A 144,179-nucleotide genomic window follows, 5' to 3' on the forward strand; every position below is an offset into this window, starting at 1 on the left:
GCCTGCTGAAATTCCGCATGGATCAGGATACCTCCCAGATGCAAGTTCCTCCCACAGGCAACTGTGGCTGGTTTGACAGTGCCAAGAGCCTCCTGCAAACTGACATCAGGAACCTGGCCTGGTGACTTTTGTTTCTCTGGGGAAAGGCCATAGATCTTGTCCAGGGCCTTGCGGCCCGGAGTGGCCGGCTGCCTGCTGAAATTCCTCATCGTTGAGGATACCTCCCAGATGCAAGGTGCCCCCACAGGCAACAGTGGCTGTTTTTACAGTGCCAAGTGCCTCCTGCAAACTGACATCAGGAACCTGGCCTGGTGACTTTTGTTTCTCTGGGGAAAGGCCATCGTTCGTGTCCAGTGCCCGGTGGCCTGGAGTGGCCGGCTGCCTGCTGAAATTCCGCACGGATGAGGATACCTCCCAGAAGCAAGGTGCCCCCACAGGCAACTGTGGCTGGTTTGACAGTGCCAAGTGCCTCCTGCAAACTGACATCAGGAACCTGGCCTGGTGACTTTTGTTTCTCTGATGAAAGGCCATCGTTCATGTCCAGGGCCCGGTGGCCCGGAGTGGCCGGCTGCCTGCTGAAATTCCTCACAGATCAGGATGCCGCCAAGATGCAAGGTGCCCCCACAGACACCTGTGGCTGATTTGACAGTGCCAAGTGCCTCCTGCAAATTGACATCAGGAACCTGGCCCGTTGACTTTTGTTTCTCTTTGGAAAGGCCATTGTACGTGTCCAGGGCCTGTGGCCCGGAGTGGCCGACCGCCTTCTGAAACTCCGAACGGATCAGGATACCTCCCAGACTGATAGTACCACCACAGGCAACTGTGGCTGGTTTGACAGTGCCAAGTGCCTCCTGCAAACTGACATCAGGAACCTGTCCTGGTGACTTTTGTTTCTCTGGGGAAAGGCCATCGATCATGTCCAGTGCCCGCTGGCCCGGAGTCCCGGCTGCCAGCTGAAATTCCGCACAGTTGAGGATACCTCCCAGATGCAAGGTGCCCCCACAGGCAACTGTGGCTGGTTTGACAGTGCCAAGTGCCTCCTGCAAACTGACATCAGGAACCTGGCCTGGTGACTTTTGTTTCTCTGGGGAAAGGCCATCGTTCATATCCTGGACCTGTAGGCCCGGAGTGGCCAGCTGCCTGCTGAAATTCCTCACGGATCAGGATACCTCCCAGATGCAAGGTCCTCCCACAGGCAACTGTGGCTGGTTTGACAGTGCCAAGTGCCTCCTGCAAACTGACATCAGGAACCTGGCCTGGTGACTTTTGTTTCTCTGTGGAAAAGCCGTGGTTCATGTCCAGGGCCTGGTGGCTCGAGTGGGCGGATGCCTGCTGAAATTCCGAAAGGATGAGGATAGCTCCCAGATGAAAGGAGCCCCCACAGGCAACTGTGGCTGGTTTGACAGTGCCAAGTGCCTCCTGCAAACTGACAGCAGGAACCTGGCCGGGTGAGTTTTGTTTCTCTTTGGAACGGCCATTGTACGTGTCCATGGCCTGTGGCCCGTAGTGGCCGGCAGCCTGCTGATATTCCGAACGGATCAGGATTCCTCCCAGAAGGAAAGTACCACCACAGGCAACTGTGGCTGGTTTGACAGTGCCAAGTGCCTCCTGCAAACTGACATCAGGAACCTGGCCTGGTGACTTTTGTTTCTCTGGGGAAAGGCCATCGTTCATGTCCAGGGCCCGGTGGCCTGGAGTGGCCGGCCGCCTGCTGAAATTCCGCATGGATCAGGATGCCTCCCAGATGAAAGGTGTACCCACAGGCAACTATGGTTGATTTGACAGTGCCAAGTGCCTTCTGCAAACTGACATCAGGAACCTGGCCCGGTGACTTTTGTTTCTCTTTGGAAAGGCCATTGTACGTGTCCAGGGCCTGTGGCCCGGAGTGGCCGGCCGCCTGCTGAAATTCCGAACGGGTCAGGATACCTCCCAGACCGATAGTACCACCACAGGCAACTGTGGCTGGTTTGACAGTGCCAAGTGCCTCCTGCAAACTGACATCAGAACCTGTCCTGGTGACTTTTGTTGCTCTGGGGAAAGGCCATCGATTGTGTCCAGTGCCCAATGGCCCGGAGTCACGGCTGCCTGCTGAAATTCCGCACGGTTGAGGATACCTCCCAGATGCAAGGTGCCCCCACAGGCAACTGTGGCTGGTTTGACAGTGCCAAGTGCCTCCTGCAAACTGACATCAGGAACCTGGCCTGGTGACTTTTGTTTCTCTGGGGAAAGGCCATAGTTCCTGTCCAGTGCCCGGTGGCCTGGAGTGGCCGGCTGCCTGCTGAAATTCCAAACCGATCAGGATACCTCCCAGATGCAAGGTCCTCCCACCGGCAACTGTGGCTGGTTTGACAGTGCCAAGTGCCTCCTGCAAACTGACATCAGGAACCTAGCCTGGTGAGTTTTGTTTCTCTTTGGAAAGGCCATCGTTCGTGTCCAGTGCCCGGGGGCCTGGAGTGGCCGGCTGCCTGCTGAAATTCCGCACGGATGAGGATACCTCCCAGATGCAAGTTGCCCCCACCGGCAACTGTGGCTGGTTTGACAGTGCCAAGTGCCTCCTGCAAACTGACAGCAGGAACCTGGCCTGGTGACTTTTGTTTCTCTGGGGAAAAGCCGTGGTTCATGTCCAGGGCCCGGTGGCTCGATTGGGCGGATGCCTGCTGAAATTCCGAACAGATGAGGATAGCTCCCAGATGAAAGGAGCCCCCACCGGCAACTGTGGCTGGTTTGACAGTGCCAAGTGCCTCCTGCAAACTGACATCAGGAACCTGGCCTGGTGACTTTTGTTTCTCTGGGGAAAGGCCATGGTTCATATCCTGGGCCTGTAGGCCCGGAGTGGCCAGCTGCCTGCTGAAATTCCTCACGGATCAGGATACCTCCCAGATGCAAGGTCCTCCCACAGGCAACTGTGGCTGGTTTGACAGTGCCAAGAGCCTCCTGCAAACTGACATCAGGAACCTGGCCTGGTGACTTTTGTTTCTCTGGGGAAAGGCCATAGATCGTGTCCAGGGCCTTGCGGCCCGGAGTGGCCGGCTGCCTGCTGAAATTCCTCAACGTTGAGGATACCTCCCAGATGCAAGGTGCCCCCACAGGCAACAGTGGCTGGTTTGACATTGCCAAGTGCCTCCTGGAAACAGACATCAGGAACCTGGCCTGGTGACTTTTGTTTCTCTGGGGAAAGGCCATCGTTCATGTCCAGTGCCCGGTGGCCTGGAGTGGCCGGCTGCCTGCTGAAATTCCGCACAGCTGAGGATACCTCCCAGATGCAAGGTGCCCCCACAGGCAACTGTGGCTGGTTTGACAGTGCCAAGTGCCTCCTGCAAACTGACATCAGGAACCTGGCCTGGTGACTTTTGTTTCTCTTTGGAAAGGCCATCGTTCATGTCCAGGGCCCGGTGGCCCGGAGTGGCCGGCTGCCTGCTGAAATTCCTCACAGATCAGGATGCCGCCAAGATGCAAGGTGCCCCCACAGACACCTGTGGCTGATTTGACAGTGCCAAGTGCCTCCTGCAAATTGACATCAGGAACGTGGCCCGTTGACTTTTGTTTCCCTTTGGAAAGGCCATTGTACGTGTCCAGGGCCTGTGGCCCGGAGTGGCCGGCCGCCTTCTGAAACTCCGAACGGATCAGGATACCTCCCAGACCGATAGTACCACCACAGGCAACTGTGGCTGGTTTGACAGTGCCAAGTGCCTCCTGCAAACTGACATCAGGAACCTGGCCTGGTGACTTTGGTTTCTCTTTGGAAAGGCCATCGTTCATGTCCAGTGCCCGCTGGCCCGGAGTCCCGGCTGCCAGCTGAAATTCCGCACAGTTGAGGATACCTCCCAGATGCAAGGTGCCCCCACAGGCAACTGTGGCTGGTTTGACAGTGCCAAGTGCCTCCTGCAAACTGACATCAGGAACCTGGCCTGGTGACTTTTGTTTCTCTGGGGAAAGGCCATCGTTCATATCCTGGACCTGTAGGCCCGGAGTGGCCAGCTGCCTGCTGAAATTCCTCACGGATCAGGATACCTCCCAGATGCAAGGTCCTCCCACAGGCAACTGTGGCTGTTTTGACAGTGCCAAGTGCCTCCTGCAAACTGACATCAGGAACCTGGCCTGGTGACTTTTGTTTCTCTGTGGAAAAGCCGTGGTTCATGTCCAGGGCCTGGTGGCTCGAGTGGGCGGATGCCTGCTGAAATTCCGAAAGGATGAGGATAGCTCCCAGATGAAAGGAGCCCCCACAGGCAACTGTGGCTGGTTTGACAGTGCCAAGTGCCTCCTGCAAACTGACATCAGGAACCTGGCCTGGTGACTTTTGTTTCTCTGGGGAAAGGCCATCGTTCATATCCTGGACCTGTAGGCCCGGAGTGGCCAGCTGCCTGCTGAAATTCCTCACGGATCAGGATACCTCCCAGATGCAAGGTCCTCCCACAGGCAACTGTGGCTGGTTTGACAGTGCCAAGTGCCTCCTGCAAACTGACATCAGGAACCTGGCCTGGTGACTTTTGTTTCTCTGTGGAAAAGCCGTGGTTCATGTCCAGGGCCTGGTGGCTCGAGTGGGCGGATGCCTGCTGAAATTCCGAAAGGATGAGGATAGCTCCCAGATGCAAGGTCCTCCCACCGGCAACTGTGGCTGGTTTGACAGTGCCAAGTGCCTCCTGCAAACTGACATCAGGAACCTAGCCTGGTGAGTTTTGTTTCTCTTTGGAAAGGCCATCGTTCGTGTCCAGTGCCCGGGGGCCTGGAGTGGCCGGCTGCCTGCTGAAATTCCGCACGGATGAGGATACCTCCCAGATGCAAGTTGCCCCCACCGGCAACTGTGGCTGGTTTGAGAGTGCCAAGTGCCTCCTGCAAACTGACAGCAGGAACCTGGCCTGGTGACTTTTGTTTCTCTGGGGAAAAGCCGTGGTTCATGTCCAGGGCCCGGTGGCTCGATTGGGCGGATGCCTGCTGAAATTCCGAACAGATGAGGATAGCTCCCAGATGAAAGGAGCCCCCACCGGCAACTGTGGCTGGTTTGACAGTGCCAAGTGCCTCCTGCAAACTGACATCAGGAACCTGGCCTGGTGACTTTTGTTTCTCTGGGGAAAGGCCATCGTTCATATCCTGGACCTGTAGGCCCGGAGTGGCCAGCTGCCTGCTGAAATTCCTCACGGATCAGGATACCTCCCAGATGCAAGGTCCTCCCACAGGCAACTGTGGCTGGTTTGACAGTGCCAAGAGCCTCCTACAAACTGACATCAGGAACCTGGCCTGGTGACTTTTGTTTCTCTGGGGAAAGGCCATAGATCGTGTCCAGGGCCTTGCGGCCCGGAGTGGCCGGCTGCCTGCTGAAATTCCTCAACGTTGAGGATACCTCCCAGATGCAAGGTGCCCCCACAGGCAACAGTGGCTGGTTTGACAGTGCCAAGTGCCTCCTGCAAACTGACATCAGGAACCTGGCCTGGTGACTTTTGTTTCTCTGGGGAAAGGCCATCGTTCGTGTCCAGGGCCCGGTGGCCCGGAGTGCCCGGCTGCCTGCTGAAATTCCTCACAGATCAGGATGCCGCCAAGATGCAAGGTGCCCCCGCAGACACCTGTGGCTGAATTGACAGTGCCAAGTGCCTCCTGCAAATTGACATCAGGAACGTGGCCCGTTGACTTTTGTTTCCCTTTGGAAAGGCCATTGTACGTGTCCAGGGCCTGTGGCCCGGAGTGGCCGGCCGCCTTCTGAAACTCCGAACGGATCATGATACCTCCCAGACCGATAGTACCACCACAGGCAACTGTGGCTGGTTTGACAGTGCCAAGTGCCTCCTGCAAACTGACATCAGGAACCTGTCCTGGTGACTTTTGTTGCTCTGGGGAAAGGCCATCGATCATGTCCAGTGCCCGCTGGCCCGGAGTCCCGGCTGCCAGCTGAAATTCCGCACAGTTGAGGATACCTCCCAGATGCAAGGTGCCCCCACAGGCAACTGTGGCTGGTTTGACAGTGCCAAGTGCCTCCTGCAAACTGACATCAGGAACCTGGCCTGGTGACTTTTGTTTCTCTGTGGAAAAGCCGTGGTTCATGTCCAGGGGCTGGTGGCTCGAGTGTGCGGATGCCTGCTGAAATTCCGAAAGGATGAGGATAGCTCCCAGATGAAAGGAGCCCCCACAGGCAACTGTGGCTGGTTTGACAGTGCCAAGTGCCTCCTGCAAACTGACAGCAGGAACCTGGCCGCGTGAGTTTTGTTTCTCTTTGGAACGGCCATTGTACGTGTCCATGGCCTGTGGCCCGTAGTGGCCGGCAGCCTGCTGATATTCCGAACGGATCAGGATTCCTCCCAGAACGAAAGTACCACCACAGGCAACTGTGGCTGGTTTGACAGTGCCAAGTGCCTCCTGCAAACTGACATCAGGAACCTGGCCTGGTGACTTTTGTTTCTCTGGGGAAAGGCCATCGTTCATATCCTGGACCTGTAGGCCCGGAGTGGCCAGCTGCCTGCTGAAATTCCTCACGGATCAGGATACCTCCCAGATGCAAGGTCCTCCCACAGGCAACTGTGGCTGGTTTGACAGTGCCAAGTGCCTCCTGCAAACTGACATCAGGAACCTGGCCTGGTGACTTTTGTTTCTCTGTGGAAAAGCCGTGGTTCATGTCCAGGGCCTGGTGGCTCGAGTGGGCGGATGCCTGCTGAAATTCCGAAAGGATGAGGATAGCTCCCAGATGAAAGGAGCCCCCACAGGCAACTGTGGCTGGTTTGACAGTGCCAAGTGCCTCCTGCAAACTGACAGCAGGAACCTGGCCGGGTGAGTTTTGTTTCTCTTTGGAACGGCCATTGTACGTGTCCATGGCCTGTGGCCCGTAGTGCCCGGCAGCCTGCTGATATTCCGAACGGATCAGGATTCCTCCCAGAACGAAAGTACCACCACAGGCAACTGTGGCTGGTTTGACAGTGCCAAGTGCCTCCTGCAAACTGACATCAGGAACCTGGCCTGGTGACTTTTGTTTCTCTGGGGAAAGGCCATCGTTCATGTCCAGGGCCCGGTGGCCTGGAGTGGCCGGCAGCCTGCTGATATTCCGAACGGATCAGGATTCCTCCCAGAAGGAAAGTACCACCACAGGCAACTGTGGCTGGTTTGACAGTGCCAAGTGCCTCCTGCAAACTGACATCAGAACCTGTCCTGGTGACTTTTGTTGCTCTGGGGAAAGGCCATCGATTGTGTCCAGTGCCCAATGGCCCGGAGTCACGGCTGCCTGCTGAAATTCCGCACGGTTGAGGATACCTCCCAGATGCAAGGTGCCCCCACAGGCAACTGTGGCTGGTTTGACAGTGCCAAGTGCCTCCTGCAAACTGACATCAGGAACCTGGCCTGGTGACTTTTGTTTCTCTGGGGAAAGGCCATAGTTCCTGTCCAGTGCCCGGGGGCCTGGAGTGGCCGGCTGCCTGCTGAAATTCCGCACGGATGAGGATACCTCCCAGATGCAAGGTCCTCCCACAGGCAACTGTGGCTGGTTTGACAGTGCCAAGTGCCTCCTGCAAACTGACAGCAGGAACCTGGCCTGGTGACTTTTGTTTCTCTGGGGAAAAGCCGTGGTTCATGTCCAGGGCCCGGTGGCTCGATTGGGCGGATGCCTGCTGAAATTCCGAACAGATGAGGATAGCTCCCAGATGAAAGGAGCCCCCACAGGCAACTGTGGCTGGTTTGACAGTGCCAAGTGCCTCCTGCAAACTGACATCAGGAACCTGGCCTGGTGACTTTTGTTTCTCTGGGGAAAGGCCATCGTTCATATCCTGGACCTGTAGGCCCGGAGTGGCCAGCTGCCTGCTGAAAATCCTCACGGATCAGGATACCTCCCAGATGCAAGGTCCTCCCACAGGCAACTGTGGCTGGTTTGACAGTGCCAAGAGCCTCCTGCAAACTGACATCAGGAACCTGGCCTGGTGACTTTTGTTTCTCTGGGGAAAGGCCATAGATCGTGTCCAGGGCCTTGTGGCCAGGAGTGGCCGGCTGCCTGCTGAAATTCCTCAACGTTGAGGATACCTCCCAGATGCAAGGTGCCCCCACAGGCAACAGTGGCTGGTTTGACAGTGCCAAGTGCCTCCTGCAAACTGACATCAGGAACCTGGCCTGGTGACTTTTGTTTCTCTGGGGAAAGGCCATCGTTCGTGTCCAGTGCCCGGGGGCCTGGAGTGGCCGGCTGCCTGCTGAAATTCCGCACGGATGAGGATACCTCCCAGATGCAAGTTGCCCCCACAGGCAACTGTGGCTGGTTTGACAGTGCCAAGTGCCTCCTGCAAACTGACATCAGGAACCTGTCCTGGTGACTTTTGTTGCTCTGGGGAAAGGCCATCGTTCATGTCCAGGGCCCGGTGGCCCGGAGTGCCCGGCTGCCTGCTGAAATTCCTCACAGATCAGGATGCCGCCAAGATGCAAGGTGCCCCCACAGACACCTGTGGCTGATTTGACAGTGCCAAGTGCCTCCTGCAAATTGACATCAGGAACCTGGCCCGTTGACTTTTGTTTCTCTTTGGAAAGGCCCTTGTACGTGTCCAGGGCCTGGTGGCCCGGAGTGGCCGGCCGCCTTCTGAAACTCCGAACGGATCAGGATACCTCCCAGACCGATAGTACCACCACAGGCAACTGTGGCTGGTTTGACAGTGCCAAGTGCCTCCTGCAAACTGACATCAGGAACCTGTCCTGGTGACTTTTGTTGCTCTGGGGAAAGGCCATCGTTCATATCCAGTGCCCGCTGGCCCGGAGTCCCGGCTGCCAGCTGAAATTCCGCACAGTTGAGGATACCTCCCAGATGCAAGGTCCTCCCACCGGCAACTGTGGCTGGTTTGACAGTGCCAAGTGCCTCCTGCAAACTGACATCAGGAACCTGGCCTGGTGACTTTTGTTTCTCTGTGGAAAAGCCGTGGTTCATGTCCAGGGCCTGGTGGCTCGAGTGTGCGGATGCCTGCTGAAATTCCGAAAGGATGAGGATAGGTCCCAGATGAAAGGAGCCCCCACAGGCAACTGTGGCTGGTTTGACAGTGCCAAGTGCCTCCTGCCAACTGACAGCAGGAACCTGGCCGGGTGAGTTTTGTTTCTCTTTGGAACGGCCATTGTACGTGTCCATGGCCTGTGGCCCGTAGTGGCCGGCAGCCTGCTGATATTCCGAACGGATCAGGATTCCTCCCAGAAGGAAAGTACCACCACAGGCAACTGTGGCTGGTTTGACAGTGCCAAGTGCCTCCTGCAAACTGACATCAGGAACCTGGCCTGGTGACTTTTGTTTCTCTGGGGAAAGGCCATCGTTCATGTCCAGGGCCCGGTGGCCTGGAGTGGCCGGCAGCCTGCTGATATTCCGAACGGATCAGGATTCCTCCCAGAAGGAAAGTACCACCACAGGCAACTGTGGCTGGTTTGACAGTGCCAAGTGCCTCCTGCAAACTGACATCAGAACCTGTCCTGGTGACTTTTGTTGCTCTGGGGAAAGGCCATCGATTGTGTCCAGTGCCCAATGGCCCGGAGTCACGGCTGCCTGCTGAAATTCCGCACGGTTGAGGATACCTCCCAGATGCAAGGTGCCCCCACAGGCAACTGTGGCTGGTTTGACAGTGCCAAGTGCCTCCTGCAAACTGACATCAGGAACCTGGCCTGGTGACTTTTGTTTCCCTTTGGAAAGGCCATAGTTCCTGTCCAGTGCCCGGGGGCCTGGAGTGGCCGGCTGCCTGCTGAAATTCCGCACGGATGAGGATACCTCCCAGATGCAAGTTGCCCCCACCGGCAACTGTGGCTGGTTTGACAGTGCCAAGTGCCTCCTGCAAACTGACAGCAGGAACCTGGCCTGGTGACTTTTGTTTCTCTGGGGAAAAGCCGTGGTTCATGTCCAGGGCCCGGTGGCTCGATTGGGCGGATGCCTGCTGAAATTCCGAACAGATGAGGATAGATCCCAGATGAAAGGAGCCCCCACAGGCAACTGTGGCTGGTTTGACAGTGCCAAGTGCCTCCTGCAAACTGACATCAGGAACCTGGCCTGATGACTTTTGTTTCTCTGGGGAAAGGCCATCGTTCATATCCTGGACCTGTAGGCCCGGAGTGGCCAGCTGCCTGCTGAAAATCCTCACGGATCAGGATACCTCCCAGATGCAAGGTCCTCCCACAGGCAACTGTGGCTGGTTTGACAGTGCCAAGAGCCTCCTGCAAACTGACATCAGGAACCTGGCCTGGTGACTTTTGTTTCTCTGGGGAAAGGCCATAGATCGTGTCCAGGGCCTTGCGGCCCGGAGTGGCCGGCTGCCTGCTGAAATTCCTCAACGTTGAGGATACCTCCCAGATGCAAGGTGCCCCCACAGGCAACAGTGGCTGGTTTGACAGTGCCAAGTGCCTCCTGCAAACTGACATCAGGAACCTGGCCTGGTGACTTTTGTTTCTCTGGGGAAAGGCCATCGTTCGTGTCCAGTGCCCGGGGGCCTGGAGTGGCCGGCTGCCTGCTGAAATTCCGCACGGATGAGGATACCTCCCAGATGCAAGTTGCCCCCACCGGCAACTGTGGCTGGTTTGACAGTGCCAAGTGCCTCCTGCAAACTGACATCAGGAACCTGTCCTGGTGACTTTTGTTGCTCTGGGGAAAGGCCATCGTTCATGTCCAGGGCCCGGTGGCCCGGAGTGCCCGGCTGCCTGCTGAAATTCCTCACAGATCAGGATGCCGCCAAGATGCAAGGTGCCCCCACAGACACCTGTGGCTGATTTGACAGTGCCAAGTGCCTCCTGCAAATTGACATCAGGAACCTGGCCCGTTGACTTTTGTTTCTCTTTGGAAAGGCCATTGTACGTGTCCAGGGCCTGTGGCCCGGAGTGGCCGGCCGCCTTCTGAAACTCCGAACGGATCAGGATACCTCCCAGACCGATAGTACCACCACAGGCAACTGTGGCTGGTTTGACAGTGCCAAGTGCCTCCTGCAAACTGACATCAGGAACCTGTCCTGGTGACTTTTGTTGCTCTGGGGAAAGGCCATCGATCATGTCCAGTGCCCGCTGGCCCGGAGTCCCGGCTGCCAGCTGAAATTCCGCACAGTTGAGGATACCTCCCAGATGCAAGGTCCTCCCACCGGCAACTGTGGCTGGTTTGACAGTGCCAAGTGCCTCCTGCAAACTGACATCAGGAACCTGGCCTGGTGACTTTTGTTTCTCTGTGGAAAAGCCGTTGTTCATGTCCAGGGCCTGGTGGCTCGAGTGTGCGGATGCCTGCTGAAATTCCGAAAGGATGAGGATAGCTCCCAGATGAAAGGAGCCCCCACAGGCAACTGTGTCTGGTTTGACAGTGCCAAGTGCCTCCTGCAAACTGACAGCAGGAACCTGGCCGGGTGAGTTTTGTTTCTCTTTGGAACGGCCATTGTACGTGTCCATGGCCTGTGGCCCGTAGTGGCCGGCAGCCTGCTGATATTCCGAACGGATCAGGATTCCTCCCAGAACGAAAGTACCACCACAGGCAACTGTGGCTGGTTTGACAGTGCCAAGTGCCTCCTGCAAACTGACATCAGGAACCTGGCCTGGTGACTTTTGTTTCTCTGGGGAAAGGCCATCGTTCATATCCTGGACCTGTAGTCCCGGAGTGGCCAGCTGCCTGCTGAAATTCCTCACGGATCAGGATACCTCCCAGATGCAAGGTCCTCCCACAGGCAACTGTGGCTGGTTTGACAGTGCCAAGTGCCTCCTGCAAACGGACATCAGGAACCTGGCCTGGTGACTTTTGTTTCTCTGGGGAAAAGCCGTGGTTCATGTCCAGGCCCTGGTGGCTCGAGTGGGCGGATGCCTGCTGAAATTCCGAAAGGATGAGGATAGCTCCCAGATGAAAGGAGCCCCCACAGGCAACTGTGGCTGGTTTGACAGTGCCAAGTGCCTCCTGCAAACTGACAGCAGGAACCTGGCCGGGTGAGTTTTGTTTCTCTTTGGAACGGCCATTGTACGTGTCCATGGCCTGTGGCCCGTAGTGGCCGGCAGCCTGCTGATATTCCGAACGGATCAGGATTCCTCCCAGAAGGAAAGTACCACCACAGGCAACTGTGGCTGGTTTGACAGTGCCAAGTGCCTCCTGCAAACTGACATCAGGAACCTGGCCTGGTGACTTTTGTTTCTCTGGGGAAAGGCCATCGTTCATGTCCAGGGCCCGGTGGCCTGGAGTGGCCGGCCGCCTGCTGAAAATCCGCATGGATCAGGATGCCTCCCAGATGAAAGGTGTACCCACAGGCAACTGTGGCTGCTTTGACAGTGCCAAGTGCCTTCTGCAAACTGACATCAGGAACCTGGCCTGGTGACTTTTGTTTCTCTTTGGAAAGGCCATTGTACGTGTCCAGGGCCTGTGGCCCGTAGTGGCCGGCCACCTGCTGAAATTCTGAACGGATCAGGATACCTCCCAGACCGATAGTACCACCACAGGCAACTGTGGCTGGTTTGACAGTGCCAAGTGCCTCCTGCAAACTGACATCAGAACCTGTCCTGGTGACTTTTGTTGCTCTGGGGAAAGGCCATCGATTGTGTCCAGTGCCCAATGGCCCGGAGTCACGGCTGCCTGCTGAAATTCCGCACGGTTGAGGATACCTCCCAGATGCAAGGTGCCCCCACAGGCAACTGTGGCTGGTTTGACAGTGCCAAGTGCCTCCTGCAAACTGACATCAGGAACCTGGCCTGGTGACTTTTGTTTCTCTGGGGAAAGGCCATAGTTCCTGTCCAGTGCCCGGTGGCCTGGAGTGGCCGGCTGCCTGCTGAAATTCCAAACCGATCAGGATACCTCCCAGATGCAAGGTCCTCCCACAGGCAACTGTGGCTGGTTTGACAGTGCCAAGTGCCTCCTGCAAACTGACATCAGGAACCTGGCCTGGTGACTTTTGTTTCTCTGGGGAAAGGCCATCGTTCATATCCTGGACCTGTAGGCCCGGAGTGGCCAGCTGCCTGCTGAAATTCCTCACGGATCAGGATACCTCCCAGATGCAAGGTCCTCCCACAGGCAACTGTGGCTGGTTTGACAGTGCCAAGAGCCTCCTGCAAACTGACATCAGGAACCTGGCCTGGTGACTTTTGTTTCTCTGGGGAAAGGCCATAGATCGTGTCCAGGGCATTGCGGCCTGGAGTGGCCGGCTGCCTGCTGAAATTCCGCACGGATGAGGATACCTCCCAGATGCAAGGTGCCCCCACAGGCAACTGTGGCTGGTTTGACAGTGCCAAGTGCCTCCTGCAAACTGACATCAGGAACCTGGCCTGGTGACTTTTGTTTCTCTTTGGAAAGGCCATCGTTCATGTCCAGGGCCCGGTGGCCCGGAGTGCCCGGCTGCCTGCTGAAATTCCTCACAGATCAGGATGCCGCCAAGATGCAAGGTGCCCCCACAGACACCTGTGGCTGATTTGACAGTGCCAAGTGCCTCCTGCAAACTGACATCAGGAACCTGGCCTGGTGACTTTTGTTTCTCCGGGGAAAGGCCATCGTTCATATCCTGGACCTGTAGGCCCGGAGTGGCCAGCTACCTGCTGAAATTCCAAACGGATCAGGATACCTCCCAGATGCAAGGTCCTCCCACAGGCAACTGTGGCTGGTTTGACAGGGCCAAGTGCCTCCTGCAAACTGACATCTGGAACCTGGCCTGGTGACTTTTGTTTCTCTTTGGAAAGGTCATGGTTCGTGTCCCATGCCTGGTGGCCCGTAGTAGCCGGCCGCCTGCTGAAATTCTGAACGGATGAGGATACCTCGCGAACAGAAAGTACCACCATAGCAACTGTGGCTGGTTTGACAGTGCCAAGTGCCTCCTGCAAACTGACATCAGGAACCTGTCCTGGTGACTTTTGTTGCTCTGGGGAAAGGCCATCGTTCATGTCCAGTGCCCGCTGGCCCGGACTCCCGGCTGCCAGCTGAAATTCCGCACAGTTGAGGATACCTCCCAGATGCAAGGTGCCCCCACAGGCAACTGTGGCTGGTTTGACAGTGCCAAGTGCCTCCTGCAAACTGACATCAGGAACCTGGCCTGGTGCCTTTTGTTTCTCTGGGGAAAGGCCATCGTTCATATCCTGGACCTGTAGGCCCGGTGTGGCCAGCTGCCTGCTGAAATTCCTCACGGATCAGGATACCTCCCAGATGCAAGGTCCTCCCACCGGCAACTGTGGCTGGTTTGACAGTGCCAAGTGCCTCCTGCAAACTGACATCAGGAACCTGGCCTGGTGACTTTTGTTTCTCTGTGGAAAAGCCGTGGTTCATGTCCAGGGCCTGGTGGCTCGAGTGTGCGGATGCCTGCTGAAATTCCGAACAGATGAGGATAGCTCCCAGATGAAAGGAGCCCCCACAGGCAACTGTGGCTGGTTTGACAGTGCCAAGTGCCTCCTGCAAACTGACAGCAGGAACCTGGCCGGGTGAGTTTTGTTTCTCTTTGGAACGGCCATTGTACGTGTCCATGGCCTGTGGCCCGTAGTGGCCGGCAGCCTGCTGATATTCCAAACGGATCAGGATTCCTCCCAGAAGGAAAGTACCACCACAGGCAACTGTGGCTGGTTTGACAGTGCCAAGTGCCTCCTGCAAACTGACATCAGGAACCTGGCCTGGTGACTTTTGTTTCTCTGGGGAAAGGCCATCGTTCATGTCCAGGGCCCGGTGGCCTGGAGTGGCCGGCCGCCTGCTGAAATTCCGCATGGATCAGGATACCTCCCAGATGAAAGGTGTACACACAGGCAACTGTGGCTGCTTTGACAGTGCCAAGTGCCTCCTGCAAACTGACAGCAGGAACCTGGCCTGGTGACTTTTCTTTCTCTGGGGAAAGGCCATCGTTCATATCCTGGACCTGTAGGGCCGGAGAGGCCAGCTGCCTGCTGAAATTCCTCATGGATCAGGATACCTCCCAGATGCAAGGTCCTCCCACAGGCAACTGTGGCTGGTTTGACAGGGCCAAGTGCCTCCTGCAAACTGACATCAGGAACCTGGCCTGGTGACTTTTGTTTCTCTGTGGAAAAGCCGTGGTTCATGTCCAGGGCCTGGTTTCTCGAGTGTGCGGATGCCTGCTGAAATTCCGAAAGGATGAGGATAGCTCCCAGATGAAAGGAGCCCCCACAGGCAACTGTGGCTGGTTTGACAGTGCCAAGTGCCTCCTGCAAACTGACAGCAGGAACCTGGCCGGGTGAGTTTTGTTTCTCTTTGGAACGGCCATTGTACGTGTCCATGGCCTGTGGCCCGTAGTGGCCGGCCGCCTGCTGATATTCCGAACGGATCAGGATTCCTCCCAGAAGGAAAGTACCACCACAGGCAACTGTGGCTGGTTTGACAGTGCCAAGTGCCTCCTGCAAACTGACATCAGGAACCTGGCCTGGTGACTTTTGTTTCTCTGGGGAAAGGCCATCGTTCATGTCCAGGGCCCGGTGGCCTGGAGTGGCCGGCCGCCTGCTGAAATTCCGCATGGATCAGGATGCCTCCCAGATGAAAGGTGTACCCACAGGCAACTGTGGCTGCTTTGACAGTGCCAAGTGCCTCCTGCAAACTGACAGCAGGAACCTGGCCGGGTGACTTTTGTTTCTCTTTGGAAAGGCCATTGTACGTGTCCAGGGCCTGTGGCCTGGAGTGGCCGGCGGCCTGCTGAAATTCCGAACGGATCAGGATACCTCCCACACCGATAGTACCACCACAGGCAACTGTGGCTGGTTTGACAGTGCCAAGTGCCTCCTGCAAACTGACAGCAGGAACCTGGCCTGGTGACTTTTGTTTCTCTGGGGAAAAGCCGCGGTTCATGTTTAGGGCCCGGTGTCTCGATTGGGCGGATGCCTGCTGAAATTCCGAACAGATGAGGATAGCTCCCAGATGAAAGGAGCCCCCACAGGCAACTGTGGCTGGTTTGAGAGTGCCAAGTGCCTCCTGCAAACTGACATCAGGAACCTGGCCTGGTGACTTTTGTTTCTCTGGGGAAAGGCCATAGATCGTGTCCAGGGCCTTGCGGCCCGGAGTGGCCGGCTGCCTGCTGAAATTCCTCAACGTTGAGGATACCTCCCAGATGCAAGGTGCCCCCACAGGCAACAGTGGCTGTTTTTACAGTGCCAAGTGCCTCCTGCAAACTGACATCAGGAACCTGGCCTGGTGAGTTTTGTTTCTCTGGGGAAAGGCCATCGTTCGTGTCCAGTGCCCGGTGGCCTGGAGTGGCCGGCTGCCTGCTGAAATTCCGCACGGATGAGGATACCTCCCAGAAGCAAGGAGCCCCCACAGGCAACTGTGGCTGGTTTGACAGTGCCAAGTGCCTCCTGCAAACTGACATCAGGAACCTGGCCTGGTGACTTTTGTTTCTCTTTGGAAAGGCCATCGTTCATGTCCAGGGCCCGGTGGCCCGGAGTGCCCGGCTGCCTGCTGAAATTCCTCACAGATCAGGATGCCGCCAAGATGCAAGGTGCCCCCACAGACACCTGTGGCTGATTTGACAGTGCCAAGTGCCTCCTGCAAATTGACATCAGGAACCTGGCCCGTTGACTTTTGTTTCTCTTTGGAAAGGCCATTGTACGTGTCCAGGGCCTGTGGCCCGGAGTGGCCGGCCGCCTTCTGAAACTCCGAACGGATCATGATACCTCCCAGACCGATAGTACCACCACAGGCAACTGTGGCTGGTTTGACAGTGCCAAGTGCCTCCTGCAAACTGACATCAGGAACCTGTCCTGGTGACTTTTGTTGCTCTGGGGAAAGGCCATCGATCATGTCCAGTGCCCGCTGGCCCGGAGTCCCGGCTGCCAGCTGAAATTCCGCACAGTTGAGGATACCTCCCAGATGCAAGGTGCCCCCACAGGCAACTGTGGCTGGTTTGACAGTGCCAAGTGCCTCCTGCAAACTGACATCAGGAACCTGGCCTGGTGACTTTTGTTTCTCTGTGGAAAAGCCGTGGTTCATGTCCAGGGCCTGGTGGCTCGAGTGTGCGGATGCCTGCTGAAATTCCGAAAGGATGAGGATAGCTCCCAGATGAAAGGAGCCCCCACAGGCAACTGTGGCTGGTTTGACAGTGCCAAGTGCCTCCTGCAAACTGACAGCAGGAACCTGGCCGGGTGAGTTTTGTTTCTCTTTGGAACGGCCATTGTACGTGTCCATGGCCTGTGGCCCGTAGTGGCCGGCAGCCTGCTGATATTCCGAACGGATCAGGATTCCTCCCAGAAGGAAAGTACCACCACAGGCAACTGTGGCTGGTTTGACAGTGCCAAGTGCCTCCTGCAAACTGACATCAGGAACCTGGCCTGGTGACTTTTGTTTCTCTGGGGAAAGGCCATCGTTCATATCCTGGACCTGTAGGCCCGGAGTGGCCAGCTGCCTGCTGAAATTCCTCATGGATCAGGATACCTCCCAGATGCAAGGTCCTCCCACAGGCAACTGTGGCTGGTTTGACAGTGCCAAGTGCCTCCTGCAAACTGACATCAGGAACCTGGCCTGGTGACTTTTGTTTCTCTGTGGAAAAGCCGTGGTTCATGTCCAGGGCCTGGTGGCTCGAGTGGGCGGATGCCTGCTGAAATTCCGAAAGGATGAGGATAGGTCCCAGATGAAAGGAGCCCCCACAGGCAACTGTGGCTGGTTTGACAGTGCCAAGTGCCTCCTGCAAACTGACAGCAGGAACCTGGCCGGGTGAGTTTTGTTTCTCTTTGGAACGGCCATTGTACGTGTCCATGGCCTGTGGCCCGTAGTGCCCGGCAGCCTGCTGATATTCCGAACGGATCAGGATTCCTCCCAGAAGGAAAGTACCACCACAGGCAACTGTGGCTGGTTTGACAGTGCCAAGTGCCTCCTGCAAACTGACATCAGGAACCTGGCCTGGTGACTTTTGTTTCTCTGGGGAAAGGCCATCGTTCATGTCCAGGGCCCGGTGGCCTGGAGTGGCCGGCAGCCTGCTGATATTCCGAACGGATCAGGATTCCTCCCAGAAGGAAAGTACCACCACAGGCAACTGTGGCTGGTTTGACAGTGCCAAGTGCCTCCTGCAAACTGACATCAGAACCTGTCCTGGTGACTTTTGTTGCTCTGGGGAAAGGCCATCGATTGTGTCCAGTGCCCAATGGCCCGGAGTCACGGCTGCCTGCTGAAATTCCGCACGGTTGAGGATACCTCCCAGATGCAAGGTGCCCCCACAGGCAACTGTGGCTGGTTTGACAGTGCCAAGTGCCTCCTGCAAACTGACATCAGGAACCTGGCCTGGTGACTTTTGTTTCTCTGGGGAAAGGCCATAGTTCCTGTCCAGTGCCCGGGGGCCTGGAGTGGCCGGCTGCCTGCTGAAATTCCGCACGGATGAGGATACCTCCCAGATGCAAGTTGCCCCCACCGGCAACTGTGGCTGGTTTGACAGTGCCAAGTGCCTCCTGCAAACTGACATCAGGAACCTGGCCTGGTGACTTTTGTTTCTCTGGGGAAAGGCCATCGTTCATATCCTGGACCTGTAGGCCCGGAGTGGCCAGCTGCCTGCTGAAAATCCTCACGGATCAGGATACCTCCCAGATGCAAGGTCCTCCCAAAGGCAACTGTGGCTGGTTTGACAGTGCCAAGTGCCTCCTGCAAACTGACATCAGGAACCTGGCCTGGTGACTTTTGTTTCTCTGGGGAAAGGCCATAGATCGTGTCCAGGGCCTTGCGGCCCGGAGTGGCCGGCTGCCTGCTGAAATTCCTCAACGTTGAGGATACCTCCCAGATGCAAGGTGCCCCCACAGGCAACAGTGGCTGGTTTGACAGTGCCAAGTGCCTCCTGCAAACTGACATCAGGAACCTGTCCTGGTGACTTTTGTTGCTCTGGGGAAAGGCCATCGTTCATGTCCAGGGCCCGGTGGCCCGGAGTGGCCGGCTGCCTGCTGAAATTCCTCACAGATCAGGATGCCGCCAAGATGCAAGGTGCCCCCACAGACACCTGTGGCTGATTTGACAGTGCCAAGTGCCTCCTGCAAATTGACATCAGGAACCTGGCCCGTTGACTTTTGTTTCTCTTTGGAAAGGCCCTTGTACGTGTCCAGGGCCTGGTGGCCCGGAGTGGCCGGCCGCCTTCTGAAACTCCGAACGGATCAGGATACCTCCCAGACCGATAGGACCACCACCACAGGCAACTGTGGCTGGTTTGACAGTGCCAACTGCCTCCTGCAAACTGACATCAGGAACCTGTCCTGGTGACTTTTGTTGCTCTGGGGAAAGGCCATCGTTCATATCCAGTGCCCGCTGGCCCGGAGTCCCGGCTGCCAGCTGAAATTCCGCACAGTTGAGGATACCTCCCAGATGCAAGGTCCTCCCACCGGCAACTGTGGCTGGTTTGACAGTGCCAAGTGCCTCCTGCAAACTGACATCAGGAACCTGGCCTGGTGACTTTTGTTTCTCTGTGGAAAAGCCGTGGTTCATGTCCAGGGCCTGGTGGCTCGAGTGTGCGGATGCCTGCTGAAATTCCGAAAGGATGAGGATAGGTCCCAGATGAAAGGAGCCCCCACAGGCAACTGTGGCTGGTTTGACAGTGCCAAGTGCCTCCTGCAAACTGACAGCAGGAACCTGGCCGGGTGAGTTTTGTTTCTCTTTGGAACGGCCATTGTACGTGTCCATGGCCTGTGGCCCGTAGTGGCCGGCCGCCTGCTGATATTCCGAACGGATCAGGATTCCTCCCAGAAGGAAAGTACCACCACAGGCAACTGTGGCTGGTTTGACAGTGCCAAGTGCCTCCTGCAAACTGACATCAGGAACCTGGCCTGGTGACTTTTGTTTCTCTGGGGAAAGGCCATCGTTCATGTCCAGGGCCCGGTGGCCTGGAGTGGCCGGCAGCCTGCTGATATTCCGAACGGATCAGGATTCCTCCCAGAAGGAAAGTACCACCACAGGCAACTGTGGCTGGTTTGACAGTGCCAAGTGCCTCCTGCAAACTGACATCAGAACCTGTCCTGGTGACTTTTGTTGCTCTGGGGAAAGGCCATCGATTGTGTCCAGTGCCCAATGGCCCGGAGTCACGGCTGCCTGCTGAAATTCCGCACGGTTGAGGATACCTCCCAGATGCAAGGTGCCCCCACAGGCAACTGTGGCTGGTTTGACAGTGCCAAGTGCCTCCTGCAAACTGACATCAGGAACCTGGCCTGGTGACTTTTGTTTCTCTGGGGAAAGGCCATAGTTCCTGTCCAGTGCCCGGGGGCCTGGAGTGGCCGGCTGCCTGCTGAAATTCCGCACGGATGAGGATGCCTCCCAGATGCAAGTTGCCCCCACCGGCAACTGTGGCTGGTTTGACAGTGCCAAGTGCCTCCTGCAAACTGACAGCAGGAACCTGGCCTGGTGACTTTTGTTTCTCTGGGGAAAAGCCGTGGTTCATGTCCAGGGCCCGGTGGCTCGATTGGGCGGATGCCTGCTGAAATTCCGAACAGATGAGGATAGATCCCAGATGAAAGGAGCCCCCACAGGCAACTGTGGCTGGTTTGACAGTGGCAAGTGCCTCCTGCAAACTGACATCAGGAACCTGGCCTGGTGACTTTTGTTTCTCTGGGGAAAGGCCATCGTTCATATCCTGGACCTGTAGGCCCGGAGTGGCCAGCTGCCTGCTGAAAATCCTCACGGATCAGGATACCTCCCAGATGCAAGGTGCCCCCACAGGCAACTGTGGCTGGTTTGACAGTGCCAAGTGCCTCCTGCAAACTGACATCAGGAACCTGGCCTGGTGACTTTTGTTTCTCTGGGGAAAGGCCATAGTTCCTGTCCAGTGCCCGGGGGCCTGGAGTGGCCGGCTGCCTGCTGAAATTCCGCACGGATGAGGATACCTCCCAGATGCAAGTTGCCCCCACCGGCAACTGTGGCTGGTTTGACAGTGCCAAGTGCCTCCTGCAAACTGACATCAGGAACCTGGCCTGGTGACTTTTGTTTCTCTGGGGAAAGGCCATCGTTCATATCCTGGACCTGTAGGCCCGGAGTGGCCAGCTGCCTGCTGAAAATCCTCACGGATCAGGATACCTCCCAGATGCAAGGTCCTCCCAAAGGCAACTGTGGCTGGTTTGACAGTGCCAAGTGCCTCCTGCAAACTGACATCAGGAACCTGGCCTGGTGACTTTTGTTTCTCTGGGGAAAGGCCATAGATCGTGTCCAGGGCCTTGCGGCCCGGAGTGGCCGGCTGCCTGCTGAAATTCCTCAACGTTGAGGATACCTCCCAGATGCAAGGTGCCCCCACAGGCAACAGTGGCTGGTTTGACAGTGCCAAGTGCCTCCTGCAAACTGACATCAGGAACCTGTCCTGGTGACTTTTGTTGCTCTGGGGAAAGGCCATCGTTCATGTCCAGGGCCCGGTGGCCCGGAGTGGCCGGCTGCCTGCTGAAATTCCTCACAGATCAGGATGCCGCCAAGATGCAAGGTGCCCCCACAGACACCTGTGGCTGATTTGACAGTGCCAAGTGCCTCCTGCAAATTGACATCAGGAACCTGGCCCGTTGACTTTTGTTTCTCTTTGGAAAGGCCCTTGTACGTGTCCAGGGCCTGGTGGCCCGGAGTGGCCGGCCGCCTTCTGAAACTCCGAACGGATCAGGATACCTCCCAGACCGATAGGACCACCACCACAGGCAACTGTGGCTGGTTTGACAGTGCCAACTGCCTCCTGCAAACTGACATCAGGAACCTGTCCTGGTGACTTTTGTTGCTCTGGGGAAAGGCCATCGTTCATATCCAGTGCCCGCTGGCCCGGAGTCCCGGCTGCCAGCTGAAATTCCGCACAGTTGAGGATACCTCCCAGATGCAAGGTCCTCCCACCGGCAACTGTGGCTGGTTTGACAGTGCCAAGTGCCTCCTGCAAACTGACATCAGGAACCTGGCCTGGTGACTTTTGTTTCTCTGTGGAAAAGCCGTGGTTCATGTCCAGGGCCTGGTGGCTCGAGTGTGCGGATGCCTGCTGAAATTCCGAAAGGATGAGGATAGGTCCCAGATGAAAGGAGCCCCCACAGGCAACTGTGGCTGGTTTGACAGTGCCAAGTGCCTCCTGCAAACTGACAGCAGGAACCTGGCCGGGTGAGTTTTGTTTCTCTTTGGAACGGCCATTGTACGTGTCCATGGCCTGTGGCCCGTAGTGGCCGGCCGCCTGCTGATATTCCGAACGGATCAGGATTCCTCCCAGAAGGAAAGTACCACCACAGGCAACTGTGGCTGGTTTGACAGTGCCAAGTGCCTCCTGCAAACTGACATCAGGAACCTGGCCTGGTGACTTTTGTTTCTCTGGGGAAAGGCCATCGTTCATGTCCAGGGCCCGGTGGCCTGGAGTGGCCGGCAGCCTGCTGATATTCCGAACGGATCAGGATTCCTCCCAGAAGGAAAGTACCACCACAGGCAACTGTGGCTGGTTTGACAGTGCCAAGTGCCTCCTGCAAACTGACATCAGAACCTGTCCTGGTGACTTTTGTTGCTCTGGGGAAAGGCCATCGATTGTGTCCAGTGCCCAATGGCCCGGAGTCACGGCTGCCTGCTGAAATTCCGCACGGTTGAGGATACCTCCCAGATGCAAGGTGCCCCCACAGGCAACTGTGGCTGGTTTGACAGTGCCAAGTGCCTCCTGCAAACTGACATCAGGAACCTGGCCTGGTGACTTTTGTTTCTCTGGGGAAAGGCCATAGTTCCTGTCCAGTGCCCGGGGGCCTGGAGTGGCCGGCTGCCTGCTGAAATTCCGCACGGATGAGGATGCCTCCCAGATGCAAGTTGCCCCCACCGGCAACTGTGGCTGGTTTGACAGTGCCAAGTGCCTCCTGCAAACTGACAGCAGGAACCTGGCCTGGTGACTTTTGTTTCTCTGGGGAAAAGCCGTGGTTCATGTCCAGGGCCCGGTGGCTCGATTGGGCGGATGCCTGCTGAAATTCCGAACAGATGAGGATAGATCCCAGATGAAAGGAGCCCCCACAGGCAACTGTGGCTGGTTTGACAGTGGCAAGTGCCTCCTGCAAACTGACATCAGGAACCTGGCCTGGTGACTTTTGTTTCTCTGGGGAAAGGCCATCGTTCATATCCTGGACCTGTAGGCCCGGAGTGGCCAGCTGCCTGCTGAAAATCCTCACGGATCAGGATACCTCCCAGATGCAAGGTCCTCCCACAGGCAACTGTGGCTGGTTTGACAGTGCCAAGAGCCTCCTGCAAACTGACATCAGGAACCTGGCCTGGTGACTTTTGTTTCTCTGGGGAAAGGCCATAGATCGTGTCCAGGGCCTTGCGGCCCGGAGTGGCCGGCTGCCTGCTGAAATTCCTCAACGTTCAGGATACCTCCCAGATGCAAGGTGCCCCCACAGGCAACAGTGGCTGGTTTGACAGTGCCAAGTGCCTCCTGCAAACTGACATCAGGAACCTGGCCTGGTGACTTTTGTTTCTCTGGGGAAAGGCCATCGTTCGTGTCCAGTGCCCGGGGGCCTGGAGTGGCCGGCTGCCTGCTGAAATTCCGCACGGATGAGGATACCTCCCAGATGCAAGTTGCCCCCACCGGCAACTGTGGCTGGTTTGACAGTGCCATGTGCCTCCTGCAAACTGACATCAGGAACCTGTCCTGGTGACTTTTGTTGCTCTGGGGAAAGGCCATCGTTCATGTCCAGGGCCCGGTGGCCCGGAGTGCCCGGCTGCCTGCTGAAATTCCTCACAGATCAGGATGCCGCCAAGATGCAAGGTGCCCCCACAGACACCTGTGGCTGATTTGACAGTGCCAAGTGCCTCCTGCAAATTGACATCAGGAACCTGGCCCGTTGACTTTTGTTTCTCTTTGGAAAGGCCATTGTACGTGTCCAGGGCCTGTGGCCCGGAGTGGCCGGCCGCCTTCTGAAACTCCGAACGGATCAGGATACCTCCCAGACCGATAGTACCACCACAGGCAACTGTGGCTGGTTTGACAGTGCCAAGTGCCTCCTGCAAACTGACATCAGGAACCTGTCCTGGTGACTTTTGTTGCTCTGGGGAAAGGCCATCGATCATGTCCAGTGCCCGCTGGCCCGGAGTCCCGGCTGCCAGCTGAAATTCCGCACAGTTGAGGATACCTCCCAGATGCAAGGTCCTCCCACCGGCAACTGTGGCTGGTTTGACAGTGCCAAGTGCCTCCTGCAAACTGACATCAGGAACCTGGCCTGGTGACTTTTGTTTCTCTGGGGAAAAGCCGTGGTTCATGTCCAGGCCCTGGTGGCTCGAGTGGGCGGATGCCTGCTGAAATTCCGAAAGGATGAGGATAGCTCCCAGATGAAAGGAGCCCCCACAGGCAACTGTGGCTGGTTTGACAGTGCCAAGTGCCTCCTGCAAACTGACAGCAGGAACCTGGCCGGGTGAGTTTTGTTTCTCTTTGGAACGGCCATTGTACGTGTCCATGGCCTGTGGCCCGTAGTGGCCGGCAGCCTGCTGATATTCCGAACGGATCAGGATTCCTCCCAGAAGGAAAGTACCACCACAGGCAACTGTGGCTGGTTTGACAGTGCCAAGTGCCTCCTGCAAACTGACATCAGGAACCTGGCCTGGTGACTTTTGTTTCTCTGGGGAAAGGCCATCGTTCATGTCCAGTGCCCGGTGGCCTGGAGTGGCCGGCCGCCTGCTGAAAATCCGCATGGATCAGGATGCCTCCCAGATGAAAGGTGTACCCACAGGCAACTGTGGCTGCTTTGACAGTGCCAAGTGCCTTCTGCAAACTGACATCAGGAACCTGGCCTGGTGACTTTTGTTTCTCTTTGGAAAGGCCATTGTACGTGTCCAGGGCCTGTGGCCCGTAGTGGCCGGCCGCCTGCTGAAATTCTGAACGGATCAGGATACCTCCCAGACCGATAGTACCACCACAGGCAACTGTGGCTGGTTTGACAGTGCCAAGTGCCTCCTGCAAACTGACATCAGAACCTGTCCTGGTGACTTTTGTTGCTCTGGGGAAAGGCCATCGATTGTGTCCAGTGCCCAATGGCCCGGAGTCACGGCTGCCTGCTGAAATTCCGCACGGTTGAGGATACCTCCCAGATGCAAGGTGCCCCCACAGGCAACTGTGGCTGGTTTGACAGTGCCAAGTGCCTCCTGCAAACTGACATCAGGAACCTGGCCTGGTGACTTTTGTTTCTCTGGGGAAAGGCCATAGTTCCTGTCCAGTGCCCGGTGGCCTGGAGTGGCCGGCTGCCTGCTGAAATTCCAAACCGATCAGGATACCTCCCAGATGCAAGGTCCTCCCACCGGCAACTGTGGCTGGTTTGACAGTGCCAAGTGCCTCCTGCAAACTGACATCAGGAACCTGGCCTGGTGACTTTTGTTTCTCTGGGGAAAGGCCATCGTTCATATCCTGGACCTGTAGGCCCGGAGTGGCCAGCTGCCTGCTGAAATTCCTCACGGATCAGGATACCTCCCAGATGCAAGGTCCTCCCACAGGCAACTGTGGCTGGTTTGACAGTGCCAAGAGCCTCCTGCAAACTGACATCAGGAACCTGGCCTGGTGACTTTTGTTTCTCTGGGGAAAGGCCATAGATCGTGTCCAGGGCATTGCGGCCTGGAGTGGCCGGCTGCCTGCTGAAATTCCGCACGGATGAGGATACCTCCCAGATGCAAGGTGCCCCCACAGGCAACTGTGGCTGGTTTGACAGTGCCAAGTGCCTCCTGCAAACTGACATCAGGAACCTGTCCTGGTGACTTTTGTTGCTCTGGGGAAAGGCCATCGTTCATGTCCAGTGCCCGCTGGCCCGGACTCCCGGCTGCCAGCTGAAATTCCGCACAGTTGAGGATACCTCCCAGATGCAAGGTGCCCCCACCGGCAACTGTGGCTGGTTTGACAGTGCCAAGTGCCTCCTGCAAACTGACATCAGGAACCTGGCCTGGTGCCTTTTGTTTCTCTGGGGAAAGGCCATCGTTCATATCCTGGACCTGTAGGCCCGGTGTGGCCAGCTGCCTGCTGAAATTCCTCACGGATCAGGATACCTCCCAGATGCAAGGTCCTCCCACAGGCAACTGTGGCTGCTTTGACAGTGCCAAGTGCCTCCTGCAAACTGACATCAGGAACCTGGCCTGGTGACTTTTGTTTCTCTGTGGAAAAGCCGTGGTTCATGTCCAGGGCCTGGTGGCTCGAGTGTGCGGATGCCTGCTGAAATTCCGAACAGATGAGGATAGCTCCCAGATGAAAGGAGCCCCCACAGGCAACTGTGGCTGGTTTGACAGTGCCAAGTGCCTCCTGCAAACTGACAGCAGGAACCTGGCCGGGTGAGTTTTGTTTCTCTTTGGAACGGCCATTGTACGTGTCCATGGCCTGTGGCCCGTAGTGGCCGGCAGCCTGCTGATATTCCAAACGGATCAGGATTCCTCCCAGAAGGAAAGTACCACCACAGGCAACTGTGGCTGGTTTGACAGTGCCAAGTGCCTCCTGCAAACTGACATCAGGAACCTGGCCTGGTGACTTTTGTTTCTCTGGGGAAAGGCCATCGTTCATGTCCAGGGCCCGGTGGCCTGGAGTGGCCGGCCGCCTGCTGAAATTCCGCATGGATCAGGATACCTCCCAGATGAAAGGTGTACACACAGGCAACTGTGGCTGCTTTGACAGTGCCAAGTGCCTCCTGCAAACTGACAGCAGGAACCTGGCCTGGTGACTTTTCTTTCTCTGGGGAAAGGCCATCGTTCATATCCTGGACCTGTAGGGCCGGAGAGGCCAGCTGCCTGCTGAAATTCCTCATGGATCAGGATACCTCCCAGATGCAAGGTCCTCCCACAGGCAACTGTGGCTGGTTTGACAGGGCCAAGTGCCTCCTGCAAACTGACATCAGGAACCTGGCCTGGTGACTTTTGTTTCTCTGTGGAAAAGCCGTGGTTCATGTCCAGGGCCTGGTTTCTCGAGTGTGCGGATGCCTGCTGAAATTCCGAAAGGATGAGGATAGCTCCCAGATGAAAGGAGCCCCCACAGGCAACTGTGGCTGGTTTGACAGTGCCAAGTGCCTCCTGCAAACTGACAGCAGGAACCTGGCCGGGTGAGTTTTGTTTCTCTTTGGAACGGCCATTGTACGTGTCCATGGCCTGTGGCCCGTAGTGGCCGGCCGCCTGCTGATATTCCGAACGGATCAGGATTCCTCCCAGAAGGAAAGTACCACCACAGGCAACTGTGGCTGGTTTGACAGTGCCAAGTGCCTCCTGCAAACTGACATCAGGAACCTGGCCTGGTGACTTTTGTTTCTCTGGGGAAAGGCCATCGTTCATGTCCAGGGCCCGGTGGCCTGGAGTGGCCGGCTGCCTGCTGAAATTCCGCATGGATCAGGATGCCTCCCAGATGAAAGGTGTACCCACAGGCAACTGTGGCTGCTTTGACAGTGCCAAGTGCCTCCTGCAAACTGACAGCAGGAACCTGGCCGGGTGACTTTTGTTTCTCTTTGGAAAGGCCATTGTACGTGTCCAGGGCCTGTGGCCTGGAGTGGCCGGCCGCCTGCTGAAATTCCGAACGGATCAGGATACCTCCCACACCGATAGTACCACCACAGGCAACTGTGGCTGGTTTGACAGTGCCAAGTGCCTCCTGCAAACTGACATCGGAACCTGTCCTGGTGACTTTTGTTTCTCTGGGGAAAGGCCATCGATTTTGTCCAGTGCCCAATGGCCCGGAGTCCCGGCTGCCTGCTGAAATTCCGCACGGTTGAGGATACCTCCCAGATGCAAGGTGCCCCCACAGGCAACTGTGGCTGGTTTGACAGTGCCAAGTGCCTCCTGCAAACTGACATCAGGAACCTGGCCTGGTGACTTTTGTTTCTCTGGGGAAAGGCCATCGTTCCTGTCCAGTGCCCGGTGGCCTGGAGTGGCCGGCTGCCTGCTGAAATTCCGCACGGATCAGGATACCTCCCAGATGCAAGGTGCCCCCACCGGCAACTGTGGCTGGTTTGACAGTGCCAAGTGCCTCCTGCAAACTGACAGCAGGAACCTGGCCTGGTGACTTTTGTTTCTCTGGGGAAAAGCCGCGGTTCATGTTTAGGGCCCGGTGTCTCGATTGGGCGGATGCCTGCTGAAATTCCGAACAGATGAGGATAGCTCCCAGATGAAAGGAGCCCCCACAGGCAACTGTTGCTGGTTTGAGAGTGCCAAGTGCCTCCTGCAAACTGACATCAGGAACCTGGCCTGGTGACTTTTGTTTCTCTGGGGAAAGGCCATAGATCGTGTCCAGGGCCTTGCGGCCCGGAGTGGCCGGCTGCCTGCTGAAATTCCTCAACGTTGAGGATACCTCCCAGATGCAAGGTGCCCCCACAGGCAACAGTGGCTGTTTTTACAGTGCCAAGTGCCTCCTGCAAACTGACATCAGGAACCTGGCCTGGTGAGTTTTGTTTCTCTGGGGAAAGGCCATCGTTCGTGTCCAGTGCCCGGTGGCCTGGAGTGGCCGGCTGCCTGCTGAAATTCCGCACGGATGAGGATACCTCCCAGAAGCAAGGAGCCCCCACAGGCAACTGTGGCTGGTTTGACAGTGCCAAGTGCCTCCTGCAAACTGACATCAGGAACCTGGCCTGGTGACTTTTGTTTCTCTTTGGAAAGGCCATCGTTCATGTCCAGGGCCCGGTGGCCCGGAGTGCCCGGCTGCCTGCTGAAATTCCTCACAGATCAGGATGCCGCCAAGATGCAAGGTGCCCCCACAGACACCTGTGGCTGATTTGACAGTGCCAAGTGCCTCCTGCAAATTGACATCAGGAACCTGGCCCGTTGACTTTTGTTTCTCTTTGGAAAGGCCATTGTACGTGTCCAGGGCCTGTGGCCCGGAGTGGCCGGCCGCCTTCTGAAACTCCGAACGGATCAGGATACCTCCCAGACCGATAGTACCACCACAGGCAACTGTGGCTGGTTTGACAGTGCCAAGTGCCTCCTGCAAACTGACATCAGGAACCTGTCCTGGTGACTTTTGTTGCTCTGGGGAAAGGCCATCGATCATGTCCAGTGCCCGCTGGCCCGGAGTCCCGTCTGCCAGCTGAAATTCCGCACAGTTGAGGATACCTCCCAGATGAAAGGTGCCCCCACAGGCAACTGTGGCTGGTTTGACAGTGCCAAGTGCCTCCTGCAAACTGACATCAGGAACCTGGCCTGGTGACTTTTGTTTCTCTGGGGAAAGGCCATCGTTCATATCCTGGACCTGTAGGCCCGGAGTGGCCAGCTACATGCTGAAATTCCAAACGGATCAGGATACCTCCCAGATGCAAGGTCCTCCCACAGGCAACTGTGGCTGGTTTGACAGGGCCAAGTGCCTCCTGCAAACTGACATCAGGAACCTGGCCTGGTGACTTTTGTTTCTCTGGGGAAAAGCCGTGGTTCATGTCCAGGGCCCGGTGGCTCGAGTGGGCAGATGCCTGCTGAAATTCCGAAGAGATGAGGATAGCTCCCAGATGAAAGGAGCCCCCACAGGCAACTGTGGCTGGTTTGACAGTGCCAAGTGCCTCCTGCAAACTGACATCAGGAACCTGGCCTGGTGACTTTTGTTTCTCTGGGGAAAGGCCATCGTTCATATCCTGGACCTGTAGGCCCGCAGTGGCCAGCTGCCTGCTGAAATTCCTCACGGATCAGGATACCTCCCAGATGCAAGGTCCTCCCACAGGCAACTGTGGCTGGTTTGACAGTGCCAAGTGCCTCCTGCAAACTGACAGCAGGAACCTGGCCGGGTGAGTTTTGATTCTCTTTGGAACGGCCATTGTACGTGTCCATGGCCTGTGTCCCGTAGTGGCCGGCCGCCTGCTGATATTCCGAACGGATCAGGATTCCTCCCAGAATGAAAGTACCACCACAGGCAACTGTGGCTGGTTTGAGAGTGCCAAGTGCCTCCTGCAAACTGACATCAGGAACCTGGCCTGGTGACTTTTGTTTCTCTTTGGAAAGGTCATGGTTCGTGTCCCATGCCTGGTGGCCCGTAGTAGCCGGCCACCTGCTGAAATTCTGAACGGATGAGTATACCTCGCGAACAGAAAGTACCACCACCAGCAACTGTGGCTGGTTTGACAGTACAAAGTGCCTCCTGCAAACTGACATCAGGAACCTGGCCCGGTGACTTTTGTTTCTCTGGGGAAAGGCCATTGTACGTGTCCAAGGCCTGTGGCCTGGAGTGGCCGGCTGCCTGCTGAAATTCCAAACGGATCAGGATACCTCCCAGAGCGAAAATACCACCACAGACAATTGTGTCTGGTTTGACAGTGCCAAGTGCCTCCTGCAAACTGCCATCAGGAACCTGGCCTGGTGACTTTTGTTTCTCTTTGGAAAAGCCATCATTCTTGTCCGGGGCCCGGTGGCCCTGCGTCCCGGCTGCCTGCTGAAATTGTGCATGGTTGAGGATACCTCCCAGATGCAAGGTTCCCCCACAGGCAACTGTGGTTGTTTTGACAGTGCCAAGTGCCTCCTGCAAACTGACATCAGGAACCTGGCCTAGTGACATTTGCTTCTCTTTGGAAAGGCCATAGATGATGTCCAGTGCCTGGTGGCCCGTAGTGGCCAGACGTCTGCTGAAATTCCTCACGGATCAGGATACCACGCAGACCGAAAGTACCACCACAGGCAACTGTGGCTGGTTTGACAGTGCCAAGTGCCTCCTGCAAACTGACATCAGGAACCTGGCAAACAAGAGACGGAGAACGCGGCATCTTCTAGGAGGCCAAGAAGGAAGCCGCACAACACCTGCACTGTGTCTGCAACTTTCAAACTGCTAGAAGCTAGTGGCTTGCCACTGGTCTGCCTCTTCAATTGCCATTAGCATTCCAATGGAAGCTATTCTTGGACAACTTTGCTCTGCTTGCTGCTAGTTCTGCCCCAGCCTACCATAGATAACCTTGCTCTTCCCTTGAGGCTCTGAGATGCCAAGAACTTGTCAACTTCAAAGGGCGGGCTGGGCTACATCTACTCAGCTGGCACAGTTTCTCCTTGCTAGACCTAGTGGGAAAGCATTTTGCTGAGATGCAGAAGGCTCGAAACGCAGAATACGGAGACGCGGAGCTGTCCCAAGTGCCGCTGCCAGGCGTCTTTCCGCAGAAGGAGCGCCCCGGAGCGCACCGCAACCAGCACCGTCATCTCTGCGCAAAGAGCCAAAATATTTTAAAACCCGCCAAAACTAATCCAAAAATATTTTCAAACCCGCCAAAATAGAAAACCAGACAGAAGTGATCAATACATTCGAAAAAACCTGACAAAACATGATAAAGCCCACCAAAGCTAATCCAAATACACCAAAAACTGGGCTAAACAGAATCAAAACAAATCAAAACAAATCGAAAAGTACTAAAAACCGGCCAAAATATTACAAAAGACGTCGAAACTAATCAAAATATTCCGAATACCCGCCAAAACATTCCAAATACCCGCCAAAATATTTTAAAACCCGCCAAAATGAATCCAAACGTTCCAAAACCTGCCAACACAATAAAAACAACTCAAGAGAATACAAAACATTCTAAAACCCAACCAAAACATTCCGAAAACCCGCCAAAACATCATAAAAACAAATCAAAACCAACCAAAATATTCCCAAAACCCGCCAAAATAATTTAGACCCACAAAACTCATCAAAACATGATGAAAAGATGCCAAATCATTAGAAAACCAGCCAGAACTGATCAAAACATTCAAAAAACTTGGCAAAACATCATAAAAACAAATCAAAACCAACCAAAACATTCCAAAAACCCGACAAAATAGTTTACAACCTGCCAAAACTGATCAAAACATTCTGAAAAGATGCCAAAATACTAGAAAACCAGTCAGAAGTGATCAAAACTTTCAATAACTTGCCAAAACATAATCAAAACATTACAAATACCCGCCAAAATATTTTAAAACCCGCCAAAACGAATCCAAATGTTCCACAACCTGCCAAGACAATAAAAACAATACAAGAGAAAACAAAACATTCTAAAACACCACCAAAATATTTCGAAAACCTGCCAAAACATCATCAAAACAAATCAAAACAAACCAAACAATAGGAGGAACACGGCAACATATTGGCACACAGGAGACGGAGAGCACGGCAACTTCTAGGAGGACAAGTAGGAAGCCGCACAACACCTGCACTGTGTCTGCAACTTTCAAACTGCTAGAAGATAGTGGCCTGCCTCTTCAATTGCCATTAGCATTCCAATGGAAGGTATTCTTGGACAACTTTGCTCTGCTTGCTGCTAGTTCTGCCCCAGCCTACCATAGATAAGCTTGCTCTTCCCTTGAGGCTCTGAGATGCCAAGAACTTGTCAACTTCAAAGGGCGGGCCGGGCTACATCTACTCAGCTGCCACAGTTTCTCCTTGCTAGACCTAGTGGGAAAGCATTTTGCTGAGATGCAGAAGGCAAGAAACGCACAATACAGAGACGCGGAGCTCTGCCAAGTGCCACTGCCAGGCGTCTTTCCGCAGAAGGACCGCCCAGGAGCGCACTGCAACCGGCACCGTCATCTCTGCGCAAAGAGCCAAAATATTTTCAAACCCGCCAAAACTAATCCAAAAATATTTTCAAACCCGCCAAAATAGAAAACCAGACAGAAGTGATCAATACATTCGAAAAAACCTGACAAAACATGAAAAAGCCCACCAAAGCTAATCCAAACACACCAAAAACTGGGCTAAACAGAATCAAAACAAATCAAAACAAATCTAAACCTTCTAAAAACCGGCCAAAATATTTCAAAACCCGTCAAAACTAATCAAAACATTCCAAATACCTGCCAAAATATTTGAAAACCCGCCAAAAGGAATCCAAACATTGCAAAACCTGCCAACACAATAAAAACAACTCAAGAGAATACAAAACATTCTAAAACCCAAGCAAAACATTCCGAAAACCCGCCAAAACATCATAAAAACAAATCAAAATCAAACAAATTATTCCGAAACCTGCTAAAATGATTTAGACCCACAAAACTCATCAAAACATTCTGAAAAAATGCCAAAACATTAGAAAACCAGCCAGAAATGATCAAAACATTCAAAAAACTTGGGAAAAACATCATAAAAACAAATCAAAACCAACCAAAACATTCCAAAAACGCGACAAAATATTTTAGAACCCGCCAAAACTGATCAAAACATTCTGAAAAGATGCCAAAATACTAGAAAACCAGTCAGAAGTGATCAAAACTTTCAATAACTTGCCAAAACATAGTCAAAACAAATGAAAGCAAACCAAAACATTCCAAATACCCGCCAAAAGATTTTAAAACCCGCCAAAACGAACCCAAACGTTCCACAACCTGCCAACACACTAAAAACAACACAAGAGAAAACAAAACATTCTAAAACACCACCAAAACATTCCGAAAACCTGCCAAAAGATCATCAAAACAAATCAAAACAAACCAAACAATAGGAGGAACACGGCAACATATTGGCAAGCAAGAGACGGAGAGCGCGGCACCGCGGCACCTTCTAGGAGGCCAAGAAGGAAGCCGCACAACACCTGCACTGTGTCTGCAACTTTCAAACTGCTAGAAGCTAGTGGCTTGCCACTGGCCTGCCTCTTCAATTGCCATTAGCATTCCAATGGAAGCTATTCTTGGACAACTTTGCTCTGCTTGCTGCTAGTTCCGCCCCAGCCTACCATAGATAACCTTGCTCTTCCCTTGAGGCTCTGAGATGCCAAGAACTTGTCAACTTCAAAGGGCGGGCCGGGCTACATCTACTCAGCTGCCACAGTTTCTCCTTGCTAGACCTAGTGGGAAAGCATTTTGCTGAGATGCAGAAGGCAAGAAACGCACAATACAGAGACGCGGAGCTCTGCCAAGTGCCGCTGCCAGGCGTCTTTCCGCAGAAGGAGCGCCCCGGAGCGCACCGCAACCGGCACCGTCGTCTCTGTGCAAAGAGCCAAAATATTTTCAAACCCGCCAAAACTAATCCAAAAATATTTTCAAACCCGCCAAAATAGAAAACCAGACAGAAGTGATCAATACATTCGAAAAAACCTGACAAAACATGATAAAGCCCACCAAAGCTAATCCAAATACACCAAAAACTGGGCTAAACAGAATCAAAACAAATCAAAACAAATCTAAACCTTCTAAAAACCGGCCAAAATATTTCAAAACCCGTCAAAACTAATCAAAATATTCCAAATACCCGCCAAAATATTTTAAACCCCGCCAAAAGGAATCCAAACATTGCAAAACCTGCCAACACAATAAAAACAACTCAAGAGAATACAAAACATTCTAAAACCCAACCAAAACATTCCGAAAACCCGTCAAAACATCATCAAAACAAATCAAAACCAACCAAATTATTCCGAAACCTGCTAAAATGATTTAGACCCACAAAACTCATCAAAACATTCTGAAAAAATGCCAAAACATTAGAAAACCAGCCAGAAATGATCAAAACATTCAAAAAACTTGGGAAAAACATCATAAAAACAAATCAAAACCAACCAAAACATTCCAAAAACGCGACAAAATATTTTAGAACTTGCCAAAACTGATCAAAACATTCTGAAAAGATGCCAAAATACTAGAAAACCAGTCAGAAGTGATCAAAACTTTCAATAACTTGCCAAAACATAATCAAAACAAATGAAAGCAAACCAAAACATTCCAAATACCCGCCAAAATATTTTAAAACCCGCCAAAACGAATCCAAACGTTCCACAACCTGCCAAGACAATAAAAACAACACAAGAGAAAACAAAACATTCTAAAACACCACCAAAACATTCCAAAAACCTGCCAAAAGATCATCAAAACAAATCAAAACAAACCAAACAATAGGAGGAACACGGCAACATATTGGCAAGCAAGAGACGGAGAGCGCGGCACCGCGGCACCTTCTAGGAGGCCAAGAAGGAAGCCGCACAACACCTGCACTGTGTCTGCAACTTTCAAACTGCTAGAAGCTAGTGGCTTGCCACTGGTCTGCCTCTTCAATTGCCATTAGCATTCCAATGGAAGGTATTCTTGGACAACTTTGCTCTGCTTGCTGCTAGTTCTGCCCCAGCCTACCATAGATAAGCTTGCTCTTCCCTTGAGGCTCTGAGATGCCAAGAACTTGTCAACTTCAAAGGGCGGGCCGGGCTACATCTACTCAGCTGCCACAGTTTCTCCTTGCTAGACCTAGTGGGAAAGCATTTTGCTGAGATGCAGAAGGCAAGAAACGCACAATACAGAGACGCGGAGCTCTCCCAAGTGCCACTGCCAGGCGTCTTTCCGCAGAAGGAGCGCCCCGGAGCGCACCGCAACCGGCACCGTCATCTCTGCGCAAAGAGCCAAAATATTTTCAAACCCGCCAAAACTAATCCAAAAATATTTTCAAACCCGCCAAAATAGAAAACCAGACAGAAGTGATCAATACATTCGAAAAAACCTGACAAAACATGATAAAGCCCACCAAAGCTAATCCAAACACACCAAAAACTGGGCTAAACAGAATCAAAACAAATCAAAACAAATCTAAACCTTCTAAAAACCGGCCAAAATATTTCAAAACCCGCCAAAAGGAATCCAAACGTTCCACAACCTGCCAAGACAACCAAAACAACACAAGAGAAAACAAAACATTCTAAAACACCACCAAAACATTCCTAAAACCCGCCAAAAGGTCATAAAAACAAATCAAAACCAACCAAAATATTCCGAAAACACGCCAAAATTATTATAGACCCACAAAACTCATCAAAACATTCTGAAAAAATGCCAAAACATTAGAAAACCAGCCAGAACTGATCAAAACATTCAAAAAACTTGGCAAAAACATCATAAAAACAAATCAAAACCAACCAAAACATTCCAAAAACGCGACAAAATATTTTAGAAGCCGCCAAAACTGATCAAAACATTCGGAAAAGATGCCAAAATACTAGAAAACCAGTCAGAAGTGATCAAAACTTTCAATAACTTGCCAAAACATAATCAAAACAAATGAAAGCAAACCAAAACATTCCAAATACCTGCCAAAAGATTTTAAAACCCGCCAAAACGAACCCAAACGTTCCACAACCTGCCAACACACTAAAAACAACACAAGAGAAAACAAAACATTCTAAAACACCACCAAAACATTCCGAAAACCTGCCAAAAGATCATCAAAACAAATCAAAACAAACCAAACAATAGGAGGAACACGGCAACATATTGGCAAGCAAGAGACGGAGAGCGCGGCACCGCGGCACCTTCTAGGAGGCCAAGAAGGAAGCCGCACAACACCTGCACTGTGTCTGCAACTTTCAAACTGCTAGAAGCTAGTGGCTTGCCACTGGCCTGCCTCTTCAATTGCCATTAGCATTCCAATGGAAGCTATTCTTGGACAACTTTGCTCTGCTTGCTGCTAGTTCCGCCCCAGCCTACCATAGATAACCTTGCTCTTCCCTTGAGGCTCTGAGATGCCAAGAACTTGTCAACTTCAAAGGGCGGGCCGGGCTACATCTACTCAGCTGCCACAGTTTCTCCTTGCTAGACCTAGTGGGAAAGCATTTTGCTGAGATGCAGAAGGCAAGAAACGCAGAATACGGAGACGCGGAGCTGTCCCAAGTGCCGCTGCCAGGCGTCTTTCCGCAGAAGGACCGCCCCGGAGCGCACTGCAACCGGCACCGTCGTCTCTGCGCAAAGAGCCAAAATATTTTCAAACCCGCCAAAACTAATCCAAAAATATTTTCAAACCCGCCAAAATAGAAAACCAGACAGAAGTGATCAATACATTCGAAAAAACCTGACAAAACATGAAAAAGCCCACCAAAGCTAATCCAAACACACCAAAAACTGGGCTAAACAGAATCAAAACAAATCAAAACAAATCTAAACCTTCTAAAAACCGTCCAAAATATTTCAAAACCCGTCAAAACTAATCAAAATATTCCAAATACCCGCCAAAATATTTTAAACCCCGCCAAAAGGAATCCAAACATTCCAAAACCTGCCAACACAATAAAAACAACTCAAGAGAATACAAAACATTCTAAAACCCAAGCAAAACATTCCGAAAACCCGCCAAAACATCATAAAAACAAATCAAAATCAAACAAATTTTTCCAAAACCTGCTAAAATGATTTAGACCCACAAAACTCATCAAAACATTCTGAAAAAATGCCAAAACATTAGAAAACCATCCAGAAATGATCAAAACATTCAAAAAACTTGGGAAAAACATCATAAAAACAAATCAAAACCAACCAAAACATTCCAAAAACGCGACAAAATATTTTAGAACCCGCCAAAACTGATCAAAACATTCTGAAAAGATGCCAAAATACTAGAAAACCAGTCAGAAGTGATCAAAACTTTCAATAACTTGCCAAAACATAGTCAAAACAAATGAAAGCAAACCAAAACATTCCAAATACCCGCCAAAAGATTTTAAAACCCGCCAAAACGAACCCAAACGTTCCACAACCTGCCAACACACTAAAAACAACACAAGAGAAAACAAAACATTCTAAAACACCACCAAAACATTCCGAAAACCTGCCAAAAGATCATCAAAACAAATCAAAACAAACCAAACAATAGGAGGAACACGGCAACATATTGGCAAGCAAGAGACGGAGAGCGCGGCACCGCGGCACCTTCTAGGAGGCCAAGAAGGAAGCCGCACAACACCTGCACTGTGTCTGCAACTTTCAAACTGCTAGAAGCTAGTGGCTTGCCACTGGCCTGCCTCTTCAATTGCCATTAGCATTCCAATGGAAGCTATTCTTGGACAACTTTGCTCTGCTTGCTGCTAGTTCCGCCCCAGCCTACCATAGATAAGCTTGCTCTTCCCTTGAGGCTCTGAGATGCCAAGAACTTGTCAACTTCAAAGGGCGGGCCGGGCTACATCTACTCAGCTGAGACAGTTTCTCCTTGCTAGACCTAGTGGGAAAGCATTTTGCTGAGATGCAGAAGGCAAGAAACGCACAATACAGAGACGCGGAGCTCTGCCAAGTGCCACTGCCAGGCGTCTTTCCGCAGAAGGAGCGCCCCGGAGCGCACCGCAACCGGCACCGTCGTCTCTGCGCAAAGAGCCAAAATATTTGAAAACCCGCCAAAACTAATCCAAAAATATTTTCAAACCCGCCAAAATAGAAAACCAGACAGAAGTGATCAATACATTCGAAAAAACCTGACAAAACATGATAAAGCCCACCAAAGCTAATCCAAACACACCAAAAACTGGGCTAAACAGAATCAAAACAAATCAAAACAAATCTAAACCTTCTAAAAACCGGCCAAAATATTTCAAAACCCGTCAAAACTAATCAAAATATTCCAAATACCCGCCAAAATATTTGAAAACCCGCCAAAAGGAATCCAAACATTGCAAAACCTGCCAACACAATAAAAACAACTCAAGAGAATACAAAACATTCTAAAACCCAACCAAAACATTCCGAAAACCCGCCAAAACATCATAAAAACAAATCAAAATCAAACAAATTATTCCGAAACCTGCTAAAATGATTTAGACCCACAAAACTCATCAAAACATTCTGAAAAAATGCCAAAACATTAGAAAACCAGCCAGAAATGATCAAAACATTCAAAAAACTTGGGAAAAACATCATAAAAACAAATCAAAACCAACCAAAACATTCCAAAAACGCGACAAAATATTTTAGAACCCGCCAAAACTGATCAAAACATTCTGAAAAGATGCCAAAATACTAGAAAACCAGTCAGAAGTGATCAAAACTTTCAATAACTTGCCAAAACATAATCAAAACAAATGAAAGCAAACCAAAACATTCCAAATACCCGCCAAAATATTTTAAAACCCGCCAAAACGAATCCAAACGTTCCACAACCTGCCAAGACAATAAAAACAACACAAGAGAAAACAAAACATTCTAAAACACCACCAAAACATTCCGAAAACCTGCCAAAAGATCATCAAAACAAATCAAAACAAACCAAACAATAGGAGGAACACGGCAACATATTGGCAAGCAAGAGACGGAGAGCGCGGCACCGCGGCACCTTCTAGGAGGCCAAGAAGGAAGCCGCACAACACCTGCACTGTGTCTGCAACTTTCAAACTGCTAGAAGCTAGTGGCTTGCCACTGGCCTGCCTCTTCAATTGCCATTAGCATTCCAATGGAAGCTATTCTTGGACAACTTTGCTCTGCTTGCTGCTAGTTCTGCCCCAGCCTACCATAGATAACCTTGCTCTTCCCTTGAGGCTCTGAGATGCCAAGAACTTGTCAACTTCAAAGGGCGGGCCGGGCTACATCTACTCAGCTGCCACAGTTTCTCCTTGCTAGACCTAGTGGGAAAGCATTTTGCTGAGATGCAGAAGGCAAGAAACGCAGAATACGGAGACGCGGAGCTGTCCCAAGTGCCACTGCCAGGCGTCTTTCCGCAGAAGGAGCGCCCCGGAGCGCACCGCAACCGGCACCGTCATCTCTGCGCAAAGAGCCAAAATCTTTGAAAACCTGCCAAAACTCATCCAAAAATATTTTCAAACCCGCCAAAATAGAAAACCAGACAGAAGTGATCAATACATTCGAAAAAACCTGACAAAACATGATAAAGCCCACCAAAGCTAATCCAAACACACCAAAAACTGGGCTAAACAGAATCAAAACCTTCTAAAAACAGGCCAAAATATTTCAAAACCCGTCAAAACTAATCAAAACATTCCGAATACCCGCCAAAACATTCCAAATACCCGCCAAAATATTTTAAACCCCGCCAAAAGGAATCCAAACATTCCAAAACCTGCCAACACAATAAAAACAACTCAAGAGAATACAAAACATTCTAAAACCCAACCAAAACATTCCCGAAAACCCGACAAAACATCATAAAAACAAATCAAAACCAACCAAAATATTCCGAAAACCCGCCAAAATAATTTAGACCCACAAAACTCATCAAAACATTCTGAAAAAATGCCAAAACATTAGAAAACCAGCCAGAACTGATCAAAACATTCAAAAAACTTGGCAAAACATCATAAAAACAAATCAAAACCAACCAAAACATTCCGAAAACCTGACAAAATAGTTTACAACCTGCCAAAACTGATCAAAACATTCTGAAAAGATGCCAAAATACTAGAAAACCAGTCAGAAGTGATCAAAACTTTCAATAACTTGCCAAAACATAATCAAAACAAATGAAAGCAAACCAAAACATTCCAAATACCCGCCAAAATATTTTAAAACCCGCCAAAACAAATCCAAACGTTCCACAACCTGCCAAGACAATAAAAACAACACAAGAGAAAACAAAACATTCTAAAACACCACCAAAACATTCCGAAAACCCGCCAAAAGATCATCAAAACAAATCAAAACAAACCAAACAATAGGAGGAACACGGCAACATATTGGCAAGCAAGAGACGGAGAGCGCGGCACCTTCTAGGAGGCCAAGAAGGAAGCCGCACAACACCTGCACTGTGTCTGCAACTTTCAAACTGCTAGAAGCTAGTGGCTTGCCACTGGCCTGCCTCTTCAATTGCCATTAGCATTCCAATGGAAGCTATTCTTGGACAACTTTGCTCTGCTTGCTGCTAGTTCCGCCCCAGCCTACCATAGATAAGCTTGCTCTTCCCTTGAGGCTCTGAGATGCCAAGAACTTGTCAACTTCAAAGGGCGGGCCGGGCTACATCTACTCAGCTGAGACACTTTCTCCTTGCTAGACCTAGTGGGAAAGCATTTTGCTGAGATGCAGAAGGCAAGAAACGCAGAATACGGAGACGCGGAGCTGTCCCAAGTGCCGCTGCCAGGCGTCTTTCCGCAGAAGGAGCGCCCTGGAGCGCACCGCAACCGGCACCGTCGTCTCTGCGCAAGGAGCCAAAATATTTTCAAACCCGCCAAAACTAATCCAAAAATATTTTCAAACCCGCCAAAATAGAAAACCAGACAGAAGTGATCAATACATTCGAAAAAACCTGACAAAACATGATAAAGCCCACCAAAGCTAATCCAAACACACCAAAAACTGGGCTAAACAGAATCAAAACAAATCAAAACAAATCTAAACCTTCTAAAAACCGGCCAAAATATTTCAAAACCCGTCAAAACTAATCAAAATATTCCAAATACCCGCCAAAATATTTGAAAACCCGCCAAAAGGAATCCAAACATTGCAAAACCTGCCAACACAATAAAAACAACTCAAGAGAATACAAAACATTCTAAAACCCAACCAAAACATTCCGAAAACCCGTCAAAACATCATCAAAACAAATCAAAACCAACCAAATTATTCCGAAACCTGCTAAAATGATTTAGACCCACAAAACTCATCAAAACATTCTGAAAAAATGCCAAAACATTAGAAAACCAGCCAGAAATGATCAAAACATTCAAAAAACTTGGGAAAAACATCATAAAAACAAATCAAAACCAACCAAAACATTCCAAAAACGCGACAAAATATTTTAGAACTTGCCAAAACTGATCAAAACATTCGGAAAAGATGCCAAAATACTAGAAAACCAGTCAGAAGTGATCAAAACTTTCAATAACTTGCCAAAACATAATCAAAACAAATGAAAGCAAACCAAAACATTCCAAATACCCGCCAAAATATTTTAAAACCCGCCAAAACGAATCCAAACGTTCCACAACCTGCCAAGACAATAAAAACAACACAAGAGAAAACAAAACATTCTAAAACACCACCAAAACATTCCAAAAACCTGCCAAACATCATCAAAACAAATCAAAACAAACCAAACAATAGGAGGAACACGGCAACATATTGGCAAGCAAGAGACGGAGAGCGCGGCACCGCGGCACCTTCTAGGAGGCCAAGAAGGAAGCCGCACAACACCTGCACTGTGTCTGCAACTTTCAAACTGCTAGAAGCTAGTGGCTTGCCACTGGTCTGCCTCTTCAATTGCCATTAGCATTCCAATGGAAGGTATTCTTGGACAACTTTGCTCTGCTTGCTGCTAGTTCTGCCCCAGCCTACCATAGATAACCTTGCTCTTCCCTTGAGGCTCTGAGATGCCAAGAACTTGTCAACTTCAAAGGGCGGGCCGGGCTGCATCTACTCAGCTGAGACAGTTTCTCCTTGCTAGACCTAGTGGGAAAGCATTTTGCTGAGATGCAGAAGGCAAGAAACGCACAATACAGAGACGCGGAGCTCTCCCAAGTGCCACTGCCAGGCGTCTTTCCGCAGAAGGAGCGCCCCGGAGCGCACCGCAACCGGCACCGTCATCTCTGCGCAAAGAGCCAAAATATTTTCAAACCCGCCAAAACTAATCCAAAAATATTTTCAAACCCGCCAAAATAGAAAACCAGACAGAAGTGATCAATACATTCGAAAAAACCTGACAAAACATGAAAAAGCCCACCAAAGCTAATCCAAACACACCAAAAACTGGGCTAAACAGAATCAAAACAAATCAAAACAAATCGAAACCTTCTAAAAACCGGCCAAAATATTTCAAAACCCGCCAAAAGGAATCCAAACATTCCACAACCTGCCAAGACAACCAAAACAACACAAGAGAAAACAAAACATTCTAAAACACCACCAAAACATTCCTAAAACCCGCCAAAAGGTCATAAAAACAAATCAAAACCAACCAAAATATTCCGAAAACACGCCAAAATTATTATAGACCCACAAAACTCATCAAAACATTCTGAAAAAATGCCAAAACATTAGAAAACCAGCCAGAACTGATCAAAACATTCAAAAAACTTGGCAAAAACATCATAAAAACAAATCAAAACCAACCAAAACATTCCAAAAACGCGACAAAATATTTTAGAAGCCGCCAAAACTGATCAAAACATTCGGAAAAGATGCCAAAATACTAGAAAACCAGTCAGAAGTGATCAAAACTTTCAATAACTTGCCAAAACATAATCAAAACAAATGAAAGCAAACCAAAACATTCCAAATACCTGCCAAAAGATTTTAAAACCCGCCAAAACGAACCCAAACGTTCCACAACCTGCCAACACACTAAAAACAACACAAGAGAAAACAAAACATTCTAAAACACCACCAAAACATTCCGAAAACCTGCCAAAAGATCATCAAAACAAATCAAAACAAACCAAACAATAGGAGGAACACGGCAACATATTGGCAAGCAAGAGACGGAGAGCGCGGCACCGCGGCACCTTCTAGGAGGCCAAGAAGGAAGCCGCACAACACCTGCACTGTGTCTGCAACTTTCAAACTGCTAGAAGCTAGTGGCTTGCCACTGGCCTGCCTCTTCAATTGCCATTAGCATTCCAATGGAAGCTATTCTTGGACAACTTTGCTCTGCTTGCTGCTAGTTCTGCCCCAGCCTACCATAGATAACCTTGCTCTTCCCTTGAGGCTCTGAGATGCCAAGAACTTGTCAACTTCAAAGGGCGGGCCGGGCTACATCTACTCAGCTGAGACACTTTCTCCTTGCTAGACCTAGTGGGAAAGCATTTTGCTGAGATGCAGAAGGCAAGAAACGCACAATACAGAGACGCGGAGCTCTCCCAAGTGCCACTGCCAGGCGTCTTTCCGCAGAAGGAGCGCCCCGGAGCGCACCGCAACCGGCACCGTCATCTCTGCGCAAAGAGCCAAAATATTTTCAAACCCGCCAAAACTAATCCAAAAATATTTTCAAACCCGCCAAAATAGAAAACCAGACAGAAGTGATCAATACATTCGAAAAAACCTGACAAAACATGAAAAAGCCCACCAAAGCTAATCCAAACACACCAAAAACTGGGCTAAACAGAATCAAAACAAATCAAAACAAATCGAAACCTTCTAAAAACCGGCCAAAATATTTCAAAACCCGCCAAAAGGAATCCAAACGTTCCACAACCTGCCAAGACAACCAAAACAACACAAGAGAAAACAAAACATTCTAAAAAACCACCAAAACATTCCTAAAACCCGCCAAAAGGTCATAAAAACAAATCAAAACCAACCAAAATATTCCGAAAACACGCCAAAATTATTATAGACCCACAAAACTCATCAAAACATTCTGAAAAAATGCCAAAACATTAGAAAACCAGCCAGAACTGATCAAAACATTCAAAAAACTTGGCAAAAACATCATAAAAACAAATCAAAACCAACCAAAACATTCCAAAAACGCGACAAAATATTTTAGAAGCCGCCAAAACTGATCAAAACATTCGGAAAAGATGCCAAAATACTAGAAAACCAGTCAGAAGTGATCAAAACTTTCAATAACTTGCCAAAACATAATCAAAACAAATGAAAGCAAACCAAAACATTCCAAATACCTGCCAAAAGATTTTAAAACCCGCCAAAACGAACCCAAACGTTCCACAACCTGCCAACACACTAAAAACAACACAAGAGAAAACAAAACATTCTAAAACACCACCAAAACATTCCGAAAACCTGCCAAAAGATCATCAAAACAAATCAAAACAAACCAAACAATAGGAGGAACACGGCAACATATTGGCAAGCAAGAGACGGAGAGCGCGGCACCACGGCACCTTCTAGGAGGCCAAGAAGGAAGCCGCACAACACCTGCACTGTGTCTGCAACTTTCAAACTGCTAGAAGCTAGTGGCTTGCCACTGGCCTGCCTCTTCAATTGCCATTAGCATTCCAATGGAAGCTATTCTTGGACAACTTTGCTCTGCTTGCTGCTAGTTCCGCCCCAGCCTACCATAGATAAGCTTGCTCTTCCCTTGAGGCTCTGAGATGCCAAGAACTTGTCAACTTCAAAGGGCGGGCCGGGCTACATCTACTCAGCTGCCACAGTTTCTCCTTGCTAGACCTAGTGGGAAAGCATTTTGCTGAGATGCAGAAGGCAAGAAACGCACAATACAGAGACGCGGAGCTCTGCCAAGTGCCACTGCCAGGCGTCTTTCCGCAGAAGGAGCGCCCCGGAGCGCACCGCAACCGGCACCGTCGTCTCTGCGCAAAGAGCCAAAATATTTTCAAACCCGCCAAAACTAATCCAAAAATATTTTCAAACCCGCCAAAATAGAAAACCAGACAGAAGTGATCAATACATTCGAAAAAACCTGACAAAACATGATAAAGCCCACCAAAGCTAATCCAAACACACCAAAAACTGGGCTAAACAGAATCAAAACAAATCAAAACAAATCTAAACCTTCTAAAAACCGGCCAAAATATTTCAAAACCCGTCAAAACTAATCAAAATATTCCAAATACCCGCCAAAATATTTGAAAACCCGCCAAAAGGAATCCAAACATTGCAAAACCTGCCAACACAATAAAAACAACTCAAGAGAATACAAAACATTCTAAAACCCAAGCAAAACATTCCGAAAACCCGCCAAAACATCATAAAAACAAATCAAAATCAAACAAATTATTCCGAAACCTGCTAAAATGATTTAGACCCACAAAACTCATCAAAACATTCTGAAAAAATGCCAAAACATTAGAAAACCAGCCAGAAATGATCAAAACATTCAAAAAACTTGGGAAAAACATCATAAAAACAAATCAAAACCAACCAAAACATTCCAAAAACGCGACAAAATATTTTAGAACCCGCCAAAACTGATCAAAACATTCTGAAAAGATGCCAAAATACTAGAAAACCAGTCAGAAGTGATCAAAACTTTCAATAACTTGCCAAAACATAATCAAAACAAATGAAAGCAAACCAAAACATTCCAAATACCCGCCAAAATATTTTAAAACCCGCCAAAACGAATCCAAACGTTCCACAACCTGCCAAGACAATAAAAACAACACAAGAGAAAACAAAACATTCTAAAACACCACCAAAACATTCCGAAAACCTGCCAAAAGATCATCAAAACAAATCAAAACAAACCAAACAATAGGAGGAACACGGCAACATATTGGCAAGCAAGAGACGGAGAGCGCGGCACCACGGCACCTTCTAGGAGGCCAAGAAGGAAGCCGCACAACACCTGCACTGTGTCTGCAACTTTCAAACTGCTAGAAGCTAGTGGCTTGCCACTGGCCTGCCTCTTCAATTGCCATTAGCATTCCAATGGAAGCTATTCTTGGACAACTTTGCTCTGCTTGCTGCTAGTTCCGCCCCAGCCTACCATAGATAAGCTTGCTCTTCCCTTGAGGCTCTGAGATGCCAAGAACTTGTCAACTTCAAAGGGCGGGCCGGGCTACATCTACTCAGCTGCCACAGTTTCTCCTTGCTAGACCTAGTGGGAAAGCATTTTGCTGAGATGCAGAAGGCAAGAAACGCACAATACAGAGACGCGGAGCTCTGCCAAGTGCCACTGCCAGGCGTCTTTCCGCAGAAGGAGCGCCCCGGAGCGCACCGCAACCGGCACCGTCGTCTCTGCGCAAAGAGCCAAAATATTTTCAAACCCGCCAAAACTAATCCAAAAATATTTTCAAACCCGCCAAAATAGAAAACCAGACAGAAGTGATCAATACATTCGAAAAAACCTGACAAAACATGATAAAGCCCACCAAAGCTAATCCAAACACACCAAAAACTGGGCTAAACAGAATCAAAACAAATCAAAACAAATCTAAACCTTCTAAAAACCGGCCAAAATATTTCAAAACCCGTCAAAACTAATCAAAATATTCCAAATACCCGCCAAAATATTTGAAAACCCGCCAAAAGGAATCCAAACATTGCAAAACCTGCCAACACAATAAAAACAACTCAAGAGAATACAAAACATTCTAAAACCCAACCAAAACATTCCGAAAACCCGCCAAAACATCATAAAAACAAATCAAAATCAAACAAATTATTCCGAAACCTGCTAAAATGATTTAGACCCACAAAACTCATCAAAACATTCTGAAAAAATGCCAAAACATTAGAAAACCAGCCAGAAATGATCAAAACATTCAAAAAACTTGGGAAAAACATCATAAAAACAAATCAAAACCAACCAAAACATTCCAAAAACGCGACAAAATATTTTAGAAGCCGCCAAAACTGATCAAAACATTCGGAAAAGATGCCAAAATACTAGAAAACCAGTCAGAAGTGATCAAAACTTTCAATAACTTGCCAAAACATAATCAAAACAAATGAAAGCAAACCAAAACATTCCAAATACCCGCCAAAATATTTTAAAACCCGCCAAAACGAATCCAAACGTTCCACAACCTGCCAAGACAATAAAAACAACACAAGAGAAAACAAAACATTCTAAAACACCACCAAAACATTCCGAAAACCTGCCAAAAGATCATCAAAACAAATCAAAACAAACCAAACAATAGGAGGAACACGGCAACATATTGGCAAGCAAGAGACGGAGAGCGCGGCACCACGGCACCTTCTAGGAGGCCAAGAAGGAAGCCGCACAACACCTGCACTGTGTCTGCAACTTTCAAACTGCTAGAAGCTAGTGGCTTGCCACTGGCCTGCCTCTTCAATTGCCATTAGCATTCCAATGGAAGCTATTCTTGGACAACTTTGCTCTGCTTGCTGCTAGTTCCGCCCCAGCCTACCATAGATAACCTTGCTCTTCCCTTGAGGCTCTGAGATGCCAAGAACTTGTCAACTTCAAAGGGCGGGCCGGGCTACATCTACTCAGCTGCCACAGTTTCTCCTTGCTAGACCTAGTGGGAAAGCATTTTGCTGAGATGCAGAAGGCAAGAAACGCACAATACAGAGACGCGGAGCTCTGCCAAGTGCCACTGCCAGGCGTCTTTCCGCAGAAGGAGCGCCCCGGAGCGCACCGCAACCGGCACCGTCGTCTCTGCGCAAAGAGCCAAAATATTTTCAAACCCGCCAAAACTAATCCAAAAATATTTTCAAACCCGCCAAAATAGAAAACCAGACAGAAGTGATCAATACATTCGAAAAAACCTGACAAAACATGAAAAAGCCCACCAAAGCTAATCCAAACACACCAAAAACTGGGCTAAACAGAATCAAAACAAATCAAAACAAATCTAAACCTTCTAAAAACCGGCCAAAATATTTCAAAACCCGTCAAAACTAATCAAAATATTCCAAATACCCGCCAAAATATTTGAAAACCCGCCAAAAGGAATCCAAACATTGCAAAACCTGCCAACACAATAAAAACAACTCAAGAGAATACAAAACATTCTAAAACCCAAGCAAAACATTCCGAAAACCCGCCAAAACATCATAAAAACAAATCAAAATCAAACAAATTTTTCCAAAACCTGCTAAAATGATTTAGACCCACAAAACTCATCAAAACATTCTGAAAAAATGCCAAAACATTAGAAAACCAGCCAGAAATGATCAAAACATTCAAAAAACTTGGGAAAAACATCATAAAAACAAATCAAAACCAACCAAAACATTCCAAAAACGCGACAAAATATTTTAGAACCCGCCAAAACTGATCAAAACATTCTGAAAAGATGCCAAAATACTAGAAAACCAGTCAGAAGTGATCAAAACTTTCAATAACTTGCCAAAACATAATCAAAACAAATGAAAGCAAACCAAAACATTCCAAATACCCGCCAAAAGATTTTAAAACCCGCCAAAACGAATCCAAACGTTCCACAACCTGCCAAGACAATAAAAACAACACAAGAGAAAACAAAACATTCTAAAACACCACCAAAACATTCCGAAAACCTGCCAAAAGATCATCAAAACAAATCAAAACAAACCAAACAATAGGAGGAACACGGCAACATATTGGCAAGCAAGAGACGGAGAGCGCGGCACCGCGGCACCTTCTAGGAGGCCAAGAAGGAAGCCGCACAACACCTGCACTGTGTCTGCAACTTTCAAACTGCTAGAAGCTAGTGGCTTGCCACTGGCCTGCCTCTTCAATTGCCATTAGCATTCCAATGGAAGGTATTCTTGGACAACTTTGCTCTGCTTGCTGCTAGTTCTGCCCCAGCCTACCATAGATAACCTTGCTCTTCCCTTGAGGCTCTGAGATGCCAAGAACTTGTCAACTTCAAAGGGCGGGCCGGGCTACATCTACTCAGCTGCCACAGTTTCTCCTTGCTAGACCTAGTGGGAAAGCATTTTGCTGAGATGCAGAAGGCAAGAAACGCAGAATACGGAGACGCGGAGCTGTCCCAAGTGCCGCTGCCAGGCGTCTTTCCGCAGAAGGAGCGCCCCGGAGCGCACCGCAACCGGCACCGTCATCTCTGCGCAAAGAGCCAAAATCTTTGAACACCTGCCAAAACTCATCCAAAAATATTTTCAAACCCGCCAAAATAGAAAACCAGACAGAAGTGATCAATACATTCGAAAAAACCTGACAAAACATGATAAAGCCCACCAAAGCTAATCCAAACACACCAAAAACTGGGCTAAACAGAATCAAAACCTTCTAAAAACCGGCCAAAATATTTCAAAACCCGTCAAAACTAATCAAAACATTCCGAATACCCGCCAAAACATTCCAAATACCCGCCAAAATATTTTAAACCCCGCCAAAAGGAATCCAAACATTCCAAAACCTGCCAACACAATAAAAACAACTCAAGAGAATACAAAACATTCTAAAACCCAACCAAAACATTCCCGAAAACCCGACAAAACATCATAAAAACAAATCAAAACCAACCAAAATATTCCGAAAACCCGCCAAAATAATTTAGACCCACAAAACTCATCAAAACATTCTGAAAAAATGCCAAAACATTAGAAAACCAGCCAGAACTGATCAAAACATTCAAAAAACTTGGCAAAACATCATAAAAACAAATCAAAACCAACCAAAACATTCAAAAAACCTGACAAAATAGTTTACAACCTGCCAAAACTGATCAAAACATTCTGAAAAGATGCCAAAATACTAGAAAACCAGTCAGAAGTGATCAAAACTTTCAATAACTTGCCAAAACATAATCAAAACAAATGAAAGCAAACCAAAACATTCCAAATACCCGCCAAAATATTTTAAAACCCGCCAAAACAAATCCAAACATTCCACAACCTGCCAAGACAATAAAAACAACACAAGAGAAAACAAAACATTCTAAAACACCACCAAAACATTCCGAAAACCCGCCAAAAGATCATCAAAACAAATCAAAACAAACCAAACAATAGGAGGAACACGGCAACATATTGGCAAGCAAGAGACGGAGAGCGCGGCACCTTCTAGGAGGCCAAGAAGGAAGCCGCACAACACCTGCACTGTGTCTGCAACTTTCAAACTGCTAGAAGCTAGTGGCTTGCCACTGGCCTGCCTCTTCAATTGCCATTAGCATTCCAATGGAAGCTATTCTTGGACAACTTTGCTCTGCTTGCTGCTAGTTCCGCCCCAGCCTACCATAGATAAGCTTGCTCTTCCCTTGAGGCTCTGAGATGCCAAGAACTTGTCAACTTCAAAGGGCGGGCCGGGCTACATCTACTCAGCTGAGACACTTTCTCCTTGCTAGACCTAGTGGGAAAGCATTTTGCTGAGATGCAGAAGGCAAGAAACGCAGAATACGGAGACGCGGAGCTGTCCCAAGTGCCGCTGCCAGGCGTCTTTCCGCAGAAGGAGCGCCCTGGAGCGCACCGCAACCGGCACCGTCGTCTCTGCGCAAAGAGCCAAAATATTTTCAAACCCGCCAAAACTAATCCAAAAATATTTTCAAACCTGCCAAAATAGAAAACCAGACAGAAGTGATCAATACATTCGAAAAAACCTGACAAAACATGATAAAGCCCACCAAAGCTAATCCAAACACACCAAAAACTGGGCTAAACAGAATCAAAACAAATCAAAACAAATCTAAACCTTCTAAAAACCGGCCAAAATATTTCAAAACCCGTCAAAACTAATCAAAATATTCCAAATACCCGCCAAAATATTTTAAACCCCGCCAAAAGGAATCCAAACATTGCAAAACCTGCCAACACAATAAAAACAACTCAAGAGAATACAAAACATTCTAAAACCCAACCAAAACATTCCGAAAACCCGTCAAAACATCATCAAAACAAATCAAAACCAACCAAATTATTCCGAAACCTGCTAAAATGATTTAGACCCACAAAACTCATCAAAACATTCTGAAAAAATGCCAAAACATTAGAAAACCAGCCAGAAATGATCAAAACATTCAAAAAACTTGGGAAAAACATCATAAAAACAAATCAAAACCAACCAAAACATTCCAAAAACGCGACAAAATATTTTAGAACTTGCCAAAACTGATCAAAACATTCGGAAAAGATGCCAAAATACTAGAAAACCAGTCAGAAGTGATCAAAACTTTCAATAACTTGCCAAAACATAATCAAAACAAATGAAAGCAAACCAAAACATTCCAAATACCCGCCAAAATATTTTAAAACCCGCCAAAACGAATCCAAACGTTCCACAACCTGCCAAGACAATAAAAACAACACAAGAGAAAACAAAACATTCTAAAACACCACCAAAACATTCCAAAAACCTGCCAAAACATCATCAAAACAAATCAAAACAAACCAAACAATAGGAGGAACACGGCAACATATTGGCAAGCAAGAGACGGAGAGCGCGGCACCGCGGCACCTTCTAGGAGGCCAAGAAGGAAGCCGCACAACACCTGCACTGTGTCTGCAACTTTCAAACTGCTAGAAGCTAGTGGCTTGCCACTGGTCTGCCTCTTCAATTGCCATTAGCATTCCAATGGAAGGTATTCTTGGACAACTTTGCTCTGCTTGCTGCTAGTTCTGCCCCAGCCTACCATAGATAACCTTGCTCTTCCCTTGAGGCTCTGAGATGCCAAGAACTTGTCAACTTCAAAGGGCGGGCCGGGCTACATCTACTCAGCTGAGACAGTTTCTCCTTGCTAGACCTAGTGGGAAAGCATTTTGCTGAGATGCAGAAGGCAAGAAACGCACAATACAGAGACGCGGAGCTCTCCCAAGTGCCACTGCCAGGCGTCTTTCCGCAGAAGGAGCGCCCCGGAGCGCACCGCAACCGGCACCGTCATCTCTGCGCAAAGAGCCAAAATATTTTCAAACCCGCCAAAACTAATCCAAAAATATTTTCAAACCCGCCAAAATAGAAAACCAGACAGAAGTGATCAATACATTCGAAAAAACCTGACAAAACATGAAAAAGCCCACCAAAGCTAATCCAAACACACCAAAAACTGGGCTAAACAGAATCAAAACAAATCAAAACAAATCGAAACCTTCTAAAAACCGGCCAAAATATTTCAAAACCCGCCAAAAGGAATCCAAACGTTCCACAACCTGCCAAGACAACCAAAACAACACAAGAGAAAACAAAACATTCTAAAACACCACCAAAACATTCCTAAAACCCGCCAAAAGGTCATAAAAACAAATCAAAACCAACCAAAATATTCCGAAAACACGCCAAAATTATTATAGACCCACAAAACTCATCAAAACATTCTGAAAAAATGCCAAAACATTAGAAAACCAGCCAGAACTGATCAAAACATTCAAAAAACTTGGCAAAAACATCATAAAAACAAATCAAAACCAACCAAAACATTCCAAAAACGCGACAAAATATTTTAGAAGCCGCCAAAACTGATCAAAACATTCTGAAAAGATGCCAAAATACTAGAAAACCAGTCAGAAGTGATCAAAACTTTCAATAACTTGCCAAAACATAATCAAAACAAATGAAAGCAAACCAAAACATTCCAAATACCTGCCAAAAGATTTTAAAACCCGCCAAAACGAACCCAAACGTTCCACAACCTGCCAACACACTAAAAACAACACAAGAGAAAACAAAACATTCTAAAACACCACCAAAACATTCCGAAAACCTGCCAAAAGATCATCAAAACAAATCAAAACAAACCAAACAATAGGAGGAACACGGCAACATATTGGCAAGCAAGAGACGGAGAGCGCGGCACCGCGGCACCTTCTAGGAGGCCAAGAAGGAAGCCGCACAACACCTGCACTGTGTCTGCAACTTTCAAACTGCTAGAAGCTAGTGGCTTGCCACTGGCCTGCCTCTTCAATTGCCATTAGCATTCCAATGGAAGCTATTCTTGGACAACTTTGCTCTGCTTGCTGCTAGTTCCGCCCCAGCCTACCATAGATAAGCTTGCTCTTCCCTTGAGGCTCTGAGATGCCAAGAACTTGTCAACTTCAAAGGGCGGGCCGGGCTACATCTACTCAGCTGAGACAGTTTCTCCTTGCTAGACCTAGTGGGAAAGCATTTTGCTGAGATGCAGAAGGCAAGAAACGCACAATACAGAGACGCGGAGCTCTGCCAAGTGCCACTGCCAGGCGTCTTTCCGCAGAAGGAGCGCCCCGGAGCGCACCGCAACCGGCACCGTCGTCTCTGCGCAAAGAGCCAAAATATTTTCAAACCCGCCAAAACTAATCCAAAAATATTTTCAAACCCGCCAAAATAGAAAACCAGACAGAAGTGATCAATACATTCGAAAAAACCTGACAAAACATGATAAAGCCCACCAAAGCTAATCCAAACACACCAAAAACTGGGCTAAACAGAATCAAAACAAATCAAAACAAATCTAAACCTTCTAAAAACCGGCCAAAATATTTCAAAACCCGTCAAAACTAATCAAAATATTCCAAATACCCGCCAAAATATTTGAAAACCCGCCAAAAGGAATCCAAACATTGCAAAACCTGCCAACACAATAAAAACAACTCAAGAGAATACAAAACATTCTAAAACCCAAGCAAAACATTCCGAAAACCCGCCAAAACATCATAAAAACAAATCAAAATCAAACAAATTATTCCGAAACCTGCTAAAATGATTTAGACCCACAAAACTCATCAAAACATTCTGAAAAAATGCCAAAACATTAGAAAACCAGCCAGAAATGATCAAAACATTCAAAAAACTTGGGAAAAACATCATAAAAACAAATCAAAACCAACCAAAACATTCCAAAAACGCGACAAAATATTTTAGAACCCGCCAAAACTGATCAAAACATTCTGAAAAGATGCCAAAATACTAGAAAACCAGTCAGAAGTGATCAAAACTTTCAATAACTTGCCAAAACATAATCAAAACAAATGAAAGCAAACCAAAACATTCCAAATACCCGCCAAAATATTTTAAAACCCGCCAAAACGAATCCAAACGTTCCACAACCTGCCAAGACAATAAAAACAACACAAGAGAAAACAAAACATTCTAAAACACCACCAAAACATTCCGAAAACCTGCCAAAAGATCATCAAAACAAATCAAAACAAACCAAACAATAGGAGGAACACGGCAACATATTGGCAAGCAAGAGACGGAGAGCGCGGCACCACGGCACCTTCTAGGAGGCCAAGAAGGAAGCCGCACAACACCTGCACTGTGTCTGCAACTTTCAAACTGCTAGAAGCTAGTGGCTTGCCACTGGCCTGCCTCTTCAATTGCCATTAGCATTCCAATGGAAGCTATTCTTGGACAACTTTGCTCTGCTTGCTGCTAGTTCCGCCCCAGCCTACCATAGATAAGCTTGCTCTTCCCTTGAGGCTCTGAGATGCCAAGAACTTGTCAACTTCAAAGGGCGGGCCGGGCTACATCTACTCAGCTGCCACAGTTTCTCCTTGCTAGACCTAGTGGGAAAGCATTTTGCGGAGATGCAGAAGGCAAGAAACGCACAATACAGAGACGCGGAGCTCTGCCAAGTGCCACTGCCAGGCGTCTTTCCGCAGAAGGAGCGCCCCGGAGCGCACCGCAACCGGCACCGTCGTCTCTGCGCAAAGAGCCAAAATATTTGAAAACCCGCCAAAACTCATCCAAAAATATTTTCAAACCCGCCAAAATAGAAAACCAGACAGAAGTGATCAATACATTCGAAAAAACCTGACAAAACATGATAAAGCCCACCAAAGCTAATCCAAACACACCAAAAACTGGGCTAAACAGAATCAAAACCTTCTAAAAACCGGCCAAAATATTTCAAAACCCGTCAAAACTAATCAAAACATTCCGAATACCCGCCAAAACATTCCAAATACCCGCCAAAATATTTTAAACCCCGCCAAAAGGAATCCAAACATTGCAAAACCTGCCAACACAATAAAAACAACTCAAGAGAATACAAAACATTCTAAAACCCAACCAAAACATTCCCGAAAACCCGACAAAACATCATAAAAACAAATCAAAACCAACCAAAATATTCCGAAAACCCGCCAAAATAATTTAGACCCACAAAACTCATCAAAACATTCTGAAAAAATGCCAAAACATTAGAAAACCAGCCAGAACTGATCAAAACATTCAAAAAACTTGGCAAAACATCATAAAAACAAATCAAAACCAACCAAAACATTCAAAAAACCTGACAAAATAGTTTACAACCTGCCAAAACTGATCAAAACATTCTGAAAAGATGCCAAAATACTAGAAAACCAGTCAGAAGTGATCAAAACTTTCAATAACTTGCCAAAACATAATCAAAACAAATGAAAGCAAACCAAAACATTCCAAATACCCGCCAAAATATTTTAAAACCCGCCAAAACAAATCCAAACGTTCCACAACCTGCCAAGACAATAAAAACAACACAAGAGAAAACAAAACATTCTAAAACACCACCAAAACATTCCGAAAACCCGCCAAAAGATCATCAAAACAAATCAAAACAAACCAAACAATAGGAGGAACACGGCAACATATTGGCAAGCAAGAGACGGAGAGCGCGGCACCTTCTAGGAGGCCAAGAAGGAAGCCGCACAACACCTGCACTGTGTCTGCAACTTTCAAACTGCTAGAAGCTAGTGGCTTGCCACTGGCCTGCCTCTTCAATTGCCATTAGCATTCCAATGGAAGGTATTCTTGGACAACTTTGCTCTGCTTGCTGCTAGTTCTGCCCCAGCCTACCATAGATAAGCTTGCTCTTCCCTTGAGGCTCTGAGATGCCAAGAACTTGTCAACTTCAAAGGGCGGGCCGGGCTACATCTACTCAGCTGCCACAGTTTCTCCTTGCTAGACCTAGTGGGAAAGCATTTTGCTGAGATGCAGAAGGCAAGAAACGCACAATACAGAGACGCGGAGCTCTGCCAAGTGCCACTGCCAGGCGTCTTTCCGCAGAAGGAGCGCCCCGGAGCGCACCGCAACCGGCACCGTCATCTCTGCGCAAAGAGCCAAAATATTTTCAAACCCGCCAAAACTAATCCAAAAATATTTTCAAACCCGCCAAAATAGAAAACCAGACAGAAGTGATCAATACATTCGAAAAAACCTGACAAAACATGATAAAGCCCACCAAAGCTAATCCAAACACACCAAAAACTGGGCTAAACAGAATCAAAACAAATCAAAACAAATCTAAACCTTCTAAAAACCGGCCAAAATATTTCAAAACCCGTCAAAACTAATCAAAATATTCCAAATACCCGCCAAAATATTTGAAAACCCGCCAAAAGGAATCCAAACATTGCAAAACCTGCCAACACAATAAAAACAACTCAAGAGAATACAAAACATTCTAAAACCCAAGCAAAACATTCCGAAAACCCGCCAAAACATCATAAAAACAAATCAAAATCAAACAAATTATTCCGAAACCTGCTAAAATGATTTAGACCCACAAAACTCATCAAAACATTCTGAAAAAATGCCAAAACATTAGAAAACCAGCCAGAAATGATCAAAACATTCAAAAAACTTGGGAAAAACATCATAAAAACAAATCAAAACCAACCAAAACATTCCAAAAACGCGACAAAATATTTTAGAACCCGCCAAAACTGATCAAAACATTCTGAAAAGATGCCAAAATACTAGAAAACCAGTCAGAAGTGATCAAAACTTTCAATAACTTGCCAAAACATAATCAAAACAAATGAAAGCAAACCAAAACATTCCAAATACCCGCCAAAATATTTTAAAACCCGCCAAAACGAATCCAAACGTTCCACAACCTGCCAAGACAATAAAAACAACACAAGAGAAAACAAAACATTCTAAAACACCACCAAAACATTCCGAAAACCTGCCAAAAGATCATCAAAACAAATCAAAACAAACCAAACAATAGGAGGAACACGGCAACATATTGGCAAGCAAGAGACGGAGAGCGCGGCACCACGGCACCTTCTAGGAGGCCAAGAAGGAAGCCGCACAACACCTGCACTGTGTCTGCAACTTTCAAACTGCTAGAAGCTAGTGGCTTGCCACTGGCCTGCCTCTTCAATTGCCATTAGCATTCCAATGGAAGCTATTCTTGGACAACTTTGCTCTGCTTGCTGCTAGTTCCGCCCCAGCCTACCATAGATAAGCTTGCTCTTCCCTTGAGGCTCTGAGATGCCAAGAACTTGTCAACTTCAAAGGGCGGGCCGGGCTACATCTACTCAGCTGCCACAGTTTCTCCTTGCTAGACCTAGTGGGAAAGCATTTTGCTGAGATGCAGAAGGCAAGAAACGCACAATACAGAGACGCGGAGCTCTGCCAAGTGCCACTGCCAGGCGTCTTTCCGCAGAAGGAGCGCCCCGGAGCGCACCGCAACCGGCACTGTCGTCTCTGCGCAAAGAGCCAAAATATTTGAAAACCCGCCAAAACTAATCCAAAAATATTTTCAAACCCGCCAAAATAGAAAACCAGACAGAAGTGATCAATACATTCGAAAAAACCTGACAAAACATGATAAAGCCCACCAAAGCTAATCCAAACACACCAAAAACTGGGCTAAACAGAATCAAAACAAATCAAAACAAATCTAAACCTTCTAAAAACCGGCCAAAATATTTCAAAACCCGTCAAAACTAATCAAAATATTCCAAATACCCGCCAAAATATTTGAAAACCCGCCAAAAGGAATCCAAACATTGCAAAACCTGCCAACACAATAAAAACAACTCAAGAGAATACAAAACATTCTAAAACCCAAGCAAAACATTCCGAAAACCCGCCAAAACATCATAAAAACAAATCAAAATCAAACAAATTATTCCGAAACCTGCTAAAATGATTTAGACCCACAAAACTCATCAAAACATTCTGAAAAAATGCCAAAACATTAGAAAACCAGCCAGAAATGATCAAAACATTCAAAAAACTTGGGAAAAACATCATAAAAACAAATCAAAACCAACCAAAACATTCCAAAAACGCGACAAAATATTTTAGAAGCCGCCAAAACTGATCAAAACATTCTGAAAAGATGCCAAAATACTAGAAAACCAGTCAGAAGTGATCAAAACTTTCAATAACTTGCCAAAACATAATCAAAACAAATGAAAGCAAACCAAAACATTCCAAATACCCGCCAAAATATTTTAAAACCCGCCAAAACGAATCCAAACGTTCCACAACCTGCCAAGACAATAAAAACAACACAAGAGAAAACAAAACATTCTAAAACACCACCAAAACATTCCGAAAACCTGCCAAAAGATCATCAAAACAAATCAAAACAAACCAAACAATAGGAGGAACACGGCAACATATTGGCAAGCAAGAGACGGAGAGCGCGGCACCGCGGCACCTTCTAGGAGGCCAAGAAGGAAGCCGCACAACACCTGCACTGTGTCTGCAACTTTCAAACTGCTAGAAGCTAGTGGCTTGCCACTGGCCTGCCTCTTCAATTGCCATTAGCATTCCAATGGAAGGTATTCTTGGACAACTTTGCTCTGCTTGCTGCTAGTTCTGCCCCAGCCTACCATAGATAACCTTGCTCTTCCCTTGAGGCTCTGAGATGCCAAGAACTTGTCAACTTCAAAGGGCGGGCCGGGCTACATCTACTCAGCTGCCACAGTTTCTCCTTGCTAGACCTAGTGGGAAAGCATTTTGCTGAGATGCAGAAGGCAAGAAACGCAGAATACGGAGACGCGGAGCTGTCCCAAGTGCCGCTGCCAGGCGTCTTTCCGCAGAAGGACCGCCCCGGAGCGCACCGCAACCGGCACCGTCGTCTCTGCGCAAAGAGCCAAAATATTTGAAAACCCGCCAAAACTCATCCAAAAATATTTTCAAACCCGCCAAAATAGAAAACCAGACAGAAGTGATCAATACATTCGAAAAAACCTGACAAAACATGATAAAGCCCACCAAAGCTAATCCAAACACACCAAAAACTGGGCTAAACAGAATCAAAACCTTCTAAAAACCGGCCAAAATATTTCAAAACCCGTCAAAACTAATCAAAACATTCCGAATACCCGCCAAAACATTCCAAATACCCGCCAAAATATTTTAAACCCCGCCAAAAGGAATCCAAACATTCCAAAACCTGCCAACACAATAAAAACAACTCAAGAGAATACAAAACATTCTAAAACCCAACCAAAACATTCCCGAAAACCCGACAAAACATCATAAAAACAAATCAAAACCAACCAAAATATTCCGAAAACCCGCCCAAATAATTTAGACCCACAAAACTCATCAAAACATTCTGAAAAAATGCCAAAACATTAGAAAACCAGCCAGAACTGATCAAAACATTCAAAAAACTTGGCAAAACATCATAAAAACAAATCAAAACCAACCAAAACATTCAAAAAACCTGACAAAATAGTTTACAACCTGCCAAAACTGATCAAAACATTCTGAAAAGATGCCAAAATACTAGAAAACCAGTCAGAAGTGATCAAAACTTTCAATAACTTGCCAAAACATAATCAAAACAAATGAAAGCAAACCAAAACATTCCAAATACCCGCCAAAATATTTTAAAACCCGCCAAAACAAATCCAAACGTTCCACAACCTGCCAAGACAATAAAAACAACACAAGAGAAAACAAAACATTCTAAAACACCACCAAAACATTCCGAAAACCCGCCAAAAGATCATCAAAACAAATCAAAACAAACCAAACAATAGGAGGAACACGGCAACATATTGGCAAGCAAGAGACGGAGAGCGCGGCACCTTCTAGGAGGCCAAGAAGGAAGCCGCACAACACCTGCACTGTGTCTGCAACTTTCAAACTGCTAGAAGCTAGTGGCTTGCCACTGGCCTGCCTCTTCAATTGCCATTAGCATTCCAATGGAAGCTATTCTTGGACAACTTTGCTCTGCTTGCTGCTAGTTCTGCCCCAGCCTACCATAGATAACCTTGCTCTTCCCTTGAGGCTCTGAGATGCCAAGAACTTGTCAACTTCAAAGGGCGGGCCGGGCTACATCTACTCAGCTGAGACAGTTTCTCCTTGCTAGACCTAGTGGGAAAGCATTTTGCTGAGATGCAGAAGGCAAGAAACGCACAATACAGAGACGCGGAGCTCTCCCAAGTGCCACTGCCAGGCGTCTTTCCGCAGAAGGAGCGCCCCGGAGCGCACCGCAACCGGCACCGTCATCTCTGCGCAAAGAGCCAAAATATTTTCAAACCCGCCAAAACTAATCCAAAAATATTTTCAAACCCGCCAAAATAGAAAACCAGACAGAAGTGATCAATACATTCGAAAAAACCTGACAAAACATGAAAAAGCCCACCAAAGCTAATCCAAACACACCAAAAACTGGGCTAAACAGAATCAAAACAAATCAAAACAAATCGAAACCTTCTAAAAACCGGCCAAAATATTTCAAAAGCCGTCAAAACTAATCAAAATATTCCAAATACCTGCCAAAATATTTGAAAACCCCGCCAAAAGGAATCCAAACATTGCAAAACCTGCCAACACAATAAAAACAACTCAAGAGAATACAAAACATTCTAAAACCCAAGCAAAACATTCCGAAAACCCGCCAAAACATCATAAAAACAAATCAAAACCAACCAAATTATTCCGAAACCTGCTAAAATGATTTAGACCCACAAAACTCATCAAAACATTCTGAAAAAATGCCAAAACATTAGAAAACCAGCCATAACTGATCAAAACATTCAAAAAACTTGGGAAAAACATCATAAAAACAAATCAAAACCAACCAAAACATTCCAAAAACGCGACAAAATATTTTAGAAGCCGCCAAAACTGATCAAAACATTCGGAAAAGATGCCAAAATACTAGAAAACCAGTCAGAAGTGATCAAAACTTTCAATAACTTGCCAAAACATAATCAAAACAAATGAAAGCAAACCAAAACATTCCAAATACCTGCCAAAATATTTTAAAACCCGCCAAAAGGAATCCAAACATTCCACAACCTGCCAAGACAATAAAAACAACACAAGAGAAAACAAAACATTCTAAAACACCACCAAAACATTCCAAAAACCTGCCAAAACATCATCAAAACAAATCAAAACAAACCAAACAATAGGAGGAACACGGCAACATATTGGCAAGCAAGAGACGGAGAGCGCGGCACCGCGGCACCTTCTAGGAGGCCAAGAAGGAAGCCGCACAACACCTGCACTGTGTCTGCAACTTTCAAACTGCTAGAAGCTAGTGGCTTGCCACTGGTCTGCCTCTTCAATTGCCATTAGCATTCCAATGGAAGCTATTCTTGGACAACTTTGCTCTGCTTGCTGCTAGTTCTGCCCCAGCCTACCATAGATAACCTTGCTCTTCCCTTGAGGCTCTGAGATGCCAAGAACTTGTCAACTTCAAAGGGCGGGCCGGGCTACATCTACTCAGCTGAGACAGTTTCTCCTTGCTAGACCTAGTGGGAAAGCATTTTGCTGAGATGCAGAAGGCAAGAAACGCACAATACAGAGACGCGGAGCTCTCCCAAGTGCCACTGCCAGGCGTCTTTCCGCAGAAGGAGCGCCCCGGAGCGCACCGCAACCGGCACCGTCATCTCTGCGCAAAGAGCCAAAATATTTGAAAACCCGCCAAAACTAATCCAAAAATATTTTCAAACCCGCCAAAATAGAAAACCAGACAGAAGTGATCAATACATTCGAAAAAACCTGACAAAACATGATAAAGCCCACCAAAGCTAATCCAAACACACCAAAAACTGGGCTAAACAGAATCAAAACAAATCAAAACAAATCTAAACCTTCTAAAAACCGGCCAAAATATTTCAAAACCCGCCAAAAGGAATCCAAACGTTCCACAACCTGCCAAGACAACCAAAACAACACAAGAGAAAACAAAACATTCTAAAACACCACCAAAACATTCCTAAAACCCGCCAAAAGGTCATAAAAACAAATCAAAACCAACCAAAATATTCCGAAAACACGCCAAAATTATTATAGACCCACAAAACTCATCAAAACATTCTGAAAAAATGCCAAAACATTAGAAAACCAGCCAGAACTGATCAAAACATTCAAAAAACTTGGCAAAAACATCATAAAAACAAATCAAAACCAACCAAAACATTCCAAAAACGCGACAAAATATTTTAGAACCCGCCAAAACTGATCAAAACATTCTGAAAAGATGCCAAAATACTAGAAAACCAGTCAGAAGTGATCAAAACTTTCAATAACTTGCCAAAACATAATCAAAACAAATGAAAGCAAACCAAAACATTCCAAATACCCGCCAAAAGATTTTAAAACCCGCCAAAACGAACCCAAACGTTCCACAACCTGCCAACACACTAAAAACAACACAAGAGAAAACAAAACATTCTAAAACACCACCAAAACATTCCGAAAACCTGCCAAAAGATCATCAAAACAAATCAAAACAAACCAAACAATAGGAGGAACACGGCAACATATTGGCAAGCAAGAGACGGAGAGCGCGGCACCGCGGCACCTTCTAGGAGGCCAAGAAGGAAGCCGCACAACACCTGCACTGTGTCTGCAACTTTCAAACTGCTAGAAGCTAGTGGCTTGCCACTGGCCTGCCTCTTCAATTGCCATTAGCATTCCAATGGAAGCTATTCTTGGACAACTTTGCTCTGCTTGCTGCTAGTTCCGCCCCAGCCTACCATAGATAAGCTTGCTCTTCCCTTGAGGCTCTGAGATGCCAAGAACTTGTCAACTTCAAAGGGCGGGCCGGGCTACATCTACTCAGCTGCCACAGTTTCTCCTTGCTAGACCTAGTGGGAAAGCATTTTGCTGAGATGCAGAAGGCAAGAAACGCACAATACAGAGACGCGGAGCTCTGCCAAGTGCCACTGCCAGGCGTCTTTCCGCAGAAGGAGCGCCCCGGAGCGCACCGCAACCGGCACTGTCGTCTCTGCGCAAAGAGCCAAAATATTTTCAAACCCGCCAAAACTAATCCAAAAATATTTTCAAACCCGCCAAAATAGAAAACCAGACAGAAGTGATCAATACATTCGAAAAAACCTGACAAAACATGATAAAGCCCACCAAAGCTAATCCAAACACACCAAAAACTGGGCTAAACAGAATCAAAACAAATCGAAACCTTCTAAAAACCGGCCAAAATATTTCAAAACCCGTCAAAACTAATCAAAATATTCCAAATACCCGCCAAAATATTTGAAAACCCGCCAAAAGGAATCCAAACATTGCAAAACCTGCCAACACAATAAAAACAACTCAAGAGAATACAAAACATTCTAAAACCCAAGCAAAACATTCCGAAAACCCGCCAAAACATCATCAAAACAAATCAAAACCAACCAAATTATTCCGAAACCTGCTAAAATGATTTAGACCCACAAAACTCATCAAAACATTCTGAAAAAATGCCAAAACATTAGAAAACCAGCCAGAAATGATCAAAACATTCAAAAAACTTGGGAAAAACATCATAAAAACAAATCAAAACCAACCAAAACATTCCAAAAACGCGACAAAATATTTTAGAAGCCGCCAAAACTGATCAAAACATTCTGAAAAGATGCCAAAATACTAGAAAACCAGTCAGAAGTGATCAAAACTTTCAATAACTTGCCAAAACATAATCAAAACAAATGAAAGCAAACCAAAACATTCCAAATACCCGCCAAAATATTTTAAAACCCGCCAAAACGAATCCAAACGTTCCACAACCTGCCAAGACAATAAAAACAACACAAGAGAAAACAAAACATTCTAAAACACCACCAAAACATTCCGAAAACCTGCCAAAAGATCATCAAAACAAATCAAAACAAACCAAACAATAGGAGGAACACGGCAACATATTGGCAAGCAAGAGACGGAGAGCGCGGCACCTTCTAGGAGGCCAAGAAGGAAGCCGCACAACACCTGCACTGTGTCTGCAACTTTCAAACTGCTAGAAGCTAGTGGCTTGCCACTGGCCTGCCTCTTCAATTGCCATTAGCATTCCAATGGAAGCTATTCTTGGACAACTTTGCTCTGCTTGCTGCTAGTTCTGCCCCAGCCTACCATAGATAACCTTGCTCTTCCCTTGAGGCTCTGAGATGCCAAGAACTTGTCAACTTCAAAGGGCGGGCCGGGCTACATCTACTCAGCTGAGACAGTTTCTCCTTGCTAGACCTAGTGGGAAAGCATTTTGCTGAGATGCAGAAGGCAAGAAACGCACAATACAGAGACGCGGAGCTCTCCCAAGTGCCACTGCCAGGCGTCTTTCCGCAGAAGGAGCGCCCCGGAGCGCACCGCAACCGGCACCGTCATCTCTGCGCAAAGAGCCAAAATATTTTCAAACCCGCCAAAACTAATCCAAAAATATTTTCAAACCCGCCAAAATAGAAAACCAGACAGAAGTGATCAATACATTCGAAAAAACCTGACAAAACATGAAAAAGCCCACCAAAGCTAATCCAAACACACCAAAAACTGGGCTAAACAGAATCAAAACAAATCAAAACAAATCGAAACCTTCTAAAAACCGGCCAAAATATTTCAAAACCCGCCAAAAGGAATCCAAACGTTCCACAACCTGCCAACACAATAAAAACAACTCAAGAGAATACAAAACATTCTAAAACCCAACCAAAACATTCCGAAAACCCGACAAAATGATTTAGACCCACAAAACTCATCAAAACATTCTGAAAAAATGCCAAAACATTAGAAAACCAGCCAGAACTGATCAAAACATTCAAAAAACTTGGCAAAAACATCATAAAAACAAATCAAAACCAACCAAAACATTCCAAAAACGCGACAAAATATTTTAGAAGCCGCCAAAACTGATCAAAACATTCGGAAAAGATGCCAAAATACTAGAAAACCAGTCAGAAGTGATCAAAACTTTCAATAACTTGCCAAAACATAATCAAAACAAATGAAAGCAAACCAAAACATTCCAAATACCCGCCAAAAGATTTTAAAACCCGCCAAAACGAACCCAAACGTTCCACAACCTGCCAACACACTAAAAACAACACAAGAGAAAACAAAACATTCTAAAACACCACCAAAACATTCCGAAAACCTGCCAAAAGATCATCAAAACAAATCAAAACAAACCAAACAATAGGAGGAACACGGCAACATATTGGCAAGCAAGAGACGGAGAGCGCGGCACCGCGGCACCTTCTAGGAGGCCAAGAAGGAAGCCGCACAACACCTGCACTGTGTCTGCAACTTTCAAACTGCTAGAAGCTAGTGGCTTGCCACTGGCCTGCCTCTTCAATTGCCATTAGCATTCCAATGGAAGCTATTCTTGGACAACTTTGCTCTGCTTGCTGCTAGTTCTGCCCCAGCCTACCATAGATAAGCTTGCTCTTCCCTTGAGGCTCTGAGATGCCAAGAACTTGTCAACTTCAAAGGGCGGGCCGGGCTACATCTACTCAGCTGCCACAGTTTCTCCTTGCTAGACCTAGTGGGAAAGCATTTTGCTGAGATGCAGAAGGCAAGAAACGCAGAATACGGAGACACGGAGCTGTCCCAAGTGCCGCTGCCAGGCGTCTTTCCGCAGAAGGAGCGCCCCGGAGCGCACCGCAACCGGCACCGTCGTCTCTGCGCAAAGAGCCAAAATATTTTCAAACCCGCCAAAACTAATCCAAAAATATTTTCAAACCCGCCAAAATAGAAAACCAGACAGAAGTGATCAATACATTCGAAAAAACCTGACAAAACATGATAAAGCCCACCAAAGCTAATCCAAACACACCAAAAACTGGGCTAAACAGAATCAAAACAAATCAAAACAAATCTAAACCTTCTAAAAACCGGCCAAAATATTTCAAAAGCCGTCAAAACTAATCAAAATATTCCAAATACCTGCCAAAATATTTGAAAACCCGCCAAAAGGAATCCAAACATTGCAAAACCTGCCAACACAATAAAAACAACTCAAGAGAATACAAAACATTCTAAAACCCAAGCAAAACATTCCGAAAACCCGCCAAAACATCATAAAAACAAATCAAAACCAACCAAATTATTCCGAAACCTGCTAAAATGATTTAGACCCACAAAACTCATCAAAACATTCTGAAAAAATGCCAAAACATTAGAAAACCAGCCAGAAATGATCAAAACATTCAAAAAACTTGGGAAAAACATCATAAAAACAAATCAAAACCAACCAAAACATTCCAAAAACGCGACAAAATATTTTAGAACCCGCCAAAACTGATCAAAACATTCTGAAAAGATGCCAAAATACTAGAAAACCAGTCAGAAGTGATCAAAACTTTCAATAACTTGCCAAAACATAATCAAAACAAATGAAAGCAAACCAAAACATTACAAATACCCGCCAAAATATTTTAAAACCCGCCAAAAGGAATCCAAACATTCCACAACCTGCCAAGACAATAAAAACAACACAAGAGAAAACAAAACATTCTAAAACACCACCAAAACATTCCAAAAACCTGCCAAAACATCATCAAAACAAATCAAAACAAACCAAACAATAGGAGGAACACGGCAACATATTGGCAAGCAAGAGACGGAGAGCGCGGCACCGCGGCACCTTCTAGGAGGCCAAGAAGGAAGCCGCACAACACCTGCACTGTGTCTGCAACTTTCAAACTGCTAGAAGCTAGTGGCTTGCCACTGGCCTGCCTCTTCAATTGCCATTAGCATTCCAATGGAAGCTATTCTTGGACAACTTTGCTCTGCTTGCTGCTAGTTCTGCCCCAGCCTACCATAGATAACCTTGCTCTTCCCTTGAGGCTCTGAGATGCCAAGAACTTGTCAACTTCAAAGGGCGGGCCGGGCTACATCTACTCAGCTGAGACACTTTCTCCTTGCTAGACCTAGTGGGAAAGCATTTTGCTGAGATGCAGAAGGCAAGAAACGCACAATACAGAGACGCGGAGCTCTCCCAAGTGCCACTGCCAGGCGTCTTTCCGCAGAAGGAGCGCCCCGGAGCGCACCGCAACCGGCACCGTCATCTCTGCGCAAAGAGCCAAAATATTTGAAAACCCGCCAAAACTAATCCAAAAATATTTTCAAACCCGCCAAAATAGAAAACCAGACAGAAGTGATCAATACATTCGAAAAAACCTGACAAAACATGATAAAGCCCACCAAAGCTAATCCAAACACACCAAAAACTGGGCTAAACAGAATCAAAACAAATCAAAACAAATCTAAACCTTCTAAAAACCGGCCAAAATATTTCAAAACCCGCCAAAAGGAATCCAAACGTTCCACAACCTGCCAAGACAACCAAAACAACACAAGAGAAAACAAAACATTCTAAAACACCACCAAAACATTCCTAAAACCCGCCAAAAGGTCATAAAAACAAATCAAAACCAACCAAAATATTCCGAAAACACGCCAAAATTATTATAGACCCACAAAACTCATCAAAACATTCTGAAAAAATGCCAAAACATTAGAAAACCAGCCAGAACTGATCAAAACATTCAAAAAACTTGGCAAAAACATCATAAAAACAAATCAAAACCAACCAAAACATTCCAAAAACCCGACAAAATATTTTAGAACCCGCCAAAACTGATCAAAACATTCTGAAAAGATGCCAAAATACTAGAAAACCAGTCAGAAGTGATCAAAACTTTCAATAACTTGCCAAAACATAATCAAAACAAATGAAAGCAAACCAAAACATTCCAAATACCCGCCAAAAGATTTTAAAACCCGCCAAAACGAACCCAAACGTTCCACAACCTGCCAACACACTAAAAACAACACAAGAGAAAACAAAACATTCTAAAACACCACCAAAACATTCCGAAAACCTGCCAAAAGATCATCAAAACAAATCAAAACAAACCAAACAATAGGAGGAACACGGCAACATATTGGCAAGCAAGAGACGGAGAGCGCGGCACCGCGGCACCTTCTAGGAGGCCAAGAAGGAAGCCGCACAACACCTGCACTGTGTCTGCAACTTTCAAACTGCTAGAAGCTAGTGGCTTGCCACTGGCCTGCCTCTTCAATTGCCATTAGCATTCCAATGGAAGCTATTCTTGGACAACTTTGCTCTGCTTGCTGCTAGTTCCGCCCCAGCCTACCATAGATAAGCTTGCTCTTCCCTTGAGGCTCTGAGATGCCAAGAACTTGTCAACTTCAAAGGGCGGGCCGGGCTACATCTACTCAGCTGCCACAGTTTCTCCTTGCTAGACCTAGTGGGAAAGCATTTTGCTGAGATGCAGAAGGCAAGAAACGCACAATACAGAGACGCGGAGCTCTGCCAAGTGCCACTGCCAGGCGTCTTTCCGCAGAAGGAGCGCCCCGGAGTGCACCGCAACCGGCACTGTCGTCTCTGCGCAAAGAGCCAAAATATTTTCAAACCCGCCAAAACTAATCCAAAAATATTTTCAAACCCGCCAAAATAGAAAACCAGACAGAAGTGATCAATACATTCAAAAAAACCTGACAAAACATGATAAAGCCCACCAAAGCTAATCCAAACACACCAAAAACTGGGCTAAACAGAATCAAAACAAATCAAAACAAATCGAAACCTTCTAAAAACCGGCCAAAATATTTCAAAACCCGTCAAAACTAATCAAAATATTCCAAATACCCGCCAAAATATTTGAAAACCCGCCAAAAGGAATCCAAACATTGCAAAACCTGCCAACACAATAAAAACAACTCAAGAGAATACAAAACATTCTAAAACCCAAGCAAAACATTCCGAAAACCCGCCAAAACATCATAAAAACAAATCAAAATCAAACAAATTATTCCGAAACCTGCTAAAATGATTTAGACCCACAAAACTCATCAAAACATTCTGAAAAAATGCCAAAACATTAGAAAACCAGCCAGAAATGATCAAAACATTCAAAAAACTTGGGAAAAACATCATAAAAACAAATCAAAACCAACCAAAACATTCCAAAAACGCGACAAAATATTTTAGAAGCCGCCAAAACTGATCAAAACATTCTGAAAAGATGCCAAAATACTAGAAAACCAGTCAGAAGTGATCAAAACTTTCAATAACTTGCCAAAACATAATCAAAACAAATGAAAGCAAACCAAAACATTCCAAATACCCGCCAAAATATTTTAAAACCCGCCAAAACGAATCCAAACGTTCCACAACCTGCCAAGACAATAAAAACAACACAAGAGAAAACAAAACATTCTAAAACACCACCAAAACATTCCGAAAACCTGCCAAAAGATCATCAAAACAAATCAAAACAAACCAAACAATAGGAGGAACACGGCAACATATTGGCAAGCAAGAGACGGAGAGCGCGGCACCTTCTAGGAGGCCAAGAAGGAAGCCGCACAACACCTGCACTGTGTCTGCAACTTTCAAACTGCTAGAAGCTAGTGGCTTGCCACTGGCCTGCCTCTTCAATTGCCATTAGCATTCCAATGGAAGCTATTCTTGGACAACTTTGCTCTGCTTGCTGCTAGTTCTGCCCCAGCCTACCATAGATAACCTTGCTCTTCCCTTGAGGCTCTGAGATGCCAAGAACTTGTCAACTTCAAAGGGCGGGCCGGGCTACATCTACTCAGCTGAGACAGTTTCTCCTTGCTAGACCTAGTGGGAAAGCATTTTGCTGAGATGCAGAAGGCAAGAAACGCACAATACAGAGACGCGGAGCTCTCCCAAGTGCCACTGCCAGGCGTCTTTCCGCAGAAGGAGCGCCCCGGAGCGCACCGCAACCGGCACCGTCATCTCTGCGCAAAGAGCCAAAATATTTTCAAACCCGCCAAAACTAATCCAAAAATATTTTCAAACCCGCCAAAATAGAAAACCAGACAGAAGTGATCAATACATTCGAAAAAACCTGACAAAACATGAAAAAGCCCACCAAAGCTAATCCAAACACACCAAAAACTGGGCTAAACAGAATCAAAACAAATCAAAACAAATCGAAACCTTCTAAAAACCGGCCAAAATATTTCAAAACCCGCCAAAAGGAATCCAAACGTTCCACAACCTGCCAACACAATAAAAACAACTCAAGAGAATACAAAACATTCTAAAACCCAACCAAAACATTCCGAAAACCCGACAAAATGATTTAGACCCACAAAACTCATCAAAACATTCTGAAAAAATGCCAAAACATTAGAAAACCAGCCAGAACTGATCAAAACATTCAAAAAACTTGGCAAAACATCATAAAAACAAATCAAAACCAACCAAAACATTCCAAAAACCCGACAAAATATTTTAGAACCCGCCAAAACTGATCAAAACATTCGGAAAAGATGCCAAAATACTAGAAAACCAGTCAGAAGTGATCAAAACTTTCAATAACTTGCCAAAACATAATCAAAACAAATGAAAGCAAACCAAAACATTCCAAATAACTGCCAAAATATTTTAAAACCCGCCAAAAGGAATCCAAACATTCCACAACCTGCCAAGACAATAAAAACAACACAAGAGAAAACAAAACATTCTAAAACACCACCAAAACATTCCAAAAACCTGCCAAAACATCATCAAAACAAATCAAAACAAACCAAACAATAGGAGGAACACGGCAACATATTGGCAAGCAAGAGACGGAGAGCGCGGCACCGCGGCACCTTCTAGGAGGCCAAGAAGGAAGCCGCACAACACCTGCACTGTGTCTGCAACTTTCAAACTGCTAGAAGCTAGTGGCTTGCCACTGGTCTGCCTCTTCAATTGCCATTAGCATTCCAATGGAAGGTATTCTTGGACAACTTTGCTCTGCTTGCTGCTAGTTCTGCCCCAGCCTACCATAGATAACCTTGCTCTTCCCTTGAGGCTCTGAGATGCCAAGAACTTGTCAACTTCAAAGGGCGGGCCGGGCTACATCTACTCAGCTGAGACAGTTTCTCCTTGCTAGACCTAGTGGGAAAGCATTTTGCTGAGATGCAGAAGGCAAGAAACGCACAATACAGAGACGCGGAGCTCTCCCAAGTGCCACTGCCAGGCGTCTTTCCGCAGAAGGAGCGCCCCGGAGCGCACCGCAACCGGCACCGTCATCTCTGCGCAAAGAGCCAAAATATTTTCAAACCCGCCAAAACTAATCCAAAAATATTTTCAAACCCGCCAAAATAGAAAACCAGACAGAAGTGATCAATACATTCGAAAAAACCTGACAAAACATGAAAAAGCCCACCAAAGCTAATCCAAACACACCAAAAACTGGGCTAAACAGAATCAAAACAAATCAAAACAAATCTAAACCTTCTAAAAACCGGCCAAAATATTTCAAAACCCGCCAAAAGGAATCCAAACGTTCCACAACCTGCCAAGACAACCAAAACAACACAAGAGAAAACAAAACATTCTAAAACACCACCAAAACATTCCTAAAACCCGCCAAAAGGTCATAAAAACAAATCAAAACCAACCAAAATATTCCGAAAACACGCCAAAATTATTATAGACCCACAAAACTCATCAAAACATTCTGAAAAAATGCCAAAACATTAGAAAACCAGCCAGAACTGATCAAAACATTCAAAAAACTTGGCAAAAACATCATAAAAACAAATCAAAACCAACCAAAACATTCCAAAAACGCGACAAAATATTTTAGAAGCCGCCAAAACTGATCAAAACATTCTGAAAAGATGCCAAAATACTAGAAAACCAGTCAGAAGTGATCAAAACTTTCAATAACTTGCCAAAACATAATCAAAACAAATGAAAGCAAACCAAAACATTCCAAATACCCGCCAAAAGATTTTAAAACCCGCCAAAATGAACCCAAACGTTCCACAACCTGCCAACACACTAAAAACAATACAAGAGAAAACAAAACATTCTAAAACACCACCAAAACATTCCGAAAACCTGCCAAAAGATCATCAAAACAAATCAAAACAAACCAAACAATAGGAGGAACACGGCAACATATTGGCAAGCAAGAGACGGAGAGCGCGGCACCGCGGCACCTTCTAGGAGGCCAAGAAGGAAGCCGCACAACACCTGCACTGTGTCTGCAACTTTCAAACTGCTAGAAGCTAGTGGCTTGCCACTGGCCTGCCTCTTCAATTGCCATTAGCATTCCAATGGAAGCTATTCTTGGACAACTTTGCTCTGCTTGCTGCTAGTTCTGCCCCAGCCTACCGTAGATAAGCTTGCTCTTCCCTTGAGGCTCTGAGATGCCAAGAACTTGTCAACTTCAAAGGGCGGGCCGGGCTACATCTACTCAGCTGCCACAGTTTCTCCTTGCTAGACCTAGTGGGAAAGCATTTTGCTGAGATGCAGAAGGCAAGAAACGCACAATACAGAGACGCGGAGCTCTGCCAAGTGCCACTGCCAGGCGTCTTTCCGCAGAAGGAGCGCCCCGGAGCGCACCGCAACCGGCACCGTCGTCTCTGCGCAAAGAGCCAAAATATTTTCAAACCCGCCAAAACTAATCCAAAAATCTTTTCAAACCCGCCAAAATAGAAAACCAGACAGAAGTGATCAATACATTCGAAAAAACCTGACAAAACATGATAAAGCCCACCAAAGCTAATCCAAACACACCAAAAACTGGGCTAAACAGAATCAAAACAAATCAAAACAAATCGAAACCTTCTAAAAACCGGCCAAAATATTTCAAAACCCGTCAAAACTAATCAAAATATTCCAAATACCCGCCAAAATATTTGAAAACCCGCCAAAAGGAATCCAAACATTGCAAAACCTGCCAACACAATAAAAACAACTCAAGAGAATACAAAACATTCTAAAACCCAAGCAAAACATTCCGAAAACCCGCCAAAACATCATAAAAACAAATCAAAATCAAACAAATTATTCCGAAACCTGCTAAAATGATTTAGACCCACAAAACTCATCAAAACATTCTGAAAAAATGCCAAAACATTAGAAAACCAGCCAGAAATGATCAAAACATTCAAAAAACTTGGGAAAAACATCATAAAAACAAATCAAAACCAACCAAAACATTCCAAAAACGCGACAAAATATTTTAGAAGCCGCCAAAACTGATCAAAACATTCTGAAAAGATGCCAAAATACTAGAAAACCAGTCAGAAGTGATCAAAACTTTCAATAACTTGCCAAAACATAATCAAAACAAATGAAAGCAAACCAAAACATTCCAAATACCCGCCAAAATATTTTAAAACCCGCCAAAACGAATCCAAACGTTCCACAACCTGCCAAGACAATAAAAACAACACAAGAGAAAACAAAACATTCTAAAACACCACCAAAACATTCCGAAAACCTGCCAAAAGATCATCAAAACAAATCAAAACAAACCAAACAATAGGAGGAACACGGCAACATATTGGCAAGCAAGAGACGGAGAGCGCGGCACCTTCTAGGAGGCCAAGAAGGAAGCCGCACAACACCTGCACTGTGTCTGCAACTTTCAAACTGCTAGAAGCTAGTGGCTTGCCACTGGCCTGCCTCTTCAATTGCCATTAGCATTCCAATGGAAGCTATTCTTGGACAACTTTGCTCTGCTTGCTGCTAGTTCTGCCCCAGCCTACCATAGATAACCTTGCTCTTCCCTTGAGGCTCTGAGATGCCAAGAACTTGTCAACTTCAAAGGGCGGGCCGGGCTACATCTACTCAGCTGAGACAGTTTCTCCTTGCTAGACCTAGTGGGAAAGCATTTTGCTGAGATGCAGAAGGCAAGAAACGCACAATACAGAGACGCGGAGCTCTCCCAAGTGCCACTGCCAGGCGTCTTTCCGCAGAAGGAGCGCCCCGGAGCGCACCGCAACCGGCACCGTCATCTCTGCGCAAAGAGCCAAAATATTTTCAAACCCGCCAAAACTAATCCAAAAATATTTTCAAACCCGCCAAAATAGAAAACCAGACAGAAGTGATCAATACATTCGAAAAAACCTGACAAAACATGATAAAGCCCACCAAAGCTAATCCAAACACACCAAAAACTGGGCTAAACAGAATCAAAACAAATCAAAACAAATCGAAACCTTCTAAAAACCGGCCAAAATATTTCAAAACCCGCCAAAAGGAATCCAAACGTTCCACAACCTGCCAACACAATAAAAACAACTCAAGAGAATACAAAACATTCTAAAACCCAACCAAAACATTCCGAAAACCCGACAAAATGATTTAGACCCACAAAACTCATCAAAACATTCTGAAAAAATGCCAAAACATTAGAAAACCAGCCAGAACTGATCAAAACATTCAAAAAACTTGGCAAAACATCATAAAAACAAATCAAAACCAACCAAAACATTCCAAAAACGCGACAAAATATTTTAGAACCCGCCAAAACTGATCAAAACATTCGGAAAAGATGCCAAAATACTAGAAAACCAGTCAGAAGTGATCAAAACTTTCAATAACTTGCCAAAACATAATCAAAACAAATGAAAGCAAACCAAAACATTCCAAATACCCGCCAAAATATTTTAAAACCCGCCAAAAGGAATCCAAACATTCCACAACCTGCCAAGACAATAAAAACAACACAAGAGAAAACAAAACATTCTAAAACACCACCAAAACATTCCAAAAACCTGCCAAAAGATCATCAAAACAAATCAAAACAAACCAAACAATAGGAGGAACACGGCAACATATTGGCAAGCAAGAGACGGAGAGCGCGGCACCGCGGCACCTTCTAGGAGGCCAAGAAGGAAGCCGCACAACACCTGCACTGTGTCTGCAACTTTCAAACTGCTAGAAGCTAGTGGCTTGCCACTGGTCTGCCTCTTCAATTGCCATTAGCATTCCAATGGAAGGTATTCTTGGACAACTTTGCTCTGCTTGCTGCTAGTTCTGCCCCAGCCTACCATAGATAACCTTGCTCTTCCCTTGAGGCTCTGAGATGCCAAGAACTTGTCAACTTCAAAGGGCGGGCCGGGCTACATCTACTCAGCTGAGACAGTTTCTCCTTGCTAGACCTAGTGGGAAAGCATTTTGCTGAGATGCAGAAGGCAAGAAACGCACAATACAGAGACGCGGAGCTCTCCCAAGTGCCACTGCCAGGCGTCTTTCCGCAGAAGGAGCGCCCCGGAGCGCACCGCAACCGGCACCGTCATCTCTGCGCAAAGAGCCAAAATATTTTCAAACCCGCCAAAACTAATCCAAAAATATTTTCAAACCCGCCAAAATAGAAAACCAGACAGAAGTGATCAATACATTCGAAAAAACCTGACAAAACATGAAAAAGCCCACCAAAGCTAATCCAAACACACCAAAAACTGGGCTAAACAGAATCAAAACAAATCAAAACAAATCTAAACCTTCTAAAAACCGGCCAAAATATTTCAAAACCCGCCAAAAGGAATCCAAACGTTCCACAACCTGCCAAGACAACCAAAACAACACAAGAGAAAACAAAACATTCTAAAACACCACCAAAACATTCCTAAAACCCGCCAAAAGGTCATAAAAACAAATCAAAACCAACCAAAATATTCCGAAAACACGCCAAAATTATTATAGACCCACAAAACTCATCAAAACATTCTGAAAAAATGCCAAAACATTAGAAAACCAGCCAGAACTGATCAAAACATTCAAAAAACTTGGCAAAAACATCATAAAAACAAATCAAAACCAACCAAAACATTCCAAAAACGCGACAAAATATTTTAGAAGCCGCCAAAACTGATCAAAACATTCTGAAAAGATGCCAAAATACTAGAAAACCAGTCAGAAGTGATCAAAACTTTCAATAACTTGCCAAAACATAATCAAAACAAATGAAAGCAAACCAAAACATTCCAAATACCCGCCAAAAGATTTTAAAACCCGCCAAAATGAACCCAAACGTTCCACAACCTGCCAACACACTAAAAACAACACAAGAGAAAACAAAACATTCTAAAACACCACCAAAACATTCCGAAAACCTGCCAAAAGATCATCAAAACAAATCAAAACAAACCAAACAATAGGAGGAACACGGCAACATATTGGCAAGCAAGAGACGGAGAGCGCGGCACCGCGGCACCTTCTAGGAGGCCAAGAAGGAAGCCGCACAACACCTGCACTGTGTCTGCAACTTTCAAACTGCTAGAAGCTAGTGGCTTGCCACTGGCCTGCCTCTTCAATTGCCATTAGCATTCCAATGGAAGCTATTCTTGGACAACTTTGCTCTGCTTGCTGCTAGTTCTGCCCCAGCCTACCATAGATAACCTTGCTCTTCCCTTGAGGCTCTGAGATGCCAAGAACTTGTCAACTTCAAAGGGCGGGCCGGGCTACATCTACTCAGCTGCCACAGTTTCTCCTTGCTAGACCTAGTGGGAAAGCATTTTGCTGAGATGCAGAAGGCAAGAAACGCACAATACAGAGACGCGGAGCTCTCCCAAGTGCCACTGCCAGGCGTCTTTCCGCAGAAGGAGCGCCCCGGAGCGCACCGCAACCGGCACCGTCGTCTCTGCGCAAAGAGCCAAAATATTTTCAAACCCGCCAAAACTAATCCAAAAATATTTTCAAACCCGCCAAAATAGAAAACCAGACAGAAGTGATCAATACATTCGAAAAAACCTGACAAAACATGATAAAGCCCACCAAAGCTAATCCAAACACACCAAAAACTGGGCTAAACAGAATCAAAACAAATCAAAACAAATCTAAACCTTCTAAAAACCGGCCAAAATATTTCAAAACCCGTCAAAACTAATCAAAATATTCCAAATACCCGCCAAAATATTTGAAAACCCGCCAAAAGGAATCCAAACATTGCAAAACCTGCCAACACAATAAAAACAACTCAAGAGAATACAAAACATTCTAAAACCCAAGCAAAACATTCCGAAAACCCGCCAAAACATCATAAAAACAAATCAAAATCAAACAAATTATTCCGAAACCTGCTAAAATGATTTAGACCCACAAAACTCATCAAAACATTCTGAAAAAATGCCAAAACATTAGAAAACCAGCCAGAAATGATCAAAACATTCAAAAAACTTGGGAAAAACATCATAAAAACAAATCAAAACCAACCAAAACATTCCAAAAACCCGACAAAATAGTTTACAACCTGCCAAAACTGATCAAAACATTCGGAAAAGATGCCAAAATACTAGAAAACCAGTCAGAAGTGATCAAAACTTTCAATAACTTGCCAAAACATAATCAAAACAAATGAAAGCAAACCAAAACATTCCAAATACCCGCCAAAATATTTTAAAACCCGCCAAAACGAACCCAAACGTTCCACAACCTGCCAACACACTAAAAACAACACAAGAGAAAACAAAACATTCTAAAACACCACCAAAACATTCCGAAAACCTGCCAAAAGATCATCAAAACAAATCAAAACAAACCAAACAATAGGAGGAACACGGCAACATATTGGCAAGCAAGAGACGGAGAGCGCGGCACCGCGGCACCTTCTAGGAGGCCAAGAAGGAAGCCGCACAACACCTGCACTGTGTCTGCAACTTTCAAACTGCTAGAAGCTAGTGGCTTGCCACTGGCCTGCCTCTTCAATTGCCATTAGCATTCCAATGGAAGGTATTCTTGGACAACTTTGCTCTGCTTGCTGCTAGTTCTGCCCCAGCCTACCATAGATAAGCTTGCTCTTCCCTTGAGGCTCTGAGATGCCAAGAACTTGTCAACTTCAAAGGGCGGGCCGGGCTACATCTACTCAGCTGCCACAGTTTCTCCTTGCTAGACCTAGTGGGAAAGCATTTTGCTGAGATGCAGAAGGCAAGAAACGCAGAATACGGAGACGCGGAGCTGTCCCAAGTGCCGCTGCCAGGCGTCTTTCCGCAGAAGGAGCGCCCCGGAGCGCACCGCAACCGGCACCGTCGTCTCTGCGCAAAGAGCCAAAATATTTTCAAACCCGCCAAAACTAATCCAAAAATATTTTCAAACCCGCCAAAATAGAAAACCAGACAGAAGTGATCAATACATTCGAAAAAACCTGACAAAACATGATAAAGCCCACCAAAGCTAATCCAAACACACCAAAAACTGGGCTAAACAGAATCAAAACAAATCAAAACAAATCTAAACCTTCTAAAAACCGGCCAAAATATTTCAAAAGCCGTCAAAACTAATCAAAATATTCCAAATACCTGCCAAAATATTTGAAAACCCGCCAAAAGGAATCCAAACATTGCAAAACCTGCCAACACAATAAAAACAACTCAAGAGAATACAAAACATTCCAAAACCCAAGCAAAACATTCCGAAAACCCGCCAAAACATCATAAAAACAAATCAAAACCAACCAAATTATTCCGAAACCTGCTAAAATGATTTAGACCCACAAAACTCATCAAAACATTCTGAAAAAATGCCAAAACATTAGAAAACCAGCCAGAAATGATCAAAACATTCAAAAAACTTGGGAAAAACATCATAAAAACAAATCAAAACCAACCAAAACATTCCAAAAACGCGACAAAATATTTTAGAACCCGCCAAAACTGATCAAAACATTCGGAAAAGATGCCAAAATACTAGAAAACCAGTCAGAAGTGATCAAAACTTTCAATAACTTGCCAAAACATAATCAAAACAAATGAAAGCAAACCAAAACATTCCAAATACCTGCCAAAATATTTTAAAACCCGCCAAAAGGAATCCAAACATTCCACAACCTGCCAAGACAATAAAAACAACACAAGAGAAAACAAAACATTCTAAAACACCACCAAAACATTCCAAAAACCTGCCAAAACATCATCAAAACAAATCAAAACAAACCAAACAATAGGAGGAACACGGCAACATATTGGCAAGCAAGAGACGGAGAGCGCGGCACCGCGGCACCTTCTAGGAGGCCAAGAAGGAAGCCGCACAACACCTGCACTGTGTCTGCAACTTTCAAACTGCTAGAAGCTAGTGGCTTGCCACTGGCCTGCCTCTTCAATTGCCATTAGCATTCCAATGGAAGCTATTCTTGGACAACTTTGCTCTGCTTGCTGCTAGTTCCGCCCCAGCCTACCATAGATAACCTTGCTCTTCCCTTGAGGCTCTGAGATGCCAAGAACTTGTCAACTTCAAAGGGCGGGCCGGGCTACATCTACTCAGCTGCCACAGTTTCTCCTTGCTAGACCTAGTGGGAAAGCATTTTGCTGAGATGCAGAAGGCAAGAAACGCACAATACAGAGACGCGGAGCTCTGCCAAGTGCCACTGCCAGGCGTCTTTCCGCAGAAGGAGCGCCCCGGAGCGCACCGCAACCGGCACCGTCGTCTCTGCGCAAAGAGCCAAAATATTTTCAAACCCGCCAAAACTAATCCAAAAATATTTTCAAACCCGCCAAAATAGAAAACCAGACAGAAGTGATCAATACATTCGAAAAAACCTGACAAAACATGATAAAGCCCACCAAAGCTAATCCAAACACACCAAAAACTGGGCTAAACAGAATCAAAACAAATCAAAACAAATCGAAACCTTCTAAAAACCGGCCAAAATATTTCAAAACCCGTCAAAACTAATCAAAATATTCCAAATACCCGCCAAAATATTTGAAAACCCGCCAAAAGGAATCCAAACATTGCAAAACCTGCCAACACAATAAAAACAACTCAAGAGAATACAAAACATTCTAAAACCCAAGCAAAACATTCCGAAAACCCGCCAAAACATCATAAAAACAAATCAAAATCAAACAAATTATTCCGAAACCTGCTAAAATGATTTAGACCCACAAAACTCATCAAAACATTCTGAAAAAATGCCAAAACATTAGAAAACCAGCCAGAAATGATCAAAACATTCAAAAAACTTGGGAAAAACATCATAAAAACAAATCAAAACCAACCAAAACATTCCAAAAACCTGACAAAATAGTTTACAACCTGCCAAAACTGATCAAAACATTCGGAAAAGATGCCAAAATACTAGAAAACCAGTCAGAAGTGATCAAAACTTTCAATAACTTGCCAAAACATAATCAAAACAAATGAAAACAAACCAAAACATTCCAAATACCCGCCAAAATATTTTAAAACCCGCCAAAACGAATCCAAACGTTCCACAACCTGCCAAGACAATAAAAACAACACAAGAGAAAACAAAACATTCTAAAACACCACCAAAACATTCCGAAAACCCACCAAAAGATCATCAAAACAAATCAAAACAAACCAAACAATAGGAGGAACACGGCAACATATTGGCAAGCAAGAGACGGAGAGCGCGGCACCTTCTAGGAGGCCAAGAAAGAAGCCGCACAACACCTGCACTGTGTCTGCAACTTTCAAACTGCTAGAAGCTAGTGGCTTGCCACTGGCCTGCCTCTTCAATTGCCATTAGCATTCCAATGGAAGCTATTCTTGGACAACTTTGCTCTGCTTGCTGCTAGTTCTGCCCCAGCCTACCATAGATAACCTTGCTCTTCCCTTGAGGCTCTGAGATGCCAAGAACTTGTCAACTTCAAAGGGCGGGCCGGGCTACATCTACTCAGCTGCCACAGTTTCTCCTTGCTAGACCTAGTGGGAAAGCATTTTGCTGAGATGCAGAAGGCAAGAAACGCAGAATACGGAGACGCGGAGCTGTCCCAAGTGCCGCTGCCAGGCGTCTTTCCGCAGAAGGAGCGCCCCGGAGCGCACCGCAACCGGCACCGTCATCTCTGCGCAAAGAGCCAAAATATTTGAAAACCCGCCAAAACTCATCCAAAAATATTTTCAAACCCGCCAAAATAGAAAACCAGACAGAAGTGATCAATACATTCGAAAAAACCTGACAAAACATGATAAAGCCCACCAAAGCTAATCCAAACACACCAAAAACTGGGCTAAACAGAATCAAAACCTTCTAAAAACCGGCCAAAATATTTCAAAACCCGTCAAAACTAATCAAAACATTCCGAATACCCGCCAAAACATTCCAAATACCCGCCAAAATATTTTAAACCCCGCCAAAAGGAATCCAAACATTCCAAAACCTGCCAACACAATAAAAACAACTCAAGAGAATACAAAACATTCTAAAACCCAACCAAAACATTCCCGAAAATCCGACAAAACATCATAAAAACAAATCACAACCAACCAAAATATTCCGAAAACCCGCCAAAATAATTTAGACCCACAAAACTCATCAAAACATTCTGAAAAAATGCCAAAACATTAGAAAACCAGCCAGAACTGATCAAAACATTCAAAAAACTTGGCAAAACATCATAAAAACAAATCAAAACCAACCAAAACATTCAAAAAACCTGACAAAATAGTTTACAACCTGCCAAAACTGATCAAAACATTCTGAAAAGATGCCAAAATACTAGAAAACCAGTCAGAAGTGATCAAAACTTTCAATAACTTGCCAAAACATAATCAAAACAAATGAAAGCAAACCAAAACATTCCAAATACCCGCCAAAATATTTTAAAACCCGCCAAAACGAATCCAAACGTTCCACAACCTGCCAAGACAATAAAAACAACACAAGAGAAAACAAAACATTCTAAAACACCACCAAAACATTCCGAAAACCCGCCAAAAGATCATCAAAACAAATCAAAACAAACCAAACAATAGGAGGAACACGGCAACATATTGGCAAGCAAGAGACGGAGAGCGCGGCACCTTCTAGGAGGCCAAGAAGGAAGCCGCACAACACCTGCACTGTGTCTGCAACTTTCAAACTGCTAGAAGCTAGTGGCTTGCCACTGGCCTGCCTCTTCAATTGCCATTAGCATTCCAATGGAAGCTATTCTTGGACAACTTTGCTCTGCTTGCTGCTAGTTCTGCCCCAGCCTACCATAGATAACCTTGCTCTTCCCTTGAGGCTCTGAGATGCCAAGAACTTGTCAACTTCAAAGGGCGGGCCGGGCTACATCTACTCAGCTGCCACAGTTTCTCCTTGCTAGACCTAGTGGGAAAGCATTTTGCTGAGATGCAGAAGGCAAGAAACGCACAATACAGAGACGCGGAGCTCTCCCAAGTGCCACTGCCAGGCGTCTTTCCGCAGAAGGAGCGCCCCGGAGCGCACCGCAACCGGCACCGTCATCTCTGCGCAAAGAGCCAAAATATTTTCAAACCCGCCAAAACTAATCCAAAAATATTTTCAAACCCGCCAAAATAGAAAACCAGACAGAAGTGATCAATACATTCGAAAAAACCTGACAAAACATGAAAAAGCCCACCAAAGCTAATCCAAACACACCAAAAACTGGGCTAAACAGAATCAAAACAAATCAAAACAAATCTAAACCTTCTAAAAACCGGCCAAAATATTTCAAAACCCGCCAAAAGGAATCCAAACGTTCCACAACCTGCCAAGACAACCAAAACAACACAAGAGAAAACAAAACATTCTAAAACACCACCAAAACATTCCTAAAACCCGCCAAAAGGTCATAAAAACAAATCAAAACCAACCAAAATATTCCGAAAACACGCCAAAATTATTATAGACCCACAAAACTCATCAAAACATTCTGAAAAAATGCCAAAACATTAGAAAACCAGCCAGAACTGATCAAAACATTCAAAAAACTTGGCAAAAACATCATAAAAACAAATCAAAACCAACCAAAACATTCCAAAAACGCGACAAAATATTTTAGAACCCGCCAAAACTGATCAAAACATTCTGAAAAGATGCCAAAATACTAGAAAACCAGTCAGAAGTGATCAAAACTTTCAATAACTTGCCAAAACATAATCAAAACAAATGAAAGCAAACCAAAACATTCCAAATACCCGCCAAAAGATTTTAAAACCCGCCAAAACGAACCCAAACGTTCCACAACCTGCCAACACACTAAAAACAACACAAGAGAAAACAAAACATTCTAAAACACCACCAAAACATTCCGAAAACCTGCCAAAAGATCATCAAAACAAATCAAAACAAACCAAACAATAGGAGGAACACGGCAACATATTGGCAAGCAAGAGACGGAGAGCGCGGCACCGCGGCACCTTCTAGGAGGCCAAGAAGGAAGCCGCACAACACCTGCACTGTGTCTGCAACTTTCAAACTGCTAGAAGCTAGTGGCTTGCCACTGGCCTGCCTCTTCAATTGCCATTAGCATTCCAATGGAAGCTATTCTTGGACAACTTTGCTCTGCTTGCTGCTAGTTCTGCCCCAGCCTACCATAGATAACCTTGCTCTTCCCTTGAGGCTCTGAGATGCCAAGAACTTGTCAACTTCAAAGGGCGGGCCGGGCTACATCTACTCAGCTGAGACAGTTTCTCCTTGCTAGACCTAGTGGGAAAGCATTTTGCTGAGATGCAGAAGGCAAGAAACGCACAATACAGAGACGCGGAGCTCTCCCAAGTGCCACTGCCAGGCGTCTTTCCGCAGAAGGAGCGCCCTGGAGCGCACCGCAACCGGCACCGTCATCTCTGCGCAAAGAGCCAAAATATTTTCAAACCCGCCAAAACTAATCCAAAAATATTTTCAAACCCGCCAAAATAGAAAACCAGACAGAAGTGATCAATACATTCGAAGAAACCTGACAAAACATGAAAAAGCCCACCAAAGCTAATCCAAACACACCAAAAACTGGGCTAAACAGAATCAAAACAAATCAAAACAAATCGAAACCTTCTAAAAACCGGCCAAAATATTTCAAAACCCGCCAAAAGGAATCCAAACGTTCCACAACCTGCCAAGACAACCAAAACAACACAAGAGAAAACAAAACATTCTAAAACACCACCAAAACATTCCTAAAACCCGCCAAAAGGTCATAAAAACAAATCAAAACCAACCAAAATATTCCGAAAACACGCCAAAATTATTATAGACCCACAAAACTCATCAAAACATTCTGAAAAAATGCCAAAACATTAGAAAACCAGCCAGAACTGATCAAAACATTCAAAAAACTTGGGAAAAACATCATAAAAACAAATCAAAACCAACCAAAACATTCCAAAAACGCGACAAAATATTTTAGAACCCGCCAAAACTGATCAAAACATTCTGAAAAGATGCCAAAATACTAGAAAACCAGTCAGAAGTGATCAAAACTTTCAATAACTTGCCAAAACATAATCAAAACAAATGAAAGCAAACCAAAACATTCCAAATACCCGCCAAAAGATTTTAAAACCCGCCAAAACGAACCCAAACGTTCCACAACCTGCCAACACACTAAAAACAACACAAGAGAAAACAAAACATTCTAAAACACCACCAAAACATTCCGAAAACCTGCCAAAAGATCATCAAAACAAATCAAAACAAACCAAACAATAGGAGGAACACGGCAACATATTGGCAAGCAAGAGACGGAGAGCGCGGCACCGCGGCACCTTCTAGGAGGCCAAGAAGGAAGCCGCACAACACCTGCACTGTGTCTGCAACTTTCAAACTGCTAGAAGCTAGTGGCTTGCCACTGGTCTGCCTCTTCAATTGCCATTAGCATTCCAATGGAAGGTATTCTTGGACAACTTTGCTCTGCTTGCTGCTAGTTCTGCCCCAGCCTACCATAGATAAGCTTGCTCTTCCCTTGAGGCTCTGAGATGCCAAGAACTTGTCAACTTCAAAGGGCGGGCCGGGCTACATCTACTCAGCTGAGACAGTTTCTCCTTGCTAGACCTAGTGGGAAAGCATTTTGCTGAGATGCAGAAGGCAAGAAACGCACAATACAGAGACGCGGAGCTCTCCCAAGTGCCACTGCCAGGCGTCTTTCCGCAGAAGGAGCGCCCCGGAGCGCACCGCAACCGGCACCGTCATCTCTGCGCAAAGAGCCAAAATATTTGAAAACCCGCCAAAACTAATCCAAAAATATTTTCAAACCCGCCAAAATAGAAAACCAGACAGAAGTGATCAATACATTCGAAAAAACCTGACAAAACATGATAAAGCCCACCAAAGCTAATCCAAACACACCAAAAACTGGGCTAAACAGAATCAAAACAAATCAAAACAAATCGAAACCTTCTAAAAACCGGCCAAAATATTTCAAAACCCGCCAAAAGGAATCCAAACGTTCCACAACCTGCCAAGACAACCAAAAAAACACAAGAGAAAACAAAACATTCTAAAACACCACCAAAACATTCCTAAAACCCGCCAAAAGGTCATAAAAACAAATCAAAACCAACCAAAATATTCCGAAAACACGCCAAAATTATAATAGACCCACAAAACTCATCAAAACATTCTGAAAAAATGCCAAAACATTAGAAAACCAGCCAGAACTGATCAAAACATTCAAAAAACTTGGCAAAAACATCATAAAAACAAATCAAAACCAACCAAAACATTCCAAAAACGCGACAAAATATTTTAGAACCCGCCAAAACTGATCAAAACATTCTGAAAAGATGCCAAAATACTAGAAAACCAGTCAGAAGTGATCAAAACTTTCAATAACTTGCCAAAACATAATCAAAACAAATGAAAGCAAACCAAAACATTCCAAATACCCGCCAAAAGATTTTAAAACCCGCCAAAACGAACCCAAACGTTCCACAACCTGCCAACACACTAAAAACAACACAAGAGAAAACAAAACATTCTAAAACACCACCAAAACATTCCGAAAACCTGCCAAAAGATCATCAAAACAAATCAAAACAAACCAAACAATAGGAGGAACATGGCAACATATTGGCAAGCAAGAGACGGAGAGCGCGGCACCGCGGCACCTTCTAGGAGGCCAAGAAGGAAGCCGCACAACACCTGCACTGTGTCTGCAACTTTCAAACTGCTAGAAGCTAGTGGCTTGCCACTGGCCTGCCTCTTCAATTGCCATTAGCATTCCAATGGAAGCTATTCTTGGACAACTTTGCTCTGCTTGCTGCTAGTTCCGCCCCAGCCTACCATAGATAAGCTTGCTCTTCCCTTGAGGCTCTGAGATGCCAAGAACTTGTCAACTTCAAAGGGCGGGCCGGGCTACATCTACTCAGCTGCCACAGTTTCTCCTTGCTAGACCTAGTGGGAAAGCATTTTGCTGAGATGCAGAAGGCAAGAAACGCACAATACAGAGACGCGGAGCTCTGCCAAGTGCCACTGCCAGGCGTCTTTCCACAGAAGGAGCGCCCCGGAGCGCACCGCAACCGGCACTGTCGTCTCTGCGCAAAGAGCCAAAATATTTTCAAACCCGCCAAAACTAATCCAAAAATATTTTCAAACCCGCCAAAATAGAAAACCAGACAGAAGTGATCAATACATTCGAAAAAACCTGACAAAACATGATAAAGCCCACCAAAGCTAATCCAAACACACCAAAAACTGGGCTAAACAGAATCAAAACAAATCAAAACAAATCGAAACCTTCTAAAAACCGGCCAAAATATTTCAAAAGCCGTCAAAACTAATCAAAATATTCCAAATACCCGCCAAAATATTTGAAAATCCGCCAAAAGGAATCCAAACATTGCAAAACCTGCCAACACAATAAAAACAACTCAAGAGAATACAAAACATTCTAAAACCCAAGCAAAACATTCCGAAAACCCGCCAAAACATCATAAAAACAAATCAAAATCAAACAAATTATTCCGAAACCTGCTAAAATGATTTAGACCCACAAAACTCATCAAAACATTCTGAAAAAATGCCAAAACATTAGAAAACCAGCCAGAAATGATCAAAACATTCAAAAAACTTGGGAAAAACATCATAAAAACAAATCAAAACCAACCAAAACATTCCAAAAACGCGACAAAATATTTTAGAAGCCGCCAAAACTGATCAAAACATTCTGAAAAGATGCCAAAATACTAGAAAACCAGTCAGAAGTGATCAAAACTTTCAATAACTTGCCAAAACATAATCAAAACAAATGAAAGCAAACCAAAACATTCCAAATACCCGCCAAAATATTTTAAAACCCGCCAAAACGAATCCAAACGTTCCACAACCTGCCAAGACAATAAAAACAACACAAGAGAAAACAAAACATTCTAAAACACCACCAAAACATTCCGAAAACCTGCCAAAAGATCATCAAAACAAATCAAAACAAACCAAACAATAGGAGGAACACGGCAACATATTGGCAAGCAAGAGACGGAGAGCGCGGCACCGCGGCACCTTCTAGGAGGCCAAGAAGGAAGCCGCACAACACCTGCACTGTGTCTGCAACTTTCAAACTGCTAGAAGCTAGTGGCTTGCCACTGGCCTGCCTCTTCAATTGCCATTAGCATTCCAATGGAAGCTATTCTTGGACAACTTTGCTCTGCTTGCTGCTAGTTCTGCCCCAGCCTACCATAGATAACCTTGCTCTTCCCTTGAGGCTCTGAGATGCCAAGAACTTGTCAACTTCAAAGGGCGGGCCGGGCTACATCTACTCAGCTGCCACAGTTTCTCCTTGCTAGACCTAGTGGGAAAGCATTTTGCTGAGATGCAGAAGGCAAGAAACGCAGAATACGGAGACGCGGAGCAGTCCCAAGTGCCGCTGCCAGGCGTCTTTCCGCAGAAGGAGCGCCCCGGAGCGCACCGCAACCGGCACCGTCATCTCTGCGCAAAGAGCCAAAATATTTGAAAACCCGCCAAAACTCATCCAAAAATATTTTCAAACCCGCCAAAATAGAAAACCAGACAGAAGTGATCAATACATTCGAAAAAACCTGACAAAACATGATAAAGCCCACCAAAGCTAATCCAAACACACCAAAAACTGGGCTAAACAGAATCAAAACCTTCTAAAAACCGGCCAAAATATTTCAAAACCCGTCAAAACTAATCAAAACATTCCGAATACCCGCCAAAACATTCCAAATACCCGCCAAAATATTTTAAACCCCGCCAAAAGGAATCCAAACATTCCAAAACCTGCCAACACAATAAAAACAACTCAAGAGAATACAAAACATTCTAAAACCCAACCAAAACATTCCCGAAAACCCGACAAAACATCATAAAAACAAATCAAAACCAACCAAAATATTCCGAAAACCCGCCAAAATAATTTAGACCCACAAAACTCATCAAAACATTCTGAAAAAATGCCAAAACATTAGAAAACCAGCCAGAACTGATCAAAACATTCAAAAAACTTGGCAAAACATCATAAAAACAAATCAAAACCAACCAAAACATTCAAAAAACCTGACAAAATAGTTTACAACCTGCCAAAACTGATCAAAACATTCTGAAAAGATGCCAAAATACTTGAAAACCAGTAAGAAGTGATCGAAACTTTCAATAACTTGCCAAAACATAATCAAAACAAATGAAAGCAAACCAAAACATTCCAAATACCCGCCAAAATATTTTAAAACCCGCCAAAACAAATCCAAACGTTCCACAACCTGCCAAGACAATAAAAACAACACAAGAGAAAACAAAACATTCTAAAACACCACCAAAACATTCCGAAAACCCACCAAAAGATCATCAAAACAAATCAAAACAAACCAAACAATAGGAGGAACACGGCAACATATTGGCAAGCAAGAGACGGAGAGCGCGGCACCTTCTAGGAGGCCAAGAAGGAAGCCGCACAACACCTGCACTGTGTCTGCAACTTTCAAACTGCTAGAAGCTAGTGGCTTGCCACTGGCCTGCCTCTTCAATTGCCATTAGCATTCCAATGGAAGCTATTCTTGGACAACTTTGCTCTGCTTGCTGCTAGTTCTGCCCCAGCCTACCATAGATAACCTTGCTCTTCCCTTGAGGCTCTGAGATGCCAAGAACTTGTCAACTTCAAAGGGCGGGCCGGGCTACATCTACTCAGCTGCCACAGTTTCTCCTTGCTAGACCTAGTGGGAAAGCATTTTGCTGAGATGCAGAAGGCAAGAAACGCACAATACAGAGACGCGGAGCTCTCCCAAGTGCCACTGCCAGGCGTCTTTCCGCAGAAGGAGCGCCCCGGAGCGCACCGCAACCGGCACCGTCATCTCTGCGCAAAGAGCCAAAATATTTTCAAACCCGCCAAAACTAATCCAAAAATATTTTCAAACCCGCCAAAATAGAAAACCAGACAGAAGTGATCAATACATTCGAAAAAACCTGACAAAACATGAAAAAGCCCACCAAAGCTAATCCAAACACACCAAAAACTGGGCTAAACAGAATCAAAACAAATCAAAACAAATCGAAACCTTCTAAAAACCGGCCAAAATATTTCAAAACCCGCCAAAAGGAATCCAAACGTTCCACAACCTGCCAACACAATAAAAACAACTCAAGAGAATACAAAACATTCTAAAACCCAACCAAAACATTCCGAAAACCCGACAAAATGATTTAGACCCACAAAACTCATCAAAACATTCTGAAAAAATGCCAAAACATTAGAAAACCAGCCAGAACTGATCAAAACATTCAAAAAACTTGGCAAAAACACCATAAAAACAAATCAAAACCAACCAAAACATTCCAAAAACGCGACAAAATATTTTAGAAGCCGCCAAAACTGATCAAAACATTCGGAAAAGATGCCAAAATACTAGAAAACCAGTCAGAAGTGATCAAAACTTTCAATAACTTGCCAAAACATAATCAAAACAAATGAAAGCAAACCAAAACATTCCAAATACCCGCCAAAAGATTTTAAAACCCGCCAAAACGAACCCAAACGTTCCACAACCTGCCAACACACTAAAAACAACACAAGAGAAAACAAAACATTCTAAAACACCACCAAAACATTCCGAAAACCTGCCAAAAGATCATCAAAACAAATCAAAACAAACCAAACAATAGGAGGAACATGGCAACATATTGGCAAGCAAGAGACGGAGAGCGCGGCACCGCGGCACCTTCTAGGAGGCCAAGAAGGAAGCCGCACAACACCTGCACTGTGTCTGCAACTTTCAAACTGCTAGAAGCTAGTGGCTTGCCACTGGCCTGCCTCTTCAATTGCCATTAGCATTCCAATGGAAGGTATTCTTGGACAACTTTGCTCTGCTTGCTGCTAGTTCTGCCCCAGCCTACCATAGATAAGCTTGCTCTTCCCTTGAGGCTCTGAGATGCCAAGAACTTGTCAACTTCAAAGGGCGGGCCGGGCTACATCTACTCAGCTGCCACAGTTTCTCCTTGCTAGACCTAGTGGGAAAGCATTTTGCTGAGATGCAGAAGGCAAGAAACGCAGAATACGGAGACGCGGAGCTGTCCCAAGTGCCGCTGCCAGGCGTCTTTCCGCAGAAGGAGCGCCCCGGAGCGCACCGCAACCGGCACCGTCGTCTCTGCGCAAAGAGCCAAAATATTTTCAAACCCGCCAAAACTAATCCAAAAATATTTTCAAACCCGCCAAAATAGAAAACCAGACAGAAGTGATCAATACATTCGAAAAAACCTGACAAAACATGATAAAGCCCACCAAAGCTAATCCAAACACACCAAAAACTGGGCTAAACAGAATCAAAACAAATCAAAACAAATCGAAACCTTCTAAAAACCGGCCAAAATATTTCAAAACCCGTCAAAACTAATCAAAATATTCCAAATACCTGCCAAAATATTTGAAAACCCGCCAAAAGGAATCCAAACATTGCAAAACCTGCCAACACAATAAAAACAACTCAAGAGAATACAAAACATTCTAAAACCCAAGCAAAACATTCCGAAAACCCGCCAAAACATCATAAAAACAAATCAAAACCAACCAAATTATTCCGAAACCTGCTAAAATGATTTAGACCCACAAAACTCATCAAAACATTCTGAAAAAATGCCAAAACATTAGAAAACCAGCCAGAAATGATCAAAACATTCAAAAAACTTGGGAAAAACATCATAAAAACAAATCAAAACCAACCAAAACATTCCAAAAACGCGACAAAATATTTTAGAACCCGCCAAAACTGATCAAAACATTCGGAAAAGATGCCAAAATACTAGAAAACCAGTCAGAAGTGATCAAAACTTTCAATAACTTGCCAAAACATAATCAAAACAAATGAAAGCAAACCAAAACATTCCAAATACCTGCCAAAATATTTTAAAACCCGCCAAAAGGAATCCAAACATTCCACAACCTGCCAAGACAATAAAAACAACACAAGAGAAAACAAAACATTCTAAAACACCACCAAAACATTCCAAAAACCTGCCAAAACATCATCAAAACAAATCAAAACAAACCAAACAATAGGAGGAACACGGCAACATATTGGCAAGCAAGAGACGGAGAGCGCGGCACCGCGGCACCTTCTAGGAGGCCAAGAAGGAAGCCGCACAACACCTGCACTGTGTCTGCAACTTTCAAACTGCTAGAAGCTAGTGGCTTGCCACTGGTCTGCCTCTTCAATTGCCATTAGCATTCCAATGGAAGCTATTCTTGGACAACTTTGCTCTGCTTGCTGCTAGTTCTGCCCCAGCCTACCATAGATAACCTTGCTCTTCCCTTGAGGCTCTGAGATGCCAAGAACTTGTCAACTTCAAAGGGCGGGCCGGGCTACATCTACTCAGCTGAGACAGTTTCTCCTTGCTAGACCTAGTGGGAAAGCATTTTGCTGAGATGCAGAAGGCAAGAAACGCACAATACAGAGACGCGGAGCTCTCCCAAGTGCCACTGCCAGGCGTCTTTCCGCAGAAGGAGCGCCCCGGAGCGCACCGCAACCGGCACCGTCATCTCTGCGCAAAGAGCCAAAATATTTGAAAACCCGCCAAAACTAATCCAAAAATATTTTCAAACCCGCCAAAATAGAAAACCAGACAGAAGTGATCAATACATTCGAAAAAACCTGACAAAACATGATAAAGCCCACCAAAGCTAATCCAAACACACCAAAAACTGGGCTAAACAGAATCAAAACAAATCAAAACAAATCGAAACCTTCTAAAAACCGGCCAAAATATTTCAAAACCCGCCAAAAGGAATCCAAACGTTCCACAACCTGCCAAGACAACCAAAACAACACAAGAGAAAACAAAACATTCTAAAACACCACCAAAACATTCCTAAAACCCGCCAAAAGGTCATAAAAACAAATCAAAACCAACCAAAATATTCCGAAAACACGCCAAAATTATTATAGACCCACAAAACTCATCAAAACATTCTGAAAAAATGCCAAAACATTAGAAAACCAGCCAGAACTGATCAAAACATTCAAAAAACTTGGGAAAAACATCATAAAAACAAATCAAAACCAACCAAAACATTCCAAAAACGCGACAAAATATTTTAGAACCCGCCAAAACTGATCAAAACATTCTGAAAAGATGCCAAAATACTAGAAAACCAGTCAGAAGTGATCAAAACTTTCAATAACTTGCCAAAACATAATCAAAACAAATGAAAGCAAACCAAAACATTCCAAATACCTGCCAAAATATTTTAAAACCCGCCAAAAGGAATCCAAACATTCCACAACCTGCCAAGACAATAAAAACAACACAAGAGAAAACAAAACATTCTAAAACACCACCAAAACATTCCGAAAACCTGCCAAAAGATCATCAAAACAAATCAAAACAAACCAAACAATAGGAGGAACACGGCAACATATTGGCAAGCAAGAGACGGAGAGCGCGGCACCGCGGCACCTTCTAGGAGGCCAAGAAGGAAGCCGCACAACACCTGCACTGTGTCTGCAACTTTCAAACTGCTAGAAGCTAGTGGCTTGCCACTGGCCTGCCTCTTCAATTGCCATTAGCATTCCAATGGAAGCTATTCTTGGACAACTTTGCTCTGCTTGCTGCTAGTTCCGCCCCAGCCTACCATAGATAAGCTTGCTCTTCCCTTGAGGCTCTGAGATGCCAAGAACTTGTCAACTTCAAAGGGCGGGCCGGGCTACATCTACTCAGCTGCCACAGTTTCTCCTTGCTAGACCTAGTGGGAAAGCATTTTGCTGAGATGCAGAAGGCAAGAAACGCACAATACAGAGACGCGGAGCTCTGCCAAGTGCCACTGCCAGGCGTCTTTCCGCAGAAGGAGCGCCCCGGAGCGCACCGCAACCGGCACCGTCGTCTCTGCGCAAAGAGCCAAAATATTTTCAAACCCGCCAAAACTAATCCAAAAATATTTTCAAACCCGCCAAAATAGAAAACCAGACAGAAGTGATCAATACATTCGAAAAAACCTGACAAAACATGATAAAGCCCACCAAAGCTAATCCAAACACACCAAAAACTGGGCTAAACAGAATCAAAACAAATCAAAACAAATCTAAACCTTCTAAAAACCGGCCAAAATATTTCAAAACCCGTCAAAACTAATCAAAATATTCCAAATACCCGCCAAAATATTTGAAAACCCGCCAAAAGGAATCCAAACATTGCAAAACCTGCCAACACAATAAAAACAACTCAAGAGAATACAAAACATTCTAAAACCCAAGCAAAACATTCCGAAAACCCGCCAAAACATCATAAAAACAAATCAAAATCAAACAAATTATTCCGAAACCTGCTAAAATGATTTAGACCCACAAAACTCATCAAAACATTCTGAAAAAATGCCAAAACATTAGAAAACCAGCCAGAAATGATCAAAACATTCAAAAAACTTGGGAAAAACATCATAAAAACAAATCAAAACCAACCAAAACATTCCAAAAACGCGACAAAATATTTTAGAACCCGCCAAAACTGATCAAAACATTCGGAAAAGATGCCAAAATACTAGAAAACCAGTCAGAAGTGATCAAAACTTTCAATAACTTGCCAAAACATAATCAAAACAAATGAAAGCAAACCAAAACATTCCAAATACCCGCCAAAAGATTTTAAAACCCGCCAAAACGAACCCAAACGTTCCACAACCTGCCAACACACTAAAAACAACACAAGAGAAAACAAAACATTCTAAAACACCACCAAAACATTCCGAAAACCTGCCAAAAGATCATCAAAACAAATCAAAACAAACCAAACAATAGGAGGAACACGGCAACATATTGGCAAGCAAGAGACGGAGAGCGCGGCACCGCGGCACCTTCTAGGAGGCCAAGAAGGAAGCCGCACAACACCTGCACTGTGTCTGCAACTTTCAAACTGCTAGAAGCTAGTGGCTTGCCACTGGCCTGCCTCTTCAATTGCCATTAGCATTCCAATGGAAGCTATTCTTGGACAACTTTGCTCTGCTTGCTGCTAGTTCCGCCCCAGCCTACCATAGATAAGCTTGCTCTTCCCTTGAGGCTCTGAGATGCCAAGAACTTGTCAACTTCAAAGGGCGGGCCGGGCTACATCTACTCAGCTGCCACAGTTTCTCCTTGCTAGACCTAGTGGGAAAGCATTTTGCTGAGATGCAGAAGGCAAGAAACGCACAATACAGAGACGCGGAGCTCTGCCAAGTGCCACTGCCAGGCGTCTTTCCGCAGAAGGAGCGCCCCGGAGCGCACCGCAACCGGCACCGTCGTCTCTGCGCAAAGAGCCAAAATATTTTCAAACCCGCCAAAACTAATCCAAAAATATTTTCAAACCCGCCAAAATAGAAAACCAGACAGAAGTGATCAATACATTCGAAAAAACCTGACAAAACATGATAAAGCCCACCAAAGCTAATCCAAACACACCAAAAACTGGGCTAAACAGAATCAAAACAAATCAAAACAAATCTAAACCTTCTAAAAACCGGCCAAAATATTTCAAAAGCCGTCAAAACTAATCAAAATATTCCAAATACCCGCCAAAATATTTGAAAACCCGCCAAAAGGAATCCAAACATTGCAAAACCTGCCAACACAATAAAAACAACTCAAGAGAATACAAAACATTCTAAAACCCAAGCAAAACATTCCGAAAACCCGCCAAAACATCATAAAAACAAATCAAAATCAAACAAATTATTCCGAAACCTGCTAAAATGATTTAGACCCACAAAACTCATCAAAACATTCTGAAAAAATGCCAAAACATTAGAAAACCAGCCAGAACTGATCAAAACATTCAAAAAACTTGGCAAAAACATCATAAAAACAAATCAAAACCAACCAAAACATTCCAAAAACGCGACAAAATATTTTAGAAGCCGCCAAAACTGATCAAAACATTCTGAAAAGATGCCAAAATACTAGAAAACCAGTCAGAAGTGATCAAAACTTTCAATAACTTGCCAAAACATAATCAAAACAAATGAAAGCAAACCAAAACATTCCAAATACCCGCCAAAATATTTTAAAACCCGCCAAAACGAACCCAAACGTTCCACAACCTGCCAACACACTAAAAACAACACAAGAGAAAACAAAACATTCTAAAACACCACCAAAACATTCCGAAAACCCACCAAAAGATCATCAAAACAAATCAAAACAAACCAAACAATAGGAGGAACACGGCAACATATTGGCAAGCAAGAGACGGAGAGCGCGGCACCGCGGCACCTTCTAGGAGGCCAAGAAAGAAGCCGCACAACACCTGCACTGTGTCTGCAACTTTCAAACTGCTAGAAGCTAGTGGCTTGCCACTGGCCTGCCTCTTCAATTGCCATTAGCATTCCAATGGAAGCTATTCTTGGACAACTTTGCTCTGCTTGCTGCTAGTTCTGCCCCAGCCTACCATAGATAACCTTGCTCTTCCCTTGAGGCTCTGAGATGCCAAGAACTTGTCAACTTCAAAGGGCGGGCCGGGCTACATCTACTCAGCTGAGACAGTTTCTCCTTGCTAGACCTAGTGGGAAAGCATTTTGCTGAGATGCAGAAGGCAAGAAACGCACAATACAGAGACGCGGAGCTCTCCCAAGTGCCACTGCCAGGCGTCTTTCCGCAGAAGGAGCGCCCCGGAGCGCACCGCAACCGGCACCGTCATCTCTGCGCAAAGAGCCAAAATATTTGAAAACCCGCCAAAACTCATCCAAAAATATTTTCAAACCCGCCAAAATAGAAAACCAGACAGAAGTGATCAATACATTCGAAAAAACCTGACAAAACATGAAAAAGCCCACCAAAGCTAATCCAAACACACCAAAAACTGGGCTAAACAGAATCAAAACAAATCAAAACAAATCGAAACCTTCTAAAAACCGGCCAAAATATTTCAAAACCCGCCAAAAGGAATCCAAACGTTCCACAACCTGCCAAGACAACCAAAACAACACAAGAGAAAACAAAACATTCTAAAACACCACCAAAACATTCCTAAAACCCGCCAAAAGGTCATAAAAACAAATCAAAACCAACCAAAATATTCCGAAAACACGCCAAAATTATTATAGACCCACAAAACTCATCAAAACATTCTGAAAAAATGCCAAAACATTAGAAAACCAGCCAGAACTGATCAAAACATTCAAAAAACTTGGCAAAAACATCATAAAAACAAATCAAAACCAACCAAAACATTCCAAAAACGCGACAAAATATTTTAGAACCCGCCAAAACTGATCAAAACATTCTGAAAAGATGCCAAAATACTAGAAAACCAGTCAGAAGTGATCAAAACTTTCAATAACTTGCCAAAACATAATCAAAACAAATGAAAGCAAACCAAAACATTCCAAATACCCGCCAAAAGATTTTAAAACCCGCCAAAACGAACCCAAACGTTCCACAACCTGCCAACACACTAAAAACAACACAAGAGAAAACAAAACATTCTAAAACACCACCAAAACATTCCGAAAACCTGCCAAAAGATCATCAAAACAAATCAAAACAAACCAAACAATAGGAGGAACACGGCAACATATTGGCAAGCAAGAGACGGAGAGCGCGGCACCGCGGCACCTTCTAGGAGGCCAAGAAGGAAGCCGCACAACACCTGCACTGTGTCTGCAACTTTCAAACTGCTAGAAGCTAGTGGCTTGCCACTGGCCTGCCTCTTCAATTGCCATTAGCATTCCAATGGAAGCTATTCTTGGACAACTTTGCTCTGCTTGCTGCTAGTTCCGCCCCAGCCTACCATAGATAAGCTTGCTCTTCCCTTGAGGCTCTGAGATGCCAAGAACTTGTCAACTTCAAAGGGCGGGCCGGGCTACATCTACTCAGCTGCCACAGTTTCTCCTTGCTAGACCTAGTGGGAAAGCATTTTGCTGAGATGCAGAAGGCAAGAAACGCACAATACAGAGACGCGGAGCTCTGCCAAGTGCCACTGCCAGGCGTCTTTCCGCAGAAGGAGCGCCCCGGAGCGCACCGCAACCGGCACCGTCGTCTCTGCGCAAAGAGCCAAAATATTTTCAAACCCGCCAAAACTAATCCAAAAATATTTTCAAACCCGCCAAAATAGAAAACCAGACAGAAGTGATCAATACATTCGAAAAAACCTGACAAAACATGATAAAGCCCACCAAAGCTAATCCAAACACACCAAAAACTGGGCTAAACAGAATCAAAACAAATCAAAACAAATCGAAACCTTCTAAAAACCGGCCAAAATATTTCAAAACCCGTCAAAACTAATCAAAATATTCCAAATACCCGCCAAAATATTTGAAAACCCGCCAAAAGGAATCCAAACATTGCAAAACCTGCCAACACAATAAAAACAACTCAAGAGAATACAAAACATTCTAAAACCCAAGCAAAACATTCCGAAAACCCGCCAAAACATCATAAAAACAAATCAAAATCAAACAAATTATTCCGAAACCTGCTAAAATGATTTAGACCCACAAAACTCATCAAAACATTCTGAAAAAATGCCAAAACATTAGAAAACCAGCCAGAAATGATCAAAACATTCAAAAAACTTGGGAAAAACATCATAAAAACAAATCAAAACCAACCAAAACATTCCAAAAACGCGACAAAATATTTTAGAACCCGCCAAAACTGATCAAAACATTCGGAAAAGATGCCAAAATACTAGAAAACCAGTCAGAAGTGATCAAAACTTTCAATAACTTGCCAAAACATAATCAAAACAAATGAAAGCAAACCAAAACATTCCAAATACCCGCCAAAATATTTTAAAACCCGCCAAAACGAATCCAAACGTTCCACAACCTGCCAAGACAATAAAAACAACACAAGAGAAAACAAAACATTCTAAAACACCACCAAAACATTCCGAAAACCTGCCAAAAGATCATCAAAACAAATCAAAACAAACCAAACAATAGGAGGAACACGGCAACATATTGGCAAGCAAGAGACGGAGAGCGCGGCACCGCGGTACCTTCTAGGAGGCCAAGAAGGAAGCCGCACAACACCTGCACTGTGTCTGCAACTTTCAAACTGCTAGAAGCTAGTGGCTTGCCACTGGCCTGCCTCTTCAATTGCCATTAGCATTCCAATGGAAGCTATTCTTGGACAACTTTGCTCTGCTTGCTGCTAGTTCTGCCCCAGCCTACCATAGATAACCTTGCTCTTCCCTTGAGGCTCTGAGATGCCAAGAACTTGTCAACTTCAAAGGGCGGGCCGGGCTACATCTACTCAGCTGCCACAGTTTCTCCTTGCTAGACCTAGTGGGAAAGCATTTTGCTGAGATGCAGAAGGCAAGAAACGCAGAATACGGAGACGCGGAGCTGTCCCAAGTGCCGCTGCCAGGCGTCTTTCCGCAGAAGGAGCGCCCCGGAGCGCACCGCAACCGGCACCGTCATCTCTGCGCAAAGAGCCAAAATATTTGAAAACCCGCCAAAACTCATCCAAAAATATTTTCAAACCCGCCAAAATAGAAAACCAGACAGAAGTGATCAATACATTCGAAAAAACCTGACAAAACATGATAAAGCCCACCAAAGCTAATCCAAACACACCAAAAACTGGGCTAAACAGAATCAAAACCTTCTAAAAACCGGCCAAAATATTTCAAAACCCGTCAAAACTAATCAAAACATTCCGAATACCCGCCAAAACATTCCAAATACCCGCCAAAATATTTTAAACCCCGCCAAAAGGAATCCAAACATTCCAAAACCTGCCAACACAATAAAAACAACTCAAGAGAATACAAAACATTCTAAAACCCAACCAAAACATTCCCGAAAACCCGACAAAACATCATAAAAACAAATCAAAACCAACCAAAATATTCCGAAAACCCGCCAAAATAATTTAGACCCACAAAACTCATCAAAACATTCTGAAAAAATGCCAAAACATTAGAAAACCAGCCAGAACTGATCAAAACATTCAAAAAACTTGGCAAAACATCATAAAAACAAATCAAAACCAACCAAAACATTCAAAAAACCTGACAAAATAGTTTACAACCTGCCAAAACTGATCAAAACATTCTGAAAAGATGCCAAAATACTAGAAAACCAGTCAGAAGTGATCAAAACTTTCAATAACTTGCCAAAACATAATCAAAACAAATGAAAGCAAACCAAAACATTCCAAATACCCGCCAAAATATTTTAAAACCCGCCAAAACAAATCCAAACGTTCCACAACCTGCCAAGACAATAAAAACAACACAAGAGAAAACAAAACATTCTAAAACACCACCAAAACATTCCGAAAACCCGCCAAAAGATCATCAAAACAAATCAAAACAAACCAAACAATAGGAGGAACACGGCAACATATTGGCAAGCAAGAGACGGAGAGCGCGGCACCTTCTAGGAGGCCAAGAAGGAAGCCGCACAACACCTGCACTGTGTCTGCAACTTTCAAACTGCTAGAAGCTAGTGGCTTGCCACTGGCCTGCCTCTTCAATTGCCATTAGCATTCCAATGGAAGCTATTCTTGGACAACTTTGCTCTGCTTGCTGCTAGTTCTGCCCCAGCCTACCATAGATAACCTTGCTCTTCCCCTGAGGCTCTGAGATGCCAAGAACTTGTCAACTTCAAAGGGCGGGCCGGGCTACATCTACTCAGCTGAGACAGTTTCTCCTTGCTAGACCTAGTGGGAAAGCATTTTGCTGAGATGCAGAAGGCAAGAAACGCAGAATACAGAGACGCGGAGCTCTCCCAAGTGCCACTGCCAGGCGTCTTTCCGCAGAAGGAGCGCCCCGGAGCGCACCGCAACCGGCACCGTCATCTCTGCGCAAAGAGCCAAAATATTTTCAAACCCGCCAAAACTCATCCAAAAATATTTTCAAACCCGCCAAAATAGAAAACCAGACAGAAGTGATCAATACATTCGAAAAAACCTGACAAAACATGAAAAAGCCCACCAAAGCTAATCCAAACACACCAAAAACTGGGCTAAACAGAATCAAAACAAATCAAAACAAATCTAAACCTTCTAAAAACCGGCCAAAATATTTCAAAACCCGCCAAAAGGAATCCAAACGTTCCACAACCTGCCAAGACAACCAAAACAACACAAGAGAAAACAAAACATTCTAAAACACCACCAAAACATTCCTAAAACCCGCCAAAAGGTCATAAAAACAAATCAAAACCAACCAAAATATTCCGAAAACACGCCAAAATTATTATAGACCCACAAAACTCATCAAAACATTCTGAAAAAATGCCAAAACATTAGAAAACCAGCCAGAACTGATCAAAATATTCAAAAAACTTGGCAAAAACATCATAAAAACAAATCAAAACCAACCAAAACATTCCAAAAACGCGACAAAATATTTTAGAAGCCGCCAAAACTGATCAAAACATTCTGAAAAGATGCCAAAATACTAGAAAACCAGTCAGAAGTGATCAAAACTTTCAATAACTTGCCAAAACATAATCAAAACAAATGAAAGCAAACCAAAACATTCCAAATACCCGCCAAAAGATTTTAAAACCCGCCAAAACGAACCCAAACGTTCCACAACCTGCCAACACACTAAAAACAACACAAGAGAAAACAAAACATTCTAAAACACCACCAAAACATTCCGAAAACCTGCCAAAAGATCATCAAAACAAATCAAAACAAACCAAACAATAGGAGGAACACGGCAACATATTGGCAAGCAAGAGACGGAGAGCGCGGCACCGCGGCACCTTCTAGGAGGCCAAGAAGGAAGCCGCACAACACCTGCACTGTGTCTGCAACTTTCAAACTGCTAGAAGCTAGTGGCTTGCCACTGGCCTGCCTCTTCAATTGCCATTAGCATTCCAATGGAAGCTATTCTTGGACAACTTTGCTCTGCTTGCTGCTAGTTCTGCCCCAGCCTACCATAGATAACCTTGCTCTTCCCTTGAGGCTCTGAGATGCCAAGAACTTGTCAACTTCAAAGGGCGGGCCGGGCTACATCTACTCAGCTGAGACAGTTTCTCCTTGCTAGACCTAGTGGGAAAGCATTTTGCTGAGATGCAGAAGGCAAGAAACGCACAATACAGAGACGCGGAGCTCTCCCAAGTGCCACTGCCAGGCGTCTTTCCGCAGAAGGAGCGCCCCGCAGCGCACCACAACCGGCACCGTCATCTCTGCGCAAAGAGCCAAAATATTTTCAAACCCGCCAAAACTAATCCAAAAATATTTTCAAACCCGCCAAAATAGAAAACCAGACAGAAGTGATCAATACATTCGAAAAAACCTGACAAAACATGAAAAAGCCCACCAAAGCTAATCCAAACACACCAAAAACTGGGCTAAACAGAATCAAAACATATCAAAACAAATCTAAACCTTCTAAAAACCGGCCAAAATATTTCAAAACCCGCCAAAAGGAATCCAAACGTTCCACAACCTGCCAAGACAACCAAAACAACACAAGAGAAAACAAAACATTCTAAAACACCACCAAAACATTCCTAAAACCCGCCAAAAGGTCATAAAAACAAATCAAAACCAACCAAAATATTCCGAAAACACGCCAAAATTATTATAGACCCACAAAACTCATCAAAACATTCTGAAAAAATGCCAAAACATTAGAAAACCAGCCAGAACTGATCAAAACATTCAAAAAACTTGGCAAAAACATCATAAAAACAAATCAAAACCAACCAAAACATTCCAAAAACGCGACAAAATATTTTAGAAGCCGCCAAAACTGATCAAAACATTCTGGAAAGATGCCAAAATACTAGAAAACCAGTCAGAAGTGATCAAAACTTTCAATAACTTGCCAAAACATAATCAAAACAAATGAAAGCAAACCAAAACATTCCAAATACCCGCCAAAAGATTTTAAAACCCGCCAAAACGAACCCAAACGTTCCACAACCTGCCAACACACTAAAAACAACACAAGAGAAAACAAAACATTCTAAAACACCACCAAAACATTCCGAAAACCTGCCAAAAGATCATCAAAACAAATCAAAACAAACCAAACAATAGGAGGAACACGGCAACATATTGGCAAGCAAGAGACGGAGAGCGCGGCACCGCGGCACCTTCTAGGAGGCCAAGAAGGAAGCCGCACAACACCTGCACTGTGTCTGCAACTTTCAAACTGCTAGAAGCTAGTGGCTTGCCACTGGCCTGCCTCTTCAATTGCCATTAGCATTCCAATGGAAGCTATTCTTGGACAACTTTGCTCTGCTTGCTGCTAGTTCTGCCCCAGCCTACCATAGATAAGCTTGCTCTTCCCTTGAGGCTCTGAGATGCCAAGAACTTGTCAACTTCAAAGGGCGGGCCGGGCTACATCTACTCAGCTGAGACAGTTTCTCCTTGCTAGACCTAGTGGGAAAGCATTTTGCTGAGATGCAGAAGGCAAGAAACGCACAATACAGAGACGCGGAGCTCTCCCAAGTGCCACTGCCAGGCGTCTTTCCGCAGAAGGAGCGCCCCGGAGCGCACCACAACCGGCACCGTCATCTCTGCGCAAAGAGCCAAAATATTTTCAAACCCGCCAAAACTAATCCAAAAATATTTTCAAACCCGCCAAAATAGAAAACCAGACAGAAGTGATCAATACATTCGAAAAAACCTGACAAAACATGAAAAAGCCCACCAAAGCTAATCCAAACACACCAAAAACTGGGCTAAACAGAATCAAAACATATCAAAACAAATCTAAACCTTCTAAAAACCGGCCAAAATATTTCAAAACCCGCCAAAAGGAATCCAAACATTCCACAACCTGCCAAGACAACCAAAACAACACAAGAGAAAACAAAACATTCTAAAACACCACCAAAACATTCCTAAAACCCGCCAAAAGGTCATAAAAACAAATCAAAACCAACCAAAATATTCCGAAAACACGCCAAAATTATTATAGACCCACAAAACTCATCAAAACATTCTGAAAAAATGCCAAAACATTAGAAAACCAGCCAGAAATGATCAAAACATTCAAAAAACTTGGCAAAAACATCATAAAAACAAATCAAAACCAACCAAAACATTCCAAAAACGCGACAAAATATTTTAGAAGCCGCCAAAACTGATCAAAACATTCTGAAAAGATGCCAAAATACTAGAAAACCAGTCAGAAGTGATCAAAACTTTCAATAACTTGCCAAAACATAATCAAAACAAATGAAAGCAAACCAAAACATTCCAAATACCCGCCAAAATATTTTAAAACCCGCCAAAACGAACCCAAACGTTCCACAACCTGCCAACACACTAAAAACAACACAAGAGAAAACAAAACATTCTAAAACACCACCAAAACATTCCGAAAACCTGCCAAAAGATCATCAAAACAAATCAAAACAAACCAAACAATAGGAGGAACACGGCAACATATTGGCAAGCAAGAGACGGAGAGCGCGGCACCGCGGCACCTTCTAGGAGGCCAAGAAGGAAGCCGCACAACACCTGCACTGTGTCTGCAACTTTCAAACTGCTAGAAGCTAGTGGCTTGCCACTGGCCTGCCTCTTCAATTGCCATTAGCATTCCAATGGAAGCTATTCTTGGACAACTTTGCTCTGCTTGCTGCTAGTTCCGCCCCAGCCTACCATAGATAAGCTTGCTCTTCCCTTGAGGCTCTGAGATGCCAAGAACTTGTCAACTTCAAAGGGCGGGCCGGGCTACATCTACTCAGCTGCCACAGTTTCTCCTTGCTAGACCTAGTGGGAAAGCATTTTGCTGAGATGCAGAAGGCAAGAAACGCAGAATACGGAGACGCGGAGCTGTCCCAAGTGCCGCTGCCAGGCGTCTTTCCGCAGAAGGACCGCCCCGGAGCGCACTGCAACCGGCACCGTCATCTCTGCGCAAAGAGCCAAAATATTTTCAAACCCGCCAAAACTAATCCAAAAATATTTTCAAACCTGCCAAAATAGAAAACCAGACAGAAGTGATCAATACATTCGAAAAAACCTGACAAAACATGATAAAGCCCACCAAAGCTAATCCAAACACACCAAAAACTGGGCTAAACAGAATCAAAACAAATCAAAACAAATCTAAACCTTCTAAAAACCGGCCAAAATATTTCAAAACCCATCAAAACTAATCAAAATATTCCAAATACCCGCCAAAATATTTTAAAACCCGCCAAAAGGAATCCAAACATTCCAAAACCTGCCAACACAATAAAAACAACTCAAGAGAATACAAAACATTCTAAAACCCAACCAAAACATTCCGAAAACCCGCCAAAAGATCATAAAAACAAATCAAAACCAACCAAAATATTCCGAAAACCCGCCAAAATGATTTAGACCCACAAAACTCATCAAAACATTCTGAAAAAATGCCAAAACATTAGAAAACCAGCCAGAACTGATCAAAACATTCAAAAAACTTGGCAAAAACATCATAAAAACAAATCAAAACCAACCAAAACATTCCAAAAACGCGACAAAATATTTTAGAACCCGCCAAAACTGATCAAAACATTCTGAAAAGATGCCAAAATACTAGAAAACCAGTCAGAAGTGATCAAAACTTTCAATAACTTGCCAAAACATAATCAAAACAAATGAAAGCAAACCAAAACATTCCAAATACCCGCCAAAAGATTTTAAAACCCGCCAAAACGAACCCAAACGTTCCACAACCTGCCAACACACTAAAAACAACACAAGAGAAAACAAAACATTCTAAAACACCACCAAAACATTCCGAAAACCTGCCAAAAGATCATCAAAACAAATCAAAACAAACCAAACAATAGGAGGAACACGGCAACATATTGGCAAGCAAGAGACGGAGAGCGCGGCACCGCGGCACCTTCTAGGAGGCCAAGAAGGAAGCCGCACAACACCTGCACTGTGTCTGCAACTTTCAAACTGCTAGAAGCTAGTGGCTTGCCACTGGCCTGCCTCTTCAATTGCCATTAGCATTCCAATGGAAGCTATTCTTGGACAACTTTGCTCTGCTTGCTGCTAGTTCTGCCCCAGCCTACCATAGATAACCTTGCTCTTCCCTTGAGGCTCTGAGATGCCAAGAACTTGTCAACTTCAAAGGGCGGGCCGGGCTACATCTACTCAGCTGCCACAGTTTCTCCTTGCTAGACCTAGTGGGAAAGCATTTTGCTGAGATGCAGAAGGCAAGAAACGCAGAATACGGAGACGCGGAGCTGTCCCAAGTGCCGCTGCTAGGCGTCTTTCCGCAGAAGGACCGCCCCGGAGCGCACCGCAACCGGCACCGTCATCTCTGCGCAAAGAGCCAAAATCTTTGAAAACCCGCCAAAACTCATCCAAAAATATTTTCAAACCCGCCAAAATAGAAAACCAGACAGAAGTGATCAATACATTCGAAAAAACCTGACAAAACATGATAAAGCCCACCAAAGCTAATCCAAACACACCAAAAACTGGGCTAAACAGAATCAAAACAAATCAAAACAAATCGAAACCTTCTAAAAACCGGCCAAAATATTTCAAAACCCGTCAAAACTAATCAAAATATTCCAAATACCTGCCAAAATATTTGAAAACCCGCCAAAAGGAATCCAAACATTGCAAAACCTGCCAACACAATAAAAACAACTCAAGAGAATACAAAACATTCTAAAACCCAACCAAAACATTCCGAAAACACGCCAAAACATCATAAAAACAAATCAAAACCAACCAAATTATTCCGAAACCTGCTAAAATGATTTAGACCCACAAAACTCATCAAAACATTCTGAAAAAATGCCAAAACATTAGAAAACCAGCCAGAAATGATCAAAACATTCAAAAAACTTGGGAAAAACATCATAAAAACAAATCAAAACCAACCAAAACATTCCAAAAACGCGACAAAATATTTTAGAACCCGCCAAAACTGATCAAAACATTCGGAAAAGATGCCAAAATACTAGAAAACCAGTCAGAAGTGATCAAAACTTTCAATAACTTGCCAAAACATAATCAAAACAAATGAAAGCAAACCAAAACATTCCAAATACCTGCCAAAATATTTTAAAACCCGCCAAAAGGAATCCAAACATTCCACAACCTGCCAAGACAATAAAAACAACACAAGAGAAAACAAAACATTCTAAAACACCACCAAAACATTCCAAAAACCTGCCAAAACATCATCAAAACAAATCAAAACAAACCAAACAATAGGAGGAACACGGCAACATATTGGCAAGCAAGAGACGGAGAGCGCGGCACCGCGGCACCTTCTAGGAGGCCAAGAAGGAAGCCGCACAACACCTGCACTGTGTCTGCAACTTTCAAACTGCTAGAAGCTAGTGGCTTGCCACTGGTCTGCCTCTTCAATTGCCATTAGCATTCCAATGGAAGCTATTCTTGGACAACTTTGCTCTGCTTGCTGCTAGTTCTGCCCCAGCCTACCATAGATAACCTTGCTCTTCCCTTGAGGCTCTGAGATGCCAAGAACTTGTCAACTTCAAAGGGCGGGCCGGGCTACATCTACTCAGCTGAGACAGTTTCTCCTTGCTAGACCTAGTGGGAAAGCATTTTGCTGAGATGCAGAAGGCAAGAAACGCACAATACAGAGACGCGGAGCTCTCCCAAGTGCCACTGCCAGGCGTCTTTCCGCAGAAGGAGCGCCCCGGAGCGCACCGCAACCGGCACCGTCATCTCTGCGCAAAGAGCCAAAATATTTGAAAACCCGCCAAAACTAATCCAAAAATATTTTCAAACCCGCCAAAATAGAAAACCAGACAGAAGTGATCAATACATTCGAAAAAACCTGACAAAACATGATAAAGCCCACCAAAGCTAATCCAAACACACCAAAAACTGGGCTAAACAGAATCAAAACAAATCAAAACAAATCTAAACCTTCTAAAAACCGGCCAAAATATTTCAAAACCCGCCAAAAGGAATCCAAACGTTCCACAACCTGCCAAGACAACCAAAACAACACAAGAGAAAACAAAACATTCTAAAACACCACCAAAACATTCCTAAAACCCGCCAAAAGGTCATAAAAACAAATCAAAACCAACCAAAATATTCCGAAAACACGCCAAAATTATTATAGACCCACAAAACTCATCAAAACATTCTGAAAAAATGCCAAAACATTAGAAAACCAGCCAGAAATGATCAAAACATTCAAAAAACTTGGCAAAAACATCATAAAAACAAATCAAAACCAACCAAAACATTCCAAAAACGCGACAAAATATTTTAGAAGCCGCCAAAACTGATCAAAACATTCTGAAAAGATGCCAAAATACTAGAAAACCAGTCAGAAGTGATCAAAACTTTCAATAACTTGCCAAAACATAATCAAAACAAATGAAAGCAAACCAAAACATTCCAAATACCCGCCAAAAGATTTTAAAACCCGCCAAAACGAACCCAAACGTTCCACAACCTGCCAACACACTAAAAACAACACAAGAGAAAACAAAACATTCTAAAACACCACCAAAACATTCCGAAAACCTGCCAAAAGATCATCAAAACAAATCAAAACAAACCAAACAATAGGAGGAACACGGCAACATATTGGCAAGCAAGAGACGGAGAGCGCGGCACCGCGGCACCTTCTAGGAGGCCAAGAAGGAAGCCGCACAACACCTGCACTGTGTCTGCAACTTTCAAACTGCTAGAAGCTAGTGGCTTGCCACTGGCCTGCCTCTTCAATTGCCATTAGCATTCCAATGGAAGCTATTCTTGGACAACTTTGCTCTGCTTGCTGCTAGTTCCGCCCCAGCCTACCATAGATAAGCTTGCTCTTCCCTTGAGGCTCTGAGATGCCAAGAACTTGTCAACTTCAAAGGGCGGGCCGGGCTACATCTACTCAGCTGCCACAGTTTCTCCTTGCTAGACCTAGTGGGAAAGCATTTTGCTGAGATGCAGAAGGCAAGAAACGCACAATACAGAGACGCGGAGCTCTGCCAAGTGCCACTGCCAGGCGTCTTTCCGCAGAAGGAGCGCCCCGGAGCGCACCGCAACCGGCACCGTCGTCTCTGCGCAAAGAGCCAAAATATTTTCAAACCCGCCAAAACTCATCCAAAAATATTTTCAAACCCGCCAAAATAGAAAACCAGACAGAAGTGATCAATACATTCGAAAAAACCTGACAAAACATGATAAAGCCCACCAAAGCTAATCCAAACACACCAAAAACTGGGCTAAACAGAATCAAAACAAATCAAAACAAATCTAAACCTTCTAAAAACCGGCCAAAATATTTCAAAACCCGTCAAAACTAATCAAAATATTCCAAATACCCGCCAAAATATTTGAAAACCCGCCAAAAGGAATCCAAACATTCCAAAACCTGCCAACACAATAAAAACAACTCAAGAGAATACAAAACATTCTAAAACCCAACCAAAACATTCCGAAAACCCGCCAAAACATCATAAAAACAAATCAAAACCAACCAAAATATTCCGAAAACCCGCCAAAATAATTTAGACCCACAAAACTCATCAAAACATTCTGAAAAAATGCCAAAACATTAGAAAACCAGCCAGAACTGATCAAAACATGCAAAAAACTTGGCAAAACACCATAAAAACAAATCAAAACCAACCAAAACATTCCAAAAACCCGACAAAATATTTTACAACCTGCCAAAACTGATCAAAACATTCTGAAAAGATGCCAAAATACTAGAAAACCAGTCAGAAGTGATCAAAACTTTCAATAACTTGCCAAAACATAATCAAAACAAATGAAAGCAAACCAAAACATTCCAAATACCCGCCAAAATATTTTAAAACCCGCCAAAACGAATCCAAACGTTCCACAACCTGCCAAGACAATAAAAACAACACAAGAGAAAACAAAACATTCTAAAACACCACCAAAACATTCCGAAAACCCGCCAAAAGATCATCAAAACAAATCAAAACAAACCAAACAATAGGAGGAACACGGCAACATATTGGCAAGCAAGAGACGGAGAGCGCGGCACCACGGCACCTTCTAGGAGGCCAAGAAAGAAGCCGCACAACACCTGCACTGTGTCTGCAACTTTCAAACTGCTAGAAGATAGTGGCTTGCCACTGGCCTGCCTCTTCAATTGCCATTAGCATTCCAATGGAAGCTATTCTTGGACAACTTTGCTCTGCTTGCTGCTAGTTCTGCCCCAGCCTACCATAGATAACCTTGCTCTTCCCTTGAGGCTCTGAGATGCCAAGAACTTGTCAACTTCAAAGGGCGGGCCGGGCTACATCTACTCAGCTGCCACAGTTTCTCCTTGCTAGACCTAGTGGGAAAGCATTTTGCTGAGATGCAGAAGGCAAGAAACGCAGAATACGGAGACGCGGAGCTGTCCCAAGTGCCGCTGCCAGGCGTCTTTCCGCAGAAGGAGCGCCCCGGAGCGCACCGCAACCGGCACCGTCATCTCTGCGCAAAGAGCCAAAATCTTTGAAAACCCGCCAAAACTCATCCAAAAATATTTTCAAACCCGCCAAAATAGAAAACCAGACAGAAGTGATCAATACATTCGAAAAAACCTGACAAAACATGATAAAGCCCACCAAAGCTAATCCAAACACACCAAAAACTGGGCTAAACAGAATCAAAACCTTCTAAAAACCGGCCAAAATATTTCAAAACCCGTCAAAACTAATCAAAACATTCCGAATACCCGCCAAAACATTCCAAATACCCGCCAAAATATTTTAAACCCCGCCAAAAGGAATCCAAACATTCCAAAACCTGCCAACACAATAAAAACAACTCAAGAGAATACAAAACATTCTAAAACCCAACCAAAACATTCCCGAAAACCCGACAAAACATCATAAAAACAAATCAAAACCAACCAAAATATTCCGAAAACCCGCCAAAATAATTTAGACCCACAAAACTCATCAAAACATTCTGAAAAAATGCCAAAACATTAGAAAACCAGCCAGAACTGATCAAAACATTCAAAAAACTTGGCAAAACATCATAAAAACAAATCAAAACCAACCAAAACATTCAAAAAACCTGACAAAATAGTTTACAACCTGCCAAAACTGATCAAAACATTCTGAAAAGATGCCAAAATACTAGAAAACCAGTCAGAAGTGATCAAAACTTTCAATAACTTGCCAAAACATAATCAAAACAAATGAAAGCAAACCAAAACATTCCAAATACCCGCCAAAATATTTTAAAACCCGCCAAAACGAATCCAAACGTTCCACAACCTGCCAAGACAATAAAAACAACACAAGAGAAAACAAAACATTCTAAAACACCACCAAAACATTCCGAAAACCCGCCAAAAGATCATCAAAACAAATCAAAACAAACCAAACAATAGGAGGAACACGGCAACATATTGGCAAGCAAGAGACGGAGAGCGCGGCACCTTCTAGGAGGCCAAGAAGGAAGCCGCACAACACCTGCACTGTGTCTGCAACTTTCAAACTGCTAGAAGCTAGTGGCTTGCCACTGGCCTGCCTCTTCAATTGCCATTAGCATTCCAATGGAAGCTATTCTTGGACAACTTTGCTCTGCTTGCTGCTAGTTCTGCCCCAGCTTACCATAGATAACTTTGCTCTTCCCTTGAGGTTCTGAGATGCCAAGAACTTGTCAACTTCAAAGGGCGGGCCGGGCTACATCTACTCAGCTGCCACAGTTTCTCCTTGCTAGATCTAGTGGGAAAGCATTTTGCTGAGATGCAGAAGGCAAGAAACGCAGAATACGGAGACGCGGAGCTGTCCCAAGTGCCGCTGCCAGGCGTCTTTCCGCAGAAGGAGCGCCCCGGAGCGCACCGCAACCGGCACCGTCGTCTCTGCGCAAAGAGCCAAAATATTTTCAAACCCGCCAAAACTCATCCAAAAATATTTTCAAACCCGCCAAAATAGAAAACCAGACAGAAGTGATCAATACATTCGAAAAAACCTGACAAAACATGATAAATCCCACCAAAGCTAATCCAAACACACCAAAACTGGGCTGAACAGAATCAAAACAAGTCAAAACCTTCTAAAAACCCGCCAAAATATTTCAAAACCCGTCAAAATTAATCAAAACATTCCGAATACCCGCCAAAACATTCCAAATACCCGCCAAAATATTTTAAAACCCGCCAAAAGCAATCCAAACATTCCAAAACCTGCCAACACAATAAAAACAACACAAGAGAATACAAAACATTCTAAAACCCAACCAAAACATTCCCGAAAACCCGACAAAACATCATCAAATCAAATCAAAACCAACCAAAATATTCCGAAAACCGCCAAAATAATTTAGACCCAGAAAACTCATCAAAACATTCTGAAAATTGCCAAAACATTAGAAAACCAGCCAGAACTGATCAAAACATTCAAAAAACTTGGCAAAACATCATAAAAACAAATCAAAACCAACCAAAACATTCCAAAAACCTGACAAAATAGTTTACAACCTGCTAAAACTGATCAAAACATTCTGAAAAGATGCCAAAATACTAGAAAACAAGTCAGAAGTGATCAAAACTTTCAATAACTTGCCAAAACATAATCAAAACAAATGAAAGCAAACCAAAACATTCCAAATACCCGCCAAAATATTTTAAAACCCGCCAAAACGAATCCAAACGTTCCAAAACCTTCCAAGACAATAAAAACAACACAAGAGAAAACAAAACATTCTAAAACACCACCAAAACATTCCGAAAACCCGCCAAAAGATCATCAAAACAAATCAAAACAAACCAAACAATAGGAGGAACACGGCAACATATTGGCAAGCAAGAGACGGAGAGTGCGGCACCTTCTAGGAGGCCAAGAAGGAAGCCGCACAACACCTGCACTGTGTCTGCAACTTTCAAACTGCTAGAAGCTAGTGGCTTGCCACTGGCCTGCCTCTTCAATTGCCATTAGCATTCCAATGGAAGCTATTCTTGGACAACTTTGCTCTGCTTGCTGCTAGTTCTGCCCCAGCCTACCATAGATAACCTTGCTCTTCCCTTGAGGCTCTGAGATGCCAAGAACTTGTCAACTTCAAAGGGCGGGCCGGGCTACATCTACTCAGCTGCCACAGTTTCTCCTTGCTAGACCTAGTGGGAAAGCATTTTGCTGAGATGCAGAAGGCAAGAAACGCAGAATACGGAGACGCGGAGCTGTCCCAAGTGCCGCTGCCAGGCGTCTTTCCGCAGAAGGAGCGCCCCGGAGCGCACCGCAACCGGCACCGTCGTCTCTGCGCAAAGAGCCAAAATCTTTGAAAACCCGCCAAAACTCATCCAAAAATATTTTCAAACCCGCCAAAATAGAAAACCAGACAGAAGTGATCAATACATTCGAAAAAACCTGACAAAACATGATAAAGCCCACCAAAGCTAATCCAAACACACCAAAAACTGGGCTAAACAGAATCAAAACCTTCTAAAAACCGGCCAAAATATTTCAAAACCCGTCAAAACTAATCAAAACATTCCGAATACCCGCCAAAACATTCCAAATACCCGCCAAAATATTTTAAACCCCGCCAAAAGGAATCCAAACATTCCAAAACCTGCCAACACAATAAAAACAACTCAAGAGAATACAAAACATTCTAAAACCCAACCAAAACATTCCCGAAAACCCGCCAAAACATCATAAGAACAAATCAAAACCAACCAAAATATTCCGAAAACCCGCCAAAATAATTTAGACCCACAAAACTCATCAAAACATTCTGAAAAAATGCCAAAACATTAGAAAACCAGCCAGAACTGATCAAAACATGCAAAAAACTTGGCAAAACATCATAAAAACAAATCAAAACCAACCAAAACATTCAAAAAACCTGACAAAATAGTTTACAACCTGCCAAAACTGATCAAAACATTCTGAAAAGATGCCAAAATACTAGAAAACCAGTCAGAAGTGATCGAAACATTCAATAACTTGCCAAAACATAATCAAAACAAATGAAAGCAAACCAAAACATTCCAAATACCCGCCAAAATATTTTAAAACCCGCCAAAACAAATCCAAACGTTCCACAACCTGCCAAGACAATGAAAACAACACAAGAGAAAACAAAACATTCTAAAACACCACCAAAACATTCCGAAAACCCACCAAAAGATCATCAAAACAAATCAAAACAAACCAAACAATAGGAGGAACACGGCAACATATTGGCAAGCAAGAGACGGAGAGCGCGGCACCTTCTAGGAGGCCAAGAAGGAAGCCGCACAACACCTGCACTGTGTCTGCAACTTTCAAACTGCTAGAAGCTAGTGGCTTGCCACTGGCCTGCCTCTTCAATTGCCATTAGCATTCCAATGGAAGCTATTCTTGGACAACTTTGCTCTGCTTGCTGCTAGTTCTGCCCCAGCCTACCATAGATAACCTTGCTCTTCCCTTGAGGCTCTGAGATGCCAAGAACTTGTCAACTTCAAAGGGCGGGCCGGGCTACATCTACTCAGCTGCCACAGTTTCTCCTTGCTAGACCTAGTGGGAAAGCATTTTGCTGAGATGCAGAAGGCAAGAAACGCAGAATACGGAGACGCGGAGCTGTCCCAAGTGCCGCTGCCAGGCGTCTTTCCGCAGAAGGAGCGCCCCGGAGCGCACCGCAACCGGCACCGTCATCTCTGCGCAAAGAGCCAAAATATTTGAAAACCCGCCAAAACTCATCCAAAAATATTTTCAAACCCGCCAAAATAGAAAACCAGACAGAAGTGATCAATACATTCGAAAAAACCTGACAAAACATGATAAAGCCCACCAAAGCTAATCCAAACACACCAAAAACTGGGCTAAACAGAATCAAAACCTTCTAAAAACCGGCCAAAATATTTCAAAACCCGTCAAAACTAATCAAAACATTCCGAATACCCGCCAAAACATTCCAAATACCCGCCAAAATATTTTAAACCCCGCCAAAAGGAATCCAAACATTCCAAAACCTGCCAACACAATAAAAACAACTCAAGAGAATACAAAACATTCTAAAACCCAACCAAAACATTCCCGAAAACCCGACAAAACATCATAAAAACAAATCAAAACCAACCAAAATATTCCGAAAACCCGCCAAAATAATTTAGACCCACAAAACTCATCAAAACATTCTGAAAAAATGCCAAAACATTAGAAAACCAGCCAGAACTGATCAAAACATTCAAAAAACTTGGCAAAACATCATAAAAACAAATCAAAACCAACCAAAACATTCAAAAAACCTGACAAAATAGTTTACAACCTGCCAAAACTGATCAAAACATTCTGAAAAGATGCCAAAATACTAGAAAACCAGTCAGAAGTGATCAAAACTTTCAATAACTTGCCAAAACATAATCAAAACAAATGAAAGCAAACCAAAACATTCCAAATACCCGCCAAAATATTTTAAAACCCGCCAAAACAAATCCAAACGTTCCACAACCTGCCAAGACAATAAAAACAACACAAGAGAAAACAAAACATTCTAAAACACCACCAAAACATTCCGAAAACCCGCCAAAAGATCATCAAAACAAATCAAAACAAACCAAACAATAGGAGGAACACGGCAACATATTGGCAAGCAAGAGACGGAGAGCGCGGCACCTTCTAGGAGGCCAAGAAGGAAGCCGCACAACACCTGCACTGTGTCTGCAACTTTCAAACTGCTAGAAGCTAGTGGCTTGCCACTGGCCTGCCTCTTCAATTGCCATTAGCATTCCAATGGAAGCTATTCTTGGACAACTTTGCTCTGCTTGCTGCTAGTTCTGCCCCAGCCTACCATAGATAACCTTGCTCTTCCCCTGAGGCTCTGAGATGCCAAGAACTTGTCAACTTCAAAGGGCGGGCCGGGCTACATCTACTCAGCTGAGACAGTTTCTCCTTGCTAGACCTAGTGGGAAAGCATTTTGCTGAGATGCAGAAGGCAAGAAACGCAGAATACAGAGACGCGGAGCTCTCCCAAGTGCCACTGCCAGGCGTCTTTCCGCAGAAGGAGCGCCCCGGAGCGCACCGCAACCGGCACCGTCATCTCTGCGCAAAGAGCCAAAATATTTTCAAACTCGCCAAAACTCATCCAAAAATATTTTCAAACCCGCCAAAATAGAAAACCAGACAGAAGTGATCAATACATTCGAAAAAACCTGACAAAACATGAAAAAGCCCACCAAAGCTAATCCAAACACACCAAAAACTGGGCTAAACAGAATCAAAACAAATCAAAACAAATCGAAACCTTCTAAAAACCGGCCAAAATATTTCAAAACCCGCCAAAAGGAATCCAAACGTTCCACAACCTGCCAAGACAACCAAAACAACACAAGAGAAAACAAAACATTCTAAAACACCACCAAAACATTCCTAAAACCCGCCAAAAGGTCATAAAAACAAATCAAAACCAACCAAAATATTCCGAAAACACGCCAAAATTATTATAGACCCACAAAACTCATCAAAACATTCTGAAAAAATGCCAAAACATTAGAAAACCAGCCAGAACTGATCAAAACATTCAAAAAACTTGGCAAAAACATCATAAAAACAAATCAAAACCAACCAAAACATTCCAAAAACGCGACAAAATATTTTAGAACCCGCCAAAACTGATCAAAACATTCTGAAAAGATGCCAAAATACTAGAAAACCAGTCAGAAGTGATCAAAACTTTCAATAACTTGCCAAAACATAATCAAAACAAATGAAAGCAAACCAAAACATTCCAAATACCCGCCAAAAGATTTTAAAACCCGCCAAAACGAACCCAAACGTTCCACAACCTGCCAACACACTAAAAACAACACAAGAGAAAACAAAACATTCTAAAACACCACCAAAACATTCCGAAAACCTGCCAAAAGATCATCAAAACAAATCAAAACAAACCAAACAATAGGAGGAACACGGCAACATATTGGCAAGCAAGAGACGGAGAGCGCGGCACCGCGGCACCTTCTAGGAGGCCAAGAAGGAAGCCGCACAACACCTGCACTGTGTCTGCAACTTTCAAACTGCTAGAAGCTAGTGGCTTGCCACTGGTCTGCCTCTTCAATTGCCATTAGCATTCCAATGGAAGCTATTCTTGGACAACTTTGCTCTGCTTGCTGCTAGTTCTGCCCCAGCCTACCATAGATAACCTTGCTCTTCCCTTGAGGCTCTGAGATGCCAAGAACTTGTCAACTTCAAAGGGCGGGCCGGGCTACATCTACTCAGCTGAGACAGTTTCTCCTTGCTAGACCTAGTGGGAAAGCATTTTGCTGAGATGCAGAAGGCAAGAAACGCACAATACAGAGACGCGGAGCTCTCCCAAGTGCCACTGCCAGGCGTCTTTCCGCAGAAGGAGCGCCCCGGAGCGCACCGCAACCGGCACCGTCATCTCTGCGCAAAGAGCCAAAATATTTGAAAACCCGCCAAAACTAATCCAAAAATATTTTCAAACCCGCCAAAATAGAAAACCAGACAGAAGTGATCAATACATTCGAAAAAACCTGACAAAACATGAAAAAGCCCACCAAAGCTAATCCAAACACACCAAAAACTGGGCTAAACAGAATCAAAACATATCAAAACAAATCTAAACCTTCTAAAAACCGGCCAAAATATTTCAAAACCCGCCAAAAGGAATCCAAACGTTCCACAACCTGCCAAGACAACCAAAACAACACAAGAGAAAACAAAACATTCTAAAACACCACCAAAACATTCCTAAAACCCGCCAAAAGGTCATAAAAACAAATCAAAACCAACCAAAATATTCCGAAAACACGCCAAAATTATTATAGACCCACAAAACTCATCAAAACATTCTGAAAAAATGCCAAAACATTAGAAAACCAGCCAGAACTGATCAAAACATTCAAAAAACTTGGCAAAAACATCATAAAAACAAATCAAAACCAACCAAAACATTCCAAAAACGCGACAAAATATTTTAGAACCCGCCAAAACTGATCAAAACATTCTGAAAAGATGCCAAAATACTAGAAAACCAGTCAGAAGTGATCAAAACTTTCAATAACTTGCCAAAACATAATCAAAACAAATGAAAGCAAACCAAAACATTCCAAATACCCGCCAAAAGATTTTAAAACCCGCCAAAACGAACCCAAACGTTCCACAACCTGCCAACACACTAAAAACAACACAAGAGAAAACAAAACATTCTAAAACACCACCAAAACATTCCGAAAACCTGCCAAAAGATCATCAAAACAAATCAAAACAAACCAAACAATAGGAGGAACACGGCAACATATTGGCAAGCAAGAGACGGAGAGCGCGGCACCGCGGCACCTTCTAGGAGGCCAAGAAAGAAGCCGCACAACACCTGCACTGTGTCTGCAACTTTCAAACTGCTAGAAGCTAGTGGCTTGCCACTGGCCTGCCTCTTCAATTGCCATTAGCATTCCAATGGAAGCTATTCTTGGACAACTTTGCTCTGCTTGCTGCTAGTTCTGCCCCAGCCTACCATAGATAACCTTGCTCTTCCCTTGAGGCTCTGAGATGCCAAGAACTTGTCAACTTCAAAGGGCGGGCCGGGCTACATCTACTCAGCTGAGACAGTTTCTCCTTGCTAGACCTAGTGGGAAAGCATTTTGCTGAGATGCAGAAGGCAAGAAACGCACAATACAGAGACGCGGAGCTCTCCCAAGTGCCACTGCCAGGCGTCTTTCCGCAGAAGGAGCGCCCCGGAGCGCACCACAACCGGCACCGTCATCTCTGCGCAAAGAGCCAAAATATTTTCAAACCCGCCAAAACTAATCCAAAAATATTTTCAAACCCGCCAAAATAGAAAACCAGACAGAAGTGATCAATACATTCGAAAAAACCTGACAAAACATGAAAAAGCCCACCAAAGCTAATCCAAACACACCAAAAACTGGGCTAAACAGAATCAAAACATATCAAAACAAATCTAAACCTTCTAAAAACCGGCCAAAATATTTCAAAACCCGCCAAAAGGAATCCAAACGTTCCACAACCTGCCAAGACAACCAAAACAACACAAGAGAAAACAAAACATTCTAAAACACCACCAAAACATTCCTAAAACCCGCCAAAAGGTCATAAAAACAAATCAAAACCAACCAAAATATTCCGAAAACACGCCAAAATTATTATAGACCCACAAAACTCATCAAAACATTCTGAAAAAATGCCAAAACATTAGAAAACCAGCCAGAACTGATCAAAACATTCAAAAAACTTGGCAAAAACATCATAAAAACAAATCAAAACCAACCAAAACATTCCAAAAACGCGACAAAATATTTTAGAAGCCGCCAAAACTGATCAAAACATTCTGAAAAGATGCCAAAATACTAGAAAACCAGTCAGAAGTGATCAAAACTTTCAATAACTTGCCAAAACATAATCAAAACAAATGAAAGCAAACCAAAACATTCCAAATACCCGCCAAAAGATTTTAAAACCCGCCAAAACGAACCCAAACGTTCCACAACCTGCCAACACACTAAAAACAACACAAGAGAAAACAAAACATTCTAAAACACCACCAAAACATTCCGAAAACCTGCCAAAAGATCATCAAAACAAATCAAAACAAACCAAACAATAGGAGGAACACGGCAACATATTGGCAAGCAAGAGACGGAGAGCGCGGCACCGCGGCACCTTCTAGGAGGCCAAGAAGGAAGCCGCACAACACCTGCACTGTGTCTGCAACTTTCAAACTGCTAGAAGCTAGTGGCTTGCCACTGGCCTGCCTCTTCAATTGCCATTAGCATTCCAATGGAAGCTATTCTTGGACAACTTTGCTCTGCTTGCTGCTAGTTCTGCCCCAGCCTACCATAGATAAGCTTGCTCTTCCCTTGAGGCTCTGAGATGCCAAGAACTTGTCAACTTCAAAGGGCGGGCCGGGCTACATCTACTCAGCTGCCACAGTTTCTCCTTGCTAGACCTAGTGGGAAAGCATTTTGCTGAGATGCAGAAGGCAAGAAACGCAGAATACGGAGACGCGGAGCTGTCCCAAGTGCCGCTGCCAGGCGTCTTTCCGCAGAAGGACCGCCCCGGAGCGCACTGCAACCGGCACCGTCATCTCTGCGCAAAGAGCCAAAATATTTTCAAACCCGCCAAATCTAATCCAAAAATATTTTCAAACCTGCCAAAATAGAAAACCAGACAGAAGTGATCAATACATTCGAAAAAACCTGACAAAACATGATAAAGCCCACCAAAGCTAATCCAAACACACCAAAAACTGGGCTAAACAGAATCAAAACAAATCAAAACAAATCTAAACCTTCTAAAAACCGGCCAAAATATTTCAAAACCCATCAAAACTAATCAAAATATTCCAAATACCCGCCAAAATATTTTAAACCCCGCCAAAAGGAATCCAAACATTCCAAAACCTGCCAACACAATAAAAACAACTCAAGAGAATACAAAACATTCTAAAACCCAACCAAAACATTCCGAAAACCCGCCAAAAGATCATAAAAACAAATCAAAACCAACCAAAATATTCCGAAAACCCGCCAAAATGATTTAGACCCACAAAACTCATCAAAACATTCTGAAAAAATGCCAAAACATTAGAAAACCAGCCAGAACTGATCAAAACATTCAAAAAACTTGGCAAAAACATCATAAAAACAAATCAAAACCAACCAAAACATTCCAAAAACGCGACAAAATATTTTAGAACCCGCCAAAACTGATCAAAACATTCTGAAAAGATGCCAAAATACTAGAAAACCAGTCAGAAGTGATCAAAACTTTCAATAACTTGCCAAAACATAATCAAAACAAATGAAAGCAAACCAAAACATTCCAAATACCCGCCAAAATATCTTAAAACCCGCCAAAACGAACCCAAACGTTCCACAACCTGCCAACACACTAAAAACAACACAAGAGAAAACAAAACATTCTAAAACACCACCAAAACATTCCGAAAACCTGCCAAAAGATCATCAAAACAAATCAAAACAAACCAAACAATAGGAGGAACACGGCAACATATTGGCAAGCAAGAGACGGAGAGCGCGGCACCGCGGCACCTTCTAGGAGGCCAAGAAGGAAGCCGCACAACACCTGCACTGTGTCTGCAACTTTCAAACTGCTAGAAGCTAGTGGCTTGCCACTGGCCTGCCTCTTCAATTGCCATTAGCATTCCAATGGAAGCTATTCTTGGACAACTTTGCTCTGCTTGCTGCTAGTTCTGCCCCAGCCTACCATAGATAACCTTGCTCTTCCCTTGAGGCTCTGAGATGCCAAGAACTTGTCAACTTCAAAGGGCGGGCCGGGCTACATCTACTCAGCTGCCACAGTTTCTCCTTGCTAGACCTAGTGGGAAAGCATTTTGCTGAGATGCAGAAGGCAAGAAACGCAGAATACGGAGACGCGGAGCTGTCCCAAGTGCCGCTGCCAGGCGTCTTTCCGCAGAAGGACCGCCCCGGAGCGCACCGCAACCGGCACCGTCATCTCTGCGCAAAGAGCCAAAATATTTTCAAACCCGCCAAATCTAATCCAAAAATATTTTCAAACCCGCCAAAATAGAAAACCAGACAGAAGTGATCAATACATTCGAAAAAACCTGACAAAACATGATAAAGCCCACCAAAGCTAATCCAAACACACCAAAAACTGGGCTAAACAGAATCAAAACAAATCAAAACAAATCTAAACCTTCTAAAAACCGGCCAAAATATTTCAAAACCCATCAAAACTAATCAAAATATTCCAAATACCCGCCAAAATATTTTAAACCCCGCCAAAAGGAATCCAAACATTCCAAAACCTGCCAACACAATAAAAACAACTCAAGAGAATACAAAACATTCTAAAACCCAACCAAAACATTCCGAAAACCCGCCAAAAGATCATAAAAACAAATCAAAACCAACCAAAATATTCCGAAAACCCGCCAAAATGATTTAGACCCACAAAACTCATCAAAACATTCTGAAAAAATGCCAAAACATTAGAAAACCAGCCAGAACTGATCAAAACATTCAAAAAACTTGGCAAAAACATCATAAAAACAAATCAAAACCAACCAAAACATTCCAAAAACGCGACAAAATATTTTAGAACCCGCCAAAACTGATCAAAACATTCTGAAAAGATGCCAAAATACTAGAAAACCAGTCAGAAGTGATCAAAACTTTCAATAACTTGCCAAAACATAATCAAAACAAATGAAAGCAAACCAAAACATTCCAAATACCCGCCAAAATATTTTAAAACCCGCCAAAACGAACCCAAACGTTCCACAACCTGCCAACACACTAAAAACAACACAAGAGAAAACAAAACATTCTAAAACACCACCAAAACATTCCGAAAACCTGCCAAAAGATCATCAAAACAAATCAAAACAAACCAAACAATAGGAGGAACACGGCAACATATTGGCAAGCAAGAGACGGAGAGCGCGGCACCGCGGCACCTTCTAGGAGGCCAAGAAGGAAGCCGCACAACACCTGCACTGTGTCTGCAACTTTCAAACTGCTAGAAGCTAGTGGCTTGCCACTGGCCTGCCTCTTCAATTGCCATTAGCATTCCAATGGAAGCTATTCTTGGACAACTTTGCTCTGCTTGCTGCTAGTTCTGCCCCAGCCTACCATAGATAACCTTGCTCTTCCCTTGAGGCTCTGAGATGCCAAGAACTTGTCAACTTCAAAGGGCGGGCCGGGCTACATCTACTCAGCTGAGACAGTTTCTCCTTGCTAGACCTAGTGGGAAAGCATTTTGCTGAGATGCAGAAGGCAAGAAACGCAGAATACGGAGACGCGGAGCTGTCCCAAGTGCCGCTGCCAGGCGTCTTTCCGCAGAAGGACCGCCCCGGAGCGCACCGCAACCGGCACCGTCATCTCTGCGCAAAGAGCCAAAATATTTGAAAACCCGCCAAAACTAATCCAAAAATATTTTCAAACCCGCCAAAATAGAAAACCAGACAGAAGTGATCAATACATTCGAAAAAACCTGACAAAACATGATAAAGCCCACCAAAGCTAATCCAAACACACCAAAAACTGGGCTAAACAGAATCAAAACAAATCAAAACAAATCGAAACCTTCTAAAAACCGGCCAAAATATTTCAAAACCCGTCAAAACTAATCAAAATATTCCAAATACCTGCCAAAATATTTGAAAACCCGCCAAAAGGAATCCAAACATTGCAAAACCTGCCAACACAATAAAAACAACTCAAGAGAATACAAAACATTCTAAAACCCAACCAAAACATTCCGAAAACCCGACAAAACATCATAAAAACAAATCAAAACCAACCAAATTATTCCGAAACCTGCTAAAATGATTTAGACCCACAAAACTCATCAAAACATTCTGAAAAAATGCCAAAACATTAGAAAACCAGCCAGAAATGATCAAAACATTCAAAAAACTTGGGAAAAACATCATAAAAACAAATCAAAACCAACCAAAACATTCCAAAAACGCGACAAAATATTTTAGAACCCGCCAAAACTGATCAAAACATTCGGAAAAGATGCCAAAATACTAGAAAACCAGTCAGAAGTGATCAAAACTTTCAATAACTTGCCAAAACATAATCAAAACAAATGAAAGCAAACCAAAACATTCCAAATACCTGCCAAAATATTTTAAAACCCGCCAAAAGGAATCCAAACATTCCACAACCTGCCAAGACAATAAAAACAACACAAGAGAAAACAAAACATTCTAAAACACCACCAAAACATTCCAAAAACCTGCCAAAACATCATCAAAACAAATCAAAACAAACCAAACAATAGGAGGAACACGGCAACATATTGGCAAGCAAGAGACGGAGAGCGCGGCACCGCGGCACCTTCTAGGAGGCCAAGAAGGAAGCCGCACAACACCTGCACTGTGTCTGCAACTTTCAAACTGCTAGAAGCTAGTGGCTTGCCACTGGTCTGCCTCTTCAATTGCCATTAGCATTCCAATGGAAGCTATTCTTGGACAACTTTGCTCTGCTTGCTGCTAGTTCTGCCCCAGCCTACCATAGATAACCTTGCTCTTCCCTTGAGGCTCTGAGATGCCAAGAACTTGTCAACTTCAAAGGGCGGGCCGGGCTACATCTACTCAGCTGAGACAGTTTCTCCTTGCTAGACCTAGTGGGAAAGCATTTTGCTGAGATGCAGAAGGCAAGAAACGCACAATACAGAGACGCGGAGCTCTCCCAAGTGCCACTGCCAGGCGTCTTTCCGCAGAAGGAGCGCCCCGGAGCGCACCGCAACCGGCACCGTCATCTCTGCGCAAAGAGCCAAAATATTTGAAAACCCGCCAAAACTAATCCAAAAATATTTTCAAACCCGCCAAAATAGAAAACCAGACAGAAGTGATCAATACATTCGAAAAAACCTGACAAAACATGAAAAAGCCCACCAAAGCTAATCCAAACACACCAAAAACTGGGCTAAACAGAATCAAAACAAATCAAAACAAATCTAAACCTTCTAAAAACCGGCCAAAATATTTCAAAACCCGCCAAAAGGAATCCAAACGTTCCACAACCTGCCAAGACAACCAAAACAACACAAGAGAAAACAAAACATTCTAAAACACCACCAAAACATTCCTAAAACCCGCCAAAAGGTCATAAAAACAAATCAAAACCAACCAAAATATTCCGAAAACACGCCAAAATTATTATAGACCCACAAAACTCATCAAAACATTCTGAAAAAATGCCAAAACATTAGAAAACCAGCCAGAACTGATCAAAACATTCAAAAAACTTGGCAAAAACATCATAAAAACAAATCAAAACCAAACAAAACATTCCAAAAGCGCGACAAAATATTTTAGAAGCCGCCAAAACTGATCAAAACATTCTGAAAAGATGCCAAAATACTAGAAAACCAGTCAGAAGTGATCAAAACTTTCAATAACTTGCCAAAACATAATCAAAACAAATGAAAGCAAACCAAAACATTCCAAATACCCGCCAAAAGATTTTAAAACCCGCCAAAACGAACCCAAACGTTCCACAACCTGCCAACACACTAAAAACAACACAAGAGAAAACAAAACATTCTAAAACACCACCAAAACATTCCGAAAACCTGCCAAAAGATCATCAAAACAAATCAAAACAAACCAAACAATAGGAGGAACACGGCAACATATTGGCAAGCAAGAGACGGAGAGCGCGGCACCGCGGCACCTTCTAGGAGGCCAAGAAGGAAGCCGCACAACACCTGCACTGTGTCTGCAACTTTCAAACTGCTAGAAGCTAGTGGCTTGCCACTGGCCTGCCTCTTCAATTGCCATTAGCATTCCAATGGAAGCTATTCTTGGACAACTTTGCTCTGCTTGCTGCTAGTTCCGCCCCAGCCTACCATAGATAAGCTTGCTCTTCCCTTGAGGCTCTGAGATGCCAAGAACTTGTCAACTTCAAAGGGCGGGCCGGGCTACATCTACTCAGCTGCCACAGTTTCTCCTTGCTAGACCTAGTGGGAAAGCATTTTGCTGAGATGCAGAAGGCAAGAAACGCACAATACAGAGACGCGGAGCTCTGCCAAGTGCCACTGCCAGGCGTCTTTCCGCAGAAGGAGCGCCCCGGAGCGCACCGCAACCGGCACCGTCGTCTCTGCGCAAAGAGCCAAAATATTTTCAAACCCGCCAAAACTCATCCAAAAATATTTTCAAACCCGCCAAAATAGAAAACCAGACAGAAGTGATCAATACATTCGAAAAAACCTGACAAAACATGATAAAGCCCACCAAAGCTAATCCAAACACACCAAAAACTGGGCTAAACAGAATCAAAACAAATCAAAACAAATCTAAACCTTCTAAAAACCGGCCAAAATATTTCAAAACCCGTCAAAACTAATCAAAATATTCCAAATACCCGCCAAAATATTTGAAAACCCGCCAAAAGGAATCCAAACATTCCAAAACCTGCCAACACAATAAAAACAACTCAAGAGAATACAAAACATTCTAAAACCCAACCAAAACATTCCGAAAACCCGCCAAAACATCATAAAAACAAATCAAAACCAACCAAAATATTCCGAAAACCCGCCAAAATAATTTAGACCCACAAAACTCATCAAAACATTCTGAAAAAATGCCAAAACATTAGAAAACCAGCCAGAACTGATCAAAACATGCAAAAAACTTGGCAAAACACCATAAAAACAAATCAAAACCAACCAAAACATTCCAAAAACCCGACAAAATATTTTACAACCTGCCAAAACTGATCAAAACATTCTGAAAAGATGCCAAAATACTAGAAAACCAGTCAGAAGTGATCAAAACTTTCAATAACTTGCCAAAACATAATCAAAACAAATGAAAGCAAACCAAAACATTCCAAATACCCGCCAAAATATTTTAAAACCCGCCAAAACGAATCCAAACGTTCCACAACCTGCCAAGACAATAAAAACAACACAAGAGAAAACAAAACATTCTAAAACACCACCAAAACATTCCGAAAACCCGCCAAAAGATCATCAAAACAAATCAAAACAAACCAAACAATAGGAGGAACACGGCAACATATTGGCAAGCAAGAGACGGAGAGCGCGGCACCACGGCACCTTCTAGGAGGCCAAGAAAGAAGCCGCACAACACCTGCACTGTGTCTGCAACTTTCAAACTGCTAGAAGCTAGTGGCTTGCCACTGGCCTGCCTCTTCAATTGCCATTAGCATTCCAATGGAAGCTATTCTTGGACAACTTTGCTCTGCTTGCTGCTAGTTCTGCCCCAGCCTACCATAGATAACCTTGCTCTTCCCTTGAGGCTCTGAGATGCCAAGAACTTGTCAACTTCAAAGGGCGGGCCGGGCTACATCTACTCAGCTGCCACAGTTTCTCCTTGCTAGACCTAGTGGGAAAGCATTTTGCTGAGATGCAGAAGGCAAGAAACGCAGAATACGGAGACGCGGAGCTGTCCCAAGTGCCGCTGCCAGGCGTCTTTCCGCAGAAGGACCGCCCCGGAGCGCACCGCAACCGGCACCGTCATCTCTGCGCAAAGAGCCAAAATCTTTGAAAACCCGCCAAAACTCATCCAAAAATATTTTCAAACCCGCCAAAATAGAAAATCAGACAGAAGTGATCAATACATTCGAAAAAACCTGACAAAACATGATAAAGCCCACCAAAGCTAATCCAAACACACCAAAAACTGGGCTAAACAGAATCAAAACCTTCTAAAAACCGGCCAAAATATTTCAAAACCCGTCAAAACTAATCAAAACATTCCGAATACCCGCCAAAACATTCCAAATACCCGCCAAAATATTTTAAACCCCGCCAAAAGGAATCCAAACATTCCAAAACCTGCCAACACAATAAAAACAACTCAAGAGAATACAAAACATTCTAAAACCCAACCAAAACATTCCCGAAAACCCGACAAAACATCATAAAAACAAATCAAAACCAACCAAAATATTCCGAAAACCCGCCAAAATAATTTAGACCCACAAAACTCATCAAAACATTCTGAAAAAATGCCAAAACATTAGAAAACCAGCCAGAACTGATCAAAACATTCAAAAAACTTGGCAAAACATCATAAAAACAAATCAAAACCAACCAAAACATTCAAAAAACCTGACAAAATAGTTTACAACCTGCCAAAACTGATCAAAACATTCTGAAAAGATGCCAAAATACTAGAAAACCAGTCAGAAGTGATCAAAACTTTCAATAACTTGCCAAAACATAATCAAAACAAATGAAAGCAAACCAAAACATTCCAAATACCCGCCAAAATATTTTAAAACCCGCCAAAACGAATCCAAACGTTCCACAACCTGCCAAGACAATAAAAACAACACAAGAGAAAACAAAACATTCTAAAACACCACCAAAACATTCCGAAAACCCGCCAAAAGATCATCAAAACAAATCAAAACAAACCAAACAATAGGAGGAACACGGCAACATATTGGCAAGCAAGAGACGGAGAGCGCGGCACCTTCTAGGAGGCCAAGAAAGAAGCCGCACAACACCTGCACTGTGTCTGCAACTTTCAAACTGCTAGAAGCTAGTGGCTTGCCACTGGCCTGCCTCTTCAATTGCCATTAGCATTCCAATGGAAGCTATTCTTGGACAACTTTGCTCTGCTTGCTGCTAGTTCTGCCCCAGCTTACCATAGATAACTTTGCTCTTCCCTTGAGGTTCTGAGATGCCAAGAACTTGTCAACTTCAAAGGGCGGGCCGGGCTACATCTACTCAGCTGCCACAGTTTCTCCTTGCTAGATCTAGTGGGAAAGCATTTTGCTGAGATGCAGAAGGCAAGAAACGCAGAATACGGAGACGCGGAGCTGTCCCAAGTGCCGCTGCCAGGCGTCTTTCCGCAGAAGGACCGCCCCGGAGCGCACCGCAACCGGCACCGTCGTCTCTGCGCAAAGAGCCAAAATATTTTCAAACCCGCCAAAACTCATCCAAAAATATTTTCAAACCCGCCAAAATAGAAAACCAGACAGAAGTGATCAATACATTCGAAAAAACCTGACAAAACATGATAAATCCCACCAAAGCTAATCCAAACACACCAAAACTGGGCTGAACAGAATCAAAACAAGTCAAAACCTTCTAAAAACCCGCCAAAATATTTCAAAACCCGTCAAAATTAATCAAAACATTCCGAATACCCGCCAAAACATTCCAAATACCCGCCAAAATATTTTAAAACCCGCCAAAAGCAATCCAAACATTCCAAAACCTGCCAACACAATAAAAACAACACAAGAGAATACAAAACATTCTAAAACCCAACCAAAACATTCCCGAAAACCCGACAAAACATCATCAAATCAAATCAAAACCAACCAAAATATTCCGAAAACCGCCAAAATAATTTAGACCCAGAAAACTCATCAAAACATTCTGAAAATTGCCAAAACATTAGAAAACCAGCCAGAACTGATCAAAACATTCAAAAAACTTGGCAAAACATCATAAAAACAAATCAAAACCAACCAAAACATTCCAAAAACCTGACAAAATAGTTTACAACCTGCTAAAACTGATCAAAACATTCTGAAAAGATGCCAAAATACTAGAAAACCAGTCAGAAGTGATCAAAACTTTCAATAACTTGCCAAAACATAATCAAAACAAATGAAAGCAAACCAAAACATTCCAAATACCCGCCAAAATATTTTAAAACCCGCCAAAACGAATCCAAACGTTCCAAAACCTTCCAAGACAATAAAAACAACACAAGAGAAAACAAAACATTCTAAAACACCACCAAAACATTCCGAAAACCCGCCAAAAGATCATCAAAACAAATCAAAACAAACCAAACAATAGGAGGAACACGGCAACATATTGGCAAGCAAGAGACGGAGAGTGCGGCACCTTCTAGGAGGCCAAGAAGGAAGCCGCACAACACCTGCACTGTGTCTGCAACTTTCAAACTGCTAGAAGCTAGTGGCTTGCCACTGGCCTGCCTCTTCAATTGCCATTAGCATTCCAATGGAAGCTATTCTTGGACAACTTTGCTCTGCTTGCTGCTAGTTCTGCCCCAGCCTACCATAGATAACCTTGCTCTTCCCTTGAGGCTCTGAGATGCCAAGAACTTGTCAACTTCAAAGGGCGGGCCGGGCTACATCTACTCAGCTGCCACAGTTTCTCCTTGCTAGACCTAGTGGGAAAGCATTTTGCTGAGATGCAGAAGGCAAGAAACGCAGAATACGGAGACGCGGAGCTGTCCCAAGTGCCGCTGCCAGGCGTCTTTCCGCAGAAGGAGCGCCCCGGAGCGCACCGCAACCGGCACCGTCGTCTCTGCGCAAAGAGCCAAAATCTTTGAAAACCCGCCAAAACTCATCCAAAAATATTTTCAAACCCGCCAAAATAGAAAACCAGACAGAAGTGATCAATACATTCGAAAAAACCTGACAAAACATGATAAAGCCCACCAAAGCTAATCCAAACACACCAAAAACTGGGCTAAACAGAATCAAAACCTTCTAAAAACCGGCCAAAATATTTCAAAACCCGTCAAAACTAATCAAAACATTCCGAATACCCGCCAAAACATTCCAAATACCCGCCAAAATATTTTAAACCCCGCCAAAAGGAATCCAAACATTCCAAAACCTGCCAACACAATAAAAACAACTCAAGAGAATACAAAACATTCTAAAACCCAACCAAAACATTCCCGAAAACCCGCCAAAACATCATAAGAACAAATCAAAACCAACCAAAATATTCCGAAAACCCGCCAAAATAATTTAGACCCACAAAACTCATCAAAACATTCTGAAAAAATGCCAAAACATTAGAAAACCAGCCAGAACTGATCAAAACATGCAAAAAACTTGGCAAAACATCATAAAAACAAATCAAAACCAACCAAAACATTCAAAAAACCTGACAAAATAGTTTACAACCTGCCAAAACTGATCAAAACATTCTGAAAAGATGCCAAAATACTAGAAAACCAGTCAGAAGTGATCGAAACATTCAATAACTTGCCAAAACATAATCAAAACAAATGAAAGCAAACCAAAACATTCCAAATACCCGCCAAAATATTTTAAAAACCGCCAAAAGGAATCCAAATATTCCACAACCTGCCAACACAATAAAAACAACACAAGAGAATACAAAACATTCTAAAACCCAACCAAAACATTCCGAAAACCCGCCAAAACATCATCAAAACAAATCAAAACAAACCAAACAATAGGAGGAACACGGCAACATATTGGCAAGCAAGAGACGGAGAGCGCGGCACCGCGGCACCTTCTAGGAGGCCAAGAAGGAAGCCGCACAACACCTGCACTGTGTCTGCAACTTTCAAACTGCTAGAAGCTAGTGGCTTGCCACTGGCCTGCCTCTTCAATTGCCATTAGCATTCCAATGGAAGCTATTCTTGGACAACTTTGCTCTGCTTGCTGCTAGTTCTGCCCCAGCCTACCATAGATAACCTTGCTCTTCCCTTGAGGCTCTGAGATGCCAAGAACTTGTCAACTTCAAAGGGCGGGCCGGGCTACATCTACTCAGCTGAGACAGTTTCTCCTTGCTAGACCTAGTGGGAAAGCATTTTGCTGAGATGCAGAAGGCAAGAAACGCAGAATACGGAGACGCGGAGCTGTCCCAAGTGCCGCTGCCAGGCGTCTTTCCGCAGAAGGACCGCCCCGGAGCGCACCGCAACCGGCACCGTCATCTCTGCGCAAAGAGCCAAAATATTTGAAAACCCGCCAAAACTAATCCAAAAATATTTTCAAACCCGCCAAAATAGAAAACCAGACAGAAGTGATCAATACATTCGAAAAAACCTGACAAAACATGATAAAGCCCACCAAAGCTAATCCAAACACACCAAAAACTGGGCTAAACAGAATCAAAACAAATCAAAACAAATCGAAACCTTCTAAAAACCGGCCAAAATATTTCAAAACCCGTCAAAACTAATCAAAATATTCCAAATACCTGCCAAAATATTTGAAAACCCGCCAAAAGGAATCCAAACATTGCAAAACCTGCCAACACAATAAAAACAACTCAAGAGAATACAAAACATTCTAAAACCCAACCAAAACATTCCGAAAACCCGACAAAACATCATAAAAACAAATCAAAACCAACCAAATTATTCCGAAACCTGCTAAAATGATTTAGACCCACAAAACTCATCAAAACATTCTGAAAAAATGCCAAAACATTAGAAAACCAGCCAGAAATGATCAAAACATTCAAAAAACTTGGGAAAAACATCATAAAAACAAATCAAAACCAACCAAAACATTCCAAAAACGCGACAAAATATTTTAGAACCCGCCAAAACTGATCAAAACATTCGGAAAAGATGCCAAAATACTAGAAAACCAGTCAGAAGTGATCAAAACTTTCAATAACTTGCCAAAACATAATCAAAACAAATGAAAGCAAACCAAAACATTCCAAATACCTGCCAAAATATTTTAAAACCCGCCAAAAGGAATCCAAACATTCCACAACCTGCCAAGACAATAAAAACAACACAAGAGAAAACAAAACATTCTAAAACACCACCAAAACATTCCAAAAACCTGCCAAAACATCATCAAAACAAATCAAAACAAACCAAACAATAGGAGGAACACGGCAACATATTGGCAAGCAAGAGACGGAGAGCGCGGCACCGCGGCACCTTCTAGGAGGCCAAGAAGGAAGCCGCACAACACCTGCACTGTGTCTGCAACTTTCAAACTGCTAGAAGCTAGTGGCTTGCCACTGGCCTGCCTCTTCAATTGCCATTAGCATTCCAATGGAAGCTATTCTTGGACAACTTTGCTCTGCTTGCTGCTAGTTCTGCCCCAGCCTACCATAGATAACCTTGCTCTTCCCTTGAGGCTCTGAGATGCCAAGAACTTGTCAACTTCAAAGGGCGGGCCGGGCTACATCTACTCAGCTGAGACAGTTTCTCCTTGCTAGACCTAGTGGGAAAGCATTTTGCTGAGATGCAGAAGGCAAGAAACGCACAATACAGAGACGCGGAGCTCTCCCAAGTGCCACTGCCAGGCGTCTTTCCGCAGAAGGAGCGCCCCGGAGCGCACCGCAACCGGCACCGTCATCTCTGCGCAAAGAGCCAAAATATTTGAAAACCCGCCAAAACTAATCCAAAAATATTTTCAAACCCGCCAAAATAGAAAACCAGACAGAAGTGATCAATACATTCGAAAAAACCTGACAAAACATGATAAAGCCCACCAAAGCTAATCCAAACACACCAAAAACTGGGCTAAACAGAATCAAAACAAATCAAAACAAATCTAAACCTTCTAAAAACCGGCCAAAATATTTCAAAACCCGCCAAAAGGAATCCAAACGTTCCACAACCTGCCAAGACAACCAAAACAACACAAGAGAAAACAAAACATTCTAAAACACCACCAAAACATTCCTAAAACCCGCCAAAAGGTCATAAAAACAAATCAAAACCAACCAAAATATTCCGAAAACACGCCAAAATTATTATAGACCCACAAAACTCATCAAAACATTCTGAAAAAATGCCAAAACATTAGAAAACCAGCCAGAACTGATCAAAACATTCAAAAAACTTGGCAAAAACATCATAAAAACAAATCAAAACCAAACAAAACATTCCAAAAGCGCGACAAAATATTTTAGAAGCCGCCAAAACTGATCAAAACATTCTGAAAAGATGCCAAAATACTAGAAAACCAGTCAGAAGTGATCAAAACTTTCAATAACTTGCCAAAACATAATCAAAACAAATGAAAGCAAACCAAAACATTCCAAATACCCGCCAAAAGATTTTAAAACCCGCCAAAACGAACCCAAACGTTCCACAACCTGCCAACACACTAAAAACAACACAAGAGAAAACAAAACATTCTAAAACACCACCAAAACATTCCGAAAACCTGCCAAAAGATCATCAAAACAAATCAAAACAAACCAAACAATAGGAGGAACACGGCAACATATTGGCAAGCAAGAGACGGAGAGCGCGGCACCGCGGCACCTTCTAGGAGGCCAAGAAGGAAGCCGCACAACACCTGCACTGTGTCTGCAACTTTCAAACTGCTAGAAGCTAGTGGCTTGCCACTGGCCTGCCTCTTCAATTGCCATTAGCATTCCAATGGAAGCTATTCTTGGACAACTTTGCTCTGCTTGCTGCTAGTTCCGCCCCAGCCTACCATAGATAAGCTTGCTCTTCCCTTGAGGCTCTGAGATGCCAAGAACTTGTCAACTTCAAAGGGCGGGCCGGGCTACATCTACTCAGCTGCCACAGTTTCTCCTTGCTAGACCTAGTGGGAAAGCATTTTGCTGAGATGCAGAAGGCAAGAAACGCACAATACAGAGACGCGGAGCTCTGCCAAGTGCCACTGCCAGGCGTCTTTCCGCAGAAGGAGCGCCCCGGAGCGCACCGCAACCGGCACCGTCGTCTCTGCGCAAAGAGCCAAAATATTTTCAAACCCGCCAAAACTCATCCAAAAATATTTTCAAACCCGCCAAAATAGAAAACCAGACAGAAGTGATCAATACATTCGAAAAAACCTGACAAAACATGATAAAGCCCACCAAAGCTAATCCAAACACACCAAAAACTGGGCTAAACAGAATCAAAACAAATCAAAACAAATCTAAACCTTCTAAAAACCGGCCAAAATATTTCAAAACCCGTCAAAACTAATCAAAATATTCCAAATACCCGCCAAAATATTTGAAAACCCGCCAAAAGGAATCCAAACATTCCAAAACCTGCCAACACAATAAAAACAACTCAAGAGAATACAAAACATTCTAAAACCCAACCAAAACATTCCGAAAACCCGCCAAAACATCATAAAAACAAATCAAAACCAACCAAAATATTCCGAAAACCCGCCAAAATAATTTAGACCCACAAAACTCATCAAAACATTCTGAAAAAATGCCAAAACATTAGAAAACCAGCCAGAACTGATCAAAACATGCAAAAAACTTGGCAAAACACCATAAAAACAAATCAAAACCAACCAAAACATTCCAAAAACCCGACAAAATATTTTACAACCTGCCAAAACTGATCAAAACATTCTGAAAAGATGCCAAAATACTAGAAAACCAGTCAGAAGTGATCAAAACTTTCAATAACTTGCCAAAACATAATCAAAACAAATGAAAGCAAACCAAAACATTCCAAATACCCGCCAAAATATTTTAAAACCCGCCAAAACGAATCCAAACGTTCCACAACCTGCCAAGACAATAAAAACAACACAAGAGAAAACAAAACATTCTAAAACACCACCAAAACATTCCGAAAACCCGCCAAAAGATCATCAAAACAAATCAAAACAAACCAAACAATAGGAGGAACACGGCAACATATTGGCAAGCAAGAGACGGAGAGCGCGGCACCACGGCACCTTCTAGGAGGCCAAGAAAGAAGCCGCACAACACCTGCACTGTGTCTGCAACTTTCAAACTGCTAGAAGCTAGTGGCTTGCCACTGGCCTGCCTCTTCAATTGCCATTAGCATTCCAATGGAAGCTATTCTTGGACAACTTTGCTCTGCTTGCTGCTAGTTCTGCCCCAGCCTACCATAGATAACCTTGCTCTTCCCTTGAGGCTCTGAGATGCCAAGAACTTGTCAACTTCAAAGGGCGGGCCGGGCTACATCTACTCAGCTGCCACAGTTTCTCCTTGCTAGACCTAGTGGGAAAGCATTTTGCTGAGATGCAGAAGGCAAGAAACGCAGAATACGGAGACGCGGAGCTGTCCCAAGTGCCGCTGCCAGGCGTCTTTCCGCAGAAGGACCGCCCCGGAGCGCACCGCAACCGGCACCGTCATCTCTGCGCAAAGAGCCAAAATCTTTGAAAACCCGCCAAAACTCATCCAAAAATATTTTCAAACCCGCCAAAATAGAAAATCAGACAGAAGTGATCAATACATTCGAAAAAACCTGACAAAACATGATAAAGCCCACCAAAGCTAATCCAAACACACCAAAAACTGGGCTAAACAGAATCAAAACCTTCTAAAAACCGGCCAAAATATTTCAAAACCCGTCAAAACTAATCAAAACATTCCGAATACCCGCCAAAACATTCCAAATACCCGCCAAAATATTTTAAACCCCGCCAAAAGGAATCCAAACATTCCAAAACCTGCCAACACAATAAAAACAACTCAAGAGAATACAAAACATTCTAAAACCCAACCAAAACATTCCCGAAAACCCGACAAAACATCATAAAAACAAATCAAAACCAACCAAAATATTCCGAAAACCCGCCAAAATAATTTAGACCCACAAAACTCATCAAAACATTCTGAAAAAATGCCAAAACATTAGAAAACCAGCCAGAACTGATCAAAACATTCAAAAAACTTGGCAAAACATCATAAAAACAAATCAAAACCAACCAAAACATTCAAAAAACCTGACAAAATAGTTTACAACCTGCCAAAACTGATCAAAACATTCTGAAAAGATGCCAAAATACTAGAAAACCAGTCAGAAGTGATCAAAACTTTCAATAACTTGCCAAAACATAATCAAAACAAATGAAAGCAAACCAAAACATTCCAAATACCCGCCAAAATATTTTAAAACCCGCCAAAACGAATCCAAACGTTCCACAACCTGCCAAGACAATAAAAACAACACAAGAGAAAACAAAACATTCTAAAACACCACCAAAACATTCCGAAAACCCGCCAAAAGATCATCAAAACAAATCAAAACAAACCAAACAATAGGAGGAACACGGCAACATATTGGCAAGCAAGAGACGGAGAGCGCGGCACCTTCTAGGAGGCCAAGAAAGAAGCCGCACAACACCTGCACTGTGTCTGCAACTTTCAAACTGCTAGAAGCTAGTGGCTTGCCACTGGCCTGCCTCTTCAATTGCCATTAGCATTCCAATGGAAGCTATTCTTGGACAACTTTGCTCTGCTTGCTGCTAGTTCTGCCCCAGCTTACCATAGATAACTTTGCTCTTCCCTTGAGGTTCTGAGATGCCAAGAACTTGTCAACTTCAAAGGGCGGGCCGGGCTACATCTACTCAGCTGCCACAGTTTCTCCTTGCTAGATCTAGTGGGAAAGCATTTTGCTGAGATGCAGAAGGCAAGAAACGCAGAATACGGAGACGCGGAGCTGTCCCAAGTGCCGCTGCCAGGCGTCTTTCCGCAGAAGGACCGCCCCGGAGCGCACCGCAACCGGCACCGTCGTCTCTGCGCAAAGAGCCAAAATATTTTCAAACCCGCCAAAACTCATCCAAAAATATTTTCAAACCCGCCAAAATAGAAAACCAGACAGAAGTGATCAATACATTCGAAAAAACCTGACAAAACATGATAAATCCCACCAAAGCTAATCCAAACACACCAAAACTGGGCTGAACAGAATCAAAACAAGTCAAAACCTTCTAAAAACCCGCCAAAATATTTCAAAACCCGTCAAAATTAATCAAAACATTCCGAATACCCGCCAAAACATTCCAAATACCCACCAAAATATTTTAAAACCCGCCAAAAGCAATCCAAACATTCCAAAACCTGCCAACACAATAAAAACAACACAAGAGAATACAAAACATTCTAAAACCCAACCAAAACATTCCCGAAAACCCGACAAAACATCATCAAATCAAATCAAAACCAACCAAAATATTCCGAAAACCGCCAAAATAATTTAGACCCAGAAAACTCATCAAAACATTCTGAAAATTGCCAAAACATTAGAAAACCAGCCAGAACTGATCAAAACATTCAAAAAACTTGGCAAAACATCATAAAAACAAATCAAAACCAACCAAAACATTCCAAAAACCTGACAAAATAGTTTACAACCTGCTAAAACTGATCAAAACATTCTGAAAAGATGCCAAAATACTAGAAAACCAGTCAGAAGTGATCAAAACTTTCAATAACTTGCCAAAACATAATCAAAACAAATGAAAGCAAACCAAAACATTCCAAATACCCGCCAAAATATTTTAAAACCCGCCAAAACGAATCCAAACGTTCCAAAACCTTCCAAGACAATAAAAACAACACAAGAGAAAACAAAACATTCTAAAACACCACCAAAACATTCCGAAAACCCGCCAAAAGATCATCAAAACAAATCAAAACAAACCAAACAATAGGAGGAACACGGCAACATATTGGCAAGCAAGAGACGGAGAGTGCGGCACCTTCTAGGAGGCCAAGAAGGAAGCCGCACAACACCTGCACTGTGTCTGCAACTTTCAAACTGCTAGAAGCTAGTGGCTTGCCACTGGCCTGCCTCTTCAATTGCCATTAGCATTCCAATGGAAGCTATTCTTGGACAACTTTGCTCTGCTTGCTGCTAGTTCTGCCCCAGCCTACCATAGATAACCTTGCTCTTCCCTTGAGGCTCTGAGATGCCAAGAACTTGTCAACTTCAAAGGGCGGGCCGGGCTACATCTACTCAGCTGCCACAGTTTCTCCTTGCTAGACCTAGTGGGAAAGCATTTTGCTGAGATGCAGAAGGCAAGAAACGCAGAATACGGAGACGCGGAGCTGTCCCAAGTGCCGCTGCCAGGCGTCTTTCCGCAGAAGGAGCGCCCCGGAGCGCACCGCAACCGGCACCGTCGTCTCTGCGCAAAGAGCCAAAATCTTTGAAAACCCGCCAAAACTCATCCAAAAATATTTTCAAACCCGCCAAAATAGAAAACCAGACAGAAGTGATCAATACATTCGAAAAAACCTGACAAAACATGATAAAGCCCACCAAAGCTAATCCAAACACACCAAAAACTGGGCTAAACAGAATCAAAACCTTCTAAAAACCGGCCAAAATATTTCAAAACCCGTCAAAACTAATCAAAACATTCCGAATACCCGCCAAAACATTCCAAATACCCGCCAAAATATTTTAAACCCCGCCAAAAGGAATCCAAACATTCCAAAACCTGCCAACACAATAAAAACAACTCAAGAGAATACAAAACATTCTAAAACCCAACCAAAACATTCCCGAAAACCCGACAAAACATCATAAGAACAAATCAAAACCAACCAAAATATTCCGAAAACCCGCCAAAATAATTTAGACCCACAAAACTCATCAAAACATTCTGAAAAAATGCCAAAACATTAGAAAACCAGCCAGAACTGATCAAAACATGCAAAAAACTTGGCAAAACATCATAAAAACAAATCAAAACCAACCAAAACATTCAAAAAACCTGACAAAATAGTTTACAACCTGCCAAAACTGATCAAAACATTCTGAAAAGATGCCAAAATACTAGAAAACCAGTCAGAAGTGATCGAAACATTCAATAACTTGCCAAAACATAATCAAAACAAATGAAAGCAAACCAAAACATTCCAAATACCCGCCAAAATATTTTAAAAACCGCCAAAAGGAATCCAAATGTTCCACAACCTGCCAACACAATAAAAACAACACAAGAGAATACAAAACATTCTAAAACCCAACCAAAACATTCCGAAAACCCGCCAAAACATCATCAAAACAAATCAAAACAAACCAAACAATAGGAGGAACACGGCAACATATTGGCAAGCAAGAGACGGAGAGCGCGGCACCTTCTAGGAGGCCAAGAAAGAAGCCGCACAACACCTGCACTGTGTCTGCAACTTTCAAACTGCTAGAAGCTAGTGGCTTGCCACTGGCCTGCCTCTTCAATTGCCATTAGCATTCCAATGGAAGCTATTCTTGGACAACTTTGCTCTGCTTGCTGCTAGTTCTGCCCCAGCCTACCATAGATAACCTTGCTCTTCCCTTGAGGCTCTGAGATGCCAAGAACTTGTCAACTTCAAAGGGCGGGCCGGGCTACATCTACTCAGCTGCCACAGTTTCTCCTTGCTAGACCTAGTGGGAAAGCATTTTGCTGAGATGCAGAAGGCAAGAAACGCAGAATACGGAGACGCGGAACTGTCCCAAGTGCTGCTGCCAGGCATCTTTCCGCAGAAGGAGCGCCCCGGAGCGCACCGCAACCGGCACCGTCATCTCTGCGCAAAGAGCCAAAATATTTTCAAACCCGCCAAAACTCATCCAAAAATATTTTCAAACCCGCCAAAATAGAAAACCAGACAGAAGTGATCAATACATTCGAAAAAACCTGACAAAACATGATAAAGCCCACCAAAGCTAATCCAAACACACCAAAAACTGGGCTAAACAGAATCAAAACCTTCTAAAAACCGGCCAAAATATTTCAAAACCCGTCAAAACTAATCAAAACATTCCGAATACCCGCCAAAACATTCCAAATACCCGCCAAAATATTTTAAACCCCGCCAAAAGGAATCCAAACATTCCAAAACCTGCCAAGACAATAAAAACAACTCAAGAGAATACAAAACATTCTAAAACCCAACCAAAACATTCCGAAAACCCGCCAAAACATCATCAAAACAAATCAAAACCAACCAAAATATTCCGAAAACCCGCCAAAATAATTTAGACCCACAAAACTCATCAAAACATTCTGAAAAAATGCCAAAACATTAGAAAACCAGCCAGAACTGATCAAAACATTCAAAAAACTTGGCAAAACATCATAAAAACAAATCAAAACCAACCAAAACATTCCAAAAACCCGACAAAATAGTTTACAACCTGCCAAAACTGATCAAAACATTCTGAAAAGATGCCAAAATACTAGAAAACCAGTCAGAAGTGATCAAAACTTTCAATAACTTGCCAAAACATAATCAAAACAAATGAAAACAAACCAAAACATTCCAAATACCCGCCAAAATATTTTAAAACCCGCCAAAACGAATCCAAACGTTCCACAACCTGCCAAGACAATAAAAACAACACAAGAGAAAACAAAACATTCTAAAGCACCACCAAAACATTCCGAAAACCCACCAAAAGATCATCAAAACAAATCAAAACAAACCAAACAATAGGAGGAACACGGCAACATATTGGCAAGCAAGAGACGGAGAGCGCGGCACCTTCTAGGAGGCCAAGAAGGAAGCCGCACAACACCTGCACTGTGTCTGCAACTTTCAAACTGCTAGAAGCTAGTGGCTTGCCACTGGCCTGCCTCTTCAATTGCCATTAGCATTCCAATGGAAGCTATTCTTGGACAACTTTGCTCTGCTTGCTGCTAGTTCTGCCCCAGCCTACCATAGATAACCTTGCTCTTCCCTTGAGGCTCTGAGATGCCAAGAACTTGTCAACTTCAAAGGGCGGGCCGGGCTACATCTACTCAGCTGCCACAGTTTCTCCTTGCTAGACCTAGTGGGAAAGCATTTTGCTGAGATGCAGAAGGCAAGAAACGCAGAATACGGAGACGCGGAGCTGTCCCAAGTGCCGCTGCCAGGCGTCTTGCCGCAGAAGGAGCGCCCCGCAGCGCACCGCAACCGGCACCGTCGTCTCTGCGCAAAGAGCCAAAATCTTTGAAAACCCGCCAAAACTCATCCAAAAATATTTTCAAACCCGCCAAAATAGAAAACCAGACAGAAGTGATCAATACATTCGAAAAAACCTGACAAAACATGATAAAGCCCACCAAAGCTAATCCAAACACACCAAAAACTGGGCTAAACAGAATCAAAACCTTCTAAAAACCGGCCAAAATATTTCAAAACCCGTCAAAACTAATCAAAACATTCCGAATACCCGCCAAAACATTCCAAATACCCGCCAAAATATTTTAAACCCCGCCAAAAGGAATCCAAACATTCCAAAACCTGCCAACACAATAAAAACAACTCAAGAGAATACAAAACATTCTAAAACCCAACCAAAACATTCCGAAAACCCGCCAAAACATCATAAAAACAAATCAAAACCAACCAAAATATTCCGAAAACCCGCCAAAATAATTTAGACCCACAAAACTCATCAAAACATTCTGAAAAAATGCCAAAACATTAGAAAACCAGCCAGAACTGATCAAAACATTCAAAAAACTTGGCAAAACATCATAAAAACAAATCAAAACCAACCAAAACATTCAAAAAACCTGACAAAATAGTTTACAACCTGCCAAAACTGATCAAAACATTCTGAAAAGATGCCAAAATACTAGAAAACCAGTCAGAAGTGATCGAAACATTCAATAACTTGCCAAAACATAATCAAAACAAATGAAAGCAAACCAAAACATTCCAAATACCCGCCAAAATATTTTAAAACCCGCCAAAACGAATCCAAACGTTCCACAACCTGCCAAGACAATAAAAACAACACAAGAGAAAACAAAACATTCTAAAACACCACCAAAACATTCCGAAAACCCGCCAAAAGATCATCAAAACAAATCAAAACAAACCAAACAATAGGAGGAACACGGCAACATATTGGCAAGCATGAGACAGAGAGCGCGGCACCTTCTAGGAGGCCAAGAAGGAAGCCGCACAACACCTGCACTGTGTCTGCAACTTTCAAACTGCTAGAAGATAGTGGCTTACCACTGGCCTGCCTCTTCAATTGCCATTAGCATTCCAATGGAAGCTATTCTTGGACAACTTTGCTCTGCTTGCAGCTAGTTCTGCCCCAGCCTACCATAGATAACCTTGCTCTTCCCTTGAGGCTCTGAGATGCCAAGAACTTGTCAACTTCAAAGGGCGGGCCGGGCTACATCTACTCAGCTGCCACAGTTTCTCCTTGCTAGACCTAGTGGGAAAGCATTTTGCTGAGATGCAGAAGGCAAGAAACGCAGAATACGGAGACGCGGAGCTGTCCCAAGTGCCGCTGCCAGGCGTCTTTCCGCAGAAGGACCGCCCCGGAGCGCACCGCAACCGGCACCGTCGTCTCTGCGCAAAGAGCCAAAATATTTTCAAACCCGCCAAAACTAATCCAAAAATATTTTCAAACCCGCCAAAATAGAAAACCAGACAGAAGTGATCAATACATTCGAAAAAACCTGACAAAACATGATAAAGCCCACCAAAGCTAATCCAAACACACCAAAAACTGGGCTAAACATAATCAAAACCTTCTAAAAACCTGCCAAAATATTTCAAAACCCGTCAAAACTAATCAAAACATTCCGAATACCCGCCAAAACATTCCAAATACCCGCCAAAATATTTTAAACCCCGCCAAAAGGAATCCAAACATTCCAAAACCTGCCAACACAATAAAAACAACTCAAGAGAATACAAAACATTCTAAAACCCAACCAAAACATTCCGAAAACCCGCCAAAACATCATAAAAACAAATCAAAACCAACCAAAATATTCCGAAAACCCGCCAAAATAATTTAGACCCACAAAACTCATCAAAACATTCTGAAAAAATGCCAAAACATTAGAAAACCAGCCAGAACTGATCAAAACATGCAAAAAACTTGACAAAACACCATAAAAACAAATCAAAACCAACCAAAACATTCAAAAAACCTGACAAAATAGTTTACAACCTGCCAAAACTGATCAAAACATTCTGAAAAGATGCCAAAATACTAGAAAACCAGTCAGAAGTGATCAAAACTTTCAATAACTTGCCAAAACATAATCAAAACAAATGAAAGCAAACCAAAACATTCCAAATACCCGCCAAAATATTTTAAAACCCGCCAAAACAAATCCAAACGTTCCACAACCTGCCAAGACAATAAAAACAACACAAGAGAAAACAAAACATTCTAAAACACCACCAAAACATTCCGAAAACCCACCAAAAGATCATCAAAACAAATCAAAACAAACCAAACAATAGGAGGAACACGGCAACATATTGGCAAGCAAGAGACGGAGAGCGCGGCACCTTCTAGGAGGCCAAGAAGGAAGCCGCACAACACCTGCACTGTGTCTGCAACTTTCAAACTGCTAGAAGCTAGTGGCTTGCCACTGGCCTGCCTCTTCAATTGCCATTAGCATTCCAATGGAAGCTATTCTTGGACAACTTTGCTCTGCTTGCTGCTAGTTCTGCCCCAGCCTACCATAGATAACCTTGCTCTTCCCTTGAGGCTCTGAGATGCCAAGAACTTGTCAACTTCAAAGGGCGGGCCGGGCTACATCTACTCAGCTGCCACAGTTTCTCCTTGCTAGACCTAGTGGGAAAGCAGTTTGCTGAGATGCAGAAGGCAAGAAACGCAGAATACGGAGACGCGGAGCTGTCCCAAGTGCCGCTGCCAGGCGTCTTTCCGCAGAAGGACCGCCCCGGAGCGCACCGCAACCGGCACCGTCATCTCTGCGCAAAGAGCCAAAATCTTTGAAAACCCGCCAAAACTCATCCAAAAATATTTTCAAACCCGCCAAAATAGAAAACCAGACAGAAGTGATCAATACATTCGAAAAAACCTGACAAAACATGATAAAGCCCACCAAAGCTAATCCAAACACACCAAAAACTGGGCTAAACAGAATCAAAACCTTCTAAAAACCGGCCAAAATATTTCAAAACCCGTCAAAACTAATCAAAACATTCCGAATACCCGCCAAAACATTCCAAATACCCGCCAAAATATTTTAAACCCCGCCAAAAGGAATCCAAACATTCCAAAACCTGCCAACACAATAAAAACAACTCAAGAGAATACAAAACATTCTAAAACCCAACCAAAACATTCCCGAAAACCCGACAAAACATCATAAAAACAAATCAAAACCAACCAAAATATTCCGAAAACCCGCCAAAATAATTTAGACCCACAAAACTCATCAAAACATTCTGAAAAAATGCCAAAACATTAGAAAACCAGCCAGAACTGATCAAAACATTCAAAAAACTTGGCAAAACATCATAAAAACAAATCAAAACCAACCAAAACATTCAAAAAACCTGACAAAATAGTTTACAACCTGCCAAAACTGATCAAAACATTCTGAAAAGATGCCAAAATACTAGAAAACCAGTCAGAAGTGATCGAAACATTCAATAACTTGCCAAAACATAATCAAAACAAATGAAAGCAAACCAAAACATTCCAAATACCCGCCAAAATATTTTAAAACCCGCCAAAACGAATCCAAACGTTCCACAACCTGCCAAGACAATAAAAACAACACAAGAGAAAACAAAACATTCTAAAACACCACCAAAACATTCCGAAAACCCACCAAAAGATCATCAAAACAAATCAAAACAAACCAAACAATAGGAGGAACACGGCAACATATTGGCAAGCAAGAGACGGAGAGCGCGGCACCTTCTAGGAGGCCAAGAAAGAAGCCGCACAACACCTGCACTGTGTCTGCAACTTTCAAACTGCTAGAAGCTAGTGGCTTGCCACTGGCCTGCCTCTTCAATTGCCATTAGCATTCCAATGGAAGCTATTCTTGGACAACTTTGCTCTGCTTGCAGCTAGTTCTGCCCCAGCCTACCATAGATAACCTTGCTCTTCCCTTGAGGTTCTGAGATGCCAAGAACTTGTCAACTTCAAAGGGCGGGCCGGGCTACATCTACTCAGCTGCCACAGTTTCTCCTTGCTAGACCTAGTGGGAAAGCATTTTGCTGAGATGCAGAAGGCAAGAAACGCAGAATACGGAGACGCGGAGCTGTCCCAAGTGCCGCTGCCAGGCGTCTTTCCGCAGAAGGACCGCCCCGGAGCGCACCGCAACCGGCACCGTCGTCTCTGCGCAAAGAGCCAAAATATTTTCAAACCCGCCAAAACTAATCCAAAAATATTTTCAAACCCGCCAAAATAGAAAACCAGACAGAAGTGATCAATACATTCGAAAAAACCTGACAAAACATGATAAAGCCCACCAAAGCTAATCCAAACACACCAAAAACTGGGCTAAACATAATCAAAACCTTCTAAAAACCTGCCAAAATATTTCAAAACCCGTCAAAACTAATCAAAACATTCCGAATACCCGCCAAAACATTCCAAATACCCGCCAAAATATTTTAAACCCCGCCAAAAGGAATCCAAACATTCCAAAACCTGCCAACACAATAAAAACAACTCAAGAGAATACAAAACATTCTAAAACCCAACCAAAACATTCCGAAAACCCGCCAAAACATCATAAAAACAAATCAAAACCAACCAAAATATTCCGAAAACCCGCCAAAATAATTTAGACCCACAAAACTCATCAAAACATTCTGAAAAAATGCCAAAACATTAGAAAACCAGCCAGAACTGATCAAAACATGCAAAAAACTTGACAAAACACCATAAAAACAAATCAAAACCAACCAAAACATTCCAAAAACCCGACAAAATATTTTACAACCTGCCAAAACTGATCAAAACATTCTGAAAAGATGCCAAAATACTAGAAAACCAGTCAGAAGTGATCAAAACTTTCAATAACTTGCCAAAACATAATCAAAACAAATGAAAACAAACCAAAACATTCCAAATACCCGCCAAAATATTTTAAAACCCGCCAAAACGAATCCAAACGTTCCACAACCTGCCAAGACAATAAAAACAACACAAGAGAAAACAAAACATTCTAAAACACCACCAAAACATTCCGAAAACCCGCCAAAAGATCATCAAAACAAATCAAAACAAACCAAACAATAGGAGGAACACGGCAACATATTGGCAAGCAAGAGACGGAGAGCGCGGCA

This window comes from Passer domesticus, chromosome 7, assembly GCF_036417665.1.
Source record: "Passer domesticus isolate bPasDom1 chromosome 7, bPasDom1.hap1, whole genome shotgun sequence".
NCBI classification, from domain to species: Eukaryota; Metazoa; Chordata; class Aves; order Passeriformes; family Passeridae; genus Passer; species Passer domesticus.